Source organism: Raphanus sativus, chromosome 6, assembly GCF_000801105.2.
Source record: "Raphanus sativus cultivar WK10039 chromosome 6, ASM80110v3, whole genome shotgun sequence".
NCBI lineage: Eukaryota > Viridiplantae > Streptophyta > Magnoliopsida > Brassicales > Brassicaceae > Raphanus > Raphanus sativus.
The window spans coordinates 38,431,548-38,561,357 of record NC_079516.1 but is presented as its reverse complement, the minus strand read 5'-3'; the positions used below and the strand labels follow the sequence as shown (position 1 = coordinate 38,561,357).

At 35.5% G+C, this 129,810-nt stretch overlaps 17 protein-coding genes, 1 long non-coding RNA gene, 1 other non-coding gene and 2 pseudogenes across 28 annotated transcripts; 11 read left to right on the top strand and 10 right to left on the bottom strand.

Annotated features, from left to right (window-relative positions):
* Nucleotides 1-2,292: 2,292 nt before the first annotated feature.
* Nucleotides 2,293-3,692, bottom strand: LOC108806146 (ubiquitin-conjugating enzyme E2 variant 1D). 2 transcript variants are annotated; one of them, XM_018578182.2, is made up of 4 exons: nucleotides 3,507-3,692; nucleotides 3,029-3,168; nucleotides 2,778-2,903; nucleotides 2,293-2,686 (listed from the first exon to the last, which is right to left on the bottom strand). In XM_018578182.2, the coding sequence occupies exons 1-4, from the start codon at nucleotides 3,538-3,540 to the stop codon at nucleotides 2,546-2,548; spliced, it is 441 nt and encodes a 146-aa protein (XP_018433684.1). In that variant the 5' UTR covers nucleotides 3,541-3,692; the 3' UTR covers nucleotides 2,293-2,545. The 2 variants fall into 2 exon arrangements, with proteins under 2 accessions (XP_018433684.1, XP_018433683.1); XM_018578181.2 differs by having other exon boundaries at nucleotides 3,026-3,168; nucleotides 3,507-3,688.
* Nucleotides 3,693-11,305: 7,613 nt separating this feature from the next.
* On the bottom strand, nucleotides 11,306-11,769 carry LOC108830683 (protein GL2-INTERACTING REPRESSOR 2). The gene has a single exon (XM_018604276.2). It carries the CDS (start codon nucleotides 11,709-11,711, stop codon nucleotides 11,418-11,420), a length of 294 nt encoding a protein of 97 aa, XP_018459778.1. The 5' UTR covers nucleotides 11,712-11,769; the 3' UTR covers nucleotides 11,306-11,417.
* A 3,362-nt stretch (nucleotides 11,770-15,131) lies between these two features.
* Nucleotides 15,132-15,211, top strand: TRNAL-UAG (transfer RNA leucine (anticodon UAG)). Its single transcript has one exon. It is a non-coding gene; the product is annotated as a tRNA-Leu (tRNA).
* Nucleotides 15,212-15,251: 40 nt separating this feature from the next.
* Nucleotides 15,252-17,009, top strand: LOC108830677 (uncharacterized). The gene is made up of 5 exons (XM_056987522.1): nucleotides 15,252-15,526; nucleotides 15,612-15,850; nucleotides 15,993-16,105; nucleotides 16,269-16,409; nucleotides 16,490-17,009. Exons 1-5 carry the CDS (start codon nucleotides 15,307-15,309, stop codon nucleotides 16,743-16,745), a joined length of 969 nt encoding a protein of 322 aa, XP_056843502.1. The 5' UTR covers nucleotides 15,252-15,306; the 3' UTR covers nucleotides 16,746-17,009.
* A 3,361-nt stretch (nucleotides 17,010-20,370) lies between these two features.
* LOC108830674 (40S ribosomal protein S14-2) lies at nucleotides 20,371-22,028 on the top strand. The gene is made up of 6 exons (XM_056988144.1): nucleotides 20,371-20,502; nucleotides 20,788-20,907; nucleotides 20,989-21,034; nucleotides 21,364-21,449; nucleotides 21,539-21,668; nucleotides 21,763-22,028. The coding sequence occupies exons 1-6, from the start codon at nucleotides 20,500-20,502 to the stop codon at nucleotides 21,828-21,830; spliced, it is 453 nt and encodes a 150-aa protein (XP_056844124.1). The 5' UTR covers nucleotides 20,371-20,499; the 3' UTR covers nucleotides 21,831-22,028.
* Nucleotides 22,029-38,386: 16,358 nt separating this feature from the next.
* On the top strand, nucleotides 38,387-39,580 carry LOC108830667 (uncharacterized). 3 transcript variants are annotated; one of them, XM_018604261.2, is made up of 3 exons: nucleotides 38,387-38,876; nucleotides 39,085-39,204; nucleotides 39,291-39,580. In XM_018604261.2, exons 1-2 carry the CDS (start codon nucleotides 38,474-38,476, stop codon nucleotides 39,162-39,164), a joined length of 483 nt encoding a protein of 160 aa, XP_018459763.1. In that variant the 5' UTR covers nucleotides 38,387-38,473; the 3' UTR covers nucleotides 39,165-39,204; nucleotides 39,291-39,580. The 3 variants fall into 3 exon arrangements, with proteins under 3 accessions (XP_018459763.1, XP_018459761.1, XP_018459762.1); XM_018604259.2 differs by having other exon boundaries at nucleotides 38,388-38,876; nucleotides 39,312-39,580; XM_018604260.2 differs by having other exon boundaries at nucleotides 38,388-38,876; nucleotides 39,285-39,580.
* A 505-nt stretch (nucleotides 39,581-40,085) lies between these two features.
* Nucleotides 40,086-41,347, bottom strand: LOC108830670 (putative pentatricopeptide repeat-containing protein At1g16830; annotated as a pseudogene).
* On the bottom strand, nucleotides 41,341-42,560 carry LOC108830692 (reticulon-like protein B23). The gene is made up of 4 exons (XM_018604289.2): nucleotides 42,215-42,560; nucleotides 41,957-42,098; nucleotides 41,798-41,867; nucleotides 41,341-41,616 (listed from the first exon to the last, which is right to left on the bottom strand). The coding sequence occupies exons 1-4, from the start codon at nucleotides 42,406-42,408 to the stop codon at nucleotides 41,522-41,524; spliced, it is 501 nt and encodes a 166-aa protein (XP_018459791.1). The 5' UTR covers nucleotides 42,409-42,560; the 3' UTR covers nucleotides 41,341-41,521.
* Nucleotides 42,561-42,650: 90 nt separating this feature from the next.
* On the bottom strand, nucleotides 42,651-43,955 carry LOC108830693 (uncharacterized). Of its 2 annotated transcripts, none has more exons than XM_018604290.2 (3): nucleotides 43,832-43,955; nucleotides 43,239-43,399; nucleotides 42,651-43,152 (listed from the first exon to the last, which is right to left on the bottom strand). In XM_018604290.2, exons 1-3 carry the CDS (start codon nucleotides 43,936-43,938, stop codon nucleotides 42,878-42,880), a joined length of 543 nt encoding a protein of 180 aa, XP_018459792.2. In that variant the 5' UTR covers nucleotides 43,939-43,955; the 3' UTR covers nucleotides 42,651-42,877. The 2 variants fall into 2 exon arrangements, with proteins under 2 accessions (XP_018459792.2, XP_018459793.1); XM_018604291.2 differs by having other exon boundaries at nucleotides 43,239-43,402; nucleotides 43,832-43,925.
* A 160-nt stretch (nucleotides 43,956-44,115) lies between these two features.
* LOC108830665 (helicase SEN1) lies at nucleotides 44,116-53,524 on the top strand. Of its 3 annotated transcripts, XM_018604258.2 has the most exons (22): nucleotides 44,117-44,344; nucleotides 44,420-44,804; nucleotides 44,887-45,003; nucleotides 45,100-45,179; nucleotides 45,304-45,450; nucleotides 45,553-45,701; nucleotides 45,790-45,920; nucleotides 46,032-46,154; nucleotides 46,271-46,344; nucleotides 46,622-47,200; nucleotides 47,291-47,399; nucleotides 47,496-47,633; nucleotides 47,842-48,138; nucleotides 48,284-48,554; nucleotides 48,654-49,780; nucleotides 49,873-50,275; nucleotides 50,377-51,287; nucleotides 51,368-51,433; nucleotides 51,513-51,638; nucleotides 51,777-52,015; nucleotides 52,111-53,150; nucleotides 53,233-53,524. In XM_018604258.2, exons 1-22 carry the CDS (start codon nucleotides 44,217-44,219, stop codon nucleotides 53,262-53,264), a joined length of 6,672 nt encoding a protein of 2,223 aa, XP_018459760.2. In that variant the 5' UTR covers nucleotides 44,117-44,216; the 3' UTR covers nucleotides 53,265-53,524. The 3 variants fall into 3 exon arrangements, with proteins under 3 accessions (XP_056842902.1, XP_018459760.2, XP_056842901.1); XM_056986922.1 differs by lacking the exons at nucleotides 52,111-53,150; nucleotides 53,233-53,524 and having other exon boundaries at nucleotides 44,116-44,344; nucleotides 51,782-51,946; XM_056986921.1 differs by lacking the exons at nucleotides 44,117-44,344; nucleotides 44,420-44,804; nucleotides 44,887-45,003; nucleotides 45,100-45,179; nucleotides 45,304-45,450 and having other exon boundaries at nucleotides 45,569-45,701; nucleotides 45,809-45,920.
* A 187-nt stretch (nucleotides 53,525-53,711) lies between these two features.
* LOC108830687 (U-box domain-containing protein 52-like) lies at nucleotides 53,712-58,375 on the bottom strand. The gene is made up of 10 exons (XM_056986923.1): nucleotides 58,040-58,375; nucleotides 57,876-57,967; nucleotides 57,678-57,799; nucleotides 57,419-57,588; nucleotides 57,082-57,127; nucleotides 56,680-57,004; nucleotides 56,507-56,608; nucleotides 55,427-55,837; nucleotides 54,000-54,752; nucleotides 53,712-53,912 (listed from the first exon to the last, which is right to left on the bottom strand). The coding sequence occupies exons 1-10, from the start codon at nucleotides 58,212-58,214 to the stop codon at nucleotides 53,877-53,879; spliced, it is 2,232 nt and encodes a 743-aa protein (XP_056842903.1). The 5' UTR covers nucleotides 58,215-58,375; the 3' UTR covers nucleotides 53,712-53,876.
* A 590-nt stretch (nucleotides 58,376-58,965) lies between these two features.
* On the bottom strand, nucleotides 58,966-67,054 carry LOC108830684 (histone acetyltransferase HAC12). The gene is made up of 18 exons (XM_018604277.2): nucleotides 66,896-67,054; nucleotides 66,160-66,534; nucleotides 65,891-66,005; nucleotides 65,386-65,686; nucleotides 64,954-65,295; nucleotides 64,658-64,788; nucleotides 63,037-64,569; nucleotides 62,542-62,838; nucleotides 62,163-62,441; nucleotides 61,879-62,007; nucleotides 61,567-61,767; nucleotides 61,337-61,479; nucleotides 60,943-61,255; nucleotides 60,714-60,853; nucleotides 60,506-60,584; nucleotides 60,041-60,433; nucleotides 59,736-59,953; nucleotides 58,966-59,590 (listed from the first exon to the last, which is right to left on the bottom strand). Exons 2-18 carry the CDS (start codon nucleotides 66,393-66,395, stop codon nucleotides 59,476-59,478), a joined length of 4,965 nt encoding a protein of 1,654 aa, XP_018459779.1. The 5' UTR covers nucleotides 66,396-66,534; nucleotides 66,896-67,054; the 3' UTR covers nucleotides 58,966-59,475.
* Nucleotides 67,055-71,491: 4,437 nt separating this feature from the next.
* LOC108830675 (cold-responsive protein kinase 1-like) lies at nucleotides 71,492-73,988 on the bottom strand. 2 transcript variants are annotated; one of them, XM_018604269.2, is made up of 7 exons: nucleotides 73,810-73,988; nucleotides 73,429-73,504; nucleotides 73,204-73,319; nucleotides 72,896-73,106; nucleotides 72,573-72,816; nucleotides 72,343-72,493; nucleotides 71,492-72,218 (listed from the first exon to the last, which is right to left on the bottom strand). In XM_018604269.2, the coding sequence occupies exons 2-7, from the start codon at nucleotides 73,487-73,489 to the stop codon at nucleotides 71,826-71,828; spliced, it is 1,176 nt and encodes a 391-aa protein (XP_018459771.1). In that variant the 5' UTR covers nucleotides 73,490-73,504; nucleotides 73,810-73,988; the 3' UTR covers nucleotides 71,492-71,825. The 2 variants fall into 2 exon arrangements, with proteins under 2 accessions (XP_018459771.1, XP_018459769.1); XM_018604267.2 differs by having other exon boundaries at nucleotides 73,429-73,511; nucleotides 73,810-73,987.
* A 13,093-nt stretch (nucleotides 73,989-87,081) lies between these two features.
* On the top strand, nucleotides 87,082-87,845 carry LOC130496340 (cold-responsive protein kinase 1-like). Its single transcript, XM_056988339.1, has 2 exons — nucleotides 87,082-87,308; nucleotides 87,388-87,845. Exons 1-2 carry the CDS (start codon nucleotides 87,132-87,134, stop codon nucleotides 87,790-87,792), a joined length of 582 nt encoding a protein of 193 aa, XP_056844319.1. The 5' UTR covers nucleotides 87,082-87,131; the 3' UTR covers nucleotides 87,793-87,845.
* Nucleotides 87,846-90,206: 2,361 nt separating this feature from the next.
* Nucleotides 90,207-93,399, top strand: LOC108830689 (serine/arginine-rich splicing factor SR45). The gene is made up of 12 exons (XM_018604287.2): nucleotides 90,207-90,491; nucleotides 90,633-90,707; nucleotides 90,842-90,930; nucleotides 91,099-91,145; nucleotides 91,232-91,312; nucleotides 91,409-91,574; nucleotides 91,660-91,879; nucleotides 91,949-92,014; nucleotides 92,147-92,260; nucleotides 92,550-92,616; nucleotides 92,712-92,749; nucleotides 93,146-93,399. Exons 1-12 carry the CDS (start codon nucleotides 90,322-90,324, stop codon nucleotides 93,213-93,215), a joined length of 1,203 nt encoding a protein of 400 aa, XP_018459789.1. The 5' UTR covers nucleotides 90,207-90,321; the 3' UTR covers nucleotides 93,216-93,399.
* A 194-nt stretch (nucleotides 93,400-93,593) lies between these two features.
* On the bottom strand, nucleotides 93,594-94,825 carry LOC108830691 (DNA polymerase zeta processivity subunit). Its single transcript, XM_018604288.2, has 5 exons — nucleotides 94,668-94,825; nucleotides 94,505-94,585; nucleotides 94,293-94,405; nucleotides 93,938-94,127; nucleotides 93,594-93,857 (listed from the first exon to the last, which is right to left on the bottom strand). Exons 1-5 carry the CDS (start codon nucleotides 94,696-94,698, stop codon nucleotides 93,646-93,648), a joined length of 627 nt encoding a protein of 208 aa, XP_018459790.1. The 5' UTR covers nucleotides 94,699-94,825; the 3' UTR covers nucleotides 93,594-93,645.
* LOC108830688 (UDP-glycosyltransferase TURAN) lies at nucleotides 94,824-97,860 on the top strand. Of its 3 annotated transcripts, none has more exons than XM_018604285.2 (16): nucleotides 94,824-94,950; nucleotides 95,083-95,191; nucleotides 95,265-95,298; nucleotides 95,372-95,427; nucleotides 95,508-95,645; nucleotides 95,725-95,873; nucleotides 95,961-96,050; nucleotides 96,155-96,221; nucleotides 96,314-96,377; nucleotides 96,477-96,582; nucleotides 96,668-96,810; nucleotides 96,882-97,054; nucleotides 97,137-97,189; nucleotides 97,268-97,343; nucleotides 97,437-97,565; nucleotides 97,666-97,860. In XM_018604285.2, exons 2-16 carry the CDS (start codon nucleotides 95,096-95,098, stop codon nucleotides 97,696-97,698), a joined length of 1,407 nt encoding a protein of 468 aa, XP_018459787.1. In that variant the 5' UTR covers nucleotides 94,824-94,950; nucleotides 95,083-95,095; the 3' UTR covers nucleotides 97,699-97,860. The 3 variants fall into 3 exon arrangements, with proteins under 3 accessions (XP_018459787.1, XP_018459786.1, XP_018459788.1); XM_018604284.2 differs by having other exon boundaries at nucleotides 94,850-94,950; nucleotides 95,072-95,191; XM_018604286.2 differs by having other exon boundaries at nucleotides 94,908-94,950; nucleotides 95,088-95,191.
* Nucleotides 97,861-100,038: 2,178 nt separating this feature from the next.
* LOC108831726 (uncharacterized) lies at nucleotides 100,039-101,948 on the bottom strand. The gene is given in 6 exon segments (XM_018605249.2): nucleotides 100,039-100,506; nucleotides 100,587-100,774; nucleotides 100,850-101,072; nucleotides 101,075-101,298; nucleotides 101,435-101,529; nucleotides 101,838-101,948. Coding segments are annotated over 5 exon segments (1,029 nt in total). The 5' UTR covers nucleotides 101,838-101,948; the 3' UTR covers nucleotides 100,039-100,207.
* Nucleotides 101,949-116,244: 14,296 nt separating this feature from the next.
* On the top strand, nucleotides 116,245-117,789 carry LOC108830669 (uncharacterized). The gene is made up of 4 exons (XR_008935241.1): nucleotides 116,245-116,548; nucleotides 116,677-116,954; nucleotides 117,056-117,090; nucleotides 117,407-117,789. It is a non-coding gene; the product is annotated as an uncharacterized LOC108830669 (long non-coding RNA).
* Nucleotides 117,790-118,093: 304 nt separating this feature from the next.
* Nucleotides 118,094-118,990, top strand: LOC130495820 (uncharacterized). The gene has a single exon (XM_056987349.1). It carries the CDS (start codon nucleotides 118,094-118,096, stop codon nucleotides 118,988-118,990), a length of 897 nt encoding a protein of 298 aa, XP_056843329.1.
* Nucleotides 118,991-121,460: 2,470 nt separating this feature from the next.
* LOC108836695 (uncharacterized) lies at nucleotides 121,461-121,962 on the top strand (annotated as a pseudogene).
* The last annotated feature ends 7,848 nt before the right edge of the window (nucleotides 121,963-129,810 follow it).

Sequence of the window (129,810 nt, the reverse complement as noted above, 5' to 3'; positions counted from 1 at the left end):
GCAAACGTTCGAGCTGACTCTTTAGCTAAAGCAGCTTTAGTTCCTATTTCTTCCCTTGCACCTGTAGCAAACGATGACTGAACCTTATTTGCTTGAATGAAATTTATGTTTGATCAAAAAAAAAAAGACATGAATTTTTACGAAGTTTCAAAATTCAATATAATTTAACTTGTGTTTTTAAAATGTACTTTAAAATACATTGTTATTAGAAATATGTTAAGTATTGAATTTTAATATTTGTTATGTTTGATGAAATTTCTTATTTATTTTTTTCATAAATCTGATAATTTTCAATAAAATTTTAGAGTATTTTAAATAAAATCCTGGTAGCTATTCCTTTCTTTTTGTTGGCAGCTCTTCCTTAATTCACCAAAATAATCTGTTAAATTTCATGAAAATCAATACCTTTTGATATCCTCCAAAATATTATATCTAAGAGCATTTCCAAAACCACATTTATTTTAAAGTTTGGTAAAACCTCAAAATAGAGTTTGAAGGTATTTCTCTCTAAAAACAAAACTTTATAATAAACTTAAACTTTTATATTTATATAATAATCCTTACATTTAACAAAACTTAACTATAACTCTAGAAGCATACATCTTTTAGAGCATCTCCAAAATCCTTTTTATTTTAGTGTTTGGCAAAACCTCAAAAATAAGGTTTGAAAGTGTTTTCTCCAAAAACAAAACTTTATAATAAACCTTAAAACTTTTATATTTTACATAATAGTCTCTATGCTTAACAAAACTTAACTAGAATTGTACATCTTTTACAATAGCTATAAAAATATCCAACAGAATTTTTTTAAACAAAATTAATTTAAAAATATTATAATTAAACATTGCATATAAATAAATACATACCAACTAAAACATTAAATCTAAATAAATTACATATTTATTCATTATAGTTACCTCCATAATGATCTCATATATTTAATAGTATATATTTTGAAAATAAAAAGATTTAGCCACTCAAAACACGAAAATCTCTTGACAGTTTTTCAATTTTAAAGAGACGTTTCTTGTTTGTTCTCCTATTTTCTGCATCGTTCTCATCATTTTTTTTGTTGAAAAAAATACCAAAGAGAGTTCAGAGTTCACAAATTTTGTTAACGGTATTGGATAGCTTACTTATACATAAATCACATTTAAAATGTGAAGTACTTTAAGTTCGGTCTTAAATAGTTTAGGTAGGCGTGGCTGTATACATTCATTAACCACTATAATAGTTCTGGTTTGTTCCAAAAAAAAGGTTCTGGTAAACATAATAATAACCGTGTCTATTGTGTTGTGTATTCTTCAAAAGCCTGTCGACAGACCAATACTATAATTATGGATGCAACAATAGATCTCCGAATTTAATTTCACAATATCTCCATATTTATTAGTTGCACCATGCTGCAACTTGACAAACTTTAGAATAATGGCACGAGTCTAAGCGTTACTGCGTATGTCTGAAACATTAATCATGTAAAGTTTGAAGACGTAGCAGCAAAATTTTAATCAAAAAGAAAAAGGTTTTGAAGAAGTAACTTCTCGCATACCTTGGATGTATTTTATGATATTATCTCACTATATAATAAACAAAGTATAGAAGTTATATCTACTCACCATAAGATCCAACCCAAGTGTAATGCTTGGGCTGATCTGATGCAACATAATGAATTGAGCTGGTGAACAAGTTATAGGTCTTTTATACGTTCTTTCTTTAGTTCAACGTCTTTTATAGGTTCAAGCTGAACCGTTCAACCATCATTTTTTTCATTTATTATGTATTTTGCTTTCGAAGCCCACTAGTAATCAACTTTAAACCATGTGGTAAGCTTTGTTAATAATAGTCTAATAGATAACGATGATGTTATGATGCAGCAAGAAAATAAATGACACGAGGTTGAGTTTTCGGATTGGTCATTTTGATTGCAACTCTTTTTAAACCTATGTAGTTCTGAATATCATTAGAGTGTTACTAGTAATAAGAAATTCCAAAATCATCAGGGCAACAATTGAAAGAAACTCTTGTCCGTCCACGACATAAGGAATATCATATCTTATGATTGGGGGAAAAAGTAAGGAGACATCGTGTGAAAGTTTCTTTATATGATTGAAGTACAAAACCTTCGACCTTAACCCATTACAACTAGAGACAAACCTCACGGATAAGTATCGAACAACAAGATGAGCAATGCTAAACAATGTGTGTTCTTGTATTTAGTGTTCAACGGAGATAGCAAATCAAGGACGACACATACATAATGAACAACTAATGATTCATAGTTGCAATCAAATATCACCAACAAGAAAACACGTATGGATTGACGAAGACGCTGTTTTTGATAATTTGCACACAAAGGATAAACTTGAGATGATTAATCGAACAACATCAACATCATCACCATCCACATACCATTTTTTATCATAAATTCAGAAGAAAATAAAAAGCTTGAGAACGAACGACAATGGACTGCCCCCAGATACATACGTTAGTAATAGGAAGGGGCAAAGATTTTTTCAGCAAACAAGAACCAAGATTCCAGAAGCTACTAGAAGCAAGTGCCTTCTGGAGGTTGAACAAGCTTACGGTTATGCGACGCAGCCATTTCTTTCTTCAGTTGTATCAGTATATTCTCCATCGTGTACTCCCTTTGCCAGTTCGCAAGAAGTCCGAACTTCTTTGGATCCACCTGTACATACACGCAGAAGCTAAGTTAAAGGTGCATGTCAAGGAACAACAAGTCAGAGAGGATGGCAGTGGGGTAAATTTAGTATGCGTACCACTCCTGTTTCATGGTTGACACAAGTCATGTTGACACGTGAATGGAACCGGACAGTTGGGGGTTTCTCCGGGTAATCTTTGTCGCAAAAGAGCTTCAACTGATAGATCCTACCTTCATGAACAGTCTGCGGCAATAGAAAAGACATACAAAATTGATAGCTGTTAAGTACAACAAGGAAAAGAAAGAAAAATGTCCCAAAAAACATGAAAAGAAGCATCGAAAAAAAGAAAAAAAAAAGATTATAACTACGTTGTGAGGACCGATGATAGTGCCAGTCCAAGAGCGCATGTAGATGTCATCACCATCGTCCATTCCATAGCTAACAGTTCCATCTCCAATCCCTTTCTCCCCACGTTCCAGCTCCTCCAGCAACCTGAAGTTTCTCGGTACTATATATATTGCAATAACAAACCAAACCAATCAAAAAAAAAAAAACATTCAGATTAATCAATCATCCGACGAAGACTCTGCTATCTTCTAAGGGTCATGGAATCAATCAAACTCGGCATCGATCGATCAATCTAACATACGAACACCCAATCGATTAAATTACCGAGAAAGGGGGAAAATTTAGAGAACTAGTAGATCGATGAAGCCTATGGAAGGATCTTTTAAACCTATAAGCCGACACGAATTTTGAAAACCCTAAAAACCCAATTGGGAATCCAAAACCCTAGAAAATCGAAATCGAGACGATAATAGAGATGGAGGAGTCGAAATTGATTACCGACGACACTCGATCCACCAGAGCCAAGAGTCATGTTCGATCGGGTTTGTGGATTTGATTTCGATTTTGAGTTTTGAGATCTGAGCTCTGATCGTGCCGACAGAGGAGAGAGACGGGAGCTAAAGGAAGATTTGAGAGAGAATAGTTTTGATGAAAAGACAGAAAGCTGAAATGCGAGGGGTAGATTGGGTATTTTAGTTTAGTGGAGACGGTAAGAGTTTAAATTTGCAACTCTACTACCTAGGGAATCTATATTCTGTCGTATAATTCCTTAACATTACAATAATTACATACGCATACCTTTTCTTTGTAATTTTCCAATCATTTGAGTTGAGTCAACTTCCCACTTCCTTTCTTTTGTTGCAGGGAATGTGAACCCAATCAATCCTAGCAATTTTAGGCTTTAGCGGGCTAGTATGTGTACATATGGACCTTTTTGTTTGGGTCACAACGTTATGTAATATATAATAAGCCTTACTGGGCTAGTATGTTTACATATGGATCTTTCTGTTTGGGTCACAACGTTTTTACTTCTTCTTATTACACGAAATTATGGATCTTTCTGTTTGGGTCACAACGTTTTTACTTCTTCTTATTACAAGAAATTTTGTCGACAAATTATACTTAGTTTCAATTAAAAATTAATTACAAACTCTGCATTGTTTTATAAATAATTTTATTTTCAAATACTATTAGTCAGAAATGTGTAATTAATAATAACTTATGTATATTTCTGTCATTTTCTTAATATGTGTAAAAATATCAAAGTGACACTTATTCAGAAACGAAAAGAGTATATAATATGTTTATCTCTTTATTCCTGAACTATTTTATCACATTTTAATTATTTATGACAGTCAGATTTTAAAATAATTGTTAAGATATTTGTTGTTTATGTTTGCTAGACCTTAATTTTTAGCACTTCTTGAACATACAAAGAAATTTCAAAAAGTTCACATATTAGAAAGAATTTGTAAAACTGATTGAGAGTCTTTAAATCATGTAGAAAACTCAAAAAAATAAAATGTATATTATGCTGATTCTATGAAAGAAACAAAATTTCTAGAATAGTTTTTGCTAGACGAAAATAAAATAATTATTTATTTGAAATCTGTTTAAGTGACAACAAAAACAAAGAAATGTCTTTAATGGTGTAGTATTTTTTTTGCTCCTAACAAATTTAAATGAATATGTATATTAAAAATAGAAGTTTTATAAACAAACAATGGAAACATCTTGAATACAAACAGATGAAATTATGACCGAGATAGTGATATCTCATGTTTTTATAGGTTTTTAGATTCATATTTTAGATTATTATGATCATTTTAGGTTGCATTTAGATGTATATATTGCATTTGCATACATAATTGCATATCATAGGGTTTAAGTGTACAATTGGAAGTTTTGGGCGACACCGGAGATTATTATTGCAATTTCTGGAGTTTTGGGGTCACTTTGTGAAAAGCCAAAAGTCTGAGGACCAGAGATGCAAAACCGAGAGAATCCACCATTGATCTTCTTCGATCGAGCTTTCACAAGTCACGGCAATGGCGGAGTTGTAGTTCGACGGAGGCGCAATGATTTGACGACAAGTGAACCTGTGCTTTGATTCATGGTGGAGACTTCGGCTCGAGATTGATTTAACGAGGTCAGTGGAGTCGCGATGTGAAGAAGTTAAGCTCGAGTCAGAGTGGTTTGATGGCAGCGGGCAGATGACATCGCTGGGACTGAACCGAGCTCCACAGCGGCTTAGTGAAACGGGATGCGTAACCCGCTCGGGAGAAGACAAAGGCACGAAATCAAATGGTTGACCGGTTATCTCCGGTTTGACCTGGTTTAATTCAATTAAACCAGCTCGAAATTTGTCTCTCCTATATATAGTTTTAGATCCCAAAAACCTAATGTATCTCATTTTCTCTCAAGACTTTGCTTCATCTTGTAAAAGCTTGAATCTTTTAATCATTTTAAGGAAGTTCTTCATCTTAAATCTTGTTTCTCCTTCTCATAAACATGATTAGCCTTGAATCTCACATAGATTTAAGGTTTCTCATGGAGATTAGAGAGTAGACACACTTTGAATTCATGGGCTAGGGTGATTAGGGTGATTAAGTGAAGATCTAGGGTGTTTAGTGTTAGATCTCTTGTTTCCTTACTTGTCTACTATCCTTAATGCTAGATTAAAGTTGGCCTCTTTGATCTAGAGCTCTAGATATTTCCCACCCACAAGGTGTTTGATGAAATGTCTGAACCAAGTAGAGCTTGCTCTAAACTTGCCTTACACAAAGACCATTGTGTTAAGGGAGTTTAGATAGTTAATAGACTCATCCCTAATGATTGCTTAAATCTTTTAGGCTCAAAGACCTTTGGTGTCTAGTTGATTAAAGCAAATGAACAATCTTCTTGACCATAGAGCTTGTTTATCTTAGTGTTCTAAACTTAAGAAAGTGTTTGATTGTTAGCTTGCCACTCTAGCTTGGATCTTAGTCACTCAAAGTCAAGTTCCTAGTCCCATGGATTCTACCTTAGCATTTGATTGAAAGTTTAGTTCTTCCGCTTATTTCTTGATAGGATTTGAGATCACCTTTGTCTATATTTGTAGGATCTTAGCTTGTTACCATCAATCATCTTTCTATTTGCTTAGATTAGGAAAGTTTGTGTATTCTTGGTGCTATAGATCACTAGTTCTCTGTGGTTCGACAACCTTTCTATACTATCATTTGACTTGGGAGCCTTGAAAACTGCCAATATTAAATTGGCGCCGTTGCCGGGGAACTAGTAGATTTGTCATTAGGATTTCAATCTTTCTTGAGACTAAGCTTTATTTTCTTGCTTTGTTTTGCTTTTGTATAGTTACTAACCTTTAGTTCTAGCTTTTGTTCATGCAGTTATGGCTTCAAGCTACCATGAGAAGCCACAAGAAGAGGAAGACACATTTGAATATCACATTCAAGATCACTTTGATGCAAGTATACTCACACCAGCACAACTTGTGATGTTATATGAGCTTCAGAAGGAGTACCCGGGGTCAGCAAAGACATCCCTAGCACGAAAGGATCCGGTTGGAGCTTATTAAGGATCGAGCAGAGCTTGAAGGAAGGGAGGTTACAAAGTATGAGTTTAATGTTGCCTATGACCTTAAAGAGGTAATGGATTGGGCTCCACCACTTCACCTGGAAGGTATAGAAATTTCCATTTTAGAACTTCAATTTGAGAAAATATGTTTGCCTTATGGTGAAAACATTGCCCATGATCATGATTCTCTTGTGCTCATCAATGAATGTCTTGATCTGATATGTGAAACTAGGAAGCTAGATGAGTTGAGAATAGAAAAGCTTGCTAGAGATCATATTGAAGTTTGTTTTGACAAGAGCTACATATGTGCTTCATTTGATCTTGAATCTGAGTTTTTGATTCTTAGTGAACCTAGACCTTTTCTTGCACTTGCTGATATAGGGGATGAACTTGATGTGGATAAGCTCTTGCTTGAGATAGAAAACCACCTTATCAAAAATAATCATGAGAATGTGAACATTGTGTTTTATTCAGTTGATGGTGATAGAGTTGACTACTTTGTTAAAACCTCGTTTGAACCTGTAGTTGATTTTATCTTTCCACCAAATGCATTCGATTCTCATGACTATTTGAACATCAAAGAGCATCTCATATTTCATGATACATCTATAGTGAAGCTCTTTGATGAAAAATCTGTCTATTATCTATGGACAGTAGTGTGCTCCTTTGCGCACTTGGTTTCTTGCTCTTGTAGGAGAAGGACCAAAGGTGCATTGGCTCAGCCTTTTGATACCTATGATTAGTATGCACACAAAGTCAAGCTAGAGACTTAAAACAAGCTCACTTGGGAGGAAGTCCCATGTTTATCCATTGTATATATTTCCTTTTCTTTCTTTTTTAAGTTGTTTAATAAGTATGGTTGAGGTTTTCAGGTTGGGTCTATCTCTAGATAAGAGAAGTCTTTGTTTCCACTTCAGCCCATGCCTACTGGTGAAACAAACATGAGGCCAAGGGTCCTCTACCACCCAATTCAGCCAATAACTCCAAGTAAGTGTCACTCTACCCTTGTAAATAATTAGTTATCATGTTTATTTGTTTCCCTTAGATCTCTTCTTTGAGCTTACTCTCACACAAGGGACTGTGTGAAGTAAGTTTGGGGGAGAGTCTACTATCTCACATTGTTTTCTGTTTTGTTTTCTTGTCATAAGTCTCATGCATTGCATACTTATTTGCATTAAAAAAAATTTAAGAACCATTTAGTTGCATAATTTGCATCTTTAGGATTGAGTCTAGAAGCATATAGGTTGCATTCGTGCATTGGGAGTCAACATTGTAAAGAGCTCATGCTAAGTACTCAATTTGATACCCTTTGTAATCATGATAAGTAGCTTGAGCACTCTTTTGAAAATTTGTAGACTTCGAGCCTTGAAACTCCTCTTGAAACTCATTGATTGTTGAAACTTCTCATCTTTGAAGCCAACTCCAATCTTATTTGACTTGAATGAACTTAATGTTTCTTGCTTATGGTCTTTTGTGTACTAAATCATGGCTATACACACTTGAGTTGTCCCACCTATTTTGCCAATCTTTTTGACAAACTCAAGTGGTAGTCCATTCCCTAAAACCCTTCCTTTCTTTCAAGCCATCATTGATTGTTGAGTGAGGTCTTTTTGGAAAGCTTTACATGTGCATAATGTTGAGAGTATTGGGATCGACAATGCTTGGTCTCCATTATTTGTTAGCTTTAAGACTCATGTTGTATAGCTTCTAGGATGGGATGAGAGTGTTGTAAAGTTTGATCTTGGGAGTGTGAAAGGTGATGAAAGGAAGGGTAGACTCTAAGAGCTCAAAAGAGATTAAGTCACTAGGGATAAGTAAAAGAAAATTCTAGCTCAAGTTTGTAAAGAAAGTCTTGGCCCCCAAATAAAAAAAAAAGAAAAGAAAAGAATGAAAAAAAGAAAAAAAAAAGAATAAAGAATGAAGAAAGGGGGCTAGCAAAGGTTAGTATGAGCTAATAAGTGTTTAAAAGTGTGAAAATCCCTAGTAGACATCAAAAGAAAGAAAGAGTTCTAAGTGAAAAAGTGTTCTTGAGTGTTTTGGAAAATCTTTGGGTGAGTGATGAGAGTGAGGTTTGGCATTGGAGAATAAGGGTAGAATTTTTATGTTTGGGAAAAGGATATGTCAATGGAGATTGAGCATTGTATGCATGAGTTGATCCTTTTATTAGATATATTATGTACAATGTCAAAGCTACTTTGTTTTTGAGAGTAAGCCACCTTAAAAGATCATTTAAACCTCTTGATTCACTTTACACTAAAACCTTTTCTTACCAAACCAAATGATTTGGACCATTTGACCATTTGCAAGAATTCACTTATGATTGTGCTTAATAAATGTGAGAGTTGGTTGATTTGTTGTTTGTGGATTCATGATGATGAGTGTAGAGATCAAAGGAGGTAGGATAGGCCTTGAGAAGTTAGAGTTGGAAAATGCTTTTGCTCTTGCTATTTGGTATGATTATACAAGGATATCATGTTGATGGCTAAGAAGAGTTTCTTTTGGTGATGAGCTCCCACTTTCAAACTTTTCTCCCTTGATTGATTTTGGAAATTTACTTGAGGGCAAGTAAAGAGCTAGTGTGGGGGAGTTGATATCTCATGTTTTTATAGGTTTTTAGATTCATATTTTAGATTATTATGATCATTTTAGGTTGCATTTAGATGGATATATTGCATTTGCATACATAATTGCATATCATAGGGTTTAAAGTGTACAATTGGAAGTTTTGGGCGACACTGGAGGTTATTATTGCAATTTCTAGAGTTTTGGGGTCACTTTGTGAAAAGCCAAAAGTCTGAGGACCAGAGATGCAAAACCGAGAGAATCCACCATTGATCTTCTTTGATCGAGCTTTCACGAGTCACGGCAATGGCGGAGTTGTAGTTCGACGGAGGCGCAATGATTTGACGACAAATGAACCTGTGCTTTGATTCATGGTGGAGACTTCGGCTCGAGATTGATTTAACGAGGTCAGTGGAGTCGCGATGTGAAGAAGTTAAGCTCGAGTCAGAGTGGTTTGATGGCAGCGGGCATATGACATCGCTGGGACTGAACCGAGCTCCACAGCGGCTTAGTGAAACGGGATGCGTAACCCGCTCGGGAGAAGACAAAGGCACGAAATCAAATGGTTGACCGGTTATCTCCGGTTTGACCTGGTTTAATTCAATTAAACCAGCTCGAAATTTGTCTCTCCTATATATAGTTTTAGATCCCAAAACCCTAATGTATCTCATTTTCTCTCAAGACTTTGCTTCATCTTGTAAAAGCTTGAATCTTTTAATCATTTTAAGGAAGTTCTTCATCTTAAATCTTGTTTCTCTTTCTCATAAACATGATTAGCCTTGAATCTCACATAGATTTAAGGTTTCTCATGGAGATTAGAGAGTAGACACACTTTGAATTCATGGGCTAGGGTGATTAGGGTGATTAAGTGAAGATCTAGGGTGTTTAGTGTTAGATCTCTTGTTTCCTTACTTGTCTACTATCATTAATGCTAGATTAAAGTTGGCCTCTTTGATCTAGAGCTCTAGATATTTCCCACCCACAAGGTGTTTGATGAAATGTCTGAACCAAGTAGAGCTTGCTCTAAACTTGCCTTACACAAAGACCATTGTGTTAAGGGAGTTTAGATAGTTAATAGACTCATCCCTAATGATTGCTTAGATTTTTTAGGCTCAAAGACCTTTGGTGTCTAGTTGATTAAAGCAAATGAACAATCTTCTTGACCATAGAGCTTGTTTATCTTAGTGTTCTAGACTTAAGAAAGTGTTTGATTGTTAGCTTGCCACTCTAGCTTGGATCTTAGTCACTCAAAGTCAAGTTCCTAGTCCCATGGATTCTACCTTAGCATTTGATTGAAAGTTTAGTTCTTGCGCTTATTTCTTGATAGGATTTGAGATCACCTTTGTCTATATTTGTACGATCTTAGCTTGTTACCATCAATCATCTTTCTATTTGCTTAGATTAGGAAAGTTTGTGTATTCTTGGTGCTATAGATCACTAGTTCTCTGTGGTTCGACAACCTTTCTATACTATCATTTGACTTGGGAGTCTTGAAAACTGCCAATATCAGATAGTATGCGGTTAATAATATTGCTTTCTGAATATTCATTCATGTTGACTTCCAATAATTAGAGTTCAACCAATAAACATTGCCTTTGTACTTATAGCTTGTTTCTTAGTAGGGCTTACTTGGAATCAAAACAAAGCATACATCCACCCAAACATACGCAAATTATTTATAGATGGTCTAGTTTTGTTTAGTACCTCATGATGCTATTCTTTATGAAGTACTAAACAAAACTAGACCATCTATAGATCATTTGCGTGTGTTTAGGTGTGTGTACTTTATTTCGATTCCAGGTAAACTAAGAAACAAGCTAGATGCTAGAGTTCTGCTTCTTCGAAGTCTAACCTGAATGATGATGAAATAAAACAATATTATTAACCGCATACTATCTCGGTCATTATTTCAATCTGTTTGTATTCAAGATGTTTCCATTGTTTGTTTAGTTTTCTATCTATATTTATACATTTTTAGATATTTTTTCGTTTAAACTGGCATTTGCGTTATTTCTAACATATATATATATACCCAAAAATTAGCGTTTGTAATAATCGAACCTTCACTTGCTTCCACTAAGATCAGCCCTCTTTCATGTCTTCTGCTCTTGAACATGACGATACAAACAGAAACAATCTGTGTGTCAAATTATTTTCTTACAAAGCAGTGGTACTTAATTTGATTTATATATATATCTTTAAATATTCACCATGCATAGAGAAATTTCCAATACTTAAAAGTCCAAATCAAAATCATAACTTAACACAAATTCTCTAAAACAGGATCAAATCATTGCATTTGCACTTAGGGCAACACAGCCTTGCTTGTGAGACCAAAACATACATAAAACATCTTCGACATCCCGTCACCACCATCACCGGCGGTTCCTCAATCCACGACGATGCAACCTCCTCCTTCATTTCCTCCATCGTCGATAGGCACGAGCTAGCCAGTGATGATGTGCTGCTCGATGGCGATCTTCTTCCAAACCTATGCTTAGCAACCACCGACTCCGCTGCCCTCCCCGATGGCTCGACTCTGACTCTTTTACCGTTCTTGTTTCTCATATTTGGAACTTTTTCGAACTTGTCGAGAGGATTCTTTTTCTTTAATTGTGTTGTTTTAGGTGAGGGGGATTAAGAGTATTGATGATGGCTTCTTAAACTAATATATATATATATATATAGAAGGACCATGAGAAGCTAATTTTGACAAATAATTATTTTTAGTTGAATAAAGTAACTATATGTTGTGGTGGGGAAATAGTAAAGTAGAGTAGAGACAAATATATGAAACAGAAGGTAATTTATTAAACAAAACATCAGTGCATTTCTTTAAACCAGCGCAGCAAACCATTAATTGCCTAAAAATGTTAAGGGGATGGGTATGAAAGGTTGAAAAAAATTAATTTGATTGGTAAAGATATAACTATCGTTAATGTTTATTTAAAAACTTCATTTTATATTTATTAAAATTTATTCATTTCACTTTAGTTTATTATATTATTAAATAGACTTATATAACATGAAAAAAGTTGGTATAGTGATAAATTTCTCAATTTAAGAAAATACATAAAAATTACGAACGACGGTTATAAAGATAGAAAAACAATTAAAATGTTTATAAAAAACAATGGGATTAAAGTAGATCAAATTGTTTAAAAATAGACTTTAGTAGATTCAGTTCATTTGAAAACTGTTATATGAAAATAATAGGCGGTAAATTTTTTATATCTAATTTCTCTTTTTAATAATTTTAGACTTTTAATACTATTGAATAATTTTCATATCTAGATCATGATTTTTGATATTTTTGGTAAATATCATTTACACAAACCATATTTTAGATGGATATTATCACTTTGTTTACTTATTAGTTTGTTTTAAATTTTTGAATATTTGAAAAAAAATCATTTTGTTTTATTTGTATCTCCAGATAATGATACTCTCGACTTGTATCACCATTTGCAAAATTTGACCTAGTAAGTAACTAATACTCAACCGGGCTTCGTAGCCTGGTGATAATGGAACCTCGGCTGAGGTGTCCGCCACCCAGCTTCGAAACCCGGCCACAGCGATTTAACATCCTTACTGCTGGGGCGCTGGACCCCTTCGGAGGATATTTGGGAAAGTGGCTGCCCAGACACCAGAGATATCAAAAAAAAAAAAAAGTAACTAATACTCGTATTTAATACAAGAAGCCAATAACTAAAATACAACAGACCTCGAAGAGAAAACGCGGATATATAGCTGTTAATAACTTAAGAATCTCGTGTATTTAATGCTTCGTAATTAAGATGACAATGAAATAATTTAAAATGATTTAGAGGCTAAAAATGTTAATGGCAATAACGGGTTTGATTTTCCTACCAAAAAAAAAATAACGGGTTTGATTTGGAAGCCCAAAATGGGTTGATTTGTAAAAGAAACATCCCTATTTTCATGTTTTATTTGCCTCACATAATAATAAAATATAAATGCTTTTTTTCCAACACGTTGTTTTAGGAAGAAAAAGGTTTTATAAACTGAAGCATTATAAGGTCGTTAAGAGAAAAAAACTGAAGCATTGTAAAAGCTTTCGTAATAGGCCTGCTAGTTATGAGATCTTACATGTAGTCGTTTCTCGTATTCTATGTTATGTAAATAGCTAAAGTATATGAAACAAGCACAAAATCAAATGATCTAGTCATAATGCACTGTTTATATGTTAAAATGAATGGGTTTTATTTACACCAAAAATGAAGGGTTTTATTAACAACAACAGCAATTTTCTTCAAAAGTAAGTAAGAATAAAATGTCAAATACTATCATTGACCTTCCATAAAGTATAATACCTCAGCATCAGTTATTTCCCATGTGAACGTATTGAATGAAATTTAATGATAGCTTTAGAACGATAATACTAGTTTACTTGTTATTTTAATTAATTAATTCCATGTCCCATTCATTCATATGAATCTGAAGAGTGAATGAACAATTTTTTTTTTTTTTGAGCGAAGTGAATGAACAACTTTTTTCTTTCGTTTTTTCTTCGGCAAACAACTTCTTTCTGTAGTTATGTTTCAAGTCATATACAGTAGTCATATCTAATGATCAAACTAACTAATTTAATTACTAAGAAAATGAGTTTGATTCCAGGTGTCATAAAGTTGTATACTTCGTGACATAACTTATGAAACTTTTAGTGTTTATTTATTTATGACATCTAATCAAAATACAAGCACTAAGTTAAAAAAAAATACAAGCATGCACAAATTCTAAATTTGGATCATTTCAAGATTTGATCAATTGTAGCCAGAACCATTTCTACGTGAAAAGTTTGAAGCGATGATGTGAAGATTGAAATGAATTTAAAACTACATTTGTTTAATAAAATAAGTTTGAAGTGATGATGTGAAGATTGAAATGAATTTAAAACTACATTTGTTTAATAAAATAAGTTTGAAGTTGTGTATTATTTTCAATGCCATTTATGAATGAATGAAACATCAAAACATATGGATTGCGTTCATTGACCCTGCAAGAGGATCGATGTCAATAATTGTCTTGTTGTGGTTTGGTGATGATGCCTTGTACCACTCTCTAAGCGTTACCTTTGGACCTGTTATTCCACTTAATACGGAAAATTAAATACATATATACTGTATTATCTGTTTTCAATTAAAGCCAAGCCATTGCTTGTTCTAAATCGCCTCTTCAACTTGATCCTTGATTCCTTTCATACAATAATTTGTTGAAGACTTTTGAAAATGTAATGTCTTTTTGTTTTGCTATGACATCTACTGATCTACATTAATGGATGGAAATGCAACGTCCACTAACAATTTGCAGCTTGGTTGGGTTGGAATTTGGAAGAGTAGGGCGTAAACTTAGGTATTTAAAATAGTTCGATTATTTTATTTTCCTGTCAATACTTGATAGATCATTATTCACGTAGGTTCATCATTAAACACGAACTCAATTAGTATGTATGAAAACAAAAAATTGTGAGAATTCATACTATTTGTAGTTGAATTATTTTGAATAGAAGGTGTATTGTTTGATTTTGATGTTATAATCTCGATTCCTTTACAACAGTATAATATTTTCTCTTTTTCAAAACATGTCCATCTCCATGATGGTTGACACAAGTCTCACCATTAAATTTACTCTTTCAAGTGAAATATTTCTGCATTTGCTTCCAATATGTAAACAAATTAAAAATCATACTTCAGAAAAGTAGTACCATTGTCCTATTACTATAACATCATTTTGTGAAAAGTAACAAAAATTCCCTTTCGTCTGTGTTTTGGGTATATTATACAATATACAGATGTTTACTAATGAAAACATAACCATCTATTGTTTTATTAAAAGGGTACACCGTACACTATGATATATTTGCATCATGAAACAAATACAATCGAAAGTTGTATAGCTAAATGTAAATATACTAACGAACACCCAATTTTGGTAATCTAGTGATAAACTCCCAGACAATAAACATCCGACAGTTTGGCCGAGTGGTCTAAGGCGCCAGATTTAGGCTCTGGTCCGCAAGGGCGTGGGTTCAAATCCCACAGCTGTCAACTTTTTGTTATTTTTTTGTTCCTCCTTTCAATAATTAAACGCAACGATTAGCCACAGCTCGCCGGGAGAGAAGTGTGTGTGTGTGTGTGTTGCGATGGCGACGAGAACTCTAAGGAACCGATTCGAATCTCGCTTTTTGATTCGCCTCCTTCAGTCTCCGTCGAGCTCCAGATCCCTTCAAACCCTAGCCTACGAAGAAGTCAAATCCTCCGGCGACGGGAAACACGAATCCACAGCTCTCATCCTCCACGGCCTCCTCGGCTCGGGACGTAACTGGCGATCGTTTTCCCGCTCTCTCGCATCGTCTCTCTCCGGTACACGCCTCCCTCTCCTTCTCTCTCTCTTTACCTTTCTCCTTTGATTTTGTCGTCTTCTTATCTCGTTTTTGGTGTTAACAAGATTGGAAGATGATGCTCGTCGATCTGAGGAACCACGGGAGATCGACGGAGGCGGAAGGGATTGATCCGCCTCACGATCTTGTGAACTCGGCCAAGGATTTAGCTGATTTGGTGAAGGCGAGTGGGTGGAACTGGCCTGATGTGGTGATTGGTCATTCTCTAGGAGGTAAAGTCGCGTTGCAGTTCTTGGAGAGCTGTGCTCGTGGTGATTATGGTGCTTCTGCTTCTCCTCCTAAGCAGGTATTTGCAATCAAAAAGATTGATCACAAAGTGGCTTCCTCTGAGGATAATGATAAGGAAATGTTGCCTTTATTCATTTGGTGTGATGAGTATGGCAAAGTTGGTTTTGGTAATTGTGTATGTCTTTTTTGATGCAGAACAGGTATGGGTGTTAGACTCTGTCCCTGGGGAAGTCAAGGCTGAACACAGTGATGGCGAAGTTGAGAAAGTTCTCAAGACGTTGCAGAGTTTGCCTTCACCAATCCCTTCACGCAAGTAAAGCCCTTTGATTTAGCTTTTGCTGCATAGATAAATGGGAATGAATACTAAGTTTGTAGCTTATGATTGTTATCACTTTGTCAATGAGGAGCTCCTTTCAGCTTGCAATGTATGTAAAATCTAACGTTATGCCACTCAAAATAAATTATGTGATTTCTAGGTGGCTCGTGGATCATATGGTGGAGCTTGGGTTTTCAAGATCGTTATCTGAGTGGATCGGCAGTAATCTCAAGAGATCAGGAGACTCAGAGACATGGGCCTTTAACCTCGAGGGAGCTGTTCAGATGTTCAACTCTTATAGGTTTCTTACTCTCATCATATAAGAACCAAAACCAGTGATTCTACTTCCTTTTAATAGACTTGTCGCTTGCCCCATTGCAGAGAGACTTCGTATTGGTCTTTGCTAGAGAATCCGCCAAAAGGGACCGAGATTTCTTTTGTGATTGCTGAGAAGAGTGACAGATGGGACCATGATACAACCACGAGGCTCGAAAGAATTGCTAAACAGAGACAGAATGTATCAGAAGGGAAGGTGGCCACTCATGTTCTACGTAACTCTGGTCATTGGGTCCACACAGACAATCCCAAGGGACTGCTAGAGATTGTGAGTGCCAACTTCTTGTCCACGCACAAGTAGACCCTATGAAAATTGCCTCAGTCTTTGGTTTGTTTATCTCTCTTCTTCTGTATTTAGATGCAGAAATAGCAAATTCAGTCTCGTTACTATTTACAAAATGATTTGCGCTTGTGATTTTCGTCTATTTGTTATTCTATGCAATTGTGTTTATTGTTACAGTATGGATTGTATCTGATCCCTCTTATTTAGAGATGTGGTTTTGTTACATGATATGAATGTAACATGAAGTGTGAATCAAATCCATGCAAGCTCTTTTCTTCTTAATCAGATAGATTCATATCTGAGAGAATTTGACAACACATTATTTCAAAGTTTACTCTTTGTTCCTTTATTAGAGGTGTTATAGAAAGGTGTGCAAAATATAATTGAAAATGAAAAATTTGTACAAGTTATACATTTTTTGTCGTCACTTTGTGGAAAATCATTAGATATGAATCTGTTACATGTTCATACATAAAATCAGAATTATTGAGAAGGCTTTTTCCACAATTCCTTTTTTTATTATAATAAAAATAGAAGTGATGTGGATTATTAAAAAATTAAATTCGATTTGTCTAAGAAAAAGAAAATATCAATAATTTTTTTTGAAATGATTTCATGGGATTCAACCAATTGTCTCATTAGTGGGATACAATTGCAAAATAGAAATCCATGTTATCAAAAGATTGAGATGGTAGATCATTGTGAAATGTATATAACAGTTAAAAGCAAATATAATGTCCAGTACTCAATGTTCATTGCTTAATTGACAAATTCAAGTCTATTCACTACAAAAAAAGATCAGTTTAAATCATTTATTTTTAATATTTGTATCATTTATAAATGATGTAAAAAAAATTTGCATCACTTATAAAGGATAACTTTGTGAAGTTACTGCATCCTGGATATAACTGAGTATAAAGGATAACTTCGTGAAGTTACTGCATCCTGGATATAACTCTTGATTATAATCAGCAAATAACTCCTCAAAATCTTCTCCTCTTCCACTAGTTTCTCCACCAGTTGATGGTATATCAGTGTTCATTGGCTGCCCAGATGATTCATTTCCATGTTCACCTTGCATATTCATATTAATACCAGGAAAAAGATCATCCGAGAGATTCGAAGTTGAATCTAACTGAACTCGAGCAATATCAGAAGGTACTCTTGCATTCTCTGTAATGTGTATTTCCTCTCCATATAATATCCAACTTGTGTAAGAACTTAAAAAGCCAAAGCACATCAAATCACCTTCCATATCTTCTCTTGACTTAGGTTTGGTACATGGACATTTCATCATTTGTGCATTTGATCTACCAAATGCAAAATCCAATAACTTATTTACTCCTACTTTGTAATCTTGAGATAAACGTGGTTTCTCTATCCATGATTTATCCATTGGAATCTGAAAACATATTCACACAGTTAAAATTTAAGTTTACAAATCAAGCATAAAAGTTCTATAAATTAATCAAACAATAAAATCATGTATAGAACTATATTGTTCATTTAGTTTATAAAATACTCAGAAACTTTGAAAACGTCTTGATCAATCTGATCAATGTATATTCCTCATTAGCATCAATTATTAGAATAAATGATAAATAAAGTTGTACAGCTAAAACTCAAAAAAGAATATGTGTTTACTTTATAACTAACACAACAACTTTGATTTTGATTCTAGCTAGGGATTGCTGATTAACAACTTTTCCCAAAAACATTGTAAAATCTTTTTCTGTAAATCCAAAAGATGAATGTCGATTTACCTTATAATTAAGCACACCTTTGATCTTTCCCTAACTGACAATTTTTTTGTAAAAAAAAATTGTAAAAGAGTGAGGATGATCGTAATGCACCCTGGGAAGAAGAAGCCAAACAAAAACACGTCAACAGTCAGTCAGTTATTCTTTTTCATTTTAAAATACAGAACCCATGTATCAATTTACCTTAACTAATTTATGCAATTTTGATCTGAGATTGATGAAAGGAAATTTTTCAATTGAAATGAAAATGTGATCTTCTATCTCGTTGAGGAAAAAGGTCAAACAACATAGAGGAAGAAAAGGTCAAAAAGAATTATAATTCAGTGTATAATCTAAACAATTTTTTGCTGATAAAAAGCTAACAAAAAAGATTCTTTACGTACCGTATTATCTTTTGAGATATATATTAACGATACAATATTGTATTAAATAGATGTAAAAGTTATGTAATATTTATAATGTTGAGATAATAATGTTAGCATCAATTTTAATTGACGTGAGTTTTGTATTATTTTAACAAATGATGTAAATTAAAAAGTAAATGCATCGATTATTTAATTGATATTAATCTGTATAATAGTATCAGTTTTGTTTAAGTGATACAAAATAACATAAATTGTATCAATTTTAATGAATAGATGAATATATGCAAAATAAATTAATAATGATATCATTTACTATAACTGATGCTAACTTATTATTATTTGTATCATTTATAGATAAATAATTTAAAATACAATCACTTATTTTTGTGATACATTTTAAGTGATTTAATATGCTCTTTTTTTGTAGTGATTACACCTATAAACTTTTTTTTCCAACCTGGACTTCGTGAGGTGAACCATTACCCAAGTCCAATTCATCTACTCCAATCATTGAAACTCTCACTTGTGTGTCTGATTTTTCCTCGTAGAATTGAAGAACCTGCATCTACAGTTGTTCAAGACTTGAAATTTTTAGATCAAATTTATGTTGTTTTTACTTCCTTTTTTGTTTGAGGATAAAATGACAAATAAATATTGACATTATGTTATGTTAAACACGAGGTTGATTGTTATAGAGATTTTGAAGTAGTTTTTAGCTTTTGATTTTGGAAAAATCAAATTTTAGATAATCCAGTTTTTTTAGAAAAATAACTTCCCTAAAAGATAGGGAAACTGGTTTTTCAAATAACTGTTCTTTTCTAAATAGAAACCAAAATCATTTTTTTATAGTTTTTGTCAAAACTTGCGATGGTTTTTCATATTTTTCCTATCTTTATGCAACAAATACAGTAATATGCAATAAAAATAAATTGCATGATAACTACTGTGAAAATAAGGTTAAGTGAAAACACATATTAAAATGTATAATATATTCATAACATTTTAAAACGCTTCAATAAACAAAATTAATTATTTAAATTTAAATTATGTGAAGTTTACATGTTCTTATAATATATAGGGATTATTTGTTAAAAAATTATAATACATCTATGCTTGCCTGCACACTTTACTTCAAAATTTATATGTACAGATCTCTGCTGATATTATATGTAACAAGTTTCTGATATAAATATATATGTAGAAATGTATGTTTGAGCATAAAAATAATTTTTGAAGTGTATGTTTAAACATAGAATTATATAATTGTGTTTTCTGTTTTTTTTCACTAAGCTTATGTGTTTGTGGTAACAATATTTTATAGTTTACTATTTCCAGAATAAATATTATAATATTAATAAATTTTCATTTTATTATTTCTAAAGCAAAAAAAAAAACCAAAAACTAGAAACCAAATCTAAAATCATCATTCATGTTTTAAAAAAACTAAAGTCTACTGCAAAAAGTTGGGCCTGAATATATTGGGCCTGAGTTACTTCATTGGCATAGAAATAACATACTCTTAACCCTAACGGAAAAATTCTGACTATTAAAGCCATTCTGATCTCGTCGGCTCCTTACTCCTTAGCAAGCTCAAGGCGGAAACACACAAAGAAACCCTAGATCCCCGTCGTCCTTTTGTTCGAAATCATGGTGAGCTTCTTCGAAACAGTTGCTTTAATTTCGATATATGCTTAGCTTAGTGTTATTTGGAGGATACTGCTTAATAACTCTGAACCCGTCTCTCACTGGTACTGTGTGAAACTGAGAAAAAAAAAATGTTTCTGAAACAATCCTTTCTCTTCAGATTTCGATCACATGTTTTGTTTTTTTCTTTTGCTTCCGTAGTAGATTGGAATTTGCATTTTTCAGAAATGAAAAAAAAAATGTAATGTAAGAAAATGAAATGAAAGTTTTGGGTGATGTTTGATGTTGTAGTCGAGGAGAAAGACAAGAGAGCCAAAGGAAGAGACAGTGACACTTGGGCCAGCTGTTCGTGACGGAGAGCAAGTCTTTGGTGTTGTCCACATCTTTGCTTCTTTCAACGACACTTTCATCGTCAGTCACCCCCTCACCCCACCCTTCTTCTTCTTCTATCATATTTCTTTCTTGACCGTAATTTTATCTGAAATTTTGCAGCATGTCACTGATCTGTCTGGAAGAGAAACACTTGTTCGTATCACTGGTATGCATCTATCACAACTCTCTCTCTCTCTCTCTATCTAGTAGATTTGTCTATCTATATACTTACAAACGGTGTTTTTTCCTTGTCCTTGCATTCTCTAGTGAGTGAGTGTGGGATGAATTGTTTTTAGTTCTTCACTCTTGACATCTTTACTAGTATTTGCTTTACTGGACGTCGTGTAAATAGAGATCAGGCTTAGATGCAGTAGTAGTGTGTGATCTGAACTTACTCCCCAATGAGGCTTCGTAGCTTTTGAATGGTTCGTTATTGAAATTATGTTGTTCTTGAATACACGAGTGGTTTCTGAATTGATGATTTAACTTGTGTAGGTGGGATGAAGGTGAAAGCCGACAGAGATGAGTCCTCACCTTATGCTGCTATGCTTGCTGCTCAAGATGTCGCTCAGCGTTGCAAGGTATAAAGACACCAAAAGAATAAAAGCATTACCGAGCTGGCACTAGTTTAAATTGTTAAAGAATGTAATCGGTTTTGTGGTATTTACAGGAACTCGGAATCACAGCCATGCATGTGAAGCTTCGTGCCACAGGTGGTAACAAGACCAAGACCCCTGGTCCTGGTGCTCAGTCTGCTCTCAGAGCCCTTGCCCGTTCTGGCATGAAAATTGGTCGCATTGGTAAAAACTAAATGCAATAATTTCATTCACAAATGGTTTGATTATGTCTTTGAATGAACAAATCTCTTATCATTATTCTTGATTTTAAACGCAGAGGATGTGACTCCAATCCCAACCGACAGTACCCGCAGAAAGGGTGGAAGAAGGGGAAGGAGGCTTTGAGTTCTTTCTGGCCTCAGCCAGTGGATCACTCTATATGCGAGGGGCTCATCTTTATATTTAGCACTCTCTGTGTGTTGTTTTGTTTAGTAGACTGAAAAAGAGATCTTGGTTACTATATGCATTGTTGTTTTCTCAAATCTTTACACATTTATGTTCCTGTTACTGACCATCAAATATTCAAAAGATTTGGTTGAAGTATTTCTCATAAAGCACCTTTGGGTATACTGTTTTCAAAGGTTTATAGAATGGTTTGTATTGACTTGCAGCTTTAAACATCATGAAACGATTGAGAATCTCTAGTATAAAAATATCATAACTATTATGCTTTCTTTTGTTACTAAAAATTTTCAACCAAATCTCATATGCAAGATTAGTGGGGATGTTTCGTGGTAAGATCTACTCAAAAACTGATTCGCCTCTCGTTCACAAGGTTACCAGATCAGCAGCGGAGGTGGCGTGTGATCACAAGGTTCGCAAGGTTTCAATACCGATCGAACATACGATCGTTATGTTCGATCGCCAGAACCATAACTCTAAATATATAAACAATATATTTAATGTAATTAGAGAAATTGCTTGAGATGACTATAAAAAACTTTTATCATAAACTGATCAAAATGATCAAAAAATAAACATGTACACTTCTAGAGTTACTTAACATATACTTAATTATGATTAAGATTTGAAATTTGTAGTTTATAAGTATGATTTAGATTTTTTAAATTAAAATAGTTTCAAAAAGATTTGGATTTCAAAATATTTTTTTTTAAATGATAATAACTTTTGAAAAAAATCAAAAGAGAATTTATAAAAAATTTGAATTTAAAAACGTATCATTTGAAAATAATAAGAAATATCTATTTATTTTTTTATTTAAGTACTTATTTATATCTACATATCCATATAATAAAGATATAAATTTAATTTTTTAATAATATTTGTTTTGGTCATTTTGATCATTTTTCATGTGTTTTTTGGTGAATAAATTATTTTAGAGTTTTGTAAAGAAAATTGTTCGTATAATTAAAGTGTAGAACGGTCAGATATCTAAAAGAAATGGGATATCTAGATATAGATTCGTCAAATTTTTGTATCTGGACTAAGACTCGCACTTTTGAGACATTCAAATTTATATTATATTATATGTGAGAATTTGGGTTGAATTTGTAAAAAAAAAATGAACTCTTTTTTTGTCAAATGATTTTTTTTTTAAATACTAAATGTTTAAGATAATATATAAATTATAAAATATATTTAAGTTTACAAAAGTTAAAATATTATATTATAAAACTGATTTTATAATATAAATACACCAATTATAATTATTAATAAAATTTAGAATTTAATATATTTAGAATCTGGATTCCGGATAGAATCCTAAATCCAAATTGAAATCTTTAGATATTTTACTATCCAAATCTAAATTTGAAATCTTTAGATATTTTACTATCCAAATCCAAATTTAGAATCTTTAGATATTCTGGATATTTGAGTATAGATATGTGGAGTTGCAAAAGTTCTGTACACTTTGTGGCAGTCTCAAGCATGATTATGAGATGTGTGATGAGTCGGACCACATGCCACAGAGACAGTACGAGTTGATGGATATTGGAACAAACCCATACAAGACAGTTCAAGAAAGGAAGGATGCCATTCAAGAGTACATCACAAGCAAGGAGGTAGGAGAATCTTCAAGAGCAAGGAAAGTTCTGCAAATAGAATCTGCTCAGAGTGAAAGAGTACAAATGGAAATGGAGGCTGAAGCAGAACAACAACAACTAGCTGAAGATATTCAGACACGAACTGAAGAACAATCAAACCCGATACTTGCTCAATCGGAACAAGGTACTAAGAGGAAGAATGCAGAAGAAGGTGAAGAAGGAACATCATCATCAAAGCGTATTGTGATAGAACAACCGGATCATGGTTTGGTGGTTCTCCACAAACCACCACGTCAACCATGAAGATTTTGCATTGGAATTGTCAAGCATTGGAAAGCTCCTTGACAATTCCACATCTCAAAGACATTAGGAATTCCTATAAACCTGATGTCATGCTTCTCGTAGAAACAAAAAATGTAGACAAGGTTGTTCATAAGCTAGCTAAGGATCTAGGGTATCGGAATGTACGTGTTGTTTCTGCTGTGGGTAGTAGTGGGGGTGCAGCCTTTTTGTGGAATGATGGGGTTAAAATCTCTTTTTTGAATAACCCTAATCTTTACTGCACTGATATGTGTGTAGAAGATGGAACAAAAACCTTTTGGTTATCATATATATATGGCAATCCTGTTTTAAAGTATAGAAATATCCAATGGAAAAAACTTATCAATTCTGAGCAAGCAGGTTATTTGCAAAATAAACCAAGAATGGTTATTGGGGATTTTAATGATATAAAGAGCAGAGTAGAGAAGAAAGGAGGCATCATCAGGTCAGCATCTTCTTTCTCATTATTTAATAGACCGGTATCAGCTCTAGGACTTCATGATATAAAAACTATAGGAGGCAAATATACTTGGATGGGAAAGAGATCGAAATACACAATACTGTCCAAGATAGACAGAGCGATGGCAAACTCTGAGTGGTTAGATATGTATCCTACGGCTTCTGTCAGTCTGCTACCTTGGATAGGTTCAGATCACAGGCCTCTACTTCTGAACACAGAAGGTTCAAAATGGAAGAATTCTAAGCTTTTTAGATATGACAATAGATGGCGAATGTTCCCAGGATTAAAGGAAGTGATAGAGCAGTTCTGTACTCAAGAAGGAACAAACTTATCAAGAGGAGATATATATGATATCATAAATAAGTGCCGATCAGCTCTATCCAAATGGAGAAGTGCACATAATACTAACTCTGGAAAACAAATCGCCAAGTTAAAACAAGATATCCAGAAAGCTTATGAAGCACCATATATTGATTATGTTCTCCTTGGTAAGCTAAAGGCTGAACTTCAGTTGCAATACAGATTAGAATAAGAGTATTGGAGAACAAAAAGTAGAGTGCTATGGCTCCAAGCTGGAGACAAGAATACAAAGTTCTTTCACTCCAAAACAAAACAAAGAAGGAGCTATAATCGGATTGTGCACATTCAAGATGACCATGGGAGAGTTTACAAGGATATGAAAGACATTCATAGCCATATTGAAAGCTATTTTTGTCGACTTTACACTAGTAAAGGAATCAAGTTGAACTCTCAACTTATGGAAGGCATACCCAATACAGTCACTGACGATATTAACAGAAGCCTTACAAGACCAGTAACAGAGAAGGAAATCAAGGATGCCATCCTAGCCATGAACCCGGACAAGGCACCTGGGCCTGATGGCATGACGGCAGCATTTTATGTCAACACTGGAACGCCATTAAACCAGGTCTTCTCTCTTTTATTAACCATTTCTTTGAACATAATCATCTAGACCCTAAGCTAAACCAAACCCATATCTGCTTAATACCAAAAATAGAGAACCCAATAACCATCAAAGACTATAGACCCATAAGTTTAGCCAATGTAGCCTATAAAACTGTATCGAAGATCCTGGCAGAACGTCTAAAACCTTGGCTAAACTCTATAATATCTGAAAACCAGACTGCTTTTATACCTGAAAGATTAATCACAGATAATGTCCTCATAGCACATGAGCTTATGCATTCCCTCCACACTAAGAACCTGAAGCAAAAGTTTATGGCTTTAAAGCTTGATATTGCAAAAGCTTTTGATAAAGTAGAATGGGATTTTCTAGATGCAGTGATGGAAAGAATGGGTTTCTGTTATCAGTGTAGAGCATGGATCAGAACTTGCATCACAACGGTCACATATAGGATCATGATCAACGGGGAACAATCAAGATCTATAAAGCCACAACGAGGGCTTAGGCAAGGTGATCCTATATCCCCCTACTTATATATTCTGTGCACAGAGGGCTTATCTAGATTGATCAAACAAAATATTCAGAACAAAAGGATTCACGGCTTTAAAGCATCTAAAAGTGGTCCAGCTATCTCACATTTACTTTTTGCTGACGACTCACTCCTTTTTTGTAAAGCAACAATGGAAGAGGCAAACAATATCTCCACTCTACTGAATATCTACCAACAAGCATCGGGTCAGGAGATTAACTACACCAAGTCGGCAATCTCCTTTAGTAAAGGTACTCCAAACTCTACTCGAGAACAAATTGCTAGAGCTCTTGGTATATCTAAAGTGGGTGGTTTTGGTAAGTATTTAGGATTGCCGGAATATATAGGAAAGAAAAGAAAAGAAGTGTTTCAATACATCAAAAATAGAATAATGAATAAAATAGATAGTTGGTATTCCAAGTACTTATCACCAGCAGGCAAAGAAGTTATGTTAAAGGCTGTTATAACAGCAATACCCACTTACACTATGTCCTGCTTCATGCTACCCAAGACCATAATTCAGGAAATCACAAAAGCTATGCGAAGGTTTTGGTGGTCTGCAGATAAAGAAAAATACAAGATACCATGGATTGCATGGAAGAAGATCACAGCCTCAAAAAAGGAAGGAGGATTAGGATTAAGAGACATGATGGCATTTAATAAAGCCTTGTTAGCGAAACAAGCATGGAGACTAATAACACAGCCTTCTTCTCTGCTTGCCCGAGTGTATAAAGCTAAATACTATAGAAGGACGGGCTTTATGGAAGCTAAAAAATACCAAACATCCAGTCTAGCATGGAGGAGTATCATTCAAACACAACCACTAATACAAAAAGGACTAAGATGGATGATTGGTAATGGAGAAAGAGTAAGAGTTTGGAAAGACCCGTGGCTTCAAGGTGATCAAAATAATATCCCAGTAGGTCCTGGTGCTTCATTATATCCAAACCTGTTGGTCAAGGACTTATTTATAATAGGAACTCGACACTGGGATATTAATAAAATCATAATCTATTTCAACAGCAAGATATACAAAGAGTTACACAAATTTGACCGAGTTATACAGGTGCGCAAGATATAGTAGTTTGGTCTCTAAACAAGTCAGGATCCTACACTGTCAAGACCGGCTACTATGTTCAAAAACAAATTGATGAAGAAAGTCTCAATAATCAGGTTAATCTCTCTCCTTATACTCAACTTCAAAATGAACTTATATCTAAATTATGGAAACAGAAACTGCCACCTAAGTTGAGATTATTTTGGTGGAAGGTGCTTCACAATGCCCTACCCGTAGCAGCAAATTTAAAGAAGAGAGGGATAAAGGTTGATCAAAACTGCCAGGTTTGTGGAGAAGAAGTTGAAACACTCCAACATATGCTAATAAATTGCAGAGTGGCTAAAGAAATCTGGTCTTTTGTGTTGGGAGATATTCTGGAGTATCCACAAGCCGATACAGCTGTGCTGCAATTTTTTCAATATCTAATTGAAAAAGCTAACATCAACCTCTGCAGAAACAGAGCTTTCTTCACAGGCTGGAGAATTTGGAAGATGCGCAACAAGATCATCTTTGACAATAAAAGAGATCACATAGTCCAAGTTGTGCATTCAGCGATTATGGATGAAAAAGTTTGGAAGGAAGTAATAATGCATAATGTTACGGAGCAACACACTACTCAACAAACCTCCCAAAACTCTACTAACAATATTCTCCAGCTTCAAACAAATTATTATTATGTTGTAGATGCTTCATGGAAGTCTCCAACGGACAAAGTTGGTATAGGGTGGTCCTTGTTCAGCAAAGAAGGCACTCATATACTCCATGGTAGCTCTGCAATCAACCCCACAAGTTCGCCTTACAGTGCAGAAGCAATGGCTATCTTATCAGCTGCTCAGCAACTCTACTCCTTAAATTTCAATAATGTTACATTTCTTACAGACTGCATGGAGCTGACCAAAAGCTTAGCTATGGAGTTAGACGAAGTGGGAAGAGGTCCTGGTCTTATTAACCAAGCATATCCTATTATTCAGGACATAATTTATATAGCTAAGCAAAATGTATTCACATTCAAGTATGTTTCTAGAAACTATACAAGTGTTGCTGACCAGTTAGCTAAAAAAACCAGGATAACAAATCAACAATATGTAATTTCCTGGCTAATCTAGTAAGCCATTGTAACATTTTACATCAAATGAAAATATTGTTGACAAAAAAAAAAGATATTCTAGATATAAAATGTTAAAAATTAATTTTGGACATTTTACTATCCAAATCTACATTTGAAATCCTTAGATATTTTACTTTTGGATTGGATTCGGATAGAAGTCCCAACCCTAATATAATTAGGGAGAATTACCAATTGTGACTCAAAACTTGGAGTCAAACCCAAAAGAGTACCCCAACTTGGGTCAAAGGCAAAAGTAACTTAAAAGGCTATTGAAATTACAACTATCTCCTTGTGAACAAACAAAAAAACGGATTTTTTTTTACGTTTCTACCCCTCGCAAGTCGTCTGTAAACAGACGACTTGAAAATAAGTCGTCCAGACGACTTTAAGTTAAGTCGTCTGGACAGTTATTCTTAAACATAATTTAAAAATTTTGTAAAAAATATTTTGATAAGTGAAAAATTGGAATTATGTAATTAACATATGTCTTAAGAGATATAAATTAATATATAACAAATTTCAATTGTTTTCAGCCCAGATGAGTGAAAGTAGTGAGTCATGATATTCTTTAGTTTATGTTTCATCAACATATGTTGTAGTATTGTATGTGTTCTTAGGGTTAGATTTTGGAAAGCATTAAAACCGTTTTTGAAAATTTTTAAAATTACCTAGGCGTGTTCGTTTCTGTGTATAGTAAACACTATTGAAGTATAATTTGATTTTATAACGTGGTTAGTAAGTTAATTTAGTCATTTTAGTTTAGGGGTTCATTTTAGGGTATTGGACGACTTAATATTTAGTCTTCTGTTCCCAGACGACTAAATATTAGGTCGTCTGATGTACATTATCAGCCAGAATAAGTCGTCTAAACCGGACCAAACCTTAAAGTTTACCAATGTACTTTTAAAGCTAACCGGATTATTTACCCAATATATAAGGTGATTTTTTTTTTTTTTTTTTCATTTTCCGCGAACAGAAACCCTAACAGTTCTCTCTCACCGGCGATATCAAAGGCGATTCGAATTCCCACTATTTCCGAACAACCATCGTTCTCAACGTCGGCTATCTATCTCACTTCATTCTCACCGTTGTCGCCGCAGCTTCTTCTAACCCTAGCGCCGCCGATTCCTCTAAACCCTAGCGCCCCCGCTTCCACTATTTCCGAACAAACCGTCGCCCTCGCCACCGTGCTCACCAACGTTCTCACCGCCGCTTACTCTAAACACTAGCTAGCACCGCCGTTTCTTCTAAACCCTAGCGCCGCCGCTTCTTCTAAACCCTAGCGCCGCCGCTTCTTCTCTGTAAACCGTAGCGCCGTTTCTCTGTAAACCCTAACGCCGGTAAGTCATCAAACTCGTGGAAAAGATGAACATAAAACGTTGTCTCTTTCAATTTACTCATTCTCACCGTTTCACGTTTATTTTTTCAGATCTATAACCACAATGACGAGTACTCGAACTCCTTCTGCGACTAATCAGGTCCGCTTGAAATTTTTCTACTGGAAGACTTGTAAGTAAGTCGTCTGGAAAGTCTTCAACCTGGACGACTTAGTACGTCCATTTGGAAGACTTTCCAGACGACTTAAATATAAGTCGTCAACTAAGTCGTCCAGTTGGACGACTTTCTAGACGACTTATATTTAAGTCGTCTACTAAGTCGTCTGGAGTAACAATTAAGGCGTGATTGATTTAGCTTGTGTTCTGACTTCTATTGTTGTCTTTGATTATTTTGCAGACAAAAAGGATGGATATTCCAGAACTCCCCCGTAGGTTATACACATTAGGGGAAGAGCCAGAACCCCACAATAGCATTTCGTATCATACGGATAACACGAAGTTGCATACTGCTCTTAGGGAAGCTCTCACTGATGCTGAATTTGAAGAGCTCAAGGAGTCGAGATTGGGAGTTTTCATCAAGTTCAAGGAGCAGGGATTTGGTTGGGCTTCAAGGCTGGTTCACCACTTGCTCGGTTTAAAGCTGGACATTAAGAAGAAGTACGAGATGTGGTGTCTCGTTGGTCCAGAACCTGCGAGGTTTTCACTGTTAGAGTTTGAAAACATCACTGGTCTAAACTGCGACTACATCGAGGACCTTGAGACACCAGAATGTGAAGTTACCCCACAGATGGTTTCTTTCTGGGAGATGATGGGAGTTCATCGGGAAGCTGGGCCAAGTACTGATCAGATAATAGCAGCACTGAAGAGATGCGGGGATTGGTCCAGGGAAGATCGCAAGCGACTCGCGTACCTTTCCATCTTCACTGGATTCATTGAAGGGAAAAAGTTCTCAAGCGCTACACGAGCTACTCTCGCAAGGCTAGTGATGGATTTAGAAAGGTTTGAGAATTATCCATGGGGAGAGTCGCGTTTAAGGTGCTGATGGACTCTTTGTGGAACAAAGATATTACTGGCTGTTACACCGTGGATGGCTTTATACAAGTTCTTCAGGTCTGGGCGTACGAAGCTATTCCGGGATTGGGTGCTAGTATTGGTCTACCCAGAGCAAACAGTCCGTCTCCACCGATTCTGGCTTACGACGGCAGCAGAGGCCGCAGATTCATGAAAGCTGCTATCTTGAGTCAGGTACCTTTCCATCTTCACTTAATTAAGTCGTCCGGAAGGTCTTCCAGCTGGACGACTTAGTAGACGACTTATTATAAGTCGTCTGGAAGGTCTTCCAGCTGGACGACTTAGTAGACGACTTATTATAAGTCGTCTGGAAGGTCTTCCAGCTGGACGACTTAGTAGACGACTTATTATAAGTCGTCTGGAAGGTCTTCCAGCTGGACGACTTAGTAGACGACTTATTATAAGTCGTCTGGAAGGTCTTCCAGCTGGACGACTTAGTAGACGACTTATTATAAGTCGTCTGGAAGGTCGTCCAGCTGGACGACTTAGTAGACGACTTATAATAAGTCGTCTGGAAGGTCGTCCAGCTGGACGACTTAGTTGACGACTTATAATTAAGTCGTCTATTTAGTATTTTGTTTCAAATATCTAACTCGATTCTTCTTCTATTTACTGCAGACCCGCGTGATCAACTTTGTTGAGAAGGACATTAGTGAAATGTGGCCAAAATGAGACTCTGAGGTTGATGACGTGCCCGCGGAGAACATCATTAAAGTGATGTATGATCGGAGACCGTGGAAGTGGACCATGGATTGCTGGGAAGTCACTGGTACAAAACCCAAGTTTGTGACTCCATCGAAAAGAGCCAAAGAGATGGTTGTGGAGGAGGTGGAGGAAGACAATCAGAGACCTCGGAAGAAAGCTCGTAAAGAGGCTCCTAAAGAGGCTCCTAAAGAGGCTAGAGAAGAGGCTCCTACAGAGGCTACAGAAGAGGCTACAGAAGAGGCTAGAGAAGAGGCTAGTTGGGTGACCAGAGAGGAGTTAGAAAACATGTTCAAGGACTTAGGTGACATGATGAAAGAGGGGTTTAAGAAGTGCATCAGGGAGATTAGGAAGATCTCCGATAGATTGGAAGCTGTGGAGAAGAAGGTTGGTGTCACCAATCAGGCTACCCCTCAAGCCCCAGAAACCGGGGTTAGTAAAAAACACCCTACCCCACAAGCCCCAGAAACCGGGGCTAGTAACAAACAGACTACTCCTCAAAAGGATCAGCCTCCACTTCAAACCAATCATCCTACTCCTCCCACCAGACAGCCTGCTCCTCAAAAGGCAAAGCCTACTCCTCAAAAGGCGAAACAGCCTGCTCCTCAAACTAAACAGCCTGCTCCTCAAACTAAACAGCCTGCTCCTCAAACGAAACAGCCTGCTCCTCAAACTAAACAGCCTGCTCCTCAGACGAAACAGCCTGCTCCTCAAACGAAAAAGCCTTCTCCACAAAAGAAACAGCCTTCTCCTCTGCCCAAAGAGGTTAATATCAAATCTTTAAGTCGTCTGGTCTTTGTATAGATTTGTAAATATATAAGTCGTCTGGAAGGTTTTCCAGCTGGACGACTTACAAATAAGTCGTCTGGAAGGTTTTCCAGCTGGAAAACCTTCCAGACGACTTATTTGTAAGTCGTCCAGCTGGAAAACCTTCCAGAAGACTTACAAATAAGTCGTCTGAACTCCAGCTGGAACCAAATCCTCTCCCAACTTTTATTTAAGTCGTCCAGGGTTAACTTGTTCTCTTTTATTGCAGAGATTGTTGCCGGAGGATACAGCAGATGAGGCGATCTCGGTATATAAGATCTTGCCGGAGGATAAAGCAGATGGTGTCACCTCCAAAGAGATTGTTCCTCTCACTTCCACTGACCAACCGAGCTTCGCTTCCAACGATCAACAACCGAGCTTCGCTTCCACCGATCCAGCTTCAGCTTCAGAACCGAGCCTGGTTGTATTGGACCAAACAGCTCCCACTGCTTCTGTGCGTGCAAGGAGTGAACGAACGAAGAAACCTGCTCCCACGCAGATATCTCCTTATACGGCAGAGAGAAGGAAACTCCTTAGAGTGGGAAAGTATAATCCATTTCCCACACTAAACAGACCTAAGATGAAGGAGCTCGCTGATTGGTTGAAAACTGATCCGTAAGTGATTGCTTTACCCATAATAGCTTGATTTAGTCTACCAAAACTGATTGCTTTTTTGTTTGCAGTGATTATTTCACTAAGGAAGAGGACAAACCACGTACATCACCAACTTGGTGGTATCAAAAACTCCGGACATCCAAAGCATGGCTGGAAGACGTAGTAAGTCTTCTGCTTATCTTTAAGTCGTCTGGTAACTTGTCTTTGTATAGATTTGTAAATATATAAGTCGTCTGGAAGGTTTTCCAGCTGGACGACTTATTTGTAAGTCGTCCAGCTGGAAAACCTTCCAGAAGACTTACAAATAAGTCGTCTGGTAACTTGTCTTTGTATAGATTTGTAAATATATAAGTCGTCTGGAAGGTTTTCCAGCTGGACGACTTACAAATAAGTCGTCTGGAAGGTTTTCGAGCTGGAAAACCTTCCAGACGACTTATTTGTAAGTCGTCCAGCTGGAAAACCTTCCAGACGACTTATTTGTAAGTCGTCTGGAAGGTTCTAACTTGTATTATTTTATATGCAGCATATAGATGCTTGGATGAATGTGCTGAGGCAGAGGTATAAGGAGAACCCACAATGTTTCCGGAGCGAGCGAATGTGCTTCCTGGATCACAACTTTACCCAGTCTTGGAGAGAACAGTATCTGGTCTTCAAAACATCGTCGTCTGATCACAATGGTTTAGGAAAAATGCTACCTAGTGGGGCGGCGAGTTTGTATGACGGATCAATGCCTTCATTTTGCCAATCAAACAAGAAGTGGGGGGAGGACATTGATGATATCTATGCGCCACTGAACTTGGACAACAAACATTGGGTGGCTATTTGGATATCGATCCCTAAGAGGCACATAGTCGTCTGGGACAGCATACCTTCAACTACCATACCAGAAAGATGGGATGAGATAATGGAGCCTTTTCTCGAGATGGTCCCTTATCTGATTGTGGAGTGCGGAGACCAGATGCATGGGTTGGAGCGATACACTTATGAGAGACTCCTCAAAGATGTACCCACGGCCAACAATGGTGATTGTGGCGTGTACGCTGCAAAGTACATTGAATGTCATGCTCTTGGGTCCCCTTTAGCCCTAAAGACTTTGCTAGGTCCAATGCGAAGACTATGAGGGATACTATGGCTTTGGCTATATGGACGGAGCTTGTTGATCAGCATCTGAAAGATAATGAGGATGGTGGTATGTTTGTAGGCATGTATGATTAGATACACAAATCAATTTGTATAGATTTTTTAACTTGTATAGATTTTTTAACTTGTATAGATTTTTTAACTTGTATAGATACACAAATCAATTTGTATATTTGAACTATTTGTATACACAAATCTATTTGTATATTTGAACTATTTGTTTACACAAATCTATTTGTATGTTTGTGGCATGTATGATTTATTTGATTTTCTAACTTGTATAGATTTTCTAACTTACAAATAAGTCGTCTGGAAGGTTTTCCAGCTGGACGACTTACAAATAAGTCGTCTGGAAGGTTTTCCAGCTGGACGACTTACAAATAAGTCGTCTGGAAGTTTTCCAGCTGGACGACTTACAAATAAGTCGTCTGGAAGGTTTTCCAGCTGGACGACTTACAAATAAGTCGTCTGGAAGGTTTTCCAGCTGGACGACTTACAAATAAGGTCGTCTAAAAAAAATAAGGTAGTCTAAAAATAAAATACACTGGACGACTTACAAATAAGGTCGTCTAAAAAAAATAAGGTAGTCTAAAAATAAAATACACTGGACGACTTCGTAAAAGGTCGTCTAAAAAAAATACACTTGAAGGGATAGTAGAAGGTAGTCTAAACACTGGACGACTTAAATACACTGGACGACTTAAATACACTGGACGACTTCGTAAAAAGGTCGTCTAAAAAAATACACTTGAAGGGATAGTAGAAGGTAGTCTAATACACTGGACGACTTCGTAGAAGGTAGACGAAACACTGGACGACTTAGAAATTAGTCGTCTGGACGGGTAATCAAGACTGGACGACTTATATTTAGGTCGTCTGGACAACTAGTCAACTGGTTGTGTACATTGTGGTTTCGTATGGCCAGTTTCCTTGCAGTTTGAGCATCTCCGTGCCCTGTGTTTCTTCCTGGGTTTGTGTCCCCTCATCCTAGATAGCTCCAACCAAGATTGCCATCTTGATTTCTTCTGTCTCCCCGGACCACGCTTTACGTTTGGAGGAAAGCATTCTCGTTCCTCAATATGTTGTGACACGATAGGATATATATTCTCTGAGTATCCTGCATACAGATGATTCTTTGAGTAAAGTGGACATACAAGTGTGTCGATATGCACACCAGCATGTGTTCCAGCTGCTATAGCATGAGAGCAAGGTATTTTCTCCACTCCATAGACACCACAACCACACTTTACATGTTCCAAATCAACCGCACAGTCCATTTTGCCACCTTTGACAAAGAAACGCCATCCATCAATTGGTTCGACCGTCATCGTATCCGCTATCTCTGATCGAACAGCAAGCAAGTATTCAACACCCCGGCTATGTACAGTTGGGAGACTCAAAGCATCTTGTCTCCTTTTCCAATACCATTTTCCTAACTTCTGCCTTATGAACTCCAGCAGGAACGGAATCGGAAATCCTCTTGCTCGCTTCAGTGCGGAATTAATAGATTCAGCGATGTTGCTTGTTTTTATGTTGAACCTGTTCCCCTTACAATAAACCCTTGACCATAGCTTGGCGTCGGCCTTCTCCAAATACGTTGCAAGTTCCGGGTTTGCACTCCGTATCTCAGCCATGTACCGGTTAAAATCGTGAACCGTGTGCGCATAAGCAGCCCCTTTCACCAAGTACATGAGATGTTTCCCTTTAAACTTTTTGACAATGTTATCTTGAAGGTGATAATAACATATTCCTCGGGTTGCCCAAGGAAACACCTTCTCACACGCACTTTTAATGGCCGCGTGCCGGTCAGAGACTATCACCAGAGGCTTGTCATGAGATATACAACTAGCCAATTTTGTGAAAAACCATTCCCAAGAAGGTTCATCTTCAGCATCCACGATCCCAAAAGCCAATGGGAATATCTGAAAATTGCCATCTTGTGCGGCTGCAACTAACATAACACCTCCATACTTTCCACTTAGGTGAGTTCCATCCACCACAATGACCCTTCTCTGATACTTAAAACCTTTGATAGAAGCTCCAAAAGAGAGAAATAGATACTTAAATCTTTTCTCAGAATCAAGTTCTATAGCCGTGATAGAATCAGGATTTGCAATGGAGATTTGCTCGAGATATGAAGGCAGACGCGAATACCCTTCTTCTGCTGATCCTCTCACCAATTTCTGTGCATATAACAGTGCTCTGTATGAAGTGGTGTAATCAAGCGTCATGCCAAACATGTTCTTCATTGCATCAGTGATATGCTGTGGAGTTATCCCATCAATGATCCCAACACGATCAATGAAAAGACTACCAACATACTTTGGAGTACAGTGTCTCCGCTGAGCGATTCGGTCTCCAATTGAGCATAAATGTTTTTCCACATACTTTGTTACCCAAAACGTGTTTGACCCATGTTTCACACTCGCTCTGATCTTCCATCCACAACCGCTAACCCGACATATTGCCACAAGGAGAGTTTTTGTTGATTTGTATATTCTGAAAGAAAACCTACCCCTCACTGCTGTCAACCGCAGCTCTGAAAGCAGTGCATCCTTGCTAACAAAACTCTGGTTGACATAGATGCTGGTACAATCCGATTTTCCTCCTTCAATAGCATTTGTCTTAGCATATGTCTTTTCAATTTCTTCAAAACAAATATTATCATCATCTTCCTCGTCCTCATCTAGAACCTTTCCATAAAGACTGTAATCCCCACCATTCTGATCCGTTTCACCAACAATAGTGTTATCAGCATCCTCCTCCCCATTTTCCTCCTCCCCATTTTCCTCCTCCCCATCTTGATTTTCATCTTCAACAGACTCATTATCACCAACATCTTCAAAACATTCATCAGCCTCATCATTATCACCAACATCTTCTTCCCATTCACCAGCTTCATCATTATCACCAACATCTTCTTCCCATTCACCAGCTTCATCATTATCACCAGCTTCTTCTCTTTTCTCTGAAACCGTTTCCACCTTGCTGCGGCTTGATACACAAAGACATACTCTATGCGTTTTGAGTATCTCGAGCAAGTTTCGAACTTGTCTATCACTTGTAACATGAATGGGAGGACTGCTTGGAGTCATCATCATTTCTGCTGGTAATGAGTAGCTAATCTCCACAGTCACTGATCTCATGTCCAGGTTATAATCTTCTTGAGCCATTGCAACAAGTTCAGCATGTGTTGAATCTTCATTCAATAAAAACAATCTTGCTCCTTTGAGATCATCAACCACAAAATCCCAACGGAAATCTCTCAACAACCATTCTCCATACACTGCATGTAACTTAAAAATCATCTGCAAATATTCAAAATAAAACACATTAGTAAACATAGAGAAAATGAAGAAGTTCAACAAACATTATCGCAGACGACTTAGATTTAAGTCGTCCAGAAGACTTAAAGGTAAGTCGTCTAAAGAGGTCACTTTTGCAATTGAAAATTAAAAGGGACGACTTAATTCTAAGTCGTCCGGCTTTGTTTGTTAAAAAAAAAAATTCAGACGACTTATATATAAGTCGTCTACGAAAAACGGGCTAGTTTTGCATTTGACCGAATCGTGTCAGATCTTTGACTATTTCTGGACGACTTATAAATCAGTCGTCTCTGGAAAGTAAAAATTTCAATATTTTATTCAAACTAGACGACTTACACGTAAGTCGTCCCAGGTTAGTTTTGTAATTGAAAAATAAAACTTGAAATTTAACTTTCTCCAGACGACTTAACTAAAAGTCGTCCAGCTAGACGACTTAATTTAAGGTCGTCCGGGATAAGCAAGGTTTGGACGACTTAATTGGGAAAAATTCTGGACGACTTTGCTTTCCCCGGACGACTTTAAATTAAGTCTTCTGACGGGACGACTTTATATTATGTCGTCTGGTAAAAATTAAATTATGAAGTTTTATTTTTCAACTACAAAACTAACCTAAGACGACTTACACGTAAGTCGTCTAGTTTAATAAAATATTGAAATTTTAACTTTCCGAGAGACGACTGAATTATAAGTCGTCCAGAAATAGTCAAAGATCTGACACGATTCGGTCAAATGCAAAACTAGCCTGTTTCTCGTAGACGACTTATATATAAGTCGTCTGGACTGTTTTTTTTCACCAAACAAAGCTGGACGACTTAGTTTAAGTCGTCCGTTTGACCAGAAGACTCATCAGTAAGTCTTCTACATACAGATGACTTACTTGTAAGTCTTCTACGCGAACAGATTTTGAAAAAAATTCAAATTCGTACCTTCAACTAGGTGAGATGACTTTGTTTGCACACAGGGTCTTCTCCAACCACCCAGAACCTCAAACGAAAGCAACCGTAAGTCAAAACGAAAGAAATATGGCTCCAAACAATTTTGAATCAAAAGCTTCAGTTTTTTGGATGAATATGGAGAGAAAGTGAAAGAAATGTTGTTTTTAGTTCATAACAATTGAAACAGAGAGAGTGTAAAGAGATTTACGTGCATTAAAGGGCATTAAAAGCTCCAAACAGTTCGTACAAGGTTGTTCCCACTATTCATGGCAGTGGCAATATTGTAAATACTTGAAGAAAATGAGGTTGAGACAGTAAAGAAGCCATTTTCGAAAAAAAAAAAAAAAAAGGGTTAATGGCATTTTCGTAGATAAAATGCAGATGTGGGGTTAAAAACTCAAAAAAAAAATGAGTCAAAAGAAAAGGTTAGTTTTCTGTTTGAATTCAAGTTTTGAGTCACTTTTGCAATAAGCCCATATAATTATCCATTTTATAATTCGTGAAAACAAAAAAAAAGTTTACGATAAAAAAGGGGAAAACTGTCTTCTTAACCTTTTATCCAAAAACCAAACCAAAACTCGTGTCCAAAAACCAAACCAAAACTCTGTCACAGAAAGTCCGAAACCGTTGTCTCAATTTCTCTCTCTAGATGGCTCGATCCTTCTCCCTATCACTTTCTCTCTCTAAAAACCGACTCACCGCAGCTGCAGCCTCTCTCCTCCCTTCATCACACCTCCTGTCCTTCCGGTCTCAATCCTCCGACCGTCGTGGCGATATCTACGAATTCGACATCGCCGCGTCTCAATCCCCGTCGGATCCGTTAATTCAGAAGCTGGAGGACGCCGTTCACCGGATAGTTGTCCGCCGATCGGCACCTGATTGGCTCCCGTTTGTTCCCGGTGCGTCGTATTGGGTCCCGCCTCCTGGATCTGGATCTCAGACTCATGGGATCGCTCAGCTCGTCGCCAAGCTGGCTAATCCGTTGACGGACGAGGAATCTCTCTCCACTAATTCGTCTCGCGGATGGCCTTCCTCTGATTATTTCCTTAAAGGTGGTTCCTACTTTGGTTTTTGATCGTGTTAGTGTTACATGTTAATGTTATGATATTAACATTTATTGAATTAAAAAAAACATTTATTGAATCTTATAGGTAGAAATAAACTTAGCTTTGCGGTGTAAGAGGTTCATTTGTTGTTGTGTGGTCTGAAAATTGTGTAGTCTCATTAAAATTTAGTTTTTTTTTGGTTCGTGTGTTTTAGGTGTACAGCCTCTATTGATTGAGACTAAGACCGAGACGACTTCGAATGCTGAGTCTCACTCCGAGGATGAGGAAGGGTAAAGGTGCATACTACTCGAAGAATCAACCAACCGGCGTTTGGGTGAGTTGTTAGTTAAACTAAAGCTGTGAACTTTGTTGAATGATTTATTTATTTTTTTGTTGAATGATTTATGTATAAAGAGTCAGACGTCTGATGACTTTCCCCAGATAGAAGAAATAATGAAGCTATTCAGGATCTGTAGATTCTCATGAACAGGAGCCGGGATGATTCTGATGACGACTGAACCAAGCCAAGTGCAAAGACTCGCCATATAGACACGACTAGGTTGCTTTACTAATTCTGGAATGTAAACAAAAAATCGAATAAGAGTAGGTGTAAGCTTGTTTGTAGCCATTTCCCATATGTTTTAATGTAATCTTTACCTTTCCAAAAAAAAAACTGTTGTATATATTTCAGTTTCATTGTTCTTTCACTTCTTCAGTCATGTAACCAGTTCATGTTAAATTTGAATACATAGAGGGGGAAAATTGAACTTTCACTTTAAAATAGGACGGAGGAGGCTGTTTTCCTTGGGTCGTTATGTAGTAGTTATCACTCTCAGGTTAGGAGGGTTTTGGTGATGGTGATCCTTTTAGATTTTATTTATTGTGATCGTCTTACTTTGTTTGAATACTCTCTGGTTTGGTAAACTTTCTTCTTAAGCGAAAAACCAAACACTTTGTAGCTTTCTTGATTTGATTAGTTGAAAGACATGTACCCTCTTTTGCCAACATTCTCACACAAAACATTCAAAATGGACAATAGAAACTTGTTTTGTAAAACGAGGTTAATTTCCGTATACACGTAGGTTTGTATTTTTGCTTTTTAAAATTGCTCAAGTGTATATTGCAATTCAAAGCTCAATAAATATTGCATAACTATTTGAATTTTATTTGTAAATTGAAGACTTGGAACTAAAGTAGTAAGTGAGACGTCAAATGTAAAATCTGAACCAGACATGAATTTTATATTGGATGTTCTGTTTCAAAAAAAATTGTATGAGGAGAAATGGAAATCTAGTCACACATACATTAAATTATACAGTTCCCTCAAAACTCAGGTTACTCAGCCAGAAGAAACATACAACTCATGGCAGAATCAGAACCATCAAAGTTTCCACACCATTTCCCAAAGACCGATCTAATCTCAGAACAGTCTTTACCATATCGAGACAAAAGACAAACCACTTGAAACTTAGTGTTAGATCCAACTCAACTTCCTCCTCAATGCCTTCCCACACAATCTTCTTCAACCTATCCTTATCCTTCCCCTTGCACAAACCAGAGATAATAATCCTATAAGTCCTTTCATTAGGCATGACACCATCTAACGGATGTTTCTCCACGACGCATCGGTTTAAACAAACGTATCGCTGCACTATACTCACAAAGCTCTAAAAGAATGTTGATTATCATAGTATGAAACTGCGCATCACGAGGTGCCTTTCCTTGACAAAGGGCTGTAAGAAAGCCAGTGTATGTATGACAATCCAAAGCTAAGTCTTTACTAGACATGTTGCGGAACACTCTCAACGCGGCTGCTGTGTTACCAACCTTGCAGAGATAGTTTATGAGCGAGTTTCCCATCACAAGATCCATCTCTAAACTAGTACCAATGGTGATACGGAGATCCAAGTCCCTAGACAAACATAGACTAGAGAGTATTGAAGCAAACGTATATACTGATCCGCATTCTTCAAACTACTAATAAAACCTGACGAGCTTCTTGGAATCTTCAGAGTTTAGTGAATGTACGTCTCATCACATTCACAAGAACGATATCTGGAGCCAAACCTTTGGACTGCAATACACTCAGCACACTGCACACTTCATCAACCATTTCGTAACCTACACACCCTTTGATCAAACTAGTATAGGTCACTAGCTTCGGAGAGCAAACCATCTTGTTGAACAGATCAACCGCCTTTTTCGGCTCTCCTGACCGAAAGAAACCCACTAACCAACATGCTCCAGACGTTAACAGACACAGAGAATCCACTACTTATCATCAACCCAACCACTTGAAACCCTTCAAAGACACAGCCTATTCTACAAAACACTCCAAGAACTTGTCCAAACCTCTCTCACTAGTAGGATAAAAACCTTCTCTAATCATCATCTTCAAAACTATATTAACCTGGTCCTTAACTAAATCCTTTCTACTACACAAGTGAAGTGACTCAACGCAATGTCAGAAGCCACATTACCAAATTTTTTTTAAAAAAATTTAGAAACTACAAAGGTTATAATAAATGTAACTATCCAAAGCTATATGAACATGTTAATTAGGCTGGGAAGAAGATTTAAGAAGAAAACAATTTTAGACAGATTGTGATTGTGAGAGTCAAATCTTCAAAACTCTGAAGCACTGCTTCTTCTCATTCTGAAGTCTCTCGGTTAGTTCGTCTCAGTACAGAGTTTCCGGTAGATTGAGAGTTCAGACGAGCCATGTAGAGACAGAACAAACATAGTCCTGTTTCAGACAGAACAAATATATTAGTCTGAAACGGACATTCAATACAGGAAAGAAGAAGAAGAAAAAAGAGTATCCAAAATGAATGTCGTCAAAAGAGCATTGCTTCTTTTCCTTTGTCTTTATCAGACGCTATGATGTATAGTCTTAACATTTGGGAAGGGAGTATATTCTTCTTTACCTGCATAAGCAATGGTCATACCCGATATGATTCGTCCCAGAGCTGCCAAGAAGTAAAGAGAGATCACAACCTGAACGTAAGAAACATCCCAAGGAGTTTAGAAATTTTGTCAAAACGTAGAAACCTTAATAAACAAGGAGAGACCAGACTGAAACTTGCCTTAAGAAATAGCCTCTTGTCGTGGCCCGTAGCTGCAACACGCAAAACGGATTCAGCTGCTCCAACAGTATTAGCTAAGCGTGCAACGATTTTGCTGGCTGTATCTTGTGATATTTGCCACTCTAATGGATCCACAGGTACCCTTCAGACAAAAAAAAAGTTGTTACTTTTGCCTCGGATCGGAAAAATCAGAGACGCGCAGACAAACAAACAAATCGTTGCTCGAAACAGCAAAAAAAAAATTTGCAAAGATCTTACGAGACATTGAGTTGACGAAAGAGAAGACCGAGGATGGCGAGGGAGGACAAGAGAACGATGAGCACATCGGAGAAGAGGGAGAGAAGAGTCGCGTTTCGATTAGCGCAGTGGTGGTACACAAGCGTCCCGCTTATCAGCAATCCTATCGCCTTCCCCAATTCTCCCATTGTCTTCGAACCTTTTGTTTCCGACATCGTTCGTTATTAAATTCATACAAAAGAGATGAAACAGCGACGAGATTTGGTTTGCTGGTCTCACTTTGGTTCACATTTGATTTTGACGTGGGTTAATAAGAAAGACGGTTCAGATTAATTAAGATACAAAAAAGAACACAGATATTTTCCTTCCATTTCTCAAAGACAAAACTCAGAAGAGTCTCTGCGATGTGTACAAAAAAATAAACCTCTCGTGAGGTTTCTCGTGTATATTCCAGCTGTTGAAAAAAATTGTTTTGTGATTGAGAAAATAGAACAAGTTTGGAAACTGAGAGATACAGGAGGAAGGAGGAAGAGTGAACATTCCACGAAAATGTGTCCATCATAGAAAAGAGCAGAGGCCATATAATAGCAAAGTTATGGGAATAACACGAGAGATCCAACAACAGTAGCTGTTCGACAATGCCAAACTGAAATAAGCAGAGAGAGAGACAAGGAAGAAGTTGATTTAACCAGGTCCCACTTTAGGGATATCGTAATGCTCACTCATGTTAGCCAGATACTGATTGAAATCCTCAATCCTGTTACGGTGAGACTTGTTAGCTTCCTTGGCTAGTTTCTGCACATCCAGTTTCTGCTTCTGCTCTATGTACCGTCTTTCTGCAGGCGTTAACAGATCATCATCATCAGGTTGCACTTTTCCATCCTCCTTTCCACTCCTACCCTCCTCATCTTCTTCTTCTCCTCCTTCAATCAATTTACCCAATGCTTCTTCGTTTTCTCCTATAACCAAAGCCGATAAGTCAATCAACACCATATGTTTTATAACTCAAATGGTTACAAAAGAAGGAAGAAGCGGTCATGTGTACCTTCTATGTGTTCATGTTCAGTAATTTTAAGAGCTTGCTCTTCGTGTTTCTTCTGTTTCTTCTTCTTCTTCTTCTTGACTCCACCTGCTTTCACATCTAAAGCCTTCCCTTTCAGCTTTAGCTTCCCACCAATAACATTTTCGTACGCAGACATCTCTCTGCTGCTAGTAAGAACACACAAGTACCACAGAACATAAACTTAGAACTGAACCGAAACTTGCAATATCTAATGAAGTGATAAGTAAAGTTTAATCGTTAGTAAACATAATCAAGATTATCAACGAGGTTTCTCCTCCAACATAAGCATATATCAAACAGCTAGCTCTTAATTTGATTTCCCCACGAATCAATCAGATATCCCAGGACCAAGGCCTCCAACAAGATTCAAGCTTATCAACCAAATACGTAAGAGCCATTACATAATAACACACATGCTTCGCCAGTGAACCCAAGTAGATCTACTGTGTATACCCTAACAATCGGCAGAGAATCCATAGCTACGAAGCATACTCTCCGTTATTCAGAAACATAATCACAAAAATCGAAAACAGAAGCATGATTCCAAAACTCAAAACCCTAATCGAATCAATCACCTGAAATCGAAAGAGGAGCTTAGCTTGCAGAAGACAAGACGACCGAGAAAGAAGAGATTATTTTTTTCTGTTTCTAAAAAGATAATTGATTTTGTCAAGAAGCCCATTCATTAACTGCCCATTATCTATTATCATCGTTCTCTTACGCTCGGTTTTGAAAGGCAACAAAATAATAAAGGCCTGTTTAAAAAGCCCATTCAATAACGGCTCAGTATTCGAATAATACGACGACGTTTCATCCTTCTCCTACGCTCGTTTTTTAAAGGCGAAAATAATAATAAGGGTTTTCAAATCGGTTATAAAATTCGATTTTAACATCGGAAAACTTCAATTCCCGTCGCCGGAAAACTCTTGACTTCGCCTTCCGTACCGAGGAGAAAAAAAAATGACGAGTAAAGTCTCCTCAAGTGGAGAGCTTTTGAGCCGGTGGAGGAGAATCGAGGAAGACGAAGAGGAGAACGACGATTCTGATCCCTCCACAGTAGACCGTCTTAACAAGCGCAAAGAACAATGGTTTCACCTTCCTTCTCTATACTTCTTTGCTAAAATTGAGTGTTAATTCGAAACTAAGCTGATGTTCCTTTATAGGTTTACAGATGCATTCACTATGTTGATCTCCTTACCGAACGACACTCATATCTGGTGCGGGTGTAGCGACGTGATGGGGCCTCTCCTCGAGACGTTCTACAATTACTTCAGAGACGAAAGAGAGGACTCGCCGCTCAAGGCTTTGTGGAAGAGGATCTCTAGGGAGATGCGGACTTGTGCTCAGTGTATTTCTCAGCACCATCAGACTCAAGAGATGTATGAGAAAGAGTATGAGTGCGCTTCTGTCGGTCCGTTACTTGCTGTGCTGCGTAAACTCGATGAGCAGAGAGTGACTAAGCATTTGCAAGAGATTAATTTGATAATAGAAAAAGGAGCGTATGATCAGGATCGTCATCATGCTGAAGTTGTTAGTGTTATGTACGAGGTACTGTGTGAGATTCTCTAGCTTTCATTTGCATTGTTTATCATACTCATGTGGTTTCTTTGAATCCGGGGGTGTTTTTCAGGTTTTGATGTTTCCCTTCTTCTTTGACGACATGTCCTTATGCACTGAGTTTGAGAAGTTCATTGAGTCAATCGACAATATTCATGAGCTAGCATTTGCTGAGAATCAAGAATTTCCGGTATAGTGTTATTGTTATCCCGTGGAGAGCTTCTTGTGTTTCCTACTTAAATAAATCTCTCTGACTTGGTATATTCTCTCATGTCATCCTTTTTAGGGTGTGTATGCACTTCTTTTTCTCAATAGAAGGGTGCGTGTAATTGGCTATCGCTTGGCGAGGGCCATGGGGAAGTTGAGGTATTTCTTCCCTTTTTAATACATAGATTAAGTTCGTAAGTTTATGTACATTCTAATGACTGTATTTACGGCTTAGGAAAATTTATTGCTATGTTGTATGTGATATTATCTGCTTCATTGGCAGGTCAGCAACCCAGTTAGAACGCCTTCAGCCGTTGCTCAAGAAATTCATTGGAATTCTGGAGATGGAGGGACTCCCTTCTTCATCTCAGGATCCAAGACCGAGGATTAATCTAGACCGCTCATCCATATGGCTTGGGATGACATCATTGTAAGACTTAATGACTAAATCTCATTTTGTAGTTTTGTCTTATATTGTTTTTAAATAATTTTTCTTGATTGCTGATTCCTGAATGTTTTCTGTTTCTTAAAGGCTTGAGTTCTTAGAAGGCCCTGCTTTTGAAGAGGGGATATTAGAGCCTTATCCCATTTTTGTTGATACAGTGTTGAATCATATAAGCGGCGATTCACCTGAATTTTCGCTGGCTGTGAATTGCCTGAAAGAGCTATTTAAGACACTTGGTATGGTAACTATGTTGTTTTGCATAGTAGTCAGTTTATCTTGAAGCTCTATATTATGTTTAGATGATACATTCTCACACTCTCAAAGGTTGTAAGCTTTGGCTTAGGGCTACCTTGTCCCCAAGTGTGATGCGTAACACATTGTTGGGTCAGTGTTTTCATACAAAAGCCGAGAAGATCCACAAAGCCATTTTTGATCTTTTCCAGCCATTATTACAGGCAAGCTTGAATTAGTTTCTATTAAATATATGATTTCTCTAAAGAGTTAACATGATTTCACTTTTTTTGTTCTCTTTGTTTGAATTTTAATTATGCATATCCTCTTTCCAGTCCCTCGAGGCTTTGCGAGATGGTGAGCATGAAAAGCAACGTAGACACTTTCTCTACTTTCTCCTTCATCAGGTCCCAGTTAGCAGTAACTTCAGTTTTTTAGCGAGAAGAATTGGACACAAGGTAGTTCTAGTCGTTCTTACTAACACAGATTTGTTGTATATTTTTTTCTTGGAATGAAACCCTACTATTCCCTTATCTATCTTCACCAAACTTTTACTTTTTTGCCTTTCTTTCAGATTGCTCTTCTTATTGTACTCAGAGGTTACAAGATGAACCCTCCTTGCCCGCCCTTTGAGTGTGCACACATGTGGTTAGTGTAACTGGTCATATCTTTTCTTTTGCAGCTGTTTGTTGTGTCTGGTACTTGTGAGAATCGGCTTTAAATTCCATCTTTGGTTTTGAATATCTTTAAAGTATTTTTCACATGAGCTTGAAGGATATTAAGTATGAAGATTCTCGTTTCACTACATATATTGTCGTTGTGATTGTTTCTATCTCCTCATAATTTCCCGTTCGTTTTTGACCTATTTTATGTTTGTATGTTAGATGAAAACACTACGTTTTCTCATAGAAAATTGATTTGACAGGGGACCGTCTCTTGTGTCATCGTTTATCGATTCTGCACTACATATTTCATTGCGTCAACCTGCTATTGATCTTGTTCAAACTATCCTGGTATCTGATGCTACGGCCCTACTAGCTTCGCTGCTACGTAATAATACTGGTAACTATATGGGAAATGAGGTGAAATATGACGACGATGACAGTAATTTTCCCTTTCCCCATGCTGTGGAAGATGTAAGTGATCGTCCGTGGAGTGACTTTACCCAGCAGAGCAAAGTTACTCTTGGGGAGTGCAAAGAGTGGATGTGCATTCCGATGCTTTGGATTACTACTCTTACAAATACAAATCTATTAAACCTTCCAGTATCGCTGTCCCAAGCAGTATTTTGGTCTCGGTCACGTTTTTGTTTGGTGGAATCTGAAAAGAATGATGACATGACGGTTGATATGGAAACCTGGCTTTCATCTTCCGCTGTTGAAATCAAAGGCACGCTTGGATGGAAGGTAGCAACAGGTTCTGATGACGGGGGGCCAGGAAAGGAGTCCAAAAATTCTGTGGCGGTATCAAAGATGTGTCCTACGTTAATACGAACTCTGAAGAGGTACTTTTTCATTTCACTATTGTGGTAGGAAAGCCACTAAGTCTCTGTTGCGATTTATAGTGTTGAGGCTTTTGGGTGTTTATTTTGTAGATTGACCACTTGTTTTCTGGTTCAAATGGGTGAAGAGTATCGAAAACAATGGACCTGGGTACCAGGGATGAGCGAAACTTTCATCCTCTCTCTTTCAGACCCAGATGATGTACGTTACGAACCTGAAATTGCTTTATGTTTAAAACTCTCTGGTTCAAATGCGTGTAATGTTGAGCAATGTTGCTAGTGTTATTTTTGTTGACAGAATATACGGCAGTTTGGAAAGTCTATGCTGGAACACGTTTCAAATACCAGAGGTCTGTCTTGTGGGCTGAAGTTTCTCTGCTCTCAAAGTTCACACCTCGTACATGTTTTTTCTGGAGCCACGCATGTTTTACAGCAGGTAGGCAGCAGCTACATTCTATTCAAGAAATAGAACAATACACATACTATGAGTCCTTTAACTTTTGTTTCATGAATGCAAGTTAAGTAATAATTTGCATTTTGTTGCCCTGTACGTGATGTTGTTCTTAATGTTAGTCTTTGCTTAGGCTACAACACGTCCACCCTTTGGCACTATTACTTATATCAGTTTTTACTGATTTTGGCAGGTCCATTTAAGCTCTGTTCTACAAAGATTTCAGATCCTGCATCATTTTTTCTTTTTATTATTCAAGCTGCTGAAGGAAGAGGATGTGGTCATTATTACTGAGGCTGTGAAGAGTTCTGCAGGGGGATTTTTGAGGCAACCGGACTTCAGTGCTCCTCCTGTGATTGAGAGCAGAAATTCCTCCAGTGCTACCCCAGAGTTGCTGAAGTTTCTCTACTCGCTGGCAGAAGTTGCCTGGGGCGCAGTAAGGAAGTGCTTGGCTGAGGGAAAGGCTTTCATCCATCAAAGTCTTTGCCAGGTATTAGATAGTGAACCTTTGTTATACATCTATTACTTTTGCATTATTCTACTGTCCTCTTGGGTTGTCTATCTTTGAGCTGTCTGCGCTTCAAATTAGTAGAGTATGGCTTTTTGCTTAGGTTCCAATTTATCTTATTTGGCAGATGACATGTGTACGTTTGCTTGAGATAACTCCTGTCGTTCTGGGAAAGCTTAGACTAAGCCGTGAAGAGTCCTGTGCTATTGGAGGAGCTTTGAAAGATGCATCTGATCTTAAATGGCTTCCTGATCTCATTGATTGGGGAAGGTCACAACTTAAAGTTGTTATTACGTATTGGAAACGAGCATTAGCGGCTTTGCTAGATATCTTACAAGGATCAAAGAGTGAAACTTGTTCCTCAGCAGTCCAGGCTATCAGGCGTGTGTTATCTGCTGGTAAGTTGTATTCGTGCTTGCCCATAGTTACTAATTGGCAATTTGAATTATATTTCTCGGGTGATAGAATTCATCATGCGTTTCCTCTTTTTAATTCAGATGATCTTGACATCGAGCAATTAGCAGACCAAATCTCCCGCCTTGTCCCCAAGGCAAATGAGTTTCTTAAACCTGTTGATGCTGTTGGCAAAGCACCAGATAATGTGATGGATCTAACAGAGGATGTGACTGAGAAGGAATCGTTGAAGAATTTACCTAGTTTGAATAAGTCTCATCAACTTGATATCAATAAAACTCTTCCACCTATCAGAAGCATCTCACGGGTCCCATCTCTGAAGAAGGGTACTTCTAGTATTGATACTCCAAAGAGTTCGGCGGCAGTTGTCTCAGAGAAAGATGTTTCAGTAAAATCCAGCAATATGGTTAGGGACCTTCCCACCACAAACGCTGAACCAAGCAAGGTTGGTAGCATTAGTAAGGAAGCAGGAAACAGACAGACTTTGGGAGGTCCTCTTTCACTTGTAAACAGAACCAACTTAAAGAACGCTGCTGATGAATCCATCTCTCGTGGAACTTCGAAAGAGGCCCAGAAATCTGCGATTTCCAACACCAAAGGCATGGATTTGAGAAAAGTAGTTAATGAGCCGGAGGTTGATCCACTGGATTTGGCACTTAAACCTCTGAAACCACAGCCATTACCCCTAGCAAAACCAGGACCTATTGTTCCCAAACGACAAGTTATTCAACTTTGTGCACCTGTAAATAAGAAATCTGAGCGTTGGCAGAGGCAAGAAGCTGGATTTAAAAGATTCAGGCCACCAAAGCTTGAAGATTGGTTTAGAAAGATTTTGCAAATGGACTACTATGCAATAGTGGGACTGGCGTCAACAAATAAAGATGAGAATCAGAATGTCGGAAAGTTCAAGGAAGTTCCAGTGCGTTTTACTTCACCTGAGCAATATATACAGATTTTCCAGCCCTTGGTTCTAGAAGAGTTTAAAGCACAGTTGCAAAGTTCTTTCCAAGAGATATCGTCATTGGAGGAGATTTATTATGGTGATCTGTCTGTTTTATCGATTGAAAGGGTTGACGACTTCCACTTTGTTCGTTTTATGAAAGACGAAAATGATGGACCCAACTCGAAAAGTTTCTCTGAGAATGATTTGATTTTGTTCACAAAAGAGCATCCAGAAAATAGTAATGTTGGTGTTAATATGATGGGAAAGGTATGTTGTCTTTCTAATACTTGAACTTAATACTTTTACACTTAATTTCTCACATATAATTCTGATCTTTACTGGCCTTGTTTGTTTCTTAGGTGGAAGGGCGGGAATGGGATGAGAGAAAACGATCGAGTATTTTGAATGTGCGCTTGTATCTTCAGAATGCGTCTTCACGATTAAATCAAGCTAGAAGGAATCTTTTGGAACGTAGCCAATGGCATGCATGTCGGATTTTAAACATTACATCCCAAATCCGAGAGTTTCAAGCGCTGTCATCCATAAAGGATATCCCCGTTCTTCCTGTGATCTTGAGCCCTTTGAGTGACTCGAACTATGACTCTGAAATTAAAAGATCAGATCTGCGTTCATTACCACATTCTTTACAACAAATACTTAAATCATCTTTCAATGAGAGTCAACTTCAGGCTATTGGCGTTTCCATTCGCTCATCCAATTTGACAAAAGAGTTTGACATTTCACTTATTCAGGGTCCTCCAGGTTAGTCGTTTTCTTTCTTTGTCAGTATTAACCAATTATTGTGATACTATGGCAGTCTTTGATCTTTGATGAATGTAACGAAATTTTGCTTTGCTTGATAGGAACTGGCAAGACTCGTACTATTGTTGCCATTATTAGTGGTTTGCTTGCTTCTGTTTCACGTAAAACTGGAAATTCTGAGCAAGATCATAGTTCTTCTACAACCTTTAGGCAGAGAATGAATCCGAATGTGGCTATGGCAAGGGTATGGCAAGATGCAGCTCTGGCTAAACAGCTCGATGATGATGGGGAAACAAAGAAAAATATAGCAGAAAAGATTGGTAAAGGAAGGGTATTGATCTGCGCTCAGTCAAACGCTGCAGTTGATGAATTAGTTTCGCGAATATCTAGTTTAGGCATTTATGGCTTGGATGGGAAGATGTTTAAACCGTATCTTGTGAGGGTTGGAAATGCAAAAACAGTTCATCCAAATTCATTGCCCTTCTTTCTGGATACCCTGGTCGATCAGCGTTTAGCTGATGAGAAATTGCGGATAAACAAGGCTAAGAGTAATAAGGCTGAAGATTCTTCTGCCTTACTGCGCTGTAATTTAGAGAAGGTTGTTGATCAGATCACCCATTTTGAGGCTAAGCGTGCAAACTTAAACCAGGAAAGTTTGGACGCCAAAGAAAAGCTAGGGAGTAAAAACCCCAATATAGATGATGATGGCAAGCCAATGTCTGATGCCGAGTTAGGAATAAGATTGCGGAGGCTATATGAGCAAAAGAGGAAAATTTACAAAGATCTTGGTGCTGTTCAGGCGCAAGAGAGAAAAGCGAACAATGAAATTAGAGCATTGAAACATAAGTTGAGGAAGTCCATTCTTAAAGATGCTCAAATAGTTGTTACAACTTTAAGTGGTTGTGGAGGAGACTTGTACAATGTGTGTGCTGAATCTTCATCAGCCCATAAATTTAGCAGTCCATCTGAAGATAATCTGTTTGATGCTGTAGTGATTGACGAAGCAGCTCAGGTGAAGAAACTATATGCTTGATTGTTTTGCATAGGGGTTCGTGTCACAAGTCATTACTAATTCGTTCTTTTGTTTTACAGGCTCTGGAGCCAGCTACCTTGATTCCTTTACAGCTCTTAAAGTCAAGAGGGACTAAATGCATAATGGTGAGAATCGTTCACTTGTGTTACTAAACAGTCTATAAAGTTTTCAGTTTTTATATAATAACGTTTTCGATGATTAAAGGTTGGAGATCCAAAGCAGCTTCCAGCAACTGTTCTCTCCAACATTGCTAGTAAATATTTGTATGAATGCAGCATGTTTGAACGCTTACAAAGGGCTGGTTATCCTATCCTTATGCTTACCCAACAGGTATACATCACCTGATTTTCTGGGCTCGTAGTTTCAGTTTTGGAACTTTTCCTTTCGCATTAATTAATCTGAGCTGTGTTTTACATGATGTAATAGTGAATTTGGATCTTGTGCTTACACTTTCTCTGCTAAAAACAGTATAGGATGCATCCAGATATTTGTAGATTCCCGTCTATGCATTTCTACGACAATAAGCTGCTGAATGGTGTCGACATGTCAAGCAAATCAGCTCCGTTTCACGAGAGCCCTTATCTTCGACCATATGTTTTCTATGATATTGTTGACGGCCAAGAGCATCGAAGTGGGGATTCTAGCTCCGTGTGCAATGAACAAGAAGCTGAAGCTGCTGTTCAGCTACTTAGATTTTTCAAAAAGAGGTATGTTTATAATCATCTTAAGCTATCTGCTCACACATGTTTTAGAAAGATATATGATATTATTTCCTTCACTGGCCGGCCCTCGTTGCTTACAGATACCCCTCTGAATTTGTCGCTGGAAGGATTGGCATCATTACTCCCTACAAACGTCAGCTTGCGGTTTTGCGTTCTCGTTTCTCTAGTGCATTTGGATCTCAAGTGGCAGCAGATATGGAACTGAATACTGTTGATGGCTTTCAAGGGAGAGAGGTTGACATATTGGTATTATCCACTGTAAGAGCTACTCATTCTGCTTCTGATGGGAACAATCAAAGTCGGATTGGTTTCGTTGCAGATGTTAGACGTATGAATGTTGCTCTCACAAGAGCTAGACTCTCGCTTTGGGTTTTCGGTAACACAAGAACCTTGCAAAGAGACCATAACTGGGGCGCTCTTGTGAACGATGCGAAAGAAAGAGAAGCCATCGTACCAGTTAAGAGACCGTACAACAACATGTTCGGCGAGAAAACGACGGAACAAAAGCAGTTCGAGAATCTTTCGAAGAAGCTACCTGGGCCTGAGAAACAGCAGCAGCATTCTCGCCGTAAAGAACATAGAGCAGAGACATCCTCTGATAGAAAAATGAGGAAACCTGATGGAGATGCTGTGCCTCTCTCATCAAAAGGATCAGAGAGCAAGCACAGCAGACGAAAAGCCAAAGAAGAAGCTTCTTCTCAAAGGGAAGAAATAGCTGCAGGCAGTGAGAGAGTAACATCCGAAGTGAATCCGAAACGGAACCAAGAGAAGAAAGAAAAAATGAAAGGTATTGAGAAAAGCAGCAATCCAGAAAATACAGATGTAACTAGTTCGAAGAAATCTAAGAAGGCTTCATCAAAGGTTGACAGTAACAAGAGGGAAAAATCCACAGATGAATCTGAAGAGAGAGACCGTCAAAAAAACAAAGGTAGTGCTTCTTGTAATCAAGGAGGTGGTGAAGATTTAGTATCCAAGCGGAAACAACAACAGCGTGAAGCTGTTGAGGCTATTCTAAATTCGTCTCTGCTTCCTTCACATAAGCCTAAAAAACCTCCAAAGCGACCATTGTCCCCAAGTTCAACTGCAAGCAGTCACACAAGACCGTCCAAAGCTATCAAAGGTAAATGTCATTACTTAACCAATCCCAAGTGATGTTTTGCCTCAAATGCTTAAACGTTTCAGTTCACTCTTCTTATTTGCAGAATCCACCAAGAACAACAGTAAACAAAGATAACAAATGACTTCTACAATTTTTATTTCCCGCAATCATGAAACCAATTGCTAACTGCTGTTTTTGGATGACTACTTATTACATTCTATGGCATCGTCATCATAGGTTCTCTCGAGTAGAAGCTCAAAAAGTAGCACTCGGGACTTTTTTTGTTTTTTGGCTCACCTATAATGAATTAGCCTATGCTTTACAACAGTTAGTAACTCCTGTTTCAAAATTTTGTATGTAAAGTTGTCTGTTAAGAAACTTTCTTGTTCTGTGTATACTTGCCATCTATTAGTTTTACATTTGTTCTTTACAAGGATCTTAGAGGAAAATTAGTTGGTAACTGTATAAAAACTGAAGTAACTGATACTCAATTACACTAATACAACACTGGAAAAAAAAACTAATAAGAAACAAAATGAAAACAGTCGGCTTTTTTTTTTCCTGAATGTATTATATACGTTGTTGGCTTTCTTCTCCTGCAAATCAGAATCTCAATCATGAGTTTATCTCAAAAAAAAAGTTTTCAGACATAACTCATATGAAACAAGAGAATGTCACATCTTACCAGATTCTTTCTCTGTTCTTTTTTTTTTCCATTAATCAAAAATTCCTTCTCCGTTCTCAAAACTAGGGGTTTGATATAGAAGGAGCACTCCTACCTTCCTGCAACTCCCGCACAAACAAAACATTCAAACTAATACATATAATCTAATCTGATGCAATGTCTACAAATTAAATACAAAATCTTACCGATGTATAAGACACATGGCTAGCATGTGAGACGGGTCCATGTCCAGCAAAAAATACACTCTCAAGACTCTCTTCACCCATCTCTCTAAGTCTATTAAGCTCAGGCATCACTTCTTTACCAAGATCAGGCCTATCTTTTCTTCTCAACTCAGCACACTGTAGCGATAACTTAGCAAGAGACAAAGCCGCCTCAAATGGCCAGTCTGGTACTTCAGGATCAAGCATATCTTTGAACTTCCCTTCTTCAATAGCTTGTTCCACATAATAAGCCAAACCCATTGGCTGTTTAGCAGTCAGAAGCTGCAAAAGCATGATTCCTAGTGAATAAACATCAGATTTCACGCCCAACATTCCTGTTTGTTGATACTCAGGGTCGATGTAACAGAACGTTCCTGCAGCTGATGTTACACGGTAGTGTGTCACGTTCTCTGCTACAGCGGGGACGAGTCTCGCAAGCCCTACGTCGCTGATCTTGCTGACGTAGTTTTGGTCTAGAAGAACGTTCCCTGGTTTCAAGTCTCTGTGGACGATTGGTTCTGGTTTGGTCTGGTGTAAGAAGAGGAGTCCTGTAGCGATCTCAGCAGCGATTCTGAAACGTAGTTGCCAAGAAATGGGAGGGGTGTTTCCACGTCTGAATAAACGGTCATCTAAGCTTCCTCTTGCCATGTATTCGTAGACGAGAATACCATATTCTGGACAAGCTCCTAAGAGAAGCACCATGTTTGGATGCCTTATGCAACTTAGTACTTCAACCTGTGTGTCAAAACACACCAATTTCAAACAAAATTTCCTTGTATCACAAGTTATCTATAAAGAAAATGAAAGTTGTCAGCCTAGACATTTCAGATATATGTTCTAGTCAGATATTTTGGTATCATCAATCATGTAGTTTGGGTAGATTGCTAGATCTAAATTTTCAGTTTGGATCTGTTCTCCGATAATTTTATGTTAGGATCGGTTCGGATAATAAAAATTAAGAAATGTTTAATACCCGGAAAATTATGTTTTCATTTGGTTTTGGTTTTGGTTCCGGTGGTTCAGTTCACCTAATCCAGATAATTCGAATAAAATATTAAATATTTTGAATTAAATATCGAGTAATTAGAATAATTCATATAAAAATCTTGGATAATTCAAATTATTTTGAATATTCAGATAAAAATATTAGAATATTTTCGGATAATTGCGGGTAGCTCAGATATTTCTTTTTAATAATTTAGTGTTTTCAAATACTTTCAGATATTTTAAATTATTGATATATATCTAATTATGTTATATGTATATAATTAATATTTTTTGATATATTAGTATATGTTCTGTTCTCGGAACCGTTATTTCGGGGATATAGAAATATGGGAACTGTGTTGGATTAAGTGATTCGGTCTGGTTTTGGCTTTGGTTACTTCGGATCTGAAAGCTGTATTTACCTCTTTTTGAAACTGTGATCTCCCTTGAGCAGCGTCAGGACGTAAAACCTTAACAGCAACACTTGTGTGATCAAGATGACCTCTAAACACAGGCCCATACCCTCCTTCTCCTACTTTTCTTGATTCTGCAAAGTTATCAGTTCCTTCTTCGATTTCTTTAACACTGTATTTCCTGTATCGAACTATGCTATGTCCAGAGAAAGAATCACTTTCTTTCAACACCTTCATCTCTGCGTTTAGTCTTCTCTTTGCTTCTGCTTCCGCAAGCCTGTTCGCAGCTTCAGCAGCTTCCATAGCAGTTTTAACCTTTGCTCTCTCATTTTCCACCATTGACTTTGCTGTCTCCTCTGTCATCTTTAGTTCTTCCATTCTTCTTTCTTCTTCTGACCTCAGATTTTTCAGCTCTGTCGCCTGACACAGAAGTTTAAGCAAACTTCAGTTTGGTTTTAATTAATCAAATTATTTGAGAAACATACAAAGCTGTACATAATATAGGTGAAATTTCATAAATAGCACATTTTTAGTTTACAAAAAAATAGCATTCAAGAAGGAAAATCTTCAAAATAATTTTTTAATCAACCTTCAAAATAGTATTTATTAATCAATAAAAACAGTAATTTAACATACATCTGAACCTCTAACCTTTAACCTTAACATACATATGAAACAGTAACTTTTTAGGGTTTAGGATTTTGGTTAGGATCTAAGATTTGAGTTTAAGGTATAGGATTTGAATTTTGAAATTAATGTTTAGGGTTTAGAAATTAAGATTTAGAGTTTAGAATTGACATTCTTTTTTTAGCTATTTTAAATATATTTAATACTTTTTATTTAATTATCCACATATCATTTTGATTGATCATAAATCAAGTGGTAAATTTAAAGGTTCATCCATGGGATAAACCCAAGTCTTGTCCGTTCCTAAATATTAAACCCAATATTCTAACCACTAACTCAAAGTCATATAGAAAATAAAAAATATTATAACTTTTAATTACGGCTACTTTGGTGAATTTCGTTTTTGTGTGCTATTTTTGAATAAAATTTTGAATTAATGCCTCTCTATAATATAATGCATACCTCTTGCCTTGCGGTTAAAGCTTCTCTACAAGCGGAGTTATACATATCCATGGTTTGTTTTAGCTCTAAACGCAGCCTCCTCATTTGAGCTTCAACATCATCCTGAACACAGAAGGAAGATTACCATGTAAACAAAAGATGTATCGAATCTGAATGTGATTATTAACTCATACCAAGCTCTGAGATGAGTAGGAGCAAGAAGTTCTTCCACTCTCGTCAGAAACAGTTGAAGAGTTATTGAGAAAACTCAAATCTGTAAACTTGACTCCTAGTTTATGTGAACCAATGCTCTGCTCTGAGCTCGTTGACATTCTTGAGGTTCTTGCTGAGTCTGGTAGATCGTAGGTAAAAGAGCTCCTATCTGCACTTCTCGGCGTTCCCGAGCTGATAAAGGAGTTTTCTGATCCTTGTTGGGAGGCACTTATGAATGAGAACTCGGACTCTGAATCTGAGAAGTCCCCTACTAGTTTCATATGTCCTTGTGGCGGTTTCGTAAACCTTGGTTTACACACAATACATACAACTTAGATATTCGAAAATTTACAAAATTATATGTGTAATGTAACATGACATACCTTTTATCAACTGATCTTCGTGGCCTAGGAGATGCTGGTGTGTTAGCTGTTGTAAACAAGAAAGATAACAAATAAAAAGAATGTATGTTGTTACTTAAACCGATGTTTTCAAAATTGGTCTAGCCGACCAAGACAAATTTGCTTATAATGATTTTTCTAAAACTTGGTTTAGACATTAATTCTCAATAAATCGCCTAATTACCGTGAATTTAAACGTTGCTTGAAATACAAGCAAGCATGCAACATGTGTTCTGAAGATGAACAAGTTCAATTAATGTATGTCTAGCTACTTGAGACGCAAGCAATCAATATTTCTTCTGAAGATTAGAAGTCTCACCTGTTTTAGGTTTGTTCTCAAAGTCAAAGTCACTGAGAGCTGATGGATGATAAGGAGCAGGACGAGAGGAGCTTCGTAAGGAAGAGACTTTGCCTTTGGAAATGACGTAAACATTGCAGAAATCTGGAGCTGCCTTTGACACACTCGTTGGTAAATCCGTTTTGAATCTTCTGTTGGAAGAAAAAAAAATTTACTATTTTTTGTTAATTATGTAGTGCACGCAATCAATCAAAACCATAATGATTTTTTATTGTATTACCTCATAAAGCTACTTCTTGATGGAGCTCCAAGTACTAAATTCTCGATCGCAGAAATTGTAACATATTCCACAATGGCTTTGACTTTGTCTACGTCTTCAAGCAATACATCCAGACAATGGATCTGCACATATAATACCTTTTAAAAAGCTTCAAAGTTTGGTTGATTTTACAAAGCTTTAGATTGAAATTATTATTACTTCTTTACGGCTGCAGTAACAGTGGAAAGATACAAAGAGATCTTTTGTTTGCTTATCCATGTGCTGCATATGCACTGTTCCGTCTTCAATGTCTGCAACTCTCAAAGTAAAAAAAAAACTCATTAAGGAAAACCATTCCATAATGCGGATGTAAATAAACTAACCTGAAGATTGAGATTTGGGAGCGACATGAATAAGAGCAAGAGTTTGGCCTCGAGAAGCAAGATTCTCCAATGTCCACTTGAGAGCAATTTTGCTAGTTTTGTCATTGTCTATTGCAACAGCTAATGAACCACTTCTTGTTCCTTTAGTTGTCGCATCTGTTTTCGGTAGCCACATTCTTGTCTCTCCCCTTCTTCTTCTTCCTATTTTTTTCTCTCATACAAGGAAATAGTAACACAAATGTAGAGATTTGCCAACTTTTTCACAATATTTGGAGGAAACTAAAAAAATAATCAACAAAAGTAGATAATGTAATGGGTTGAAAAAACCTTTTTCTATTTTACTATTTCTAATCTGATGGATGTTATATCTTGAATGAAAATCTAATTTTGGAGTTAAAACATAAACCACACAACTTAAGAATTGCTTTTAAGAAAAAAAAAAGAATTGCTTTTAAGAAAACTTTTCTTTTAACACCAGTTTTTAAGAAAACATTGGACCTTTTTTTATTGAATTTGTGGAAACTAAGCTTTAAGGTATAACCTCTCTTTCTAACCTTCAAAAATGAATGTCACAACTCACAAGAGACCCCAGATTTAAATATTAATTAAAAATTACATTATGGTCTGAATTCTGAAACTTTTGTTGCAGGTCCTTTGTTAAATATCAAACCCAGCATTGAAGCAAATTTTGGAAGTATGGAAACGGAGGATTCTTAGTATAGAAAGCTTCAAGTGATCCGGGCAGTTTTATAAAATAGAAGTAGAACAAGAGAGAGAGAGTGGAAGACTACATAATCTGGTTTCTATTTTCTTGAACAGTGATACGAGTTATGAGCCAATAAAACAGGCCACGTACGGTACACTCTTCACTTTTACTTCTTTTTTATTTCTAAAAAATCACTTTGAATGTTAGTCTGTCACTTGAGTAAAGCCAAAACCCTATTTGAATTAAAGATATGAAAAATGTTATTAGTACAGAGCATCAAAAATGTTAAGAGACGTATCCGAAGACACTCCCTTCATCTTACTTGCCTAGAAAGTTAAGAAACTACTTATAAATAGTCAGCGGATTGTTGCTAAGGCGTTTTATGAATACACCAGGCTACAAAAAGAAGAGCAAGTCACAGTGACTTGAAGAGTTTCTCAGCCTAAGTGCCACTGATGTAGAAGAATCTTCATAGATGCTTTAACTTTATGCTCTTTGGTCAGGTCGCAAGAAGGAAGAAATAAATTTCAGATTTCAGACTCTATAGCTTTTGATTGGTTGGTGATCCGTTGATTATATATATACACTCTATTTCTGCTGCCTTACCATATAACTTGCTTCGAGGGGAGCTCAGAGACACCAGCTTCTTCCATCTTCTTTAACCTTCGGAAAGAAGATTAGTTTTTCACTTCCACTTATATCCTAAATGAAATAAGTATATACAAATTAATCAACTGGAGGTCCCAGCGACTTCTGCAGCTCTCTGTCTCATCATCTCCATTACTGCTGCTCTGCGCCGTGATTCTGATTGCTGCGCTAACCTTCTCAGATGTTCCTTTAGGTCCCTGAGTGGAAAGATAGATTCACAATGATCAAATACAAATCACACGTTACCATTTGCCATATGCTTGTTGAAAGAAAGGGTAAACTAGTGAACGATCATCCCACAAAGAAATCAATTTCAAAAATGTTAGCAAAGGGACAGATTACCCGCATCGAGGTACATTGCAGTTTGATTCCTTACAGGCTCGAGCGTGGATTTGCAAGAGATACCACATTTTCTTGCAAAGAACACAACCTCCTGCAGCACGTGTTGTGCAACGGATACCATGTCTGAACAGCCCTTTCACTTTGCGGCAGTTTGGATATTGACAATACATGGCACGGCATAGCGCCGCATGCACCAGAAGATCAAGCATTTTCCTTAGCTGCAAATTTATTAAACAATGGAAACGTTAGTTCAGAGAAGTTTAGAGCAAGCAAGAGAAGACGATGCAGAGACTATTTCAATTTACCTGCAAGACTCGCAATTGCCTAGCTTCTTTGTTCTGAGCATCTTGATCAGCTAGTGATGGATGATTTGTCAACTTGTGAGGATGATTAACACCGCTCTCTTTACTGTAACAAGCATTGCACACATCGAAGTCCGGGCAAACTTCACAGCGCCAGCCCTGACCACTTTCAATATCGAGGTGACATGCGTTACATGTTGTGACAAAGGCAGGAGCAGTTGGATTGTGAAGGTGATAAAGCACCATCATGGAAGAATGTTTTGCCCGCCTCAGTGTATCATACTGATAATGGTTTCCTTGGCAAAGACTCAGGAATGCTTGCCTCGTATCGAAAAACTCGCTTTCAAGTATCTCATCTCTATCTGTGGTGTCTGCAGGAATATCAGTGATCCCAACCTACAAAAGACACCATCTCGTGAGATAAAATAAAATAAACTGTAACGTGTATTACAAGCCAATGTAACTTACAGGAAGCAGTGTATGTTTATCCTTTTGATTAACAGGATGCCTTTCTCTGTCCTCTCGTTTCTGTTCAGCCTTATAGCACCTGAATGGTAGAGTAAAAGCACACAGGTTTACCAATAAGCCTCTTCCAACAAGATAAAGACTAAAGCTTCCAAGCTATACACAATAACAAACGCGAGAAGAGAAAACAAAAGAGCAGGACAGTTCTTACCCATCACATAACTGGAAATCTTTGCATTGGCTGCAAACCCAACGGTTTCCAGTTACCATCAGTGCACAGCAATGCCTGCAACAGTGCTGCAAGTGAACCATGATGAAATCCTCCTTCATTGGATGAATGGTCTCACCAAGCTAAAAAAAACATACAGAAAAAAATATTAACAAACTATACAAAATAACATTACTACAAGGAGGGAAGGTGCATAGAAAGAAACGATTACTTTATGCATTAGCAGCAAATCTTTAGACGTGTTCCCAGGCAGACCAGACTGGCCACACGCTTTTAGAGCCCTTTTTGTGATGGGTTTCTTGAGTATTCCTTTCTTATTTCCCTTCCTACCATCATCTTCTTGACCCATTTGTTGTATGATATCCTCTGCTGCACCTGGCCAATAGTCACCATCGAAATACGGGAGCCTAGCTGCCGTAACCTTAGCTCTACATTCACCAGTTTGCAAGAAAAAATGGTCATATAGATTCGTAGTTTCCACTACAATCCCTTCCTTTGCAGCTTTTTTCAACATTGCTAAGTACCTGTACCAGAAACAAGTGGGAGGATGTAAAGGATACGAAAAGTTTATGAAGAAAATCAATAAAGGCAAATTGGTTACTAACCACTCCCGTAGTTTATCAGACTTTGGCGTTTTCTGAATTTCTGGATGGCAATATAGGATATAGTCCTCACCCTTCAGTGGTGGACAAGCCCATATATAACAGCTCGTGAAACCACGCATTTTGCAGTATTCCAGGTAACCAATCTTAAAAAAAAAAAAACATCAATGTATACTCATGAAACCTCCATACAATGTAAAGACCACAGAAACCTTCATTTAAACAGGACTTACAAGAATTTCTTGGTATACAAAAGTGCGCAGAGCCTCTCCATTAGCTGATTTAATCTCAGGTCTAAAGTACTTAACAGAATCCAGATACGAGAGATACACACGGCGATGGTTAGGAGATGAACATTCGGATCCAAATTCTTGGACATACATCCCAAACAAGCATACTTCTACACCTTCGATCTTCTGGAACAATAGAACAACCTAGCAAAATAAAATATGGAAGAGTGAAATTTCGTTATTTGAAGAGCGGAATCCTGAAAATGTGAACATGAAAGTGAATACAATAGAGGTGTGTGTGTGGATCATTCTTACCTTGGACTTGTATGGAAACTCGGTGGGGAAATTATCCTCCCTAAAAATTTCAAGAAATCGAGATTTGACTTCCAGCTTCTTGTCAACGGATAAAACAACTCTAACCACAAGGGCTTCAGCAGTTGGAACCTGTCAGTGGCAGTGAAAAAAAGTTAAACAATGAGTGACCAACCAGTAAACTTCAATCTATCGTTTCCAGTGTAGAAGCACTCACTACAGCCATTTAATAAAAGATGCATATCACATGAGCTGTGTACAGTGTACAAACCAAATCGCCAGATTACCTCATCATATTTTTTTCCTTTAGCCTTGGCTCTCTCGGTCCTTTCCTGCTCCAGCCTTTTAAACAAACGCTGCTCTATATGGTCACTGAGAATCGTTTTTGGCAGGTCTTTCGCTCCAAGAACAGAACTTTGAGGCAAAGGCTTTCTCTCATTTTGCTCCACCTCAGTTATATAGCACCTTGTGCAGGTGTACTCAGCTTGGCCTCCATCATTCCTCCGCCCATTAAATAGAGCACATATTTGATGTTGCCAGGCCTCACATTTATCACACTGGACCCACTGCAAGAACCATGTAGCGCAATATACAAACTCAGAAAACCCTACAAAGGGAGGGGGACACGTACATGACTATACTACTCCATTGAGTGAATAGACTTACCGCCTCTTCAGTCTCTTCATCGTTTCTCTTTTTCTCGAGTTTTGCCTTCGGTATTGAAGTCCCTTCAGCGAGTACAGTGTCTCCTCGGGATTCGTTAAAACACGGAATACAAAAGTAATGACGAGTTTCACCAGCGCCGACAGTATAGTACAATGCGTTTCTTTTGATACGAGCACCACAAGGAGTACAATAAAGAGGAGGTGGCTCGAATGTAAGCCTCTCCACCGCACATAACTGGCAGGAATTCGCACTCATTGAATTCTCCATGGCCTGATTCTTTTCTACTTTGGCTTTGCTCTGCAGAAAAACAGATATTAAATGACAAAGTTATTCATCAGAGAGAGCACATACTTTGAGATAATGTGGAGAGAACTGTTGCGCCTCTAGATAGCAAACAGTAATAAAACCAATGCCATGAAGAGAAAATAAAAAGATGAACCTATGAATAAAAAAACTGATTTTCTGTAAACTTTTGAAGTCAATAGAATTGCCCACCTGGCCAACCCACTGACGAAGACCAAGTATATGTTCTCTCACTTGGTCGGGAGTGAACATTTCAGTTAAAGAAACACCCTTTATCTTTGGTTTTCCAGATTTTGATGCAGCAACGTCAGCAGACTCCACCACAACTTCTTCCTTCGGCTCTTGCTCCATTTTTATGTTTTCTTGCTTTACCGAGGCACCAGATAAATCATGTTGAACTGGTTCACTGGCAGGCCTAGGCTTGGCAGTATTTTCAACAGCTTCATGTTTTATCTCTTTGATGACACATCCTGCTTGAACAGAAATATCAGGAATCTCTTCTTTCACTTCCAACTTCTCTGACTTCAGTGCCGCATGTGCATCGCTCTGCATACGATCCTTTCTTTCAGCATCCCGAGATAGTTCTGTCTCTGCTTTGGAAACAATGGAGCTTTTACAAATTTCAGTCTCACTGACCACTGGTTGAGAAGAAGGCGCTACCTTCAACCGTTTTGATGAAGGCTCCAAATTATCTACAGCATCAGCACAGCCAGGGGCACCAGTAACCGCTCCATCGGTAGCGCATGGTGAATCATCTGATACTAAAGCTCCATTCACTGCGCTCACTGCACTGCTTTCGCTATTTAGACGGGCCTGAGCACGCTGCTGATGGTAGGTCTTCACTGGTACACAGACAGGGCACCGGAGATCCTTGCAGGCTTTATAGTGGCTAATCAATGACTTTGTGGGACGGCAACGAGGATACACACACTGAGGTTCTACACAACCGTTCATGTGACTCAGTAGTTTCTGAACAGTAACGCAGTTTCCGCCCGGGCACTTCACTCCTGGCCGTTTGCATGTCCGCGCATGGAGTAGAAACAAGAGCCATCTCCGTTGATTTTGGAACTTGATATCGCGGTTTCCATATCTACATGTCGTTCCAGTAGCATTTTGCAGACTATGGGAATCGGATGTGGAAGAAGTATGATTTTGACCAATAACAGACCCTTCGGTTAAATTATTAGGTTGAGCTTCATCTATTCTGGTAACCCTTTGACGGAAATCCTCCTGAACGTTCTGTTCACTTGACATACCATTACACATTTGAGTGTTTCCCTGAGACTGGGAAGGCCACTGATCATGTGGATTGGATTCTGATTTTACTCCAACAGCAAGGTTGCTAAAGTTGTTGATAGTATCCGAGCCCATATTCTGTGGGTGCATTATTTGCTGACTCTGTTGACTATTTTGAGAAAGTGGCTGACTTGTAACTGAGACATGTTGAGCGTCTGCTCCCGAGTTCTGATATTGATTCTGGAACTGAGAAAGCTGGAGTCGTTCAGATGCTTGAGAGTTCAAAGCTCCAATACGGTTCTCCATTCCAGGTTCATGTTTAACATTTGCAACCATGTCAGAAGCCACCTGAGGTTTCCCGGAACCATCTTTGCTTATTAACTTATGTTGCTGCAGGGTCTGCTGCTTCAGTGTCTTTTGCTGAATAAATTTCTGCTGCTGTTGTTGAATCTGATTAGGCTGTTGCGTAAATTGTTGTTGTTGATGTGGCTGCAGATAATATAGTGGAAAGAAAGAAGGTTGAGAGTCCGAATGCCAGAAGTGATGAATGTTTAAGTGAAATCGAATGATTGCTCACCAGAGAAGAGTTAGCTCTGGATACAGACTGGAAACTTGCTGCTTTAATATTCTGAGCAATTGTCATCGTCCCACCTCCAAGCAATTTTTTAGATCCAAGGTTGTCAGGATTTGTTGTTCTATAACCTTCCCCTGAAATATGAAGAAACATACTTTAAATATACTGACAGGTTCGTACTAGTGCCAAACCACAAAAAAGGAGACATATAAATTGAGATGATCAGGACAGACGAAAAAGACAGAATCTGACAGGGGGCATGTATTAATGGACTGATGTAATTTCTTTTGAAGAGTTACCTGTGTCTACACTTTTTTTACTCACTCCAACGCCACCATTTACAGAGTTACTGGCCACACCAGCCGACTTTGGTTGCATGTGTTCCGGTCTATTGCCAGCAGTCATTTGGTTAGACAACATTTGACTATTCTGACCACCAGTATCCTGCCTTTGCTTCTGCTGCTGAGACTGAGGTACCACCGTGGGCTCGGCAGAAAATCCAACACTATTGTTATTAGTACCACTGTTAACGAACCCAGGTGTAGGAATCATCTGGGGAATACTTCTTTGAGAACCCATGTTCCCTCTTGAAGCAAGAGAGAAGTTTCTCGATGAATTCTGGAATCCACTAGACATATTACCTGCAATGAAATTGCTAAGGTGTCAGAGATTCATGAGATGGAAGTTTCCAGGAAATGCATCTACGATCACTTTAATGAATAAAAAAAAACCTCCATGCATGCCACCACCAGCGGCTAGAAGGTTTCCAGTGTTTACAGCTTTACTTGTGTTGTTTCCGGCTATAGTAGTAACAGCAGAGGGTGTAACGATCGAACTAGTACTATCCCCAGTATGTGGTAATCTTGGAGTAGGTATCATCGTAGTACCCCCAGCTTGTGGTAATCCTGGAGTTGGTATCATCATTCCAACCGAAGAAGAATTAGCATGTCGCTGATTGTAGTTATTCAAGTGTCTGCCTTTTATTAGACTTGTAATCCGAGATTCAAGGGTTGACCGGTTCAAGTAATCCTCCTGTGTTAGTATAAGTTGAAAAATGTCACAAACGAAAAAGAAAGAGCTTAAGGAAGCTGGATCCAGAGGCAACATGTAAAAAAAAAAAAAAGTATCAGCCAATCTTGATGGGATTCACCAGTGAAACAAATCCTAAATGCTAACTACTAATCAAATATGTTTTCATTTAGACACACACACACACATATATATATATAGAGGTACCTTTGAGACAGCCATCTTAAACAGCCCTTCCTCTAAGCGCCTAGCAACATCCATATACTTAGCCTTTGATGCAGCATCGGCCTGAGATGGTTGCCGTTGCTGTAACATGTTAAACCTGGAAGATCAAGGAGTCCCCCCATGAAGTAATTATCATAAAATACAGTAAAATGCAGCCAAGAAAATAATCAGTTTGATCGTTCCCATCCCACAATTGAGATATCAGTAAACTCAACCCCATTATAAGACAACGAAACATAGAGAAGGCTTACACAAGGGTTTGCATGTACTGACGGAGTTTCAAAATATCATGGTCCATGGGACCAACAATGTTACGTGAAGGGCCCCCTACACTAGCACTAGCACTAGCACTAGCACCAGCACCACCTGAAGAAGCACCAACTAAATTCTGCATTTGAGAGTTGCCATTATTCTGCGGAGGCATTGTCCCTTGGTTTGGAACCTGCCCCCCAGATAGCTGTCCCGACAAGTGAGCCTGAACATTCATGTTACTTTCGTCTCCTTGTCCTAACTCTTCTTGCAACAACTACTAACAGACACTGCATAACTCTTCCACCCCAGTTCGAAAGCTCATTTCCTTCTCTTAATGATTATTCTTCAGATGGTCTCACTCAGTGTAGCAGCTCCTGTAAAACAAACTCTCACTCTCATACATACAATCATATACTATGATCATCAAAACAATAACCAATAACCAATAAAGAAACCAAAAGTGTATATTAAAAATGTGATTAAACCCCTAAATAAAATAAAAAAAAACTAGAAACTCAAATCCAACCTTGAAATTGATGGCACAAAGAAGCAAAACTTGGTCACGGATACAAAATAAAAAAACGTTACTAGGTGATTAAGATGATCGAAACGCAGTAGAACAGAGCAATAAAGTCGGTGATGTCGCACGTGTGAACGACCTCACACAAAGAAAGGAACAATACAAGTTTGAATCAAAACGAGAGCAACAAAGAATCAGGAAAGAGATTCCAAAACCTAGACGATGGATGATGAAACTTTGAAAATCGGAGACTTTCTTCGAATTGGGGGGGATGATGGCGCTCGCTCGATTTTGGGGATTTTTGTTTTCTTTTTAGGGATTTTTCGTTTTGATTTTTTTGTAAGTTAAAAAAAAAAGACACATTAAATAACTATTACCTTTATGTTTCTTTTCATGTCTGAATACATAAAGGAAAAATTAATTGGGAGAAACCGAGGTCGAGAGAGAGAGAGAGAATCCAACAGACAAGGGAGAAGTGTCGGGCGATTGATTACGTTCCTGACCGTCCGATCCATATACGTAATGTCCTAATCATTTACAAACTTTACCCTTGTAGTTTTGCTCTGTTTATCTTTGCAGATACTAACTTCTTTTTCTGGATATTTAATAACAAAATCAGTGTTGTAAAAATCGGTCTAAGCGTTCAGAGAGGCAGTCTAGACATCCACATAACCAATAATCACCGTGTAACAGTTAATGGAACATTTTAGTAAAAAAAGAAAACAATTTGTTGAACATTGAATAAAATCATTTGAAAGTCAATAGTCAATATTCAAAGCTTAAACCGGAACCAAATCAAAACCCGTTTCAGCGTTGCTACGTACGATTGTAACAAGCAAGGCAGTAACAAGTGCAAATGCTAGCTGAAGCATGGAGTTACACTTATATGATTTCATCTTTACGTGTTACAGAAGTAATGAAAAACATTCGGATCATGTTTTTTAACAACTAAACGCTCATGGGCATCAGAATCTCTGCCATCTCTATCTCCAACTGATCTCTGTTTTCAGGAACCTTCTCTATCTCCTGCAGGTCTCTTATTTTTAAGATTATGAGCAATTGTTATATATAGGTCTAATATGATCAAGGTTGTTATTATCATTGTCCCAGGTGGAGACAATTCGTCAACGATAAAAACACCAACGTGACAAGATATGCAACCCAAGAAAATTAAAACAGAGCAGACATTCATATTTCATATCCAAAAAGGTAATAAGTTCGATCGTTCCTATCTTCGATTGAGATAATTAACTAACAGTGAAATCAATGCAATAAAAAGATGAAGGCTTAGACAAGTTTCGCATGTACTCTCGAAGATCAAGGAGGCTCAGTTAAAAACTAGTACCCCATGAAGTGTAACTATCAAGAAAATCTAAAGGAACAGAACATTGAAGATATACAGTAACGCAGCCAAGACAGTAATCAGTTGGATCTTGTCCCACTCCCAGCCCACATTGAGACAATACTAACTCAATCCAATGAAAGATCAACGAGATACATAACATGATATGGTGGGAAGATGCAATTGTTGTAAATTAAAAGTTGAAGGTTTAGACAAAGGGTTCATGTAGCTGCAACATGTTTAAAATGGAAATTTTGGAAGATCAAGTGGGTCAGTTTGAAATAGTTGTCCCTCATGAAATTATAACCAAGAACAGTTCTCAAACACTAAAATAACATTGGTTCTTAGGAAAAAAAGAAAAAAAACAGAGGCAGCAATGCAACCAGAACGGTCACAGGTTTGATTATTCAGAGGAGCGTACTGAGTCATTTGATGCTAGAGCTTTGTCCACTGTACTGCTTTCGATTTTCAAACCGGCCAGGGCACGGACATTAGCTTGTCGCTGACGGTAGGTCTTCACTGGTACACAGACGGGGCACAGAAGATCCTTGCAGGCTATATAGTGGCTAATCAATGACTTTGTGGGACGGCAACGAGGATACAAACACTGAGGTTCTACACAACTCTTCATGTGCCTCACTAAGTTCTGAACAGTAACGCAGTTTTGGCCCGGGCACTTCACTCCTGGCAGCTTACATGTCCGCGCATGAAGTAGAAACAAGAGCCATTTCTGTTGATTCTGGAACGCGTTGTGGACTCTCTGTTGATTCCGGAACAGGTTGTGGACCATCTTTGTAGATTACGGAGCTAAATAAAAATATTCCTTACGAAATCACACGGACACGAAAAGGGAAAAAACGGCCAATTCCACTATAAACTTAGAGTCTCCATTGTATTCATACACAAACTATTGGATCAAGCCAAAAGCATCATAAATTAATTTTTATTTTGAAATTCCCACATGAACTTTTATAATCTGGTCAATTACTACATAACCGGAATCAATTTCAGTTTAGTTGCTGATGTGGTGTTTATGTGGACGCTATGTAAAAAATTGGTTTGATTCAGTTTGACATCTGTCCATTTTTTTTAAATCGAATAGTACAAAACGACGTCGTTTTGATATTTTAACAAAATTCGTTGTCAAGAAGGATTGAACAAACTTAGAATTCTTCAAAGAAGTGCTCAACCACTAGACTAATTAAACTTCCAACGATTATATTCCATTACAATAATACTTGAACTAAATATTCTAAATAAGAACGAACAAGTGTGAAGACACTCAGAGATGGTGGTGGCGCCACAGAGGAGATTGTCGCAGAGGGAACAAGTCATGCATGCCACCACCGTCTCCCTCTTTACTTTAGCCATTGTTCCTCCTTCAATTCTTCAATGAATCGCACGTAGACCACCCAGGAAATAAATCCCCCCCAGATTTACGTTCAACTCATTCTTCCGTGATACAGTCACACTCAAGTCTCAATCAAAGAAAGACGGAGAAGCAAATAACTAGTTGGTGATTTTTACGAAGATATTTGTTAGTGGAGAGAGATTCAGTGGAGACGATCTTGAATCGAAGGAGATGAAGCAAATATGTTTAAACCTCTTTTTAATCTATTTTATTCTCATAGACGTTAGTTTGCTTGTCGAAAATATTTAGTTCAAGTATTATTGTAATGGAATGTAATCGTTGAAAATATGATTAGTCTAGTGGTTGAGCACTCCACGAAGAACTCTAAGTTCTAGTGTTTGATCCTCTTTGAAAATATTTTTTAAATATCAAAACGACGTCGTTTTGTACTACTTGATTTAAAAAAATTGGACAGATGTCAAACCGAATTAACCTAATTTCCTACATGGCGTCCGCGTAAGTACCACATCAGCAACTAAACCAAAATTGATTCCTGTTATGTAGTAATTGACCAGATTGAAAAAAATTATGTGGGAAATTCAAAATAAAAATTAGTTCATGATGATTTTGGCTTAATCCAATAGTTTGTGTATGAAAACAATGGAGACGTCAAGTTCATGGTGGAATTGGCTACTAGTGTGATTATGATGATTGATTCTCTCCAAAACGCACAATGAAGTCTGGCGATGAGAGAGTCCCAAACCTAGACCTAAAAACGCATTTATATACGTGAATACTTCGAATCTACGGTTCCGATATTCGCGGTGTAACTTATCAAATATATGGTAACTGGCAGATTTTTATCCTTACAAATTATTTTGTTGTTTTCCATTCTTTTTACTAGGGATTGAGCAAAAATACGAACTGACTCAAAGCAAACAAACTCATCCAAACCCAAACCAATTCAAACCAAATCAAAATATATGTCTAAACCATTTAGTTCAAAATTTGATCAACCCAAATGATTCGGTTTTGTTCAGTTTCATTCTAAACAGATTCAAAAAAAACCGAAGTGTTTTTTAAATAGATTAATAAACTATACTTTTAATATTAAGATTTAATATATTAAGATTTAGCCTAAACACTAAACACTAAATATAATTTATAGATTTTATTTCTGATATTTGTATAAAACTAAAAGTTCACTCGAACTGAATATTAGAAAAATCTATAAAAATCTATAAAAATCTTTGTATAATTTCTAGATTTTATAGATTAGAAAAATCTATAAAAATTTATATTTGTATAATTAGAAATATATAAACAATTAGAAAAATCTATAAAATCACTAAAAGTTTTAGTGATATTATAGATTTTAGTTAGAAATATAGAATATATTTGTAATTATACAAATATATTTCTAATTGAATAAACATAGAATAAACATAGATTTTTTCTAATTGAATAAACACTAAATATAATTTATAGATTTTATTTCTGATAGATAGAATAAAAACAACTAAAAGTAAAATAAAAAAATATGAATTTTATACATTGAATAAACAAATATTCAGTGAACTTTTAGTGATTTTATAGATTTTTCTAATTTATAAAAATAGATTTTATAAACAATTAGAAAAATCTATAAAAATCTATATTTGTATAATTTCTGATATAGTTGTAACTGTACAACAAAACTAAAAGTTCACTCGAACTGAATAAACATAAATGAAATTAAATTAAACTAAATTGAATACAAATCAATCCGGATTAAAATCAAACCGAACACGAACCAAACTGAACTAAAATTGAACCAAACCAAACATAAACTAGATCGAATTAATTTGGGTTGACTTTGGTTAAAGTTTTTTAGACCCAAACAAACCAAACCGAAATCATAACAAAACCAACATGTACATCCCTACTTTTTTACTTGCTCTGTTTTTTTTAGCAACACTAAACTAGAGTACAACCACTGAATCATAACTTTATATTCTCTATGGAAGCTATTTATCAGCGGTTAGTTAATACATATACACCACCATTCGATAAGGAAGAAAAACTTACATGATATCTTTGATCTTCTTTAGCATGGTCCGTTATGCATAAATCTTCATAAAACGCTCAATGTAGTGGTGTATAAATAGAACCGTCACATATTATATACATACACTCAAACCATATCAGTTTCAAACTTCTATATATATACACTCAAATCTTTGTTTGCAAAATGCAACTGAAGAGAACTTTAACAACAACGAGGCAGAAAACCGCATTTTTGAGAGTCGCTATTGATTCAAAACCTAAGAGAAACCTCTCTGAGAACTCAATAAATAAGAAGAAGAAGATGATGATGATGAGACACACAGAAACATCAGCCGCTTTTTCTCCCACGGCCACTTATATCTCAAAAACAAAAACTGTTCAGAAAAAAAAAGAACTTTATTCTTCTCTAAATGGTACTGCTGAATGAACAACCCGCATTAGCTGATGAAGCCCCTGATGAGTTATCTCTAGTGCCAGAGCTAGAGGTGACATTATAAGAAGAAGGGTTTACGTAGTTGTGTCTGTTCACTTCCCCTGCCTTTGTTTCCACCGGTTCTCTCACTTTCAAGTCCATAAAATCAGATATCAAACCCGGCCTTGTTATTTTCTTGTTGTCTAAACCCCTCACCCCCGTTAACAGTTTTACCACCTTGGACATACTTGGCCTTAGCTTAGGACTATCTTGCGTGCACAAAAGACCTATTTTTAGGTACCGGCAAGCTTCTTCTGCGTCAAAGACTCCGTTTAACCCTGTATCAACAAGATCCACTAGCTCATTCCTCTCATAAAGTTCCCAAGCCTGTGGAATGCAAGACAAGGTTAAGAACTTAGACACTGCGAACTAGATCAGATAAACACATAGTGAATGCGAGAGTGACCCAGCTCTGGTGAGTTGTTATAAATATACTAAGCAAGAGGCTTACTCTTTCTAGAAGATATTGATATTCTGTGGGCAACCGCAAGTTTCTGTTACTTCTTCCACTGACTATCTCCATAAGAAGGACTCCAAAGCTGTATATATCTGCTTTACGTGTTAACTGTCCCCTAACCGCATACTCTGGCGCTAGATAACCACTGCCAAATTAATACATGTGTGAACAAATGTAAAGACCTGAACAAGAAAAGAAGGGAGATAGAAGCGTTTGGAACTCACAGTGTACCAGCGACACGAGTGCTGACATGAGTCATGTTCGGTGGCATAAGCCTTGCAAGTCCAAAATCAGATATCTTGGGGGACAAGTGTCTGTCAAGTAAAATGTTGCTTGCCTTGATATCTCTATGAACTATTTGTGGCCTTGCTTCTTCATGAAGAAATGCAAGACCTTTAGCAATCCCAATGCAGATATTGGCACGTGTACTCCAATCAAACTGTACCCCACTCCTAGTGTATCCCCCAGCTGCAAAAAAAAAAAACATTGACTCGGTTAGAGATGACATTACAAACACCTAGAGAGTTTAACAAACAACGAGAATCACCTAGAAGCGTCTTGTCAAGGCTATTGTTCTCGAGATAGTTGTAAACAAGAATCCTATGATTCCCCTCCACGCAGCATCCATATAACTTAACTAGATTCTCATGCTGTATCTCTGATATCACATTGATCTCGGTCAAGAACTCTTTTACACCTTGTCTTGATTCAGCCGACAGGACTTTGATAGCTGCGACCTTTCCATCTTTAAGATGACCCTATAGTCATAGAATTTGTTTTCCCCCAGAGAATTAAGAAGATGAAGAGAGCATTTGAGAAAGAAGAGTAAGCAAAAGATCTTTTTTTCTTATTTACCTTGTACACAGAACCAAACCCTCCTTCTCCAATTTTGTTCACGGGATTGAAATCATCTGTAGCCTGACGAATCTCTTTGTATTTGTAAATCTTTACCTTGTCTGACACTGAAAGTTCTGTTTGCGTATATATATACACACTAATTAGAGGAAACCTTCTATTTAAAAACAATGCAGAAAGTAGTAACCTTTCTATTTCAATAACCATTAAATCATGTATATTTACCTCCATCAACTTCTGAAGGCTTTCCTCCACTCTTGTGGCGTGAGAACCAGAAGCAATCCATCGGTAAAAGACAGGCCTGTGAACTGTTTCTGCGATTAATTATAATGTTTACCCACGAAACAAGATTTGACTTTTAACTAGTAAACCAGCCATAGGTGATACTTGATAGATCCATTTAAATTACAAATAAAAGAATCATTTTCCAGATAATAAACCTTAAAAACACTCTAGTGGAGACCAAAAACCTTAAAAGTTAAAGCAACTATAAAAAGCTGTTAGCTTGCAATCTTGGTCTTCTCAAGATTGAGAGCAAAAACTAGAAACAGACGAGGATTAAACGATATTAACAGAAAAAAAGGAGAGAAGAAAAGAGAAACCCACCTGAGGGAGGGAGAGAGAAAGTGATTCAGAAGTGGCAGGTTTTCTATTTGGCTAAAGTTCGAATATAAAGGCTCTGTCTCTACGCAAAAGTCAAAACAGAGTCGCTGTCTCTCTCTTCTTGTTTGGCCTCGTGTGTGTGTGTGGATATCAGATAACGGGTTTGTTGAGATATATGACTAGAAAAGAGATGAACGAAGAATAACGAAGACGTTCTTTTGTCTGCTGGCGGGTAAAAGTCAACGACTAAGCTGCACAGGTTTGCATCTTATACGTTGCTCTCGACGACCGTCTTTTTTTACTTTTATTTTATTTCTTATATTTTTCCAAATGTCTATCTGGTTAATGATTTATGAAACGACTTTCTTGATAAACCCTCGTTTAACTAATTTGACTTTCGAATAATTAGCAACTCTACGTTTCTTTCATGGGCAAAAATTCTTCATCTTTCTTGGAAAGCACAGAGTCAACTTTTCTTATGCCCCTAATTTTTTTAGAGCTAATTTTTTATGGGTTCACTTGATTTCATATGCTATTTTTTCATAATTTTTTTTTTATCAAAACCGAAAATTCCAAATCAAATTCTTTCTTCTCTTCAAAACTAAATCCTAACACTCCATATGGATTAGTGAACCCTTAGACAAATATTTAAGTTCTATACCTTTCAAATTTGGAAAAAAATATATTTTGAAATCATTTTTAATTATATTTTGATGATTTTTGCGAAAATATGAAAAAACAGTCACGATTCCAGTTTAATTTTACGATTTTTCGTTTGACATATAAAACTAAAAAAAAATATGTCCTCGAGAGATTAAGGAATGAGATATAGGGTCAAATAAGGATTTCCCTCTAAAGGAGATATTATTTTTAGTATTATGCCTATGACAAGTCTAATTATGGATGAACCAATTATTTGCTTTCTTGTTTATAATATTTGAATAAATGCTTTTCAACATGTATTGTCAAAAAAGGAAAGCAAACCTTTCAAAAGAATGCATCATGATTTCCTTTTGTAAAGTTATTTTATTCATATACTTGAATAGAGATTTCTCACAGAGATTCACATACACAAAAGCATTTTATATATCGAAATAATTCACCAAATGAATCAGAGTATTACATTATACACTTTAATCTAACAAACTAACCATGTAGATATATTAGGAATTCTAACCTATTTAATTTGTACTAGTAAGACCATGCCCATTAGGGGTTCATGGGTGGGGTTCACACCCTTCCCAAAAAAAAAAAAAAATATATATGCACAGTGATGAACCCCATCTCCTAAAGTTTTTTGGGTTGAACTCTTTTCTCCTGAAGTTCGTCACTGTAGCGCGGACCCCACGTGTCGTGGTGGCCCGCGATTGGTCAATTTTTTTTTTTTTTTAAGAAAATCAAAAAGAAAATAGAAAAAGTTTAATAATAAAATATTAAAAGGATGAACCCCAAGAGGGGTTCATTGATGGGGGTGCTCTAAGTATCATTGTGTCACACCACCTAGCATAATGAAATTCTATTTTGTTTTTAATTTTAAAATTGAGTGTGAAACTATATATCAATATTAATTAGGCCTCATTTAAATATTTGAAGAGAGAGTAGTCCATATGTAAGCTGCATTAGAGTATCAATCGGTTGCCCTGACCAGATCTGTCCCGTAAAATTTTAGGCACATATTTCAAAGCTCAGCCCGACTCTAAAAAGTTATATAATTTTTTTGAGTCTTTCAGATTTAAAATTTTAAAATTGAATACATTAAATTTAAATAATCATTCATATGTTTATAAATCCAAAATAAAATAAACTTACCTACTAAACCAAATAAAACGTAATAACAAATAAAAATAAAATAAATTCTTTCAATTTTATAGGATCAAGATCATGATGTTCTTCAATGACTTAATGTTCTCATCGTCATCAAAAGTTACATATAAATATAAAAAAAATTGACATGTATATACATATTTAATTTAAAAAGTTTACATTCCGCGATCCAAATAACATATTAATATTTATAAATATTATAAACTAAAATTTAAATTCAATCTAGACTTTCTTTCTTCAGCATTCATAAACTTTAAAATTTTGTTATAAACAAATCAATGTCAAAGCAATCTTAAATTATTAAATATTTTAAATTAATATCAAATATATAGAATAAAAAACTTACCATATAAGAGAATAGTCTAAATTAATCTCTTAGAAAATTAAATATTTTAAATAATTAAATAGATTAAATATTTTTTGAACCGGTTTATCCCAAATATGTTTAACCTCAAAACACTTAAAGTTTAAATAGGTTAAACTCGAAAGACCTAATTTTTAGTTTATATAATTAAATCCAAACTCAGTAATTTATAGTGTTAAACAGAATACTGTGGATTTTGATCATAATTGACATGTCTACAGTTCCATTTGAGGATTAGTTTGAACATTTCTATAGGTTTGGGATACTGTCAATAAAACATATCTATAGGTTCGGGATACTGTTAATAAAAAACTAGTAATAATGTGATAACATGTACGGAATCTATTCTATTAAAAGAGAAGTCACAACTTCTCATTCATGTGTGATATTTTAGAAAATTAACTACTTACTAGAGTTGGTCAAATTGTATTTTTAATATTCATATTATTTCATCTCAATTACTAATCGTCATATTTTCTCCTAGACCAAAACAAAACTATAATTAATCAAACATTAAACCAAAAGCAAACTGTAATTAACCAAACCTAACAAAAAAATCATGAAACAAAACAGAGAGGCACGAATGAACATCTACAATCATTATTATACTATAATTCATCAAAGTCGACCAATTCATTTTAAAGCAACACTTTCTTTCCTTCTTGGTATACATGGCGTTATCAGTTTCACTTTATTTGCAGAACTTCAATTATAATTAATCACAAGTCTGAAGCATTTTGTTTTTAAGCAACAGCTTCGTTGCTTCTTGGTGTACATGGTGTGATCAGTTTCCCATGATTTTTAGAACTTTCTTCTGGTCATTTGATACAGTTTCATTGTTTTAGTTCTTTGATATGTGAATAATTTTTAAAGTACATTCATACATTTTGAAACTCTGAACATATATGAACTTCATATGTGAATAGAACTTCTTCCATCAACTTTTAAAAAATAGATAGATTTTCGTTTGATTAAAAAAGCAATATTATCTTTGATATAATACATATCATTATCGATACTGAACAAAACTATAGAATATTCCAAGCATTATTAAAATATCATAGATTGTTGCCTTGATTTTCTGTGATATTATCCTTAATTCTTTCGGAATATTCAAAACAAAACCATCTTATATACTACAATCACGTTATATAACAACCAATTCAGATAATACTATATTTTAAAAAGATCTTTTATAAATCTCAGAGAATACACTTAATTGAATACACTAGTACTAAATAGACAGCTATATATACAGATAGGAAGACTCATAATATTCTTCATCACTACAAACTCAAAACTTTAAAGCCATGTCTCAGAATAAGATGATTTCTTTGCTCAAAAACGTCAAGCCCTTCAAGCAAGGATGGCTCATTCAAGTGAAATTGCTTCATTCGTGGAGACAGAGAACCAAATATGGAGGAGATACTCTAGAGTTAATTTTCGCTGATCAGACTGTGAGATGATTAGTCCTTATCTGTTTTTAGTAAGATTATGCGTTTATGTACTAAGTTTTGATCTCTATTATTTGATCAGGGTGATAAAATTCACTGTTCGTGCAAGAGGAATTACATTCAACGTACGCACACAGCAAACTGCGTTTTGGTGAATGGCGACTGATAGACACGTTCTCAGTGTCCATGTCAACAGGAATGTACTGTCCAACAAATTATATATGTTTAATATAGTTTGTATACTTATATATGTTTACCATTAATCTATTTGTATATCATTAATCTATTTTACCTTAAACCATTTTTTAAAAAAACTATATAGTTTATTCTCCAAATTTTTAAAAACATAATGTTTAATTATTTACTCGATCATATAAATCTATGGAGCTAAAAGTTTAATTTTTTAAAAACTATCTACATTTATCTCATGATACAATAACTTTGAAAATGACAATAAAACAATTATATAAACATAAATGAAACAAAAACCCGCCCGGTTGGGCGGGTGAAAATCTAGTTTTTTATTAAATATGGATTTTCAATGATAGGTTTTAAAATAATAGTTAAACCTACAAAGTTTTTTTTTTTTTGAAAAAAGAGTTAAACCTACAAAGTTAGGTGATGAAATGCATAAACAATGATACAAATCGTGGATTTGAAAGCAATTACGGTGAAAAGTCAAAGGAAACATGATCACATTTTCTCGTATATAACACGAACACAAGGAAGATATGGGACTATGTTCACACAACAGAAGATGGGGGACTGGTAAAAGGCTAAAAGCAAAAAATTTAAGCTCTAGGGTCAGCGCCTTTTAACAATGATGACGACATTCTTGGGTGAGATGGTGGGATCAATGATGATGGGGAAGCATTACAACTTTTTTTTTTTGGTCAATGATGATGGGGAAGCATTACAACTTTCAGTGTCCTTATTCTTGGAGAAACATAAAAGTGGCGGATGTTATTTTTACGTGGGCCAAAATTATAAAATACTGTTTAATACCTTAATAAATTTGACAGAGGCAATACTAAAAATCTATATAAAATTACACTAAATTTTCAAATCTATGGCGGGCTGCTGCCCCACCCAAATTCAAAGTACATTCGCCACTAAACATAAGTCTATCAAGCAAGATCAATGTCTCAAGCACTGGTCCTAATGCAGCTCAAATAGACCAGTACGGCCCTATCAGTTCCTGCTTTAACACCACCAAATAGACCAGTACGGCCCTATCAACGCTGCCACATCCAACTATCCAAGATAGATACAATAATGGACAATACAGAAGGAAGCTAATGCTTTCAAGGTAAGGTATTTCTCAACTCAGTCGCTCTCTCTTTTGTCTCTGATTCTCACAAATTGACGGATGCTTGTCTTTGGTAATGTTAAACTCGATATAAATAAATAAAAAGCAGGAACTGATAGGCCCGCACTGGTCTGTTCGAGCTGCATTAGGACCAGTGCTTGAGACATTGATCTTGCTTGATAGACTTACGTTTCTCCAAAAACAAGGAGGCTCAATTGAAGCTGTAATGCTTCCCATCTCTCGCCATATCACCTAGGAAATGTCGCCATCATTGCTAAAATGCGCTGACCCTAAAGCTTAAAAACTCTGTTCTGATCCTCTGTAAAACTTTGTCTGACGTATGAAATGTGTTCCTGCTGGAGGTGACGTCTGAAGTTTTATTCATACAGCCCAGGTTTCATTCATCAAATTTCACGGAGCAGTGAAGAAAGTTCACCTGAAGACTCTGTTTTTACCGGTCCAAATTTTCAGTCGTGTGAACACATTCCCATTTATTCCTTCTGTACATGTCTATGTGATACACAAGAAAAAAACATGAAAATGTGATGAAGTTCCCTTCCACTTTCTTATAGCCGTAGTTGCTTTCAAAACCTCTGTTTTGTCATTGTTTATGCATTCATCACCTAACTCTATAGGTTTAAAACTATATTTTTTAACATTTAATTCAGAATCTCAATATTTAATAAGCAGTTCCGTGTTTTTTTTCTTATACACGTTATCACACAACACAGCGTTACATGTTAGACCAAATTGAATTGGGTATAAATCATAATCGATTTTCATGGCTATTTTGTAAGATTAAAGTGTATCTGGTAACCATACTATTCATTGTATAAGTTATTCAATAAATAGTAGAATCATTTTGTGTGTGTGAAACCCGTGTGAGAAATCTCTATTGAAATTATATATGAATAAAAAATTAACAAAACAAAACAACATGCATTTTTTGACAACGAAGTATTGGTTTTTCTTTCGAAGAAGATTGATCTTTTGAGCATCATGCTTGATGTAACGAGAAGCTGTTGGAGATTTCCCATGGATCCTTAAACTTAGACAACAAGGGAGAGATTGTTGAGTTATGTTGACTGAGTTTGTATGAAGCTGTGAGACGCAACATGAGTAGCTGTGACAAGACGATGTCTAGAAGGTGCTGAACGTAGAAAACAAAGTTGCTGCAGCGGTGAAGCTTTGGTTCGTGCACCTGTGTTACACATGGAGAGTGGTGTGTGACACACGCTTCGAAGAAGAAAAAAGAAATATCAAAATGCGATGATGTGGGATATTTTCTTATGCAATGGATGACTATTAAAGGAAAAGAGTCACGTGGGCTTCAAGACATTAGAAGATCTATATGAACTTAGTTACAACAAAAAGCCTAATTAATAAGATGAGATTAGTGGGCTTGAGAAGATTAGAGTTTACTCGTTGGAGTATAAAGAGACGAAGGCGGTGACAGGAGCAGTCACGCGTCTAGGATTTATTGAAGATGCATATGGATGTGTATGACGTCGTCCTACCAGACAGTTGAGAGATCTGTTGGTAGTTTTGTTAGAGAGAATTATACTCGTCAAGAAGACAAAGAGTAGTAGTTCTCTCATCATTATAATTCTAGATAAGAGTGGTCGGCACGGATGTGTGCTGGTACCATATAGCAATTGTAGTTGCTATCTTTTCTAGTGAATGAGTTCTAGACTTGGTCCCGGGGATGTAGGAAACAAACCTCGTTAACAAATTTCTATGTGTCCTTTCTTTATGCACTAACATACTTGCGATCTAAGATATTTGCATACAGATACATAGACTAGCCATGAATCTGTTCTTACGTCTTTTTCCTGTTGACCATACATGTTGAAGAGCGTTTGTTCCAAATATTGTAATCAGGAAGGAAAATAATTGGTTCATCCTTAATGGACAAGACATTGGCCTATACTAAAAAAACAATATTTATACCAAGAAAGATGAAGAATTATGCCCATGAATAAATCATAGATTAAAGATTAGTGATAATACGAAATATTTGAATTATGCCCATGAATAAAGCATAGATTAAAGATTAGTGGTAATACGAAATAATTAAATAATTAAACGACTAAGAAAGTCGGTTCATAAATGATTAACGGGGAGATGAGAAAGAGAGAAAAATAAAGTAAGAAAAGACCGTAGCGTTGCTTGGTCGTCAGAGCAACTAATAAAGAAAGATACTGACGTCTGTTTATAATTGACTTTTACCCGCCTCTATAAATCGACCCTCTTCCTGCTTCTTCTTGTAATCACTTTCACTTTCATGTATATCCTAATCCTTTATATATCACAACCTCAATAGGATTAGGATAACTTATAACCTAAGCTAACTTCAAGTTTATCTCAATATTGTCCCCCCTAAGCTTGAAGTCTTCATCTTTCACATTTTGAACTCCAATCAGTCTTCTCATATCTGCAAACTTAGCACGGCCAAGTGACTTGGTTAATATGTCCGCCTTTTGTTCATTCCCTGGAACATAGTCAACCTCAACTTGCTCGTTTTCTACACACTCTCTTATAAAGTGAAATCTCCGATGTATATGCTTGCTTCGTCCGTGGAACACATGATTCTTAGTGAGAGCAATTGCTGACTTGTTATCAACTCTAATAGTTGTTTTCTTGCATGTCTCACCAACAACTTCGCTTAAGAGTTCTTGGAGCCAGATAGCTTGCTTCGCTGCCTCTGTTGCGGCCATAAACTCAGCCTCACACGACGATAACGCCACGACCTCCTGTTTTTGAGAACACCAAGTTATAGGACTCTGATTGAGGTAGAATATGTGTCCGGTTGTGCTTCTTCCATCGTCAATATCAACGTTATGTGAGCTATCACAGAAACTGACCAACTCTTGACTTGTAGACCTTCCGAAACAGAGCCCTAATGATGTAGTTCCGCGTAAGTATCTCAGGATTTGTTTCAACGCTGCTCCGTGGGATTCCTTTGGATCCTGCATATACCTGCTAAGTAACCCAACACTATAAGATAGGTCAGGTCGTGTATGCAATAGATAACGAAGACACCCAATGCTTCTCATGTATTCTCTTTCATTAATGCTTCTCTCGTTTGAAGCCTTTGACAGTCTCAGGTTTATGTCCATAGGTATATGAGTAAGATTGCACCCGTCCATGCTTGCTTCCTCGAGAATCTTACGGGCATATTTATCTTGTGACAATACGATTCTTCCATTAAGCTGACTAACTTCAATACCCAAGTAGTAAGTTAACTCGCCCAAATCACTCATCTCGAACTTCTCTGACATCTCTCGTTTGAACTCCATGATCGCTTGTACACACGAACCTATGACAAGCAAGTCATCGACGTATACACAAACAATAAGAAGTCCTCGTTTTTCTTCTCTTCTATAAAGTGATGGTTCCTTGGAGCATCTAGTGAAACCAAGACTGTGTAGAATTCTATTGAGCTTCACATTCCAGGCCCTAGGAGCTTGTCTTAATCCATAGAGAGCTTTGTTTAATTTATAAACCTTCTCTTCCTTTCCCTTGATCTCGAACCCCTCAGGTTGTGTAACATACACTTCTTCCTTCAAATCTCCATGTAAGAATGCGGTTTTAACATCTAGATGATGTATAACCCATCCTTTAGAAGCTGCAAACGCAATAACAAGTCTGATTGTCTCAATACGGGCCACTGGAGCGAAAACCTCGTCATAATCAATACCATGACGTTGAACATAACCCTTAGCTACCAGTCGAGCTTTGTATTTGCTAATGCTTCCATCTGCATTCCGTTTTATTTTGAAAACCCATTTCAAACCAATAGGTTTGAATCCTTTAGGTAAGTCAACAAGAATCCATGTGTTGTTTTTCTCTATTGAGAACAACTCATCTTTGCACGCGTCGATCCAAACTTGTAGTTTCTTCGCCTCATTGTAGTCCCAGGGTTCATTATTAATAACCATTAGGAGTCTTTCACACTCCACTTCTGCAAGAAGAATGTAATCATCTAAGTATGATGGCTTTGTACTTACTCTCGATGATCTCCTAACAAACGGCGGTGACTGTTCTTCACTGTCTTCCCCGTCTTCTTCCTCCTCTTCTGCATCTTCTTCTTCCTCGTGTTCTGGTTCATCGTTCGGTATATCTTCAGTATAACTTTCATCATCTTGTAGAGGCATTATTTCGATTTCAAACGCACCAGAGTCACTTTTACCCATCTCAGTCGAGTCCCAATTCCATCGTTTAGCTTCATCAAAGAAAACATCACGGCTAACAACAATCTTCTTACTAGAAGGATCAAACAGACGGTAGGCTTTAGTCCCTGGCTCAATTCCTAGATGTACTAAAACTCTGGAACGATCATCCAACTTTCTTCTGCCCACTGTCTCTGTTCTAGCATAACATACACACCCAAAAACTTTAATATGCTCAATGTTTGGAGGTCGGTTTCGTAGAGCTTCATAAGGTGTTTGTTCGGATAAGGCTCTTGTTGAGATCCTATTAATCAGATAAGTGGCGTGTCTTACTGCTTCTCCCCAAAGACTATTTGGTACACTCATATGTTTCAGTAAGCTTCTTGTCATCTCAAACAGAGTACGGTTTCGACGCTCTACGACTCCATTCTGTTGTGGTGAATAAGGTGCTGTTAAGTGCCTCACGATCCCATTCTTATCGCAATAATCCTTAAATTCATAAGAAGTAAACTCGCCACCTCTGTCAGTTCGGAGTGTTTTTACTGTCAACTTTGTTTCTTGCTCCACAAGTTTCTTGAAGTTTCTGAACTTATCAAAGGCTTCACTCTTCTCTGCAAGTAATATCGTCCACATGTACCTTGAAAAATCATCAATCAAAACAAAGACATAACGCTTCTGTCCTGGTGTAGGAGGTACAATGGGTCCGCATAAGTCTCCATGAACAAGTTCTAGTGGTTGTGTTGCTCTGTAAGATGTTGCCGATGGGAATGGTTTCCTGGTTTGTTTACCGAGTAAACATGAAACACAGGTCTCCTTCTCTATCGTCATACTAGGCAATCCGACCACCAATTTTTATTCATCATTAGCTTCATGGTTTCGTTGTTGAGATGACCTAGCCTTGCATGCCATTTAGAAGACTCTGACACGGTTGATACTTGTAAACATTTGATGGTATCGGACTGAAGAACAACTTTATAGAGACGATTCTTTGATCTTTTACATTGGATCCTTAGTTGTCCAGCCGATCAAATACCTTCAGCACATCTTCTTTCATACTCACCTTGCATCCTGCTTCGGTAGCTTGTCCCAAGCTTACTATATTACTTTTCAATCCAGGTATGTAATAGACATTAGTTAGTATCTTCTTGTCGCCTCCCTTCAAAATAAATCTGATGGAGCCTTTTCCTTTAATTTCAATGCGGGAATCATCACCAAACCGAACTATTCCAGTCACACTTTCATCAAGTTTGTAGAAAACCAAACGGTTTCCACTCATATGGTTACTGGCTCCGTTGTCGAGATACCATACATTCTCCATTCCTTGCTCATCTTCGAATATGCTTGGCTTCACCTTCTTTTCGTTTAGGTATACTACTTCATGTACCATTAATTTATCTGCATCTTGTGTATCATCTTCTTTTTTCTCTACTGTCTCTTGTAGTTTAAGCTTTGCGTCAGGACATTCTGAGGCATAGTGACCGGTTTTGTCACAAGAGAAGCAAGTAATGTGACTTTTATCTTTGGTTCCATAATTGCCCTGTTTGTAAGCTTCTCTTTGTGCGTAAAAACCTCCAGACCGTCCCCGGCCTCTACCGCCTCTCCATGCTCCTCGTGTGCCTCGTCCTCGTCCTCTTCCAGGTCCGTAACCATCATACTGAGACTCATTACTAGCGTACATAAGCTTATCTTTGTCATCACTCTGTTCTTCATCATCTTCTTCATTTATCCTTTCTTCATATGCTTTCAATCTTCCAACTATATCTTCAAAGCTAGTTTCGTTAAGGTTTAGCATTTGTTCGATAGAGGCAACTATTTGAATATACTTCTTCCTTGGTAAGCTCTTCAAGAACTTCTTCACAAGTTTCGGTTCTTCTATCACCTCACCAAATGATGCGCACTTTGAGGATATTTCAGTTAACTTCCCAATGAAACTATCGATGGTATCCTCTCCCTTCATCTTTAGTTTATCGAAATCTGACATTAGAGTACAGAGTCGTGCTTCTCGTACTCTTTCGGCTCCTACATGTCTTGTTTTGATCGCATCCCAAACAGCCTTAGCTGTATCTAGATTACCTACTTGCAGCGTTAGTGCTTCCGGTATAGACTGGAACATTAATGCTATGGCCATGTAGTTTTTCTTCACATGTTTGCTTCCGTCTTCGATTGTTTCCCAGACATCGTTAACCTTAAGAACGATCGTCATCCTCATAGCCCAGACAGTATAGTTTGACGATGTCAGCATAGGTAGCTTAATAGATGAAGATCCAACATCTTTGTTGCTTGTTTCGGCTTCGTTCTTCACTTCCTTCACGTCTCCCATGGTAATCACAGAAAAGCTTCGTGCTCTCGGTTATTAACCTGTCGCTCTGATACCAAATATCGAAATCAAGAATGCTTCGCAAGTCCTCTGTTTTATTAAAGCAAAGGATCTTTCAAACTTACAATCTTTTTGTTATGTCTTACATCTCCACTTTCGTATCATATATATAGGTCTAGCTATTTCCTAAACCTACTTGTAATCACTTTCACTTTCATGTATATCCTAATCCTTTATATATCACAACCTCAATAGGATTAGGATAACCTATAACCTAAGCTAACTTCAAGTTTATCTCAACACTCTTAACTAACCTTGCGGATTCCGACTGACCGAACATCCCAAACTGAACTTAACCAAACTTTTGGCCTTTGGTTCACTCTCGGTTTTGAAATCGGTTTGATTTGGAAGGTTTTTCAAAATCAATTTGGTCACCGGTTTGGTTTAGTTTGGTTTAATGAAACATTTAACCAAATCATTTAAGAAATTATTACTCAAACTAAACCGATATATATGGAATTTAGACTGATGTTAACCAACAAGGCAACAATCAATTAAACTAGCAAAGGTAATCAATTTAATCGAAAATACCTGATTTTAACTGATTTAAACCAAATTTTAATTATTATTTTTAAAAACAACCTTCGGTTAATTTGGATTTTGAAACTGGAAACCAAAATTAACCGATAATAGAATTGAACCAAAATGTTATTTGTAGTAATGTCAAATGGGCGGGTTATTAATGGGCGGCCCATGTCCAAATTGATATGGACCGAAATGGACAGATTCATATTAGACCATAATTAAATTTTGTCCAAATGGGTAAACCCAATTACATCATGGACAACATTGGGCTTAACCACTTGGACAATGGGCGACCCAATAAACTTAAATGTCTAGGGTTTAGAAGATTAGAAGAAAACACAAATCACTTTTTTGTCGTCTGTGTTTCTTCTGCGATTTCTTCGATTCTTCTTTGTATAACAATTTTCCGCCAATACCGAAAAACACAATTTCCCGCCAAAATCAGAAAACACAATTTTTCGCCAAAAACGAAAAACGCAGTTCCCCACCAAAAGCGAAAAACATAATTTCCCGTCAAAACCGAAAACATAATTTCCCGTGAAAACCGGAAGAAAACATAGTTGCCTACCAAAACCAGAAAAACACAATTTCTCGGCAAAACCGAAAAATACAATTTTCCCCCAAAACCGAAAAGCCCAATTTCTGCCAAAACCGAAAAACCTAATTTCTCGCCAAAACCGAAAAACCCAATTTCCCGCCAAAACCGAAAATGCAATTTCCCGTCAAAACCGGAAAAACGCAATTTCCCGCCAAAACCAAAAAATGTAATTTCTCGCTAAAATCGGAAAACGCTATTTCCCGCAAAAACCGAAAAACGCAATTTCTCATAGAAACGGGAAACACACAATTTCCTGCCAAAACCAACAAATATAATTTCCCGCAAAATTTGAAAAACGTAATTTTCCGCTAAAACCGGAAAATGCAGTTTCTCGCGAAAACTAGAAAACATAATTTTCTGTCAAAACCGAAAAACGTAATTTCCCACAAAAATCGAAAAAACTGAAATTATGTTGTTTACATTAAATGGATGTATGGATCCCATGGACAGCCCAACAAATCATGGTCTTATTTGGTTATGGTCTCATTTGGATATGGTTCTATTTGGGCTTCGACCAAAAATGTCCAACAAAAAATGAAGCCCATTCGGACACGCCCAAACCCGCCCAACCACCCAATTGACATCTCTAGTTATTCGGTTAAATTTGGAACTATTTTTTTAAAAAAAAATTTGTTAATCAAAAACCAAAAATTCGGTTCGATTTGGTTCGGAAAACCTAAACCACAGGCCTAGTGCTGACATATGTGTTCACATATGTTTTTGGGCAGTGGTTATTTAGCACCAGAGTATGCGGCTAGGGGGCAATTGACGCGTAAAGCCGATGTATACAGCTTTGGAGTCCTTCTTATGGAGATAGTAAGTGGAAGAAGTAACAAGAACACACGGTCACCAACAAAATATCAATATATTCTTGAAAGAGTAAGCTCTTGTTTATCTGGTCTAGTTCGCAGTGTCTAAGCTCTTACTTTGAGAGATAACCTTGTCTTATATTCCACAGGCTTGGGAACTCTATGAGCGGAATGAGCTCGTGGATCTTGTTGACATAGGGTTAAACGGAATCTTTGACGCAGAGGAAGCTTGCCTGTACCTAAAAATAGGCCTTTTGTGCACGCAAGACAGTCCTCAGCTAAGGCCAACTATGTCCACAGTGGTGAAGTTGTTAACGGGGGAGAAGAATATAGACAATAAGAAAATAACAAGGCCGGGTTTGATATCTGATTTTATGGAGTTGAAAGTGAGAGAACCGGTGGAAACAAAGACAGAGGAAGTGAACAGACACAACTACACAGATCCTAATTCTTATAATGCCTCGCCTATCTCCGGGACTAGTGACAACTCAAATGATTACTCATCAGGGGTTTCATCAACTAATGCGGTTTGTTCATTCAGCAGTACCATTTAGAAAATAAATGTGTTCTCTTTTTTTGAGTGTTTGATGTTTTTGTGTGTCATCATCATCGTTGAGTGTTTGATGTTTTTTGTGTGTATATAAGATTGAAAATTAAATACCAATTGGTCCTAGAAGAAAAAGAAGTAGATTTGACACTTTTTTCATCAGGGTTGGAAGCGTTGGAGTCGCTCTATGCTACTCAAGTCAGAGCATAAGCTAATGATGCTTTTGGCTACTGGACTTTCGCCATAAAATGCAACACTCCACTACTTGCCTTGCAGCACGGCAGATTTATTTGTGCTTATTTTTGCGCTGTAATGCAATGTTTTGGGGAAGACGGAAACAATTTTTCTATAATAATAAAAATTTATTATAGTTAATATAGAGCAATTATAATTACTATACATTAACTAAGAGGTAAAAAATTGTAGAAACCCTCTTGATTCAGTAATTTGACTAATGGTTTATTAATACTTTTATATAATTATCATCGTTTAAAAAAGATAGAAAGCCTAACAATCAGTCATTTATGGTCCAATCCAAAGCATGTCGAAGTTAATAAAGAAATTGAATTGAGTTTGAATCGTAAACCACAAAAGTTGGGACAAATATCATAAAAACCTTAAAAGAGAGAAAAATTCAACTTTATAGTATTGGATATTTTTTCTCTAGAACATAGAAACTAAGATGTGTTTGTGGGAGTTTATTTATAGTGATCGTTAGAATTTCTAAAATATAGTGTTATTGGTTTATAGAATCTCACATCCTCAAGAGAATCTAGTGTTATTGGTTTGATGATTTAGTAATTTTATACATAATCTTTTGTTATTTAAAAAGTTTAGATTTTAATGATTCTTTAAATCTATTAAAGTTTGTGTTTTTGGGAGTTGTAGTCTTCACTATTTAACTTATATAGAGTTTATTGATTTTAAAAGTTGATAGATTTGTTAAAATTTGGTAAGAGTTGTAGAGAGTTTTGTATATTGTGAAAATATGTAGAAATAAATTATTGTAATGATTTTAAGAATCTAAGGTAAATATGTAGTATTCTCCAAATCTTGTTTCATGAGTTAAATGGTTAAGAATATAATTCCCAATAACACTAACTTTAATAGATTTATGAAATCATTAAAATCTAAACATTTTGAATAACAAAAGATTTGTAGAGAATTGTAAATCATTATACCAATAATAAAAGATTTGTAGAGAATTTTATAATCATCATACCAATAACACTAGATTTTATAAATTCTTAAAATCATTAAAAGTATACTTCCCACTAACACCCCCTATATGTTTGTATTCCAATCTATTGCAACACACGATATAAACGGTTCTTCCTAAAAATCAAATGAGTACATTTTCTATTCTCTAATTCGTAGACATATTTTAAATAAAAAAGAGTCGAGAGAAGTAGTTCAAAGAGTTAGATTACCAAAACACAATCGAATTTCTATATTATCAAGAAAATCTAATAAAAATGCATAGTTATAAACTTCAAAACATTCAAAATATTCTATAATTATAAATCTATCATTAATAAGTTTAAATCAGTTATTTATCAGATACAAGACATATTGTACAAACAGACTTAATCTTCGACATATCGAGAATTGAAAACGAAGCTGAAGCAGAACAAAAGGAAAACAAAAATAAAATAAAATAAAATTGAATCAATATTCACAAATATATGAATAGTTCATATATCTCTGAAATAGAAAACCTGAAAGCAAATCAAAAATCAAAATGAAAACCGAATGTATAGTCAAAGACCCAAATTATACCTTATATACTTTAAAATATTAATTATATTTAGTTTTAAATTTATCAAATATTCTAAAAATCCTAATTATAGACCAAATGTTCCAAAACAGGATTATCTTATTATTTTTTATTCGGAATATTTAAATTTACTATTTTTCGACAGAATTGAATCATCCGAATATTTTTTTTCATATATTAAAATTTACCTGAGTTATCCGATACTTAATCTAAAAATGTGAGTTTTATCCAAATTATCTGAGATTATTCAAAAACAGGAACCAAAACAGAATATAACTGAACTCAAAATTTTATCAGGTCTTAACATTGTTACATGAACCAAACTGGAAACCATAATAATCAAACCAAAATCAAACTCAATTCATAACTCATCTACCGGTTTCTATAAACAGAAAGCCACAACATCACCAAACCGAAAACCAAAAAAAGTTTGAAACCGAAACTGAAACTGAACCCAAGCCTAAACATATTACTAAACAAAAAAAAAAGGTTAATAAATTTAGCTGCAAAAAAATATGTCATGCAAAACATGTCATGCAAAAATCTAAAAGAAAAAGTTTTGTAAGACACCACATTTAAAAGCAGCCATCAAACGTGATACATAGGCCTTATAAGCTAAAAAGCCCTTTTAAAATAAAAAAACCTGCCGCGAACGAAAGGACTTTCTTTCACAGTCTCTCCTCTTTACTTTTTATCCGCTCCGCTAGGGTTTCTCTTGAAGCAGAGAAGAGTCTCGCTTTTGCTCGATTCGCTCTCCCCATGGCGAAACCAAGCCGTGGCCGTCGTTCCCCTTCCGCCTCTGGATCCTCGTCTCGGTCCAGTTCCAGATCTCGTTCCCGCTCCGGCTCGAGTCGGTCCAGGTCTACTTCTTCGTCTCCTTCCCGTAGCGTCAGCTCAGGGAGTCGCAGCCCTCCTCGTCGCGGAAAAAGGTTAGGGTTTCTTTCTCGCCTTTTGGATTGGTTATGTTGCTCCTTTAGGAAGTCGATTGAGTCCAAATCTGGTTCAGCTTTGTGAAGATGTTTGTACATGATTGTAATATCTTATGGTGAATGTTCTGTTATATCTTACAGCTCTGCTGGTGCTCCTGCTAGTAGGCGAGGTCGCTCTCCTCCACAGTCCAAAGGAGCCGCCTCTTCACCCTCTAAGTAAAATCTCCAACTCATACGCATATGCTACTTAATAATGTCACGTGTCAACTCATGTGTTGTTGAATTGAAAGTCTCAGTTTTTGTGCTTTCTTTTTTTGCTGATTTTTTACAAATCGAATTATTAATTTCAGGAAAGCTACACCTATTCAGGAATCACTTGTTCTCCATGTTGATTCTCTTACCAGGAATGTTAACGAAGGCCATCTCAAAGAAATATTTGGTATGTGAAATTGCTCCTGCATTTCATCACCTGATAATTGTGTGTAGCAGTACTATATAGTTCATGGATATTCGCTGGCATTGTCGTTTTTTTTTTGTATTGTGCTGGTGCTGGCCATTTTGCTTGGCTACATGTTCATTGCTTCTTTTTCTTTTCTCGTATTATTAGGCAACTTTGGTGAAGTTGTACACGTAGAACTTGCGATGGATCGATCTGTAAGTTGCTATTTCACTCTTCTCTGTTGTTTCTGGCATTACTTGTTTAAGAAATTTGTTCATAACCTCTTTTTACATACTGACAGGTTAATCTTCCAAAAGGATATGCTTATGTTGAGTTCAAGGCAAGATCTGATGCTGAGAAAGCTCAGCTCTCTATGGATGGCGTATGTCTCTCTTCATTATGAAATGCACTATCTTATTATCTCAACATATTATCTGAGAAGATTTATTGCATGCGTTTTTTTGTTTGCTTAACGCAGGGCCAAATTGATGGAAATTTTGTGAAAGCAAAGTTCACACTACCACCGCGTCAGAAAGTACCTCCACCCCCTAAACCTGTTTCTAGTGCACCAAAAAATGAGGCTCCAAAATCTGATAATGCCAGCGCTGACATTGAGAAAGATGGGCCCAAGCGCCCAAGAGAGGGTACGTCTATGTTCATGTTTTGTCATTTTTGTTATTGTTGTATATATGCTTCATATGGTATTAATGATTATTACCATGTGATTAGCTTCTCCACAACGCAAAGCATCACTTTCTCCAAGAAGGCGATCACCACTACCTAGGAGAGGCGCATCACCTAGGAGATTACCTGTTTCTTCTCCTCGCCGGAGGCCTGGCTCTCCTATCCGCCGTCGCGGTGATACACCACCTAGACGCAGGGCAGGATCGCCAGCTAGAGGCCGTTCTCCATCTTCTCCCCCTCCAAGACGAAATAGATCTCCTCCAAGGTTAGTTGTGGTAGCATCTGTTGTATGGTGTTTTCAGAACCAATAGACTCACCTTTTACATGTCAACAGGGGCTCCCCTAGAAGAATCCGTGGCAGTCCTGTTCGAAGACGGTCTCCTCCTCCTCTAAGGCGAAGGTAAGTCTATGCGTTACACATTATACTCCTAGTGATTGCGAGTATGGAAATTACTGCTTCACTAGGCTATGGTACGTAGTACATTAGAGCTGGAAAACGTGTCAGTTTTGTAAATATTTGGGCATGTTTCAGGTCACCTCCAAGGAGGCTACGCAGTCCCCTCAGAAGATCTCCAATCCGCAGACGTAGCCGATCCCCAATTCGTAGGCCTGTTCGCTCTCGTTCAAGGTCCATCTCACCCCGCAGGTATGTTTTAACCCATTTAAGATGCTGTAGGGTTATCTTTGACATCTCCTGGATTTATTGGACTGCAGTTGCATAGCCAAGATAGTACATATGATATAAGAGAGCCATGACATATTTTTTAATTTTGCATAATTGACGCGTTTACTTCCGATTGCCTACTGTGTGTTATCCTTGTTTGTTGGTTTGTTACATATTTGTTCATAGCGACGTGTATACCAAATATGACCAAGTTATATAATATCTATGTGGAGTCTGCAATTGGTGTAAATTTGTTTTCAATTCTAAGCAGGGGACGAGGTCCAGCTGGGAGACGTGGGAGGTCATCTTCTTACTCTAGTTCGCCTAGTCCCAGAAGGGTAAGGGCTTGTTGCTCATCCCTTTTAATTTATAAAAATGTTGATACCTTGTTTAGATATGTGTTTTGACTTTCTGTGTGCGTTTACTAATACAGGTTCCTAGGAAGATTTCAAGGAGCCGCAGTCCTAAGAGGTAAATTACTTTCTTCGCTTAAAACATGTTTTTATCTTAAACCTAGAAACAATTTAGTTTGCACTCTGTAGTATGCATTAGTATAAAATTGCTCGACTGTTAGTCCAACATCTGATGGGAGACGTATAGTAGTAGGAACTGACGTCAGTAAATGATTGACTTGATACCTATTGAATCCACGTGATTGATATTTAAGATCAATAATAGAATATGCTCACCAGTGTTATAAAAAGACAGTATGGTTAAGTGCATAATAACAGTGGTGATAATCTTGGATCTGATAGTTAATGAGATTATGATAGAAAAGGACAAGGATTTGGTTCAAATAATCTGTAAATGTTTTTGATCACAAAGTCTAATCTAAATAGAACGGATTTGTTGTTGCTTAATGTGCAGGCCACTGAGAGGAAAAAGAAGCAGCAGTAACAGCAGCAGTAGCAGCTCACCGCCTCCTCGCAAAACATAATGTAATAAGAATGTACTGAAGTCTTTTAGCTTGTCTTTATTCATCAAGCCTCGGCAGAACTTTTACCAGTAACCAAATGAGAGTTGTGGCTAGTGTTGGATGTTCAAAGATGCTTTTGTGCAAGTCGTGTGATTTGGATTTCGGTAGTATTATTTAATGAGTTGTGACGATAGACTATTTTATTTTTTCACTCCCGTAATAAAGAAGCTAAAAAGACTTTTGATGAAAATGTAATAAATGGATGAACCCGATCTTGTTAGGTAACAACTCTCAAGTATTCCTCTTTGTTATTCCATGAGATTTGACTTGTTTTTCTAAAATCGTAGCACCCCAGCGACGACATAAAATCGTAACGGTATGCTTCTCCTTCACTCGATGAGACAGTACAAAACAATTATGCATCAAGATCCATACAAGTGAGATATGTACATCATTGGGCTTGACAAGGTTGTGTTTCAGACAAACTTGGGTGTTCCAAGTAAAGCTGCAAGCAGAGTGGGTCGCTGTTCAGGGACTTGACAGGCGTTATAACTGGCGGCTTCAGCCACTGCTTTGTATCTGTTGGGATCCATAGCTCACCTTCTTTGCTTGAACCCACTTCAGGAAGTGACCTCAGATAAGCCGTTACCTCCCATCTACAATCTGTATTTATGAAAAGATCAAAACAAAGCTTTGGAACGTAGAAACATCATCGTTATAAGATGAGCTAGAGAAGTATTTACTTTGAGGAAGAGGCTTGACAAGGGGTTCTGCGACAGAAAGCTTGACTAAGAAGGACCTAAGCGCAAATTCCAATTGATTCTCATTTACAGAAGCAGCAGAAGACGGGTTAATGGTGAGCTTGAAGATGAACCTCTCCACAGGAACATTATCATTACTGAAAAAGATGACTGCTACTCTTTCAACAAGACCCTGTTACAAACACTGTTCATGCGTCATTCTATAAAACATTAATTGATGCACCAAGATGAGAGATTTTAACAAGTAAGGTGTATATGCTAAACTGGTAATGTTTATAGAGAGGTCAAGAATCTAAGTGAAGAAAACGTTTGATAGATTGCAGATTACCACACTAACCTTTTGGATAAAAGGAAGTAAACTAGAAGCAGCAGAGTGAATATAGTCGCGTAGCTCAGGATGTCTTGCTCTTTGCACCACCACATTCATATATCTCCTCCTTTCAAACGCCGCTTCACAAAACGCACAAGACAAGACCGAGGTACAACTCAACAAACCAAATCAACACAAAATTCAAAACCTGTTTACATCTATCTCTCTCTCTTACTCACCAGATGGGTAAAAACCTTTGAGGAAAACAATCATCGTGATGGCTACTTCCAAAAACTCCACCAGAGTACGAGCAACTTCTCCTGGGGGTATGATGAGACAAAGCCAAACTCAATCATTGCATATTCACGAGATTAAAAAGTTTTTGAAACCAGAAAGAGTTACCTGTCTGATTATTACCATCCTTCATGTTCATCAGCGTCTAAACAATCGCCGTCGAAGGAGGCCTCGCCGTGAATCTTTGAACTCCCTCCTCGTTTCGTCTAACAACTCACGCGACGAACACGTGACTCTTTAATTATATATGGGCTTCAGTTCATGAGCCCAGTAAATTACTTCTCACGGGCCTAAGTTTATGTAAATTTTTCTTTTCATTAGTGAATCTCTCTCTCCCCTCCGCCTTGTCGGAAAAGTTTTCGCCGGAGCACCATAGACGGAATCTGGAAAGGTTTGATCTTGTTTTCTGAACTCGTCTTCTTCTTTTATCTCTTTGAAATTCTATTTGAATTCGCATTTAAGTGGATTAGTAACAGAGTCTGAGCTTGATAAAGTTTTGTAATGATTTTAAGTTTGGTGATAGAGAAGAGGATAGCATGAGGGGAAAGAGAGGAAGGGCTTGTGTAGTGGTACTTGGAGATCTTGGCCGAAGTCCTCGGATGCAATATCACGCTCTTTCTCTTGCTCGTCAGGTTCATTTCTCTGTTTGGCTTTCTTTTTTTTTTTGCAAAGCATTATATTTGATCACGTTATATCTCAATGCAGGCATCGTTTCAAGTGGACATTGTTGCATATGGAGGTAAAGATTCATACTTCAGTGTGCATTCTTGTGACTCATTGTTTTTGAATGCTTTTAGGTTTTTCATGATTAGGTTCTATACCCCATGAAGCTGTTTTAAAGCACCCATCTATCCACATTCATACCATGGTACTCTTCCATCAACTCATCAAACATATAAACTGCTAGAATAATATAATGTAGATTCATCTACTTTTGGGGTAACATAGGCGCAGCCTCGGTTCATTCAGCTCTTTCCGAAGATACTCTATCCTGTGACTCTCTTGCTCAAGGCATTTATTCAGTTCACAATGCTTCTCTGGTTTCTTTTCGTCAAAGTACCAGCACCTGACCTTTTCTTGGTTCAGGTAATAATGTCTTTCTTCTTTTCATTTTTTTAGCATTTCTAGCTTTTCTTGCCGAAGTTAAACAGAGCTCTTTCTGCAGAACCCTCCTTCCGTTCCAACACTAGTCGCTGTTAAGTGGGCGAGTTCATGGAGGCGTGCAGCGTTTGTTGTCGATTGGCATAATTTTGGATATACTTTGCTGGCATTGTCCTTGGGAAGAAACAACGTCTTTGTATCCGTTTACCGCTGGTAAATATTATATACAACCTTTTTATAATAGCCTAAACTATTGATAGTTCTAAGGTTGAAGTGATGGTTATCTTTTGCATGCTTTAGGATTGAGATGCATTACGGAAAGATGGCAACAGGTTCGCTATGTGTGACAAAAGCAATGCAACATGAACTTGAACAGAATTGGGGAGTAAGGTGAGATGAAATTGCTCATAGATCATAACCAGTATAAAACTTGGTTCTCAAGTAAAGAAAAGTTATGTGATTCTGATTTTGTATGCTATAAAATTGAAACACAGAGCCAAAGTTTTGTATGATCAGCCTCCTGAGTTTTTCCGCCCTGCTTTGCTTGAAGAAAGGCACGAGGTTTAGCTTTCTCTATTCTCTTTAACAGCCATTTTCACTGTGGGTAGAGTTCGGCATTTAGAGTAGCAGAAAATTTGGTTTTACTTGTTTAGTTGTTTTGCCGAGTGAAGAAAGATCTTTGCCATCCATCTGGTGTCTATGATTTCATCAGTAGAGGTATCTATCTCCTTGAAATTAAAAGTCCCATGTTCTGTTTCCTTTTGAGCTTCTCCAATCATTTCATTCTGATACCAAATTTTTGTAATTCAAATCTAGAGTTGGAGAATCAACAGCTTGGCGGAACCCTTTTTACTACCAAAACAAATACTGACATCTTGCTGAAGCAAAACAGACCAGCTCTAGTTGTAAGTAGTACAAGCTGGTGAGGACACATCATCATTCTTCCTTCACTTGTGGTATCATCATCTTTCCATGACACTGAATACTATAGAATATGAACTTTGCAGGACCCCTGATGAAAATTTTGGTATCCTATTAGAAGCCGCAGTGATGTATGATCGGCGCGTTGCTGCAAGATCGAAAGGAAGTGATACAGCCGAAGTTTCAGAAGAACAAGACCTTTACCCCAATCTGTTGTTCATCATTACAGGTGAAGATATAACTTCGTTTTTGTTATTCAATCATGTTTTTGATCCTGAGATATTTGCATTGCCCATGAAGGTAAAGGACCTGAAAAGGAGATGTACGAGGAGAAAATCAAAAGATTGAACCTCAAACATGTGGCGTTCCGGACAATGTGGCTCGCAGCTGAAGATTACCCACTGCTTTTAGGTTCTGCAGATCTAGGTGTTTGCTTACACACTTCCTCATCGGGTTTAGACCTTCCAATGAAGGTAATAATAAAGTCCATTATAAGGTTTAAGACTGTGTCTTTTTCAGTTTGTCAACTTGTTACCGTTGTCTTGAGTTTCACAGGTTGTTGATATGTTTGGATGTGGCCTTCCAGTTTGCTCAGTTTCCTACTCATGGTAAATAATCAGTGACTTTCAATACTTACATGAACGAAGACTGTGATAACACTATTAAACCTTAAAACATTCGTGAAGCATTCAAGAACTCGTTAAAGATGGGCAGAACGGACTCTTGTTTTCATCTTCGTCGGAATTAGCAGATCAGTTACTGGTAAGTTAGTAACTCATTGTCTCTCTATGAAGACACTTTTTAACGTAGTTAACACCAGTGTTGTTCTTGTATTTATCCTTTTTCTTTGAACAGGTCCTCTTCAAGGGCTTTCCGGGTAACTGCGATGCCCTAATGTCGCTTAAAGCGGGTGCAATGGAGACTGGTTCTTCAGGTCGATGGGCTACAGAGTGGGAAGATAGTGCAAAACCTTTGATTACTCAGGCAAAATCCTTAAGCTCTCTCTCCCTATCTCACACGCATATTCTTTAATTGATGTCTGATCTCCACAGTGCTAGATCATAAACATGATATCTGTTTACAGGTGGTGGAACCGCTATCTTTTGGTGTTCGATGAAGCAAACCTTTGCAGCCAATTCTTCTAACCACGCATAGATTTTAGCGATTAATGAAAGTAGTCGTGTTGAACAAAAAAAAATGAAAGTAGTCGCTAGTTGTATGGTTCAAATCTTCATATATCGGTAAGATTTTGGTCTTTCGACATGGAAAGAATCCCTAACAGTTATGTATTAGGACAATGCATTTACCTCACAACTCAAAACAGATATATATCAGAGGAGACATGACAAAGCACATTCTACCAAAGAATGGCTATGTTCGTGTTTATATGTTGGGTTTAAGTGACAATTTCACACGACAAACAACAAAGGCGCGTCCACCTAACGCGCCCCCAAATTTCTCTCCCAAACCTAGTTTCTCTCGTTTTTCTCCTCAGCCTCCGCCTTGCCTTTCCGGTGCCTCTAGGCACTGCGAGAGGGCTCTCATACTCCTGTTAATCCAACTTCCTCTCCGTCGTGGTCCGTTGGTGATGTGTCTCGATTGCTGGTGTTATCGTACGCACTATGTGTGGCTCTGTCTACAGTGCGGTGGCAAGTTAGAAGGTTCGTGTCTAGGCTTCTCTGCGACTGGGTCGACACCATGAATCCTCTCTCCACTGGTGAGCGTGCCTCCTCTCCCAACATCAAAGTCACCCCTTCGGCGAGGTTCCTAAACGTCGCTTCTTACCATTATCGATTCAGAGGTAAAATTGGGTCTGCTGAATCTAAGATAAAAGAGGTCCTGGGACCTCAGACTCTGATGAGATGATTCTCCTTTCGGGTCAATCTAGGCTTTCTGGCTAGTGAGTTGGCCCCCCCCCCCCCCCCTTTGTAGTTGATTGGCGTTTCTTGTGAGAATGGGTTGATACGTAGGTCGAAGCGAGCATGGTAGTGGTGTTGTTTGAGCTATCAGAGATTAAGGTCCCACCTTGCGGTTGGAGGAAGGAGTAAGGCCCGTAAGTGGTGATGCTGCCCCTTTCATTAACTGGCTTAGAGGACGAGTGCGGTGAAGTTAGTTTGAGCGCTATTAAGCACCCGTGGTTTCGTGTTGTCCTGTCTGTATCGGATTTTGTGTTCAGGGTTTGCCCAGCCCGGACTTAGAGGGCGGTCCTTGAGCGGGCTTGTCTCGGTGTCGCAGAGGAAGGTATTGGTTCAGGCAGCTGGTTGAAACCTCTTCCTGCTAGCGTCGTGTCCCTTGCTCTTTGGTTTTTTTCGGGTCTCTTCATCTGCCTCATTGCTTCTGACCTTTCACCCAACTCTTCAAGTTTGTATCGAGTCTTGCTGTCCTGTTCGCTCTATGGCAGAACGGATTCAAGCTTGATTGCTTCTTGCTTACATGTTTTTAATTTTTTTTGGCCGTGTAATCAAGCTTAGAGGTGTACAGTTTGTTTCAACATCTTGTAACCTCAACTTTCATTTTCGTAATGATATTTACCATTTAGCAAAAAAAAAAAGTGACAATTTCGTGACTTCTTGATGCAGTGCATCTTTAATAATCCAGTGCCGTCAAGTTGGAGCTCACGCGTTTGGGCTACATTGTTTAGCTATTATACGTGTGGCTTTGTTTGGATTAGGGTTTTTACTAGCTTTCTTAAATAAAGTTTTGCTTGCGTATGTTGTTATCAGCTTTTGATAAATTTATAAAATACAGAGAAAGAGAAAGTTATCTTTTTCTTGGAGTATCTCCAACCTAACCTCAAATTTATACTCTCCATCTTCAATCCATTGCTGATTTATCCATACATCAATGCCAAATATATTGTACCAGAACACAGATTTTGAAAGATTTTTCACTTGTTTCTGAAGTTGTTCTTTTACTTCTGGTCTCATCATGTATCTTTTTCAACAAATCTTCAACAAACCTTGTAATTTTCGACCAATGCACTATCTAACAGGAAAAAGAAATAACCGTGCAATCGAAATTTAATAATATCTTATCAAACTGACATTGAAATTAATTTTCCACTGTGGAAATGTAAAATATCTGAATGGGATACCCATAAAATGGTACCACCCCGACACTCAAGATTGAATTCTAATAACCTTTTATGAACCGCATGATGATGTGTGGCATGTATTGTTGAAGATGCTTTAAACAAACTCAGATTGTGGATACCCAATTTCTGATCATCGAGACATGATCTTTCACATGATTGGATAGAAGAAAAAGAATTACAAGAGCACTATGTATGCATCTTTGGATAAAGACCATTATCATGGTCATTGTGAACGCTGAGATCACCGGAAGCACTTTTGCTGCGTTGATCAGAAGAATTAGATTTTTTTTTTGTTTGATTAAATTAAACCCTTCAATTTCACACAACTTATGTAAAATCAAAATTTGGTTAACACAATCATAGTAGATCACAAGATTTTCTCATAATATGAACAAAAGTCTAGACTCCAATAAGATAGACAAAAGCGTGTGTAATAAATGAGAAACTAATATCAAAAACTCAACTGATCTCAAAACCAAAGCCAAGACAATTCTCTGAATAAAAAACATTGAAAAAACATTAAAGACAAATCTCACTTCGCCTTTGTCTTAGATTTCTTGAGAAGACTGGAAGTTCTGAACTCAGCATCGTCTCTAATAAAACTCCACCAGAGAACGGTAAGAGGAACCGTGGCAGCATGCCAAATGGAGTGAGCATCGAAATAGCCATCATATGGAGGAAAGTCATATATCTCCAAAAGCATAGCTAAGCCTGAAGCTATCACAACAACCCACAGTTTCCAGTTAGAAGGATGTCTAGAGACAGCAGCCCATCTTGCCCATAGGAGAAGCTGAGCTACTCCCATGGCCACACACACAATCATGTTCCAACCTGTAAAAACAACATTGAACTCACCGAAAGAAAACATATTGAACTGGTTTTCAGATAAGGGAAAGAGTATTGCGATGTACCATAGTCGAGTTTGTAGAAGTTAATGTAGAGTATGTGGGTGGTGACAAAAGCTAGTACTGGAGCAGATACCATGACTCTTGAAGCCTCGACCCGAACATCAAAGGTTCTTAAGATGGATACAATGAGTGAGAATCCAAGAACGGCTATCGCAGATGAGTAGTTCAACCTCTCTGTGATGTCAACATCCCTGAGAAAACCATAGAGACAGGATCACCAAAAAGATAGTGGACGATAAAAGTATAATGCGTAGATAATGATTTACCGAGTGTGGAAAACTGCACTCCAGAACCAAGAGTTCATGGACACGAAACCGTAGATATGCCACAAACCGACGTACTCATAGTAAGCAGTCTTGTCTTGTTTGAGAGGCAACTTATAGTATAGCGTAACGAAGAAGGAGAGCCAGCCGTGGAAATGCATGGCTAGGTTTAGCACGGAGAAAGCAACAGAAGCAGGCTCCTGGATCCCAAGGAGACGCTTGAAAAGCATTTACCATGATACTTGAGTGGGGAATGACCGAGAGTTTCGCGTTCTTTCTCTCTGTTAACCATACAGTGATAACGGCAATCACCTTGGCAGCCCCACTTTTGCCATTGTAGATACAGAGGCTCTTGTGTGTACCATGGACCACCTTTGGACGACGAAGAGTTGCACTGAGGAAAGCATAACTGTCCAACGCAACCGCTTTCCTCGCATTCTCTAACACATGCCCTGATAACGAAAATTGCAAAGATAAAAATACATTAACTGTCAAATGCTGCCAAACCATGGCGAGCTACTACTATCTTGAGAACGTAACAAACAAGCTCTGTACGAATCCTCTAAAGAAGCTGAAAAAAATACATACCTGTAACTTGGATCAGCATCGCCGGGACTAGCGTAAGAAACACTGAGAAGACATGACAACGCTACAAACAGGGATGTACAGTAACGTGCTGCCATCTGAGCAAAGGAAGTGATCATTCCGGTTAGTAAAATTCTCTAAGGGAAAAAATAAAATTCTAAAAGAGTTTCAGAATCTAACTTTCTGTGACTAAAACCAAACGGTATACATACAACTTCGTAATCCAATCATACACTTTTACAGGTTTTGATCAGGTTATGGAAAACTCATAAAAGAGTAAAGTAAATTCAGAGCTTACAGAGATCTAGTGATTACGCAGGAGAACACATACAGATATGATAAACGATCGGATAGAATCCAGAGGCAACAAAAAGAAAATAGTACAGATCAGATAGAACCATAATACCTCCGAATCCGAGAGAGTCTGGTCTTCGCAACAAAAGAGAACCACAACACAATAGATATCAAAACGTGTTTTTACTTTTTTAACTTTTATTTAAACAAAACGATGCGTTTTCCCTCTAGAGTTCTTATTGAAAAATTAGGGCTGTTAGTGGGATATGAATTTATAAAGATTGTTTAAAATTCTCAAATTCTATGTTATTGGTTGGTGGATTCTAATAGTTTTAATAAAATCTATTGTTATTAGTTTGATGATTGTTTTAATGACTTACAAAATTTCTTGTTATTTAAAAATTTGGTTTTTAATGATTCTAAATTTCCACCAAATCTAGTGTCATTGAAAATTGAATTCTACATAATTTTACTTATAAAACAAATTTCAAGAATTTTGCATATTTCTTCTAGATTTTTAAAATTTTTGATAGATTATTTTAATAAATTTTTTAAATATGAAATATTTTTTAGAAGTCTTTACAAATTTAACAAATCTCTTGATTTTTATAATCAACCAATTCTACAAAATACTATTCCCACTAATCCCTTCTTTTAGTCTAGAGGAGATGAAAAATAATGTATCTTTTGAAAATTATTTTTATATCTTTAAAGTACAAAGTATAAACAATTACTAGACTCTTTCTTTGTCACAAACCATTACTAGACTTAGATTACAAATAATTCTGTTTCATGATCTGTTTTATTTCAATTTCATCTGTTATTTATTTTCTTTTTCTTTTATAGAAAGTTAGACGTACCATCATGGTATACAAAATCAAGGAAAAAGATTTTCTGATATGCATGCGTCTTCGGTCTTCCTGTTTCTTTTTGTTTATGAAAGCAGTATGATTTGTTTGAAAAACATTGATCCAACAAAACAGATATTAATATAAGTATAGATTTTGACCGAATGGATTTTGTTAATTGTCATTTTTAAATTGAATCCCTTAATCTAACAGTTTTTTTCACCGAGAACAGCAAATAAACGCTCGTATAATTTTTTTTTCTTTTTTTTTCTGGTGGATCCGCGACGACCACGCATAATATTTTGTTATTCTAGTTATATGAACTTTCTTAACAGACTTTTAAATCTTAATCATTTGAAATAAAAAACTTTTAACATTTTTATTTTAGTGTACTGAATATATATATATATATTATTATTATATAATATATATATATATATAATATATATATATTATTTTTTTTATTTATTAAACATGAAATTGTATAAGATATTATTTAATTTATTTTTAGTTATTTCAACTCTTTTGTTATGAATTTTTAATAAAATATCTGTAATTTATTTAATTGGTTTTAATATATTTTGATAAAATTTTGATTATAAAATTATTTGATATCAAATTTATTGTATTTTTTCATATTCAATATTTAATTTAATATGAAATTTTATTTAAATTTAAATGAATGTAATTATTTTATATATGAAAATAAAATAAAATAATCCATTAATTTAATTTATTCAATATTGATTGAAATTATTTTGCAGTATCTAAACCTGTAGAAATAAGTTATACTATTTTGATTTTTCATAAATGATTTGAATGTTTTTGTCATTTATTTGATTTATCAATTATTTGGAAAAAAAAAGTTGATAAGATATATTAAAAAATATAAGATATAATGTTTTATGTCATTTCGACAAAAATTTAATTAATGTGTAGTATGGAAACATAGATAATAGTATAGTATTATTTCCTTAATTAATTTATAATAGATGGGTGTATTTAATTTAAAATCTTACTAAAAGTTTGGGTTCAAAAAATTCTGTTTTAGCAGAGTAGATATGTTTATAACATAAGGACATCACGTAGTACAATATCATTTGATTCATCATTAAACATTCCAAAAGAAAAACGCCAGCGATGATTTTATCTGATTAGAGACATAAAACCAACCCCTAAAATAACATGGCTTTAACTTTGAATTTGTGCATAATTTTAAGATTTTGTTTAAGAAGTTGGGAAGTGCAACATCATACTCGAAAACCAAGTAAATATTAAAATATCTTCAGTAAATTGACTTAAGATCGTAGGTGTTGTCAATGAACCACCGGAGTGACGCCCTAAATTCATTGGTGTACGAGGCCAACGCGAAGGTACAGGATCCGGTGTACGGATGTGTAGGAACAATTTCTTCATTAAATAGACATGAAAATGCTCCAGCCGAGGCCAAACTCAGCTAGCTTTTGCTCAGGCCGAATTGGTTCACATGAAAATGCTCCAGCATGTTGACACTAAATCGCCGCCGTATATCGCGAGTGGCATTACCTTTCGGCGAACAAAGACTTTTCCAGTGACGTCGACATGGCTTTTGTGTACGATAATGGGGCCGGCGAGTCCCTTTGGTCGCGCTAGCTTGTCACTGATATATGCAATATACGGTGATATATATTTATATAAAGTAATTTATATAGACTCATGATTTCTATCTCTGAAAGAACAATATGCTATGCAATTCGAAGAATCTGTTACCCTATTCAATTTGAATAATATTGTTGTGATGATTCATGTGCAGTATATTTGTATACACCATATCGTATTCTCTATTTAAATAAAGCTCAATCCAATTTCCAGCAAAACATGCATGTAAGACCGAAGCTAGAAATTGCAAGAGAGTAATACTAAACTAGGTAGAGACCTGTGCCTTGCGCAGAATGAAATTGTTTTTGCAAAAATTTAATATAATTTTAATTAAATTGTAGTTAATTAGTAAAATATAGTTCATGGATTTTTTATTTAGTAACATATATTTTATTTGTAATTAATAACTACAGATGAAACATATGTATTTTTAATTTGAAAAACAGTAGTAAAAAATCTTGGTATATATTTATAGTATATCTCTATATATCTTAGAATAATTTCAAAAATAATGTGGACTATACCTCCTTTCATTTGTATGGTAAATATTTGGATCTGATTAACATGATTTATGTGTTCAAAAAAAAAAATTAACATAATCGGGGCCAGGAAGATCTTAAAATTATAATGGGCTGATAACACAGTTTTCTGGGCCGATCCGTTTGATGCCAATTACGTGTTTTTCTAAAATAATTGGGTACGCTATTTGAGTTGGAAATAAAAATCAAGTACACCTAATCCATCGGGAAAAAAGCTCTTCTCGCATATCCTGAAATCAAAAAGGGGCTAAGTTAAATCGATACAATTTCTTTTCTCTCGGTGATCCAGATTATTGTTTGCCATTCATACACAGATTATTCTATGATTCTAAAAAATAAACTCCAATCTTCAATTTCTCTTCCTTTCTCCAAATAATTGATTTTTTACATCGACCTTCTCTTCTTCCCGACCAACTATGAATAATTTACCATCTCTACGGACATTTTTATGGGTTCGCTTGATCTCCTATGCTCTTTTTCCATAATTCTATTTTTGATCAAAACTCAAAATCCCAAATCAAATTCTCCTCATTTTCAAAACTAATCCCTAAACCTCCCTATGAATTAATGAACCCATAGGCAAATATTTAAGTTTTATACCTTTCAAATTTGGGAAAAAATATTTTAAAATAGTTTTTAATTATATTTTGATGATTTTCGTGAAAATATGAAAAAAACATTTTTTTTATTTTTGAAATATTTTTATCAAATTCTATAAATCAAATAAAAATATTCATGTTTCCAATTTAATTTTATGATTTTTCATTAGACATATAAAATTTTAAAAAAACTGTCTAATAGAGATTAATGAATGAAATGTAGGAGCATGAGAGGAATTGTCTCCGATTGATGGGTTAATTCGATTGACTCTTGGTTTCATTTGGCTAAGGTTCTCATACTACTGTCTTCTGTGGGAGATGTGCAATCGTCTCATCTATCTCTTCTCTGAAAAGGTAGCGACTCAATCCATTTAGTTATGAGTTACAATCACTAACAATACTTGCCATTCACATACTCTCTTCAAGTATTATTAATGATATCATATCTTTCTCGGTTTACACGACACACTAATCTTATATCCACTAAATCAAGCATGGGTTTGGACAATATCCATATGTAATGCATATCTCCAACAGATGTAAGATAATAACCTCAAACTGTATATTGAGATATGTATGAATATGCTTAATAATTGTTGGGTTTTGTTTCAATCTTATGATATGCAGATAATTACCAAGACCTTGCAGAAATTAATACGAAGAATATATTTCTACTCAGAATATAATGAAGTCTAATCGTACAAATTACTACATTTCAATGATTCAAAAAAAATGACAGGTAAATGCCACAAAAGCCTATTATATGTTTATAGTTTTGTTAAGCTATAAATTATATAGAAATTCTAATTAACATGGACAGAAATATAACCAAAAGTATTAGAAAAAAACTGATCTGGTAAACCGTGCTTGAGAAAAAAGAGAGGCTTTAAATAACTTTTTTTTTTTTTGAACGTCTGGATCGATTATTATCGATTAATTATACTATTACAACTATGAAAATATTACAAAGACGATTATACAGCCGACAATTCTACCACCATGTGAGAATACACGCCTGACTGCACCACTCTGAGCCGTTCTATAAAATCCATGTTCGATGGTACGCCCTGCACCAAGCTGAAGATCTGCTGTAACATGTTTCTCCATAATCTGCATAATTTGGTATTTTCTGGGGTTTGAACCCCAGACCTCCGGGTGTAGAAGCAATTGAACCCTTAGTCAAACCACTGAACCAAAGGGGCTTCCACAATAACCCATTTATTTAGTTCGACAATCCTGATAAAAAACTTAAGCGAAAAACATTAAAGATCCAAAACAAAATCCTTGTGTGAAATATATCATCGCAGCCATAAATAATCAATAGGTTTAGGGCTGAGTGTGTGACTAAATGGCGACATAACGATTGCTTAGAGCATCTCCAACAAGCCCCTTCATTTTCTGTAGGGTCCACTTTCAAAATAAAGGGTTGAAGGGGTGATTCTCCAATGGTGACCTTCAAATTTTTTTTCTTGAAAATTTATATTTTACACTTTAGTCCTTAATTTCAGAAATAGTTCATTATATTCATTAAAATTTTATAAATTAAGAGTAAATACATATTAATATTTATTATTGACATAATTAGTAAAATATTTAATTATAACATCAAATTACTTATAATAAAAGATAAAAAAACATAAAAACATAAAATTACATATAATAATAAACATAAACAATTCAAATTACAATATATATATATATATATATATATATATATATATATATATAAAAATACAAAACTAATCAATACGATTATTTCCGTAATGCTCCCAAATATACTCAATCAAAGTATTTTTAAGTGCTAAATGGGCATCCTTATTTTTATTCGAAGATTACGTGTTAAAAATTGTTGAAAACACATATCTTCGTTTATGGCACAAGCATAAGCTTAATATTCAGCTAGAAATTGTTGAAAACGCATAAGCTTAATATTACGTGCTAGAAATTGTTGAAAACGCATAAGCTTAATATTCAGCTTATGGATTTATCTGAATATTAGTATTGTAAGATATATTTTAATGTGTAATATTTCAGTTTATGTAACTTTTATTTGATGTAAAATATTATGATTGTAATATAATTTTGTATTTGTGTAAAATTTTCCAAAATATAATGTGTGAAATAATATGTTTATATTTTGTTTTTATTGAATATTAGTATATATTGGTATATAATATAAATTAATATATTATTATTATTTTAAAATAATTTTATAAGACCAAAATCATAATATTTAAGTGTCAATATAATTATAATAGTAGAATGCCAAATAAGAAACAATAAGTACACAATCATTAAACATATATAAATAGAAGGACTAAAGTGAAAAGTAAACAGTGTTTTAAAGGTCTGTACAGTGCTCCTTCATATTTGGAGGTGTACTGTTTACCCTTTTAAAATTTGAAGGGATAAAAGACTGTTAGAGTGCAAAAACTTTTAAAAAATGAAAGGACGAAGGGCTGTTGGAGATGATCTTTATGTAGGTGTGAGAGTCATTCTATTGAGAATATTCCCCACGATTTTTGCTTGTCAATCACTTATTCAAATCAAACACTAATTAAGGCGAATCACATTTATTACACGAAACTATATATACGTGATTGAATCGAAAATAGGTAATACTATTTAAATGATTGTGAAATCTGTGTCTTTGATTATGCTCCAAGTATTTTAATCCATTCATAACATAAAAAACCTAAAGATGGCAAGCACAGATCAAACACTAACTTAGTCGAATCACATTTAAATGAAACACTAATTAGTTGAATCACATCAAAAATAGGAAATACTATATAAATGATTGACTAATTTGTTTATGTAATTGTGTATGATGGATTTTATACCATTTAGTATTGTAATTATAACTTTTCATAAGTCTAAAGATGGGAAGAAAGAATTTCGGGTAACATATGCAAAAGGTTTACTTTTTGGCTATGTACATTTTTACATTATTTGCGTAATTTTTCGTTCTTTAATCTAATAATAAACCAAATATTTAATTTTCAATTTGTTCTGGTTTTTCAACGATTTTTTCCTCCCTTGGTTTTAGTTTGTGGACTCAAAGACTAATAATATATATTCATGTAATTTTGTGGACTCGAACTATATCTGGTTTATTGTTTTTTTTTTTTTAATATCTGGTTTATTGTTCCAATGATGATATAACCAAAAACTAATAACTAAGTTCAGTATTATAATTGAGAACACGTTGTTACGGAACATAGTTGAATCATATATGGCGTATTAGGTTACTGGGTAAAATATAATGTTTTTTTTTGTAAAAATATTATATTTTATATGATTCTGTAGGTTCTATAGAATAATTGGATCATATGCTTATATCGTTTATTCATATATTTATAATGTTGTTTTGCAGGAAGGCCACAATATTAGAAATGGAGAAAGTTATTATTATTAACGTCTCGAATACACACTTATTATTAAGGAAAAATATTATACAATAGAAGCATATCTTAATACGTCAAATGTGAGTCTTCTATGCATATCCTAATACGTCAAATGTGAGTCTTCTATGAGAGTGGCATATTATGTAAATAGGCAAGTAAAGCAAGGGCGATTAATTTGTTGGGCTGAGAATCATTCTAAGGCTACCAACTCAGCATAACATGCCTGTAAATAACATACAAAATAAAGGTTAGTCTTTAAAATTGTTAATCTATTAACAAGAAAGAGATACTTTTCATGTCATAAAAAAATATTATTTTATTTTATTTTTATTATTTATTTATAAATCTGTAAAGCAATGAATTGAATGGTGTTTTGACTCTTTAATTAATTTTTTTTTCTTCTTTGAAGATTTTTTTGGTGACAGAAAAAGGTTATTTGAGAAAATTAACCTTATCAATTTGTACAGGTTAAAATGATCTTTGAAATCCTGTATGAACCTGGGGTTAGTGAACGGTTGTGAGTCGAAGAACTTGCAGCTGAGTGATTGCTGATAGCCTGATAGTACCTGATTATTGTCTTTGTGGTTTGGAAGGAAACTTGGCTACTTATCTTTATCCTGACTCTATTTTGATGTTTTTTGTCGATTTTCGGGCCAAAACGGCCGGTCCGATAGCCCTTAAACCCCACAGAGGGGAAGCCTCACACTAAGAGGCAGGTAAGGGTCGAAACCCTGATACCAAGGTTCCACAAGGACTGTCAATGACCACTAGGCCATGAGCTACTCGGCCTCTATTTTGATGTTTTCTTGTCCGAATTTCAATTAAACACTTTTAATTACTTTGCCCTCCAAACCAGAGAAAATCCACTTTGATTACTTATTTTTTACTCTATTGTTTCTGAAAATTATGTTTTATATTAAAAACTATAAAATAATGTTAATTGAGTTATTAAAGGGTTCATCTTTTAAAATGAACCTGTAGATTCATCAACCAATAGTATCATTTTATTTTATGTTAAACTAGGTGGCCGGCCCGCACCCTGTGCGGACATTGTACAGATTCAAATTGTACGGGTAGAGCTGGATCTACGGATCGACCCACCCCGTCCGTCCCGCCAACCCGCGGGTCACCTAGTTTTTTGACTCATAATTTCGATCCGCATGACCCGCAATGAAAGATTCAAAATACCTGCACCCGCCCCGCCCAAATTTGCAGGTAATTCGCGGGACCCGCGGGTTAAACACTAAATCTCTCTCTCTCTCTCTCTCTCTCTCTCTCTCTCTCATCGTAAACCTTTTTTTTGAAAAATATAAAAATGTAAACATTCTTTTAATTCACCGATTATTTTTTTAACTACCACAATTTTGATTTATATATGAATGTTTCCTAGTTTAATATTTTATCATGAATTTTTCTTGGGTGAATTACCAACTAATCATAGTTTGCCAAATAATGTACAACATTTTTTAAAGATAATAAATAAAATAATAATAATTTGTGTTAAGTTTTTAAAATAAATGAAAATATTATTAGCTGCCAAAAGATGAATTTTTTTAACAATTTTAAAACCGTCACAAAAGAGTAAATCATAAACACTAAACATTATACCCTAAACCCTTGGACAAATCTTAAACCCTTGGGTAAAAATCCAAACACTAAACTCTAAAATCTTGGATATACCCTAAACCCTTGGATAAATCATAAACACTAAACTGTAAACCCTTGGGTATACCCAAAACACTAAATCTCTCTCTCTCTCTCTCTCTCTCTCTCTCTCTCTCTCTCTCTCTCTCAAATTTGTGTTACTTTCCTATTTGTAATTTATTACTTTTTTTATTAATAACTTACCTTATTTTCATTGTGTATTATTTACGCAACTTGGTATCATATTTATTGCTTTGTTTAAATAATTTACCTTTAGTTAATTTGGTTTTAATCAATGTTTTGAAAATTGGACCGGACACTGACTCGGTGAAGCTACTGGTTGACTGGTTAGACCGGTTCAACCGGTCGAACCGGGTTTTTTATTTATATAATTATATATTTATGCTATATAAATTTTACTTCTACATATAATACTTTCTCTATTCTTTTTTTATTAACTCAAAATAAACAACAAACATAAATCTGATTACTATGTAAACTAAAAATTAAAAAAGAACAAATGATTTACAGCTAAAACAATCATATTTATTTATTTTTACAACTAACATTTCAAATTTTAAGAATATGGTAAAATAAAAATAGTATATGAGAGTCAAAAATATATTTTTCACATTTTTTCTTAGAAAAATAAAAAAACAATTAAATAGTAATAGTTAAACACTAACTATAAAATATTAAATTTTAGCTAGTAATAACTAAAAACACTTAATTATATGTTAATTTTTAAGAACCGGGTTTTAAAATTAAACCAGGTCACCGGTTTTACCGGGTTTCAGCCGGTTTTACTGGTTTTTATCAAATCCGGGTTTTAAACCGAACCGGACTCGGCTTCTTCAGCGAGTCACGGTCGGACCGGTTCGACCGGCCGGTCCGATCCGGTTTTCGAAACACTGGTTTTAATAACTTACCTTATATTAAATACGGATTGCTTTGGCAAGTTGATATCATATTTACTGCAGATCAATTTATGATAATATAATAAGTATCTTAATGTTCTAAGATCACTTTTTCTAGAAATCAAACAGATAAATGTTGTAATAACATGTCAAACAGATGAATGTTGTAATTCTTGGGTGAATTACCAACTAATCATAGTTTGCCAATTAATGTACATCTTCTTTTAAAGATAATAAATAAAATAATAATAATTTGTGTTAAGTTTTTAAAATAAATGAAAAATATTAGTAGCTGCAAAAAGAAGATTTTTTTTAACAATTTTAAAATCGTCACAAGAAAAGTAAATCATAAACAATAAACACTATACCCTAAACCCTTGGACAAAGCTTAAACCCTTGGGTAAAAAACCAAAAACACTAAACCCTAAATTCTTGGATATACCATAAACCCTTGGATAAATCCTAAACACTAAACTGTAAATCCTTGGGTATACCCAAAACACTAAATCTCCCACTCTCTCTCTCTCGCCCTCATCGTAAACTTTTTTTTTGAAAAATACAAAAATGTAAACATTCTTTTAACAGTAATTTGAATCCCAAGAGTATTTACTTCATGATTTTAAATGTAATTTACCATGTTTGTAAATTGTTAATTTTTTATTAATAACTTACCTTATTTTCAATGTGGATTACTTGCGCAACTTGGTATCATATTTATTACTGTGTTTATATTCATACAATTTATTACATTCTTTTAGTATCAAATAATACATTCATACAATTTATTACATTTTTTTATTGCTATATAGATGTTTTGAATTTAATGCGTTAACATAGATCATTCTTATTTATTACCAATCAATCTTGTGAATTAAATATGACGAATATATGTTACGTGATGTTGTAATCATCATTAATTGGTAATCATTAATGTTATAAATATAGACATATTTTTCATTCAAGGCAAATTGTGACAACTAAATAATAAACAAGTAATAATATAATTGTTAAATGATGATAATAATAATTATAAAAATGACCTTATTATATATTGAGATCTGAAAACAAAAAATAATCCAATAAAAAATATAACTAAAAAACAATAATGAATACATTGACTAAATAATAACATGTCATTAGAACGAAAATTAGATAATTTCATCTCTTCTAACAGATTATTACTAAAATATGGGCATTATTACAATGCAATTATTTTAAAAATTATCATGATCACAAGAAAAGAAAAGACTAAATGTGTTTTTCTTTGAAATAAATAATAATGAATAACGCGGATAGTGACAAAAACCATTGCAACATAAGTAAGTTTTCAATAATCAAAAAAATCCCAAACTAGATATGATAAGTCAAATCCATTTTTATCATAGTAAGAATGCGGAAGTAAGACAAAGCCATAACGATAGGAAATAAATGTTTTTAAAAATCTTCGAGATCACTCCCCCTTGATTTTCTTGTGGGAATGTCTCTTGTTGAGAGAGTGTTGATCCTCAAGGCTACTGTCATGATCTTTTTGGCTTTTTTCTTTTAGACAAGGGAGTTCCTGAAAAATCCAGAACCAGAGAAAATATCACCTGAGGACTGTAACATCAGGACCTGCAAAAAAAAAAGTTCATCTCATTAGTATGCTATTGTAACTCTAAAATGTAAGCAAACACTAAAGTGTAATACCTGTTTAGGAGGCAAAACATGAAATATTAATTTTTCATAATAAACATTTAAATTGAATAAATAAAGTAAATAAATCTACAGTATCATAAGCTGATTTGACTTAAATATTAGTCTTTTTGCGCAACTTAGATTTATTTAAAATAAAGCAACAAGATTAAAAACGACTTTGAAAATTTATAAAGATTTAAAAGTCCAATTAATGTGATACCACATTGCGCAAGAATAAATAAAGTTATTAAATATACAATATCATAAACTGATTTGAATTAAATATTAGTCTTCTTACCCAAGTTAGATTTATTTAAAATAAGGCAACAAGATTAAAAACGACTTTGAAAATTTAGAAAGATTTAAAAGTCGAATTAATGTGATACCCTATTGTGCAAGAATAACAGATTCTCAATAAATATCAATAAATGTGATTAAAACTTTCGCAAGAATTATTCAAATAAATAAGTTAAATTACATTTATAATAGATTCATAAGAGATCATATTAATTGCGCAAGAAAATAATTAATAATCAATGTATGTTCTATCAAAAATGTGCAGATATGTGTTCCCACCTTTCCCTTACTCCGTTTAGTTTTGTTTTAGTATAAAGTGAAATCGAGAAGAAGAAAAAGAAGGAGATGAGAGAAAGAGATGGCGTAGGATAGGTTTTTAGAAAAAGAAAAAATTTAAAAAATAAATCAGCCAATCAATATAATATAGTTGACATAGAACTATATAGTTTATGATGACAAAAAAAGAACTATATAGTTTATATATATGAATTTATAAGATATACATTTTATAATATGATAAATTGTATAAAATCATATTTTAGTACAAAGTTGATAATATGAATAAAAAGTTATACTAACTTTATAATAAAATATTGATTAAAGATTTTGTTCTTTAATGTATAAGCAAATAATTATTTGAAAAACATAAAGAATGTAACAAAGCATGAAACTTACATTGTAGTTTACGTGTTTTGGATGATATGATCATTTAAGTACATATGGATCCACATGAGGAAACATCATAATCGTTGGTCTGCGCATATATAAACTAAAATTGTAAATTAAAAAACCAATAGGAAAATACATATGAAAGCATTATTCTCCTTCTAAGCTCTAACAAACAATCATTTCTAACATATTAAAAGTAAGAATTAGAATTCAAATAAATCTACGATTAATCAAATCATATAGAGAGATAAAAAAATTTACCTGCATCGTGGTGAAATCGTTATAATAGGGCATCTGCATATAAACCAAAAGACAAGTCAGCTCTGATGAAATATGTATATATAAAAGCTTAATGATGTAAAACAACAAAACAATATGAAATAAAAAGTTGAGAATAAAAAGTCAGTGGTTTCGTTTCTTCTACTGTAAATATTTTATATATAGTAAATTGGTGTACGTTTCTCAATGATTTAGCTTGCATGATAAGCCAAAATATCATAATATTTTAATTCAGAATTTTTAAAAAGGAAACTTATTAATACACGTATTTATTGTAATTCTTGCGCAAGTTATGATTAACGAGAGCAATTAATGTAATATTCCGATTACCAAGTTATGATTAATGAGAGCAATTGGTTAAAGGAAATATATTAAATTTGTAAGGTATAAGTAAGGTATGTTTATAATCACAACTTGCGCAAGACATTTAATGCCATTAAAAAATTTAATGATTAGTCGACATTTATTAAAATTATTCTGCAAGTTGTGATTAATGGCGGACATTTATTAAGATTCTAGCGCAAGAAATGATTAGTGCGATTAACAATTAATGTGACTTTCCAATTAGAAGCTCGAGTAGAAAAATAAATCAAAAAGAAAAATACAAAAATTCGACCAATAGAATCGCTAGATTTTTCGTGAGAAGCTCTGTGTGAGCGCCACGTGTCCAATGTACTTCTCTTTTAATATATAGGAGGATATTTTTGAAACAAAAGAATATTATCAAGTTATATTATATTTTTAAAATAAAAAGGTAAAAATAAATAGAAAATAGTAGTAGTTGCAAAAGAAAATTAATATTTTTAAGGCCGCAAAATACTAAGCCCTAAACACCAAATCTTTGGATACACCCTAAACTCTTAGATAAATCCTAAATCCTAAATCAAAAATACTAAACACTAAACTCTTAATCTTAACCTCTAATTTTTTTGGATAAATCATAAACCCTAGAGTTTATGGTTTATCCAAGGGTTTAGAATTAGTTTTAAAATTTATGGTCTAGTGTTTTACTAATGACGTTAAAAATATTTTAAATTTTCTTTTTCTAGCAACTACTACTAATTTTTATTTATTTTATCCAATGTTTTAGGGATTAAGATTAACGGTTTATTGTTTTAAGATTTATCGTTTAGTGTTTTTGATTTAGGGTTTAGGATTTATCAAAGAGTTTATAATTTATCAAATAGTTTAGGATTTATCTAAAAATTTAGGATTTAGTGTCTAGGATTTAGTATTTTGCCGACAACACTAAATTTATAAAAATTTGCAACAACTACCATTTTTAATTTCTTTACTTTTTGTTTTAAACATAATATTTTATTTCATTTTAATTGATATTAAATATAAAATAATAAAATATTATTAATTGGTGAACCTATAGATTCATGTTAGAGATAAATCCAAGGGTGTAACTGGTAACCAAGAAAATAAAGAAGAACGCTATATTCCTTAACGTTTTTTAAAATATTTACCATTGATGAGGAATACCCTTTTCACTCATTCTCATTAATTTTTTTTTAGAGAATTATAGAGTAAATTTGTTCCTTATTAATTTTGATAAAAAAATCATCAATCCTCATTGTTTCCATAATTTTTTATCCAAGAATAACTCATGTTAATTGGAGGAGAGTTGGTCCTGCGTTACAAAACTACAAAATTGACAAATACTGGCTTGAGTTTGCATTTATTATGTGATTAAAATATTCCATATTTGGCCTATTGGGGACTATATCTATATAATAATAAAGTAGACAAGAAACTCTCTACAATGAGCCACGTCTCTTCCCCTTCTATGCCCAAACTTCGCCACGTGTCGAGCAGAGAGACACTCTCTTATTTTTCCTTCCCTTCGTCTCGCGGATTCTTGGTTCTTTTCTTTTTTGAAATCGACTTGCGTGGTGTTGGGCTATTCCTCTTATTCGCTGGGCCATACCATTAAAATTTCGGCACAAAATAAGAGAGTGTCTAGAGTTAGGTATAGCATTTCATCGTCTCCAACGCCATGGCTTTCAATCGTCTCTGAGATTCCTGTAACGTCTTCGTTTTTATTAAAATCGATCTTTACTTCCATCATAAGTTTCATCCCACCTCTCTTCCCACACAGTCTCATTTACTCTCATTAACGAGTGGCGTCCAGGCTCAGTGAAGATAATCGCCTCCGCCTATATATTGGTAAGTTGAGTTCGATGAACATCCTCACCGCTACACAACCAGAAAGGATCAACTCTGTCAACGAAAAACTGCAACAATTGCGATTAGCTTATGAATCAGATTGATGTGATCTTGCTCTTGCTCGGAAGCTCCAAGAACAGGTGGCTCTTTTTCCAGATTTCTTCGTGTTAGGGTCTTCTGAATTCGAAGAATAGTTCAATGCATTTCGCCTTTTCTTCTAGATTTGTTGTTTCCTCAATTTCTGTAAATATTTTGTATGTGCGAGTAGGTTTGGATTTCAGGAGCTGGCGTATATGATGCTGATTGTGAACAGTGAAGCCAGTGACTATGAGAGCTAGGAAACTGAAAGCCAAGTATACAATGAGGTTGAAGATGAAGACATATGAAACCGAGGAGATCCTACAGAAGATGCGCCAGATTTGATGCCCATGAAGATGATAAAGAAGACACCGAAGAAGTTGTTTATTCAGATGATGAAGCCATGCTAGAGCTCTCTAGGGAGCTTAGGAAAGGGAAATGGCAGATAGACATGTCCTTCTTATCTAGGTTAGCAGATCGTGATTACACTAACTGCTTTTACTCAGGTTCTCTTTGATTGGCTTTCCCGAATTAGTAGGGGGATTTATGCTTATTGCTATTTGTTGCAGGTATTAAGTATCCGGAGGATGAGGATACTTCTAAGGTAGGTTCTTACAATATTATTTAAACCATTTTTGATCTTGAGCTGGAAACCTTTTCTTTGGTTGACACTACAAACCTTTGTGCTGTATGTGAAAATACCTACTATCCAACCCATTTTTTGGTTAGTCATGTGTACAACGTTGGGACATTAAACCTGCCATTGTTGAAGGGATATGTCAACTTGGCTCCATCTAACTACTGTCCTTATGTCATGCCATTAGTTTGTTTTCTTTTCCTGTCATTTTTTTGTAGTTGAGCCAGTTACCTAATTGTATTCCATGAAAAAATCAAACATGAGTTCACTGAATCTATGTTAGACAGTGGTGATCAGCGTAGCATGGAGACTGATTCCTGTGCGGAGTCACATACAGAACTATCAAGATTCATATTCAAGTCAGAACGGTCGAGAAAGCAAGCGGCGGGGGTGGTTGTTCAAAGAAGATAAACAAAATAATTTGCTTCAAGACGTATCAGGACAAGCTTTTGGCGAGCAATAGAGATCACATCTCACCTCATGACCTTCGTGATCCAACAACCCCAAGTAGATCATGAGATGCTTACACTCGTCGATATCAATCTCCCAGCTCATAATAATGAGTGGATCAGTCATTATTATCATTTCCTCTCTGTTTTTCATATCTTTGCTATGTTCACGAATAATTTTGGGTCCAAAGATAAAACTAAAGCCTTTTCCATTATTTGTTCATAATCATATCAAATTTGGTGCTTTAGTTTTCTTAGTAAACAAGTAAAAGAAATAGTTCTATGGAAAAGTACAATGGTATAAATCAACTAAAAGAATACGACAAACAAAGATTTTATTAACTATCTATTTAGATGGAGCTTTCGGTGTGTATTGCTGACCAGAAACCTTATAAGACGATGATATCACCAAACAAGCGACTTAAAAGTAAAACAATGAACCACAACATTCCCTTTCATCTGTTTTGTGTTGATATATTTGCTGCAGAGACTCCAGTAGATTCTCCCCTACGGTAAAGCGGATGCTAAAGGTTAGACCTCTTGTGACCGACTTGATGAGGTGTAATATTGGAGATGGGAAAAGTGTGAGCTTTTGGCATGATTGGTGGACTGATTTTGGGCCTCTAGTCTCTATGTTTGGCGAGAGAGAACCGAGGGAGCTGCAGATCCCTCTTGACTCGACGGTTTGCAATGCAACCCAGAATGGGTTCTGGTCACTACCTCCAGCCAGGTCTGAAGAGGCAGAAACACTTCAAGTGGTTCTAGCCACAATGGAGGCTCCTTTAGAGTCGCGTGGAGGGGACAGATTCTTGTGGAGGAATGGTCCTTGTTCTTATTTGCCAAAATTCTCGTCAAAGGGGACGTGGAACTTCATTCGGCAGGTTTCTCCTACAGTTCCTTGGTCAAAGCTTATCTGGTTCAAGGAGGAGATACCCCGATGTACCTTTGTTACGTGGCTAGCTATTCAAGCAAGGTTGCCAACCCGTGATAGGCTGGTATCTTGGGGAATGAACGTTCCAGAGGCATGTCCTCTCTGCCCTGATGGATTGGAAACACATGATCACTTGTTCTTCACATGTGACTTCTCTAAACAGGTTTGGGATCGCTTCACTGGCTGGATGCTGCCTACAACTCCAGTTTCTTTCGACTCCTTGCTGTCTCTCATTGACCACCAGCGGTTCGTGACTTATAGGGGTGGTCGATCGGTCTTAAAACTCTTGCTGCAGGTAATAGTTTATAGCATTTGGCGTGAGAGGAACAACCGCATCTTCAGGCAAGCAACATCTCCTGTAGCTGCGGTCGATGCAGGAGTTGATCGGCTAATGCGAGATCGCCTCCTCTCAGTTCCACCCCGTGCTGAAGACTCCTTTTCTTTGCTGCAGCTCTTCTTTTCGATTATGTATTCTTACCCTCCTTAATTTGCTTCTGTTTTCTATTTTGTAATAAGTGGCTTGCCACAACTATGTAAACTCGGAAAATTGGTATTAATCTTAACATTATTTACCAAAAAAAATATTTGATTATTTTTTAATGACAACTTATATTTTATTGTTGTTGTACGTTTCAAAAGTTTTGAGTGTATCTATATGAACAAGATATGACCACCAAGTTTAATTATAAATCCATGCAAATTATATGGGGCTTTTGGATGAATTAGCAACCATTACTTCAAATCTTTGATGAAACTCAAAAGTCCTTACGATTCACAGATTATCTTGGATAAGTTAGAGTAAAACTTACATTTTCAATTATAATTTGTTATTAATTTGCAGAATCATTATCTAATTTAAATGATTTAAATATACCAAGTTTAAATGGTGGTTTACTTAAAAAGTTTGTTCTTTATTTTTGTTGGTTTGTCTTATTTTTAATTTGTAATGTGTCTCATAAATAAGTTGGAGAACAATGATATTTTTTGTGGTCAAATTTTGACTCAATTTCTCCTTATTATTCTGTTTGGTATAAAAAATAGTCAGTTTAATCACCAGTTTCAACTAGAAACCATGTGAACAAATTTCATATTCTAAAATTCTGCTGAGATTTGATCAAAACTATCTTCTTTAAATAAAAATAAATCAAATTTAAATAAAACCCTAGACGTCAATCAAGACTAACTTAAACTACTAAAAAATATTTAAACAAACATGATTTTCACAAGTTGTTTTAACATTAGTTAGAAAGGTTATAATATTAGTCGCCGCAAGCTCGGTGTATCATAAGGCTCATCGCCGCAAGCTCAGTGTATAACAAGGTTCATGTTTCAGTCATCCATATATGTAATTTGGAAAGATAGGAACATGAGGATTTTCACTTCGCATGTTACTCCAGCTCTACAAGTTCGTGCAGTAGTAGATCGCCAGATCAGGGATCGGTTACATTATTAAAAAGAGCTGGTACAAACATCCCGCCATCTACAAATGTAGAAACGAAGCAGAAGGTCTATTCATAAAGTGGAAGTCACCTGACTAAAATGCTATTTGACCAATTATAGATGAACAAGAGCAACAATAATATGTCACTGATCCAACATAAACAATCGATGTAACACATGTTATTAATTATTACTATAAGTAAATAACAAAATTTTATTTTCGTTATTTAAGTGAAATATATAATAAATTTTGTTCTAGAATATTTTTTATTCTGCTGACAAAAAAATCCGATTAACACTAAACAAAAAAACTTGAGAATATAATACATGCTAGGCTAGCCAAAGATAATGTGATTTTCATATTTAAATAAGTTTTTTTTTTGAATAAAACATTGTTAGAGACACACTCATAATAACAGATAGAATACATTGAGATATACCATAATAAACATAAAACTTTAACACAATTAAAAATATATTAAAATACTACACATATAATCTCATGTAAGGGAAAAAGAGCATATTTCCATTAAAAATATAACTGAAATAAATACTAAAAATTAAATAGTACAATGTCATAAAATATAGTTGATAACAAATAAAAACCCAAACAGGTAAGAGACTAAACAAAGGTCAAGTATTAACAAAATAATATATATAATCTAATTAGAAAAGAAATTATATTTATTATATTCAATTTAAATAAAAATTTAAAATCTGTTATAAAATAAAATACATTTTAATATAAAATAGTTTTAACGTACACTCACCCGCCCGTAGGGCGGGCGGTTTAACCTCTAGTAAACATAAAAATCGTAGACACTGTTATTGCAATAATTAAAGGCTACGCATTTTCTGGTTACAAGTTGAGATGTCACATCTATACCGTTGAGAGGAATACACGTGTATAAAATACTTATTAATTCCGTACCTACGTATGTCCAATTTCATTTAAATGTACAAAACTCAACCGGTTTTTGCCGGTTTGCATTAAATATTTATACGGTTAAAATAGAAATCGGACCCTACTTGTCAGATTGATCTATCTTGTCGTGTAGTGAAAAACCCACAATCATAAAGCCTACTAATCTCCTCCATAACATTTGTATCGCTGGTAACCAACCAAACCGGACTATATACTAATAGGCCAAACCGATGAGACACAAGTATCGGTCAATATAGCTGGGTAACTCAGGGAACAATGGACTCTCTATATAAATAATTAAATACAGTATAGTTTAACGGTTTAGATTTTGTTGGTTTTCAAGTTTTAGAAGATTGGTATCCATATTAAAACGGGTATACCCGGTTTATTTAGCAGCTATCGTGTTGGCCTACAAGGCTTTTAGCATTCACTGCATGTCTGGACCAGAGTGGTTTCTACGAGTATGTCTGTGTGCGTATACGCAGATACACGTCATGTAATTACATATACACATGTAGTATATATAAACACATCTCGATACAAAGAGAAAGCATCACCATCTTCTGATCAGTTATCTTTTGCTACTCGAAATAGACCCAAAGAAAAAATGTATTGTCTCCAAGTTGCCGCTTATCACTTGTTCTCAACGCATCCCGGTTGTGTTATTTTCTTGCTCTGCTTATCTTTGTTTTTCTCAGATTCTTTTATATTTTCCATTATATCTCAGTTGTGAATCACGTCGGCGACTCCAGAACGGCGGCATTTTTGGCTATTACTGATACAAAACAAGTTCATGGAGAGTTGAATGTAACTTTCTCTGGTGTTTTCTTAGGATCTGCAATCCAAAATATTGCTACTTGTGTTTTCTAGTTAGTTTTTTTTTCGAGAACATGTTTTCTCGTTATGTATTATTCATGCACTTGCATATATGTTAACGATGGATCCCTAAAAAAAAAAAAAAAAAAAAAACGATGAATTCCTAGTTTTGATTTTTATATAGTTTTTTTTTTTGAAAAGATTGATTTTTATATAGTTCATTATTTTATTATAATTTTAGTTTCGTCCATTCTTATATGAGTATAATTTTTCAATTCGACATGTTGTAGCGTAGTAGTAGCTATACCGTCGTTTATAAACTCAGCTTCTGATTGCGTTAGTTCGAGGACAGAACATAAATTTGTTTAAGAGAAATTCAGTTTGATAGAGTCACTAAAATAGAGTATTTTTTATATTAAGTACAATATTCATATTGATTAGTCCACGCCGGTCAGACCGTCAGATACAATAATATCCACTACAAGAAAACACGCAGATATTAAGGGACTTTTTCCTCACTATGTCGTCGGAATAACCGTATTCCGACGACATACCGAGGAAAAAAATCCTCGAAAAAAACTCCTCGAAATTTCATTTTCCCTCGAAATTTCCTCAAAATTTTCTGACGGAATTTCGAGGAACAGTAATTCCGAGGAAACTGTGAGGACGAGAGTTCGTCACAAAAATCCTCAAAATTTTCCTACGGACGTGGTCGTCGAAATATTCTGAGGGAACCCTTTCCTCGGAATTTTCAAAAAAAAAAAAAAAAAATATTAAATTTTTTAATGAAATTCGAAAATATAAAATATAAAATAAAAATTGAAATTGAAATTGAAAATATATTAGATATATTATTCAAAATTGTACAAACTAAAATATATTAAAAATTAGTTTTAATAAATAAAATTTTAAAAATCCAAAATAGTTTTTAATCAAAAAATATAAATATATAAAAATAGTTTAATAATTACTATATATAGTTTTTAGTATACATGATTTATACATATATATATATATATATATATATTTATATTTATATTTATAAAAAATACAAATCGATTATAAATATAGAAAAAGGTTTTTAAATATTATTAAAATTTATAAAAAACGTTTTATTATTACTGTAAACTTTAAAAAACGTTTTAATATATATAAAAATAGTTTAATAATTACAAAAATAATTTAAATATATATAAAAAGAGTTTAAATATATAAAAAATAGTTTAGTAATTACAAAAAACGTTTTAAAAAATCATATACACATTTTAAAAAATCAAAAACATTTTAAAACACAAAAACGTTTTGAATTTTAACCAAAACACAAAATAAATCGAAAAAAAAATAAAACAACAATTTCATAATTACAAAAAAAAATTTAATATATATAAAATAGTTTAATAATTACAAAAATAGTTTTAATATATAAAAAATAGTTTTAATATATATAAAATAGTTTAATAAGTACAAAAATAGTTTTAATATATAAAAAATAGTTTTAAAAAATCAAAAAACGTTTTAAAAATTCAAAAACGTTTTAAAAATCATATACACATTTTTAAAAATAAAAAAAACGTTTTAAAAAACAAAAAACGTTTAGAAAAATCATATACACATTTTTAAAAATCAAAAAACGTTTTAAAAAATCAAAAAACGTTTTAAAACATGAAAAACATTTTGAATTTTACCCAAAACACAAAAGAACTAAAAAAATATATAACAACAATTCAAACAACAATCCAAACTTGAAAATCCTAAGCTATCCATTCAATCCTAGAATTTCCTTCCTAACAACCTAAATTTCAAGATCTAACATCCAAAGAATCGATCTATGAAGAGAGGAAGAGAAGAGAGATGAACTTACATGAGAGGAAGAGAGGAGAGGAGAGAGGGGATTTGCCGCGCAGAGGAAGAAAGGAGAGGAAGGAGGCCGCGCAAGAGAGGAGAGGAAGAGAGGAGAGGCAGAGAGAAATGGGGAAAAGAAGAACGTAAAACCTAATTTATGAGACGTCCGACGGAAACTGTCCGTCGGAATTTCCTCACAAAATTTAATAAGGTTCCTCGAAATTTCCTCGAAATCTTCTAATCTAATTTTCGCGAAACGTTTGGCGGCTAGGGTTGCCGGGTTAATGAAAAATATTCCGAGGAAAGCAAGTTCCTCGAAATTTCCTCACAATATTGTGAGGAAATTTCGAGGAAACAGGATTTGAAAGCAGGTTCCTCGAAATTTCCTCACAATATTGTGAGGAAATTTCGAGGAAACAGGGTTGGGGTTTTGAAAACATCGATTTTTTTCCTCTATGTCATTTCTTATACAAATGTAATTCATACCAATGAGTTTTCTTTGTATAGATGATCATAAAAAATGAAATAACACAATTACAAAATAATTGTAAGTATTCCCACAAAAATGAAAATAATGAAATAACACAATTACAAAAATGACGTCAAACTTAAGGTTTTAAACCGAAAATAATGTTTTGCGGATTGAAAGGAAACCACACAACATAAGAGAAACACTTATACATTTTAATAAACGTTAAAGGAAATAATTACAATTATTTTTGTAATTGTATTATTTCATTGTTTATGATCATCTATACAAAGAAACCTCATTAGTATGAATTACATTTGTATAAGAAATGACATAGATGAAAAAAATCGATGTTTTCAAAACCTCAAACCCTGTTTCCTCGAAATTTCCTCACAATATTGTGAGGAAATTTCGAGGAAACAGGGTTTGAAAGCTGGTTCCTCGAAATTTCCTCACAATATTGTGAAGAAATTTCGAGGAAACAGGGTTTGGGGTTTTGAAAACATCGATTTTTTTCTTCTATGTCATTTCTTATACAAATGTAATTCATACTAATGAGGTTTCTTTGTATAGATGATCATAAACAATGAAATAACACAATTACAAAAAATAATTGTAAGTATTCCCTTTAACGTTTATTAAAATGTATAAGTGTTCTCTTATGTTGTGTGGTTTCCGTTCAATCCGCAAAACATTATTTTCGGTTTAAAACCCTAAAGTTTGACTTCATAATCTGCCTAAGACACTTAATGAAGGTTATATACGTGTTATTCAATCCGCAAAACGTTGTTTTCGGTTTAAAACCCTTTATTCCTCGAAATTCCCTCGGAATATTGTGAGGGAATTTCGAGAAATACCGAAAATCATTTGTTTAAAAATCAAAAACGTTTTAAAACACAAAAACGTTTTGAATTTTAACCAAAACACAAAATAAATCGAAAAAAAAATAAAACAACAATTTCATAATTAGAAAAAAAAATTAATATATATAAAATAGTTTAATAAGTACAAAAATAGTTTTAATATATAAAAAATAGTTTTAAAAATCAAAAAACGTTTTAAAAATTCAAAAAACGTTTTAAAAATCATATAACATTTTTAAAAATAAAAAAAAACGTTTTAAAAAAACAAAAAACGTTTAAAAAATCATATACACATTTTAAAAAATCAAAAAACGTTTTAAAAAATCAAAAAACGTTTTAAAACATGAAAACGTTTTGAATTTTACCCAAAACACAAAAGAACTAAAAAAAATATAACAACAATCCAAACAACAATCCAAACTTGAAAATCCTAAGCTATCCATTCAATCCTAGAATTTCCTTCCTAACAACCTAAATTTCAAGATCAAACATCCAAAGAATCGATCTATGAAGAGAGGAAGAGAAGAGAGATGAACTTACATGATAGGAAGAGAGGAGAGGAAGAGAGGAGAGGAGAGAGGGATTTGCCGCGCAGAGGAAGAAAGGAGAGGAAGGAGGCGCGCGCAAGAGAGGAGAGGAAGAGAGGAGAGGCAGAGAGAAATGGGGAAAAGAAGAACGTAAAACCTAATTTATGAGACGTCCGACGGAAACTGTCCGTCGGAATTTCCTCACAAAAATTTAATAAGGTTCCTCGAAATTTCTCGAAATCTTCTAATCTAATTTTCGCGCGAAACGTTGGCGGCTAAGGTTGCCGGGTTAATGAAAAATATTCCGAGGAAAGCAAGTTCCTCGAAATTTCCTCACAATATTGTGAGGAAATTTCGAGGAAACAGATTTGAAAGCAGGTTCCTCGAAATTTCCTCACAATATTGTGAGGAAATTTCGAGGAAACAGGGTTTGGGGTTTTGAAAACATCGATTTTTTTCCTCTATGTCATTTCTTATACAAATGTAATTTATACCAATGAGTTTTCTTTGTATAGATGATCATAAAAAAGAAATAACACAATTACAAAAATAATTGTAAGTATTCCCACAAAAATGAAAATAATGAAATAACACAATTACAAAAATGACGTCAAACTTAAGGGTTTTAAACCGAAAATAATGTTTTTGCGGATTGAAAGGAAAACCACACAACATAAGAGAAACACTTATACATTTTAATAAACGTTAAAGAAATAATTACAATTATTTTTGTAATTGTATTATTTCATTGTTTATGATCATCTATACAAAGAAACCTCATTAGTATGAATTACATTTGTATAAGAAATGACATAGATGAAAAAAATCGATGTTTTCAAAAACCTCAACCCTGTTTCCTCGAAATTTCCTCACAATATGTGAGGAAATTTCGAGGAAACAGGGTTTGAAAAGCTGGTTCCTCGAAATTTCCTCACAATATTGTGAAGAACTTTCGAGGAAACAGGGTTTGGGGTTTTGAAACATCGATTTTTTCTTCTATGTCATTTCTTATACAAATGTAATTCATACTAATGAGGTTCTTTGTATAGATGATCATAAACAATGAAATAACACAATTACAAAATAATTGTAAGTATTCCCTTTAACGTTTATTAAAATGTATAAGTGTTTCTCTTATGTTGTGTGGTTTCCGTTCAATCCGCAAAACATTATTTTCGGTTTAAAACCCTAAAGTTTGACTTCATAATCTGCCTAAGACACTTAATGAAGGTTATATACGTGTTATTCAATCCGCAAAACGTTGTTTTCGGTTTAAAACCCTTATTCCTCGAAATTCCCTCGGAATATTGTGAGGGAATTTCGAGGAAATACCGAAAATCATTTGTTTAAAATCAAAAACGTTTAAAACACAAAAACGTTTTGAATTTTAACCAAAACAACAAAAATAAATCGAAAAAAAAATAAAACAACAATTTCATAATTAGAAAAAAATTTAATATATATAATAGTTTAATAATTACAAAATAGTATTCAATATATAAAAAATAGTTTTAATATATATAAAATAGTTTAATAAGTACAAAATAGTTTTAAATATATAAAAAATAGTTTTAAAAATCAAAAAACGTTTTAAAAATTCAAAAACGTTTTAAAAATCATATACACATTTTTAAAAATAAAAAAAAACGTTTTAAAAAAACAAAAAACGTTAAAAAAATCATATACACATTTTTAAAATCAAAAAACGTTTTAAAAAATCAAAAAGTTTTAAAACATGAAAACGTTTTGAATTTTACCCAAACACAAAAGAACTAAAAAAATATATAACAACAATCCAAACAACAATCAAACTTGAAAATCCTAAGCTATCCATTCAATCCTAGAATTTCTTCCTAACAACCTAATTTCAAGATCTAACATCCAAAGAATCGATCTATGAAGAGAGGAAGAGAAGAGAGATGAACTTACATGATAGGAAGAGAGGAGAGGAAGAGAGGAGAGGAGAGAGGGGACTTGCCGCGCAGAGGAAGAAAGGAGAGGAAGGAGGCCGCGCAAGAGAGGAGAGGAGAGAGGAGAGGCAGAGAGAAATGGGGAAAAGAAGAACGTAAAACCTAAATTTATGAGACGTCCGACAGAAACTGTCCGTCGGAATTTCCTCACAAAATTTAATAAGGTTCCTCGAAATTCCTCGAAATCTTCTAATCTAATTTTCGCGAAACGTTTGGCGGCTAGGGTTGCCGGGTTAATGAAAAATATTCCGAGGAAAGCAAGTTCCTCGAAATTTCCTCACAATATTGTGAGGAAATTTCGAGGAACAGGATTTGAAAGCAGGTTCCTCGAAATTTCCTCACAATATTGTGAGGAAATTTCGAGGAACAGGGTTTGGGGTTTTGAAAACATCGATTTTTTTCTCTATGTCATTTCTTATACAAATGTAACTCATACCAATGAGTTTTCTTTGTATAGATGATCATAAAAAATGAAATAACAAATTACAAAAATAATTGTAAGTATTCCACAAAAATGAAAATAATGAAATAACACAATTAAAAAATGACGTCAAACTTAAGGGTTTTAAACCGAAAAATAATGTTTTGCGGATTGAAAGGAAACCACACACATAAGAAACACTTATACATTTTAATAAACGTTAAAGGAAATAATTACAATTATTTTTGTAATTGTATTATTTCATTGTTATGATCATCTATACAAAGAAACCTCATTAGTATGAATTACATTTGTATAAGAATGACATAGATGAAAAAATCGATGTTTTCAAAACCTCAAACCCTGTTTCCTCGAAATTTCCTCACAATATTGTGAGGAAATTTCGAGGAAACAGGGTTTGAAAGCTGGTTCCTCGAATTTCCTCACAATATTGTGAAGAAATTTCGAGGAAACGGGTTTGGGGTTTGAAAACATCGATTTTTTCTTCTATGTCATTTCTTATACAAATGTAATTCATACTAATGAGGTTTCTTTGTATAGATGATCATAAACAATGAAATAACACAAATTACAAAAATAATTGTAAGTATTCCTTTAACGTTTATTAAATGTATAAGTGTTTTCTCTTATGTTGTGTGGTTTCCGTTCAATCCGCAAAACATTATTTTCGGTTTAAAACCCTAAAGTTTGACTTCATAATCTGCCTAAGACACTTAATGAAGGTTATATACGTGTTATTCAATCCGCAAACGTTGTTTTTCGGTTTAAAAACCCCTTATTCCTCGAAATTCCCTCGGAATATTGTGAGGGAATTTCGAGGAAATACCGAAAATCATTTGTTTAAAAATCAAAAAACGTTTTAAAACACAAAAACGTTTTGAATTTTAACCAAAACACAAAATAAATCGAAAAAAAAAATAAAACAACATTTTCATAATTAGAAAAAAAATTTAATATATATAAATAGTTTAATAATTACAAAAATAGTTTTAATATATAAAAATAGTTTTAATATATATAAAATAGTTTATAAGTACAAAAAATAGTTTAATATATAAAAAATAGTTTTAAAAATCAAAAAACGTTTTAAAAATTCAAAAACGTTTTTAAAAATCATATACACATTTTTAAAAATAAAAAAAAACGTTTTAAAAAAACAAAAAACGTTTAAAAAAAAATCATATACACATTTTTAAAAATCAAAAAACGTTTTAAAAAATCAAAAAACGTTTAAAACATGAAAAACGTTTTGAATTTACCCAAAACACAAAAGAAACTAAAAAATATATAAACACAATCCAAACAACAATCCAAACTTGAAAATCCTAAGCTATCCATTCAATCCTAGAATTTCCCTTCCTAACAACCTAAATTTCAAGATTCTAACATCCAAAGAATCGATCTATGAAGAGAGGAAGAGAAGAGAGATGAACTTACATGATAGGAAGAGAGGAGAGGAAGAGAGGAGAGGAGAGAGGGGATTTGCCGCGCAGAGGAACTAAGGAGAGGAAGGAGGCCGCGCAAGAGAGGAGAGGAAGAGAGGAGAAGCAGAGAGAAATTGGGAAAAGAAGAACGTAAAACCTATTTATGAGACGTCCGACGGAAACTGTCCGTCGGAATTTCCTCACAAAAATTTAATAAGGTTCCTCGAAATTTCCTCGAAATCTTCTAATCTAATTTTCGCGAAACGTTTGGCGGCTAGGGTTGCCGGGTTAATGAAAAATATTCCGAGGAAAGCAAGTTCTCGAAATTTCCTCACAATATTGTGAGGAAATTTCGAGAAACAGGATTTGAAAGCAGGTTCCTCGAAAATTTCCTCAAATATTGTGAGGAAATTTCGAGGAAACAGGGTTTGGGGTTTTGAAAACATCGATTTTTTTCCTCTATGTCATTTCTTATACAAATGTAATTCATACTAATGAGGTTTCTTTGTATAGATGATCATAAACAATGAAATAACACAATTACAAAAATAATTGTAAGTATTCCCTTTAACGTTTATTAAAATGTATA

Coding starts and splice junctions, on each gene's coding strand:
- LOC108806146 (XM_018578181.2), bottom strand. CDS start 3,540: ATGACTCTTGGCTCTGGTGGATCGAGTGTCGTCG. Junction 2,904..3,025: donor TCATCGGTCCTCACAACGTA/GTTATAATCTTT, acceptor CTATTGCCGCAG/ACTGTTCATGAAGGTAGGAT. Junction 2,687..2,777: donor TCAACCATGAAACAGGAGTG/GTACGCATACTA, acceptor GTGTATGTACAG/GTGGATCCAAAGAAGTTCGG.
- LOC108830683 (XM_018604276.2), bottom strand. CDS start 11,711: ATGAGAAACAAGAACGGTAAAAGAGTCAGAGTCGAGCCATCGGGGAGG.
- LOC108830677 (XM_056987522.1), top strand. CDS start 15,307: ATGGCGACGAGAACTCTAAGGAACCGATTCGAATCTCGCTTTTTGATT. Junction 15,527..15,611: donor TCTCGCATCGTCTCTCTCCG/GTACACGCCTCC, acceptor GGTGTTAACAAG/ATTGGAAGATGATGCTCGTC. Junction 15,851..15,992: donor CTGCTTCTCCTCCTAAGCAG/GTATTTGCAATC, acceptor GATGCAGAACAG/GTATGGGTGTTAGACTCTGT.
- LOC108830674 (XM_056988144.1), top strand. Junction 20,908..20,988: donor CTTTCAACGACACTTTCATC/GTCAGTCACCCC, acceptor GAAATTTTGCAG/CATGTCACTGATCTGTCTGG. Junction 21,669..21,762: donor CATGAAAATTGGTCGCATTG/GTAAAAACTAAA, acceptor TTTTAAACGCAG/AGGATGTGACTCCAATCCCA.
- LOC108830667 (XM_018604261.2), top strand. CDS start 38,474: ATGGCTCGATCCTTCTCCCTATCACTTTCTCTCTCTAAAAACCGACTC. Junction 38,877..39,084: donor CTCTGATTATTTCCTTAAAG/GTGGTTCCTACT, acceptor CGTGTGTTTTAG/GTGTACAGCCTCTATTGATT.
- LOC108830692 (XM_018604289.2), bottom strand. CDS start 42,408: ATGTCGGAAACAAAAGGTTCGAAGACAATGGGAGAATTGGGGAAGGCG. Junction 42,099..42,214: donor TTTCGTCAACTCAATGTCTC/GTAAGATCTTTG, acceptor TTTTGTCTGAAG/GGTACCTGTGGATCCATTAG. Junction 41,617..41,797: donor TATGACCATTGCTTATGCAG/GTAAAGAAGAAT, acceptor TGTCTGAAACAG/GACTATGTTTGTTCTGTCTC.
- LOC108830693 (XM_018604290.2), bottom strand. CDS start 43,938: ATGGGCTTCTTGACAAAATCAATTATCTTTTTAGAAACAGAAAAAAAT. Junction 43,400..43,831: donor AGCTCCTCTTTCGATTTCAG/GTGATTGATTCG, acceptor TCTTACTAGCAG/CAGAGAGATGTCTGCGTACG. Junction 43,153..43,238: donor TGAACATGAACACATAGAAG/GTACACATGACC, acceptor CTTTGGTTATAG/GAGAAAACGAAGAAGCATTG.
- LOC108830665 (XM_018604258.2), top strand. CDS start 44,217: ATGACGAGTAAAGTCTCCTCAAGTGGAGAGCTTTTGAGCCGGTGGAGG. Junction 47,201..47,290: donor TTAATACGAACTCTGAAGAG/GTACTTTTTCAT, acceptor TTTATTTTGTAG/ATTGACCACTTGTTTTCTGG. Junction 51,639..51,776: donor TCCTTATGCTTACCCAACAG/GTATACATCACC, acceptor TGCTAAAAACAG/TATAGGATGCATCCAGATAT.
- LOC108830687 (XM_056986923.1), bottom strand. CDS start 58,214: ATGTGGCTACCGAAAACAGATGCGACAACTAAAGGAACAAGAAGTGGT. Junction 57,968..58,039: donor TCCCAAATCTCAATCTTCAG/GTTAGTTTATTT, acceptor TGAGAGTTGCAG/ACATTGAAGACGGAACAGTG. Junction 57,005..57,081: donor CGAAGATCAGTTGATAAAAG/GTATGTCATGTT, acceptor GTGTAAACCAAG/GTTTACGAAACCGCCACAAG.
- LOC108830684 (XM_018604277.2), bottom strand. CDS start 66,395: ATGAATGTTCAGGCTCACTTGTCGGGACAGCTATCTGGGGGGCAGGTT. Junction 62,008..62,162: donor AAGGAAAAAAATATGATGAG/GTAATCTGGCGA, acceptor TGCCACTGACAG/GTTCCAACTGCTGAAGCCCT. Junction 60,854..60,942: donor ATTTGCTGCTAATGCATAAA/GTAATCGTTTCT, acceptor TGTTTTTTTTAG/CTTGGTGAGACCATTCATCC.
- LOC108830675 (XM_018604269.2), bottom strand. CDS start 73,489: ATGGATTGCTTCTGGTTCTCACGCCACAAGAGTGGAGGAAAGCCTTCA. Junction 73,107..73,203: donor GGTTTGGTTCTGTGTACAAG/GTAAATAAGAAA, acceptor CTATGACTATAG/GGTCATCTTAAAGATGGAAA. Junction 72,817..72,895: donor CCTTGACAAGACGCTTCTAG/GTGATTCTCGTT, acceptor TTTTTTTTGCAG/CTGGGGGATACACTAGGAGT.
- LOC130496340 (XM_056988339.1), top strand. CDS start 87,132: ATGTGTTCACATATGTTTTTGGGCAGTGGTTATTTAGCACCAGAGTAT. Junction 87,309..87,387: donor ATCAATATATTCTTGAAAGA/GTAAGCTCTTGT, acceptor TATATTCCACAG/GCTTGGGAACTCTATGAGCG.
- LOC108830689 (XM_018604287.2), top strand. CDS start 90,322: ATGGCGAAACCAAGCCGTGGCCGTCGTTCCCCTTCCGCCTCTGGATCC. Junction 90,931..91,098: donor CCATCTCAAAGAAATATTTG/GTATGTGAAATT, acceptor TCGTATTATTAG/GCAACTTTGGTGAAGTTGTA. Junction 91,880..91,948: donor CGAAATAGATCTCCTCCAAG/GTTAGTTGTGGT, acceptor ACATGTCAACAG/GGGCTCCCCTAGAAGAATCC.
- LOC108830691 (XM_018604288.2), bottom strand. CDS start 94,698: ATGAACATGAAGGATGGTAATAATCAGACAG. Junction 94,586..94,667: donor GGATGGTAATAATCAGACAG/GTAACTCTTTCT, acceptor TCATACCCCCAG/GAGAAGTTGCTCGTACTCTG. Junction 93,858..93,937: donor TGTCAAGCCTCTTCCTCAAA/GTAAATACTTCT, acceptor TCATAAATACAG/ATTGTAGATGGGAGGTAACG.
- LOC108830688 (XM_018604285.2), top strand. CDS start 95,096: ATGAGGGGAAAGAGAGGAAGGGCTTGTGTAGTGGTACTTGGAGATCTT. Junction 95,874..95,960: donor TTTGTATCCGTTTACCGCTG/GTAAATATTATA, acceptor TGCATGCTTTAG/GATTGAGATGCATTACGGAA. Junction 96,222..96,313: donor TGCTTGAAGAAAGGCACGAG/GTTTAGCTTTCT, acceptor TTACTTGTTTAG/TTGTTTTGCCGAGTGAAGAA.
- LOC130495820 (XM_056987349.1), top strand. CDS start 118,094: ATGCTAAAGGTTAGACCTCTTGTGACCGACTTGATGAGGTGTAATATT.